At 41.0% G+C, this 105,376-nt stretch overlaps 1 protein-coding gene and 2 long non-coding RNA genes across 3 annotated transcripts; 2 read left to right on the top strand and 1 right to left on the bottom strand.

The window, feature by feature from the left end:
- Positions 1-5,235: 5,235 nt before the first annotated feature.
- Positions 5,236-79,887, bottom strand: fntb (farnesyltransferase, CAAX box, subunit beta). Its single transcript, XM_067991323.1, has 12 exons — positions 79,702-79,887; positions 59,872-59,936; positions 45,459-45,531; positions 37,882-37,973; positions 33,303-33,449; positions 28,523-28,606; positions 23,604-23,690; positions 22,319-22,448; positions 13,619-13,751; positions 10,753-10,864; positions 7,731-7,845; positions 5,236-6,776 (listed from the first exon to the last, which is right to left on the bottom strand). The coding sequence occupies exons 1-12, from the start codon at positions 79,798-79,800 to the stop codon at positions 6,678-6,680; spliced, it is 1,236 nt and encodes a 411-aa protein (XP_067847424.1). The 5' UTR covers positions 79,801-79,887; the 3' UTR covers positions 5,236-6,677.
- LOC137326338 (uncharacterized) lies at positions 79,653-81,910 on the top strand. The gene is made up of 2 exons (XR_010964172.1): positions 79,653-80,122; positions 80,732-81,910. It is a non-coding gene; the product is annotated as an uncharacterized lncRNA (long non-coding RNA).
- Positions 81,911-102,455: 20,545 nt separating this feature from the next.
- Positions 102,456-104,814, top strand: LOC137326111 (uncharacterized). Its single transcript, XR_010964107.1, has 2 exons — positions 102,456-102,566; positions 104,611-104,814. It is a non-coding gene; the product is annotated as an uncharacterized lncRNA (long non-coding RNA).
- The last annotated feature ends 562 nt before the right edge of the window (positions 104,815-105,376 follow it).

The following is a 105,376-nucleotide window of genomic DNA, read 5'->3' as shown; positions in this document are numbered from 1 at the left end:
ATACACAGCTGCAAAGGTGAATGACTGCAAATGTTGAAAAAAAAATCCTAGCTTTAAGCTCATTAAGTACACTTCAGTTTTATCCTTTTTCATCACATTCCCACCATCTTTCAGCTTCAACAACAGAACAATTTGGGCTGTATTCTGCTCTTCAGTCACAATGATTGCTAATTCACACCAGCAGAAAAGAAATATGCTTAAGGCTCCCTGTTGAGATGTTGTCTGCTGAATTCAAATCTCTAATGCCTTTTTGCATGGAGAGTGGAAGTTGGCAATTATATTCAACACTGCATAAAGGTACAGTATAGAAAGATCCACTGTGCTTTGTCATAAGAGTGGTAAGGCAGGGATTTGCATCTTTAATTCTGCACCCTGTGAGCTTCTATTTTTAGCTATTCTGTGAAGGGGTAGTGCCCAACAGAAGTCAAATGTTTGCCCATGGGGAATTGAAAGTAAAAAAGTGGATTAAGATCAAGCCACCTTATTGAGGCAGTATAGAAGGACCTGTTGTGTCAGTCTTGTCTCAGTGGTAGCACTTTTGTTTCTGTCACAAGGTTGTAGGTTCAAGTCACACTCCAGAGACTTGAGGACATAATCCAGGTTGACACTCCACTGCAGTACTGAGGGAATGCTGCACTGTCAGAGGTGCCATCTTTTGGATGAGACGTTAAACAGAAGTCTGTCCTCTCAGGTGGACGTAAAAGATCCCATGGCACTATGCAAAGAAAAGCAGGGGAATTCTCTTGGCCAATATTTATCCCTCAACCAACATTGCTGAAACAAATTATCTGGTCATTGTCTCATTGCTGTTTGTGGGACCTTGCTGTGCACAAATTGGCTGTTGCATTTCCTTACATTTTAAAGTGTAGTCACTGTTGTAAGTACTTCAATGGTTGTAAAGAGGTTTGGGATGCTCGGAGGATGTGAAAAGCACTTTAAAATGCCAAGTCCTTTCTTTTCCTTTAATCCATACAAATTATGCTATACCTGACCTAGGGGTGCTTAATGCTGAAACTAGGTATCAAAAATAGAAACTGTTTTGTTTGCCAGCATCCTTCACCAAGAACAAAAATTTAAAAAACAATGTAATAATGTTTAATTACATGAAAACACTGGACACCATGGATGGAAAATAGTGTCTGATTTGTTCCAACTGGGTTTTTTTCAGATCTCTTAACGACAATGACAGCACGTCTGCTCAAGTCGAAACATAGAACTCTACTGCACAGGAGGCCATTCAGGCCATCGTGTCTTTGCCATCTCTTTACTGGAGCATTCCAAAACTAATTCCACTGTGCTGCTGTCTCCCCAGTCAATTTTCCCTGAAAAGATGCATTGGTCTCTGTCTCAACCACTCTCTGTGGCAAAGCACTGCATGCTACAACAACCCTCTGTGTAAAGTTTTTTTAAATCATTTTTAAAAACTTCCAATTAAATCTGTTCTTAGCCTTCTCTGCTCCAGTGGAAATAGTCCCATTCCTCATAACTATGGTTTCCTATCCCTGGCATCACCCTGGTGCATTAATGCTGTTTGCTCTTAATGTCTTAATGGGGGCATCCAAAACTGCACACAGTACTATTAATTATGACCAAAGCAATGTTTTGTATTAATTCATCATTACTCGTTTACTCTTGTACTTTTTTGTGCCTGTTTACAAAACCCAAAATTCTGTTGGCCTATTTTACAATTCAAGATACAAATGAAACCAAATATTCAAGTAAAACATATTAGGCCAAAAAAAGTCAGTAATTGGCAAAATATCATCCAATTCCCAACTCAGTTATACTGTATCTTTAATATTGGATTTTTTAACCTGTGCTGGTGAGCTATCTACTCCAATCCTTTCTTTGCTTTTTCCCCCATCCTTTTACATTCTTCCTTTTTAAACACTCTCATAGTTCCATTTGAAATGAGGTTATCATCTCTGCCTTAATAGCCACTTATGGTAAAGCATTTTTATATGATGATAATTTTTGAATGGAAACATTTCTTCTAATTCCCCCATCACTCTTCTAGTGATGTTGATGCCTCCAATTCACCAACCAGTGGAAACAAACCTCCTCTACTTACCCTCAAGTCCTGCGTCAAGTACAGGCTCTAAAGTAAACGCCAGGGCAGAAGATGCTGAGGATGCAACTAATGATGCACATGGACTCCTGTACTTTATCCTGCTTTGATTATATTTAAAATAGAGAGTAAATAACTGGAACCTCAGCATTGTTAGTATTAAGTTTGCATAAAGGCTTGTTAAGGTGATTAGCCTCACTTTGTTCACTATTTTGCTGGAAGATTAAAAAAAATGGATCTGTATTTCTGCTTATATTCAATTTTAAAAACAATACATGGAAGAATTTTGTCTTGTTTATTGAACAAAATAACATCTCAAGATAATGAGTTTCACTTTTCTTTAGTAATTCACATTAATAATTCTGGCAATAACAATTTAATAAGCTCATTACGACCAATTCAAACTGCTGTATTTTTGTTGGAAAAGATTGGAAAGTCCTGAGCAGGTGTGATTTTAGAAAAAGAGCATCTGCCCATCGCTGGTGGCATGGTTGGTAAAGTCAGTGTTTTATTGAGCCATACAGACTAGGAAGGTCCCAGGTTCGATTCCCAGCTTGGGCAGAATTACCCGATCTTATCTAGGGGAGAGTGCAGAGCAGAAGACGGTGTAGTGTGCTTCGTCAAAGGGGTCCTGGGCGAGGGAAGAGAAAAATTCTTACTCTTGATCCCCATCCAGTGGCTGTTGCTATAAATTGTATGTGTGTGCATCAATAAGAGTAGGACTGGGCACGACTTTGATGCCTAACCTGAAACAAAAAGAATGCCTTCCTGTCTCATTCACAAAACACAGTGACTTGGGTGAAGTACCAGGTGTGCCTGTGGAACCATACTCATCATAAGTCAACACTTCAGGATAGGGAGGAAATTGGAAGGGGAATAAAATACACTTAAACATAGCCTAAAACCTACACCAGGTGAGGACAAGGTGTGAAAAGTTAGAATCATAGATGCACAGTAGCAGGACATTCAGCCCATCGTGCCTATGCCGGCTGTTTGGAAGAGCTATCCAATTGGTCCCACACCCCTGCTCTTTCCCCATATAGCCCCCTGCACATTTTTCCCCTTCAAGTATTTGCTCAATTATCTTTTGAAAGTTGCAAATGAATTTGCTTTTTTCCCCCCTCGGGTCACCTCTGGTTCTTTTGCCAATTATCGTAAATCTGTGCCCTCTGGTTACCAACCCTTCTGCCACTGGAAACAGTTTCTCCTTATTTACTCTATCAAAACCCTTCATGATTTTGAACACCTCTATCAAACCTCCCCATAACCTTCTCTGTGCCAAGGAGAACAACCCCAGCTTCTCCAGTCTCTCCACATAACTGAAGTCCCTCATTCCTGGTCCCATTCTTGTAAATCTTTTCTGCATCCTCTCTAAGGCCTTGACACTCTTCCTAAACTGTGGAGCCTAGAATTAGACACAATACTCCAGCTGAGGCCTAACCAGTGTTTTATAAAGGTTCAGCATAACTTCCTTGCTTTTGTACTCTATGCCTCTACTTGTAAGCCAAGGACTCCATATGCTTTTTTAAACAGCCTTCTCAGCTTGTCCTGCCACCTTCAAAGATTTGTGTACCTGCACTCCCAGGTCTCTCTGTTCCTGCCCCCCTTTAAAAAATGTACCATTTAGCGTACATTGCCTCTCCTCATTCTTCCTGCCAAAATGTATCACTTCACTTTTTTCTGCTTTAAATTACATATGCCGTGTGTCTGCCCATTTCACCAGTCTGACTATGTCCTCCTGAAGTCTGTTACGATCATCCACATTGTTTACTACATTTCTGAGTTTCGAGTCATCTGCAAACTTTGAAATTATACCCTAGTCCAGGTCATTAATATACATCAAAAAGAGCAGTGGTGGTAATGCCGACCCCTGGGGAATGCCATTGTATGCCTCCATCCACTCTGAAAAACAACCAACCATTCACCACTACTCTGCTTTCTGTCCCTTAGCCAATTTTGTATCCACATTGCCAATGAGCTTCAATTTTGCTAACAAGTCTATTATGTGGTATTTTATCAAACACCTTTTGAAAGTCCATTTACATATCAACCACACTATCCTCATCAACCTTCTCCATTACTTCATCAAAGAACTCAATCAAGTTAGTCAAACATGATTTGCTTTTAACAAATCTGTGCTGGCTTTCTTTTAATAAGCCATACTTTTCCGAGTGCCAATTAATTTTGTCCCAGATTATTGTCTCAAAAAGCTTCCCCACCACTGACATTAAACTGACTGGCCTGTAGTCACCAGGTTTATCTCTCTCCTCTTTTTTGAACAGTGATGTAACATTTGCAATCCTCCAGTCCACCGGCACAACTCCCAAATCTAGTGAGGATTGGAAGATTGTGGCCCGAGCCTTTGCAATTTCCACCCTTACTTCCCTCAGCAACCAAGGATGCATCCCATCTGGACCGAGTGACTTTTCTACTTTGAGTACTGCCAATCTTTTAAGTACGTTCTCTTCATCTATTTTTATCCGATACAATATCTCTACTGCCTCCTCCTTTGCTATGACATTGGCAGCATCCTCTTCTTTAGTGAAGACAGATGCAAAGTATTCATTTAGTACCTCAGCCATGCCCTTGACAAGAAGATTTCCTTTTTGGTCCTCAATCAGCCCACCCTTCCTCTGACTACCCTTTTACCCAGTTGTATATTGAAATAAAATGTACACACTGCATTAATTACCTCAGGATTCCACGACATTGCGTAGCACAGATGTTGCTGTTGTGCTAATGTAGTGATTCTCCAATTGCAGTTGAAGTTATTTTAACAAAGTTGGTTCAACCTCTCTGATTCAGACATCAAGACATAAACCTTTTGTAAATTATACAAGTTTAGAATTTCAAAACAAAGGTAACATTTTATTTTATTTTTAAACAGCCAAAATGGGTATAAAAGTTGCACGTTGTGATCGAAGACGCAAGTTTACAAGATGGGTTTGGATGAAGAAGGCCAAGGCCACAATTTGCAATACTCCAGTCCTCTGGCACCATTCCCATATCTAGTGAGGATGGAAGATTGTGGCCAGAGCCTTTGCAATGTGGAGGATAGTAACAGACAAATGCATATTTTAAATAAATCCATTTGTAACTTCACTTGCCATGTTTCAACAGTCTAATTTCTGACCACTTAAAAAAAAAACACACATGGACTACATTAATGATTGTTTACAACCTGCAGGAAGTTTAATTTCAATGGCAAGCAAACCAAACATGGCATTGCATTTCTCATCATTTTCAGACAGACTTCAGAGAGCATTTACTCATTTTTAAAAACAATTAACATTACGGGGAAGAAATAATCATTATGGCCATAGCCAGATATGAACTTCAATATTTATAACTGCAATCAAACTGCTGGAAACAAATTATCTGAAGATGTTTTAAAAGAGGAAATGTTTCAGTGCAGCAGTTCGTACACCTATCTGTAGTGGGAGTGGTAGGATCCCAATCACAGACACAATGCAGTGAGGAGGCACCAAGTGAAGGTCAGGCACTTATCTGCTAACGTGACTTCACAACCAATCTGTTGTGAAGAGAGGGTATTTTATTCACATCAATACAAATACTGCCAACTATAATTAGAAAAACAATCCTCACAATGCAAGATCTTCTCATAGCACAACAGAGCATGCTACATTCATACAGAAATAATTCCAGTCATGACCTGGCCATAATTGGAATGGTTTGTATACCCCACTGACTAAGTAGTATCTATGTCACTCAAGTTCCAGTAAACACAGCTGCTTTGAAACTTGGACCATCGATTGCAATTCTCAGAAACGTTTGGGACTTGTATGTTTTTTTCAATTTTTTGTGTGAAGAGTGGTATGAACAGTGCCAGATGATGTGAACAAGCACTCGGCAAGGCTACAGCTCGTCTCTGGACCACAAATGGTCTTGCATGCCTTTGTTATTAAATCAGTGCAGGGGGCCACTCCAACAGCATGAAATATAAAGGCAAAGTGTAAAGAACCAGTTATTAGTTTACTTTGCCTTCTCCTGACATGATTTTCACATATGATAAGGTCCTACAACTAATTATTTTCTCAATTAAACCCATCTTAACATTATGATGCTGTATTTCGCAAAACATACAACACACTGCTCGACATAACTCCAGTACATTCTACAATTTGCTAGTTATTCAGTATGCAACACCACCCTTTTCTTTCGAAAAAGAAAGCGCAAAGAACTGTTCTGAAACAGTGCAAATTAATCCAGACAAAATGGAAAGCTTGAAAAGATTATTTTTATTGCAACCGTAATAAATTACTTCTGAAGCCAGTAAAAAGCACAGTGCTTATTTGCACCAATCCTGTTCACTTTTCTAAGAAATTCAGTAATGAAACTGAGAACACTTGCAGATACCAGTCTCTGTTTCTGCAGCATTCAGGGGCAAGTTGCTGAACGTAGACTGGACTAGTCAGCCACACTATATGAAGTTCCAACGGCTTTTTTTTTTTGCATGAAACAAATAACTTCATATTAATACCTGCTCCATGTTGAACCATTTTACTTTGCAAACCACAATTCTTTGCACTGAGGTTACACAATTAGTACTTGGAAATCTAGTTATTTTGAATGCATAATTAATTTAATTTCAATTTTTCTTCATCTGTGGAACTGGCAGCTTGAGGAAGTGCATTACAGCTTGTGCTACTTTTTCAGGACCAATGTTGTATATAGGATGGGTTGGTTCCTGTTGAAAAAAAAATATTTTACAATATATATTCCCTCATCTATTCCATGCATGTATAAATAAAACTGCAACAGAGACTTGATCCAAAATGTCTTTGAGCCATCTGTAACCAAAGATGAATTATCTATCTTTTATCCTGCTAACACTGGGAAGTTGCTAACAAGAATAGCGAAGTACATGGGGAAAAAATCTTTATGGTCAAATTGATTGCCTGGATAGCCTGTAAGATTTACACTTACAGGACTTTCAAAATTTTATTCTGAGTGAGATATATTAGTGTCTACATAGAGGGGGACTAATCATTATTTGCAAAATGTAATTTTAGCAATATTGCAAAGCTGGTGATGGCAACTGCAAATCATATGGGTCCCATGAGAGCATCTACAAAGCAAATAAGTGGCTATTAATCAAGAACTTTGAACATGGCTATGTGCAGTCAGAACCTGGGATCTATAGCCAAGATTATTAAAAAGATGTGGAGGAGGAAAAAAAATCTCAGCTGAACTATGAGAGTTATTGCTTTAAATGTATTAAGCATGGGGGATTACAGTGGAGGAATTCCTGAGACTTCTACTGCCACTTTGCTTGGCTGTGTAACAATTGTTCAAAATCTTACACAAAATATTTCCTGTAAACGAGTGTTAGTGTCCATCTCAGATACACAACTGTATTGGATGGCTAAAAGACACAAACTACCCAAAGCAATTTTGGAAGTTACAGTATGTGGTTAGGCTTTGACAAATGCAACTCAATAATCTTTATTCAAAGCAAAACTGTTAAATACTTCTGCATCACAAAGATTACATTGAAAACTACACATGGGGAAAAAAAGATTTGAGCTTGATTCTTCACTGTAACTTTCCAATAAAATTTATTGCGTATTTCATGACCTTTCTTTCAGGGAGGCCTTATTTACTTGTCTCCCATTTCTTCTATGCACCAAACATTGCTTACCAGCCGGTTGGTTACATCACCCACAATAACTTCATGCAGAAGTTCTCCACCACCGAAGTGCTGTGCCACTGAAAGTCCACTTAGACAATAGCAGGTATGGTAAAAATCCCTTGATCTGAGGGGAAAAATATTTGACAAGGTTCAATAAAAGAACACACAAGTACAAAATAAGATCATTTGGTTCATAAAAGCCAGTACGTCCAATGGACCACATTCAATTTCTGTAGTCATGGAGTCTCTTTTAGTCGGATCTCTTGAGGTTAAATATAAGAAAACTCATTATGTCAATGAGTTTGGTTTTATTATTGCAGCAAACTGCCAGACTACATAAGACAGTGATCAATGCCAAGGTTTTCAGGTTGTACTGTTCTTTACTATCTGAAGCTAACAAATTATAGCACTGGTTTTCTTTACTTCAGTCACTGCAGGTTTCTGCAGTATTATTCTAAACTGCAGTTATCCTCCGTTTTTGCAATTTTCCACTGAAATTAAATACTTAAGGCACCTTACATATCTTGGAAACTAACAAAACCTGCAATCACCTCGAGATGGTGAGCCTGACCAGCATCCAAGGAAGTGTGTTTATGTTTAAGGGTCGATCTAATTAATTAGCACAGATATTCAAACATTGGCAACAAAAGGCAGAAGGGCTTGATGAAACAGAACATAATTAGCCACAATTTCAGAATTAATGCTGAGATGCACCTAAAAGTTTAGGGGGCCATTTTAATACAGGACACAACATTCTGTGTGATGAATCACCGCACATCATTCTTGGCTGGCAGTGAACCAAGACAGCCAGATCTTGTATGGTATTGATAAAACGGGAGAAAATAGACATGAAAGTAAACTAGCAAGAAATATAAAAATGGATTCTAAGAGCTTCTACAAGTATGTAAAAAGGAAGAGAGTATCAAAAGTAAACATTGGTCCTTTAGAGGCTGAGACAGGAGACATTATAATGGGGAAAATCAGGAAATGGCAGAGACGTTAAATAAATATTTTGTATCTGTCCTCACAGTAGAAGACACAAAAAGCATACCAGAAATAGTGGGGAACCAAGGGGCTAATGAGAGTGAGGAATTTAAAGTACTTGACAAATTAATGGGACTAAAAGCCAATAAATCCCCTGGGCCTGATGGCCCACATCCGAGGGTTCTGAAAGAGGTGGCTGCAGAGATAGTGGAGGCATTGGTTTTGATCTTCCAAAATTCCCTCGATTCTGGAATGGTCCCAGCGGATTGGAAAGTAGCAAATGTGACCCCGCTATTCAAGAAGGGAGGGAGAGAGAAAAGAGGGAATTACAGGCCGGTTGGCCTAATATCAGTCGTCGGGAAATTGCTGGAATCCATTATTAAGGAAGTGGTAACAGGGCCTTTATAACAACATAATATGATTAGGCAGAGTCAACATGGTTTTATGAAAGGGAAATTGTGTTTGACAAATTTATTAGAGTTTTTTGAGGATGTAACTAGCAGGATAGATAAAGGGGAACATTTGGATTTTCAAAAAGGCATTCGATAAGGTGCCACTTAAAAGGTTGTTACGCAAGATAAGGGCTCATGGGGCTGGGGATAACATATTAGCATGGATAGAGGATTGGTTAACGGACAGAAAACAGAGCGGAGGGATAAATGGGTCATTTTCAGGTTGGCAGGCTGTAACTAGTGGGGTACCGCTATGTTCTGTGCTTGGGCCTCAGCTATTTACAATCTATATTAATCACTTGGATGAAGGGACCGAGTGTAATGTATCCAAGTTTGCCAACGATACAAAGCTAGGTGGGAAAGTAAGCTGTGAGGATGACACAAAGAGTCTGCAAAGGGATATAGACAGGTTAAGTGAGTGGGCAAGAAGGTGGCATATGGAGTATAATGTGGGGAAATATGAGGTTATTCACTTTGGTAGGAAGAGTAGAAAAACAGAATATTTTTTAAATAGTAAGAAACTATTAAATGTTGGTGTTCAGAGGGATTTGGGTGTCCTGATACAAGAAACACAAAAAGTTAGCATGTAAGTGCAGCAAGCAATTAGGAAAGCAAATGGCATGTTGGCCTTTATTGCAAGGGGGTTGGAGTACAAGAGTAAGGAAGTCAATAGTACAATTGTACAGGGCTTTTGTGAGACCTCACCTGGAGTACTGTGTATAGTTTTGGTCTCCTTATCTAAGGAAAGATATACTTGCCTTAGAGGTGGTGCAACGAAGGTTCACTAGATTAATTTCTGGGATGAAAGGGTTGTCCTATGAGGAGAGGTTGATTAAAATGGGCCTATACCCTCTGGAATTTAGAAGAATGAGAGGTGATCTCATTGAAACATATAAGATTATGAGAGGGCTTGACAGGGCAGATGCTGAGAGGTTGTTTCCCTTGGCTGAAGAGTCTAGAACTAGAGGGCATAGTCGCAGGATAAGGGATTGGCCATTTAAGACTGAGATGAGGAGAAATTTCTTCACTCAGAGGGTTGTGAATCTTTGGAATTCTCTACCCCAGGGGGCTGTGGATGCTGAGTTGTTGAATATATTCAAGGCTGAGATAGATAGATTTTTGGACTCTGGGGGAATGAAGGGATTATGGGGATCGGGCAGGAAAGTGGAGTTGAGGTTGAAGATCAGCCATAATCTGATTGAGCCTGCTCCGCCATTCAACGGGCCATATGGCCTACTCCTGCTCCTATCTCTTATATTCTTATGGTAATTTTTGTTTACACTTCAGTAATACAATATTTCACAAAATCTTAAACAGGTCTCCTCTTCCACCAATTTCTCACCCACCCTTTTAGATCTCCTATGCTACAGTTCATTCCACAATCAAGTTGTCGAGTAGCCACTTTGCATGCATGCATCGACCAGTGCCACTCATTAAGGGTGCATCACAATTCCACTCAGTCAGGAACCTGGAAGGACAAACCTCAGCCCTACCCAAATCAAGGGACAATGTGCTGTGCCATCAGAATGACATTTTTCCCCAACCCCAAAATATTTTATTAATTTTAAGTAGCACTATATGAAATAACCACTTACTTGCCAGGTTTGTCCAGCAGTCCTCCAGTGGAATTCTGGCAGCAGAGTAGGATGTACTCTTGAAGTGCTTTTTGATGGAACATCCAGTGCGTCATACTGAGAGAATTTTTCCCTAAAAAAGCATTACAGCAGAATAAAATTAGCACACAAAGCTGGAGCACAAATCTATCTGGAGCAAGACAAAAGGAATTTGATAGCCTATTGAAATAATAAAGAAGCAAGTTCCGAGTTTGAGAAGAACCAAAATGTTTTGGAATGAATAAACATACTTGTGTCCACTGAAGTCACTGCTTTAACATCTGCTTGAATTACAAGGAATGTGTAGCTCAGTAACTTAAGAGTCCTTCTGAAATCTAGGCTTGAATCGAGTCCAGAGTAATGGGGTGAAATGCTACTTCCTCTAAAGGATGTAAACTCTCACTGAACTGAGTATGTCAGCTTTGGCTCAATTACTTATGGGAATGAGTGCGAGAATTTGGAATGGAAACATCACATTGGTATAATGGGGGAATCTTCAGACGTTATAGTTCATGCAGGACATTTAGATATCATTAATATGCCTATTGAGCATGAATTACATGCTCATTTTGGGTGATTTAAGTGAAGGGGAGGGTGGGGAGGGAAAGAGGTGGAAGACGAGAAGAAAGCTGCCTTGCGCAGCACTAATACCCATCACTGTGAGGAACACAAATCCTACAGCCCTCACCAAAAGACAAAACAACAAAATTACTGGAGACAGAAATAAATTCAACACATTCAAAAAAAATATGCAGAGTTGATGCCAACATAACTCAGTTGCTGAAATTAGTTACAGTGCTGCTAATAATGCCCCCCCCCCCATCTTCACTCCCTTATGTCCGAGGGGCGCATTCTTGAGCATACCTGGCGCACAACTGGTTTAGCCAACCACCAGATCTGGCTGGACCACATCAAGTGGTAAATGGGGCCTTACTCTCCTCTTCCAAAACCACCCATTACTCTAGTGCTATTCTGAAAAGCAAAGGTAACCCCGGTTTCTTTACTCCACTACCAAATGACTCCTCAAACCCTTCTCCTCTGCCCTTGTGGACTGCTTTGTCACTAAGAGTGAAATCATCCATTCAGCTGCCTCTTCTGCATCCCCCCCCCACCTCCTTTTGCACCAAGACAAACCTCCCCCCAGTTTCCTGCCCTAGCCCTAATCCTGCATCTCTGGTTTCTCTTCCATCTGCTCTCATGTCACCTCTGAGCTCATCTCATCGACGAGACCAGCCCCCTGGTCCCCATCCTTCCAAAGTTGTTGAACATTTTGTGGCCTCCCATCTTTCTCGCAAATCCATCTTTGAATCTCTCCAATCAGGTTTCCACCCCACCACAGCAGATAAACGGCCATAACCAAAGTCACAAATGACATCCTTTGTAACTGCTGAGCATTTTCCCTCCTCGTCCTTCTCGACCTTTCTGCAGTGTTTAACAAAGTTGAACACAACATTCTCTTCCGAGGGCACTCTTCCTTTTTCCGGATTAGTGGGACTACCCTCGCCTGGTTCTATTCTCACCTATCAAATTGTAGCCAGAGCATCTCCAGCAATGGCTTCTCTTCCTGCGCCTGCACCATTACCTCCAAAGTCCACCAGGGATCTATCCTTACCCCCTCCATTTCCTCATCTACATGCTGCCCTTTGGCAACATAATCCGCAGACATGGGGTCAGTTTCCACATGTTTGTTGACAGCACCCAGCTCTAGCTGTCTACCACCTCTCAACTCCTCCACTACCTTTGTATTGTCAGACTGCTTGTCCAATAACCTGTCATGGATGAGCAGTAATTTCGTCCAGCTGAATGTTGGTAATACCAAAGCCATAGTCCTTGGCCCCACCACAAGTTGTGTACCCTTGCCACTGATTCCATCTACCTCCCCAACCTGTATGCAACCCCAAATTTAAAATTCTTATCCTCCTGTTTTAATTCCATAATGGCCTTACACCTCCCAAAGCCCAACAATTCCCTCCCCCCCAACTCTTCATTCACCTGACTCAGGCCTCTTGTAAGAACATAAGAAATAAGAGCAGGAGTCGGCCGTACAGCCCCTCAAGCCTGCTCCACCATTCAATAAGATCATGGCTGATCTTCTACCTCAACTCCACTTTTCAGCCCTATCCCCAGTGTGCATCACCCTCTCCCATTGCCCAATCATTGGTGCTTTTCAACTGCCTAAGCCCCTGCCCCTGGAATTCTCCCCCTAAACCCCTCCATCTCCCTCTCTTCCTTTAAGGCCCACCTCTTTGGCCAAGCTTTTGGTTACCCCATCACATATCTTTTTCTTTGGCTCGCCATTCATTTTTTCCTTACGCTTCTGTGAAGTGCTTTGGAATTTTTTTTATATTAAAAATACTACATAAATGCAAGATTTGTTGTTGTTTCACTTACAATGTCTTGGGAGTTAATTAAATTACTGGTCAATTTAAAAACATCTCTTGACAGATGTATTCAATTCACAACTCAACTTCCAGCACGTATCTCACCTTGGATTTGACTCACTGGACAAAAGTAGCTGCTAAAACCTAAGTATTAATGTGGTAAAACAGCTGTTCTTCCAGATGGCGTATAGAGTGAACCACAGAACAGACCAGTTGGGCCAAATGGCCTGTTTCTGTGCTGTAAATTCATATAATACTACCAAAGTGTAAAAATGCAAAAGAAAAAATTTACAGCAAGCCTGCTCCATAATTTCAATAGGTAAAGACTAAATTCTCTTGACAAATATTTTTGAAAACTAACACTTGTCCATTGATCTATTTGTCCATTTGAGTATTAACTGCAGTATATGGAATTGTGCCATGATAATTAGCATTCGGCATCATTTACCGGATACTTTTACACTCACCATCTGCATATAGTGCACGGTGCAGGAGTGGTAGGAGTCCAGCTTGCCAGAATGAATAACAACCGTCCACCAACTTGTTGCACCGACCTTGAAATCCACCTTCAAACCGCATCTGCCGACTCGTCACCCAGCGCTGTGTAAAACAGAATGTCATTGTGTAGAATATCAAGGTAGCACTGTTCTCATCAAATCATCGTATTTTCCTTAAGTTTGCATTATTTTTAAACAGATCCCCATCATTTACCCAATACTGAGTTGTCAGTTCCATCCATTATCACCCAACGTAAACTTTTGTAGGCACATGTACACCTAAACTTCGGTCACAATGTCCTCAGCTCCCTATAAAAGGGCAAAGTAATCTTATATCACTAACATGCCAATGCTGCAAAAATAACCCATTTGTCTCAAAATTAGTTCATGCTCAATTTTGCTCATTATATTGAAGTGAAAACTCAGGACAATCTTACAACCTACCAGCCCTTTCCTTCCCTCTCAAAAAAATGAACACATTTTATTATTATGATGCAGTTATGCCTGGACATTATGTATCTCAACTTTGCTGGTTCGCAGGACAATTTACATTATCTTCAAAATCATTTTTTGGTTCTGTGTGATTCCCCTTTCTCATTTATTATCTCATCTGCAAATATCAGCATTCACATTGCATTTATAATCAACAACAACTTGCATTTATATAGCACCTTTAACGTAGTAAAACGTCCCAAGGGGCTTCACAGGAGCATGTTCAGACAAAAATTGGCACCGAGCCAAAGAAATGCCATTAGGACAGGTGACCAAAAGCTTGGTCAAAGAGGCAGGTTTTAACGAACGTCTTAAAGGAGGAGAGGGGTTTAGGGACAGAATTCCAGAGCTTAAAGCCTAGACAGCCGAAGGCATGGCCATAATCCTTTTCTGACCTGTTGCTAGAGCTGTTTATTTCACCTATCGCATTCCACAAAATAGAAACCATGACAGTTCCTCACTAACTTCACCTTCAATCTCAGATGGAGAAACACAACAACAGCAATGAGTATTATAAAAAAATTCACCTGGCAGCACAGTGCACATCTTATAAATGCCTTAGCTCCCTTCATGTTTCAAATTCACCTTGGGTCTAGCATGCTGTACTCTTCCTCCAATATCTAACTAGGCTGTTAAAAAGTGCCAGCCTGCTGTGACAGACCTGAGAATCTGTCTTCTTTCAGATCATAAGAATTTCTATAAATTATATTTATTTAATTTGTAATTTATGGCTTTCCAATATTTTAACTTTAAAAATGTCTTCTCTGACTTTCTGGGATGCTGTGTTTCTGTGTACGGGGGAAGGCGGGAAATATACCAAGTTGTCCAGTGTGCAAGTACACACTTCAAAGGTAGCATCTGACTCCGTTTGTGTGCATTATTTATAAGTGTTGAAACACAAAGTCCACCCAGAAAATAAAAATAATTAATCTTAATCATTAGGCTATTAATCATTAATGCTTCCATCTATGACCTTTGGCAATTGACTTGTAAGGGGATTGTGTGTGCAAGACTCTCGCAATATGGCTGTGACCTTAATCATCTGAGTTACCTGTTATCCAAAAGGCCACATGAAAACCTGGCTTCATTGGTCAGTCTTTCACGGCAAGAAATGTTTCACAGTGCGTTAAAGCTTTATTTAATTTTAAACGCTTTCTCTCTTTCTTTATTCGTACTAGGCTGGATCAAAGAGAGACAGTACTGGGAGTGGAGTCTTTGGTGCCCAGTTCCCTTCTTACTGTATCACTATAGATACAGTAAGAAGGGAACTTACTGTATCTATAGTAAGTTCCCTTCTTACTGTATCTATAGTGATATAGATATCACTATAGTTACAGAGGACTCTGGAGGTTGCTCTTCTCACATAAACGCATTTCATCAAGTCGCATGGTCCAAGTTGTGAAAAAGTGCTAAAGGGAATTGCTATTTGATTCTTGACTTTTACTTTGGAAGAGACACTGTGGTTAAGTCAATTACTGTAATCTAGTTAATTCTGCTGTTTCTTTAATCTTACTGCTGTTAACCTTAGTTCTTAATAAATTTGATTCTTCATTTTCAGTCCAAGTCTGCAGCCCAGGTGGTGCCACATACTTCCCCTGAATTGCAATCCATGTGGAGTCCCTAGCCTGCCAACACTGGACAGAATGCTGAGAATGCTAGATCTCATACCTGCAAGAGTCTTTGTAGCGGACACTAAGGAGATGATCATATCCCAAGCAAGAGCCAAGAGTGACGTATCTCCAGGGTCAGCATATCTCCCTCAAATCCACATGTCCCTGAACTCAAGAAATGGAATGTCTTTGACAGTGAAGAAGGAAAAATCCTGCATTTATGTAATGTCTTTTGTGTCCTCAGGATATCTAAACAACCAATGAATTACTTTTTAAATGCAGTCACTGTTGTTTTGTAGGCGAATGTGGCGACCAATCTATTTTGGTGCTATTGTTTGAGGAATTCATTTTTGGCCAAGGCACTTGAAGAATATCCTGGCCTTCTTTGAATACTGCCACGAGATCTTTTACATCCTCCTGAACAGGAAGACGGAACCACTTGCAACAATGTAGTACTCTCAGTCGTGTCAATCTAAATTATGTGCTCAAGGCCTGGAATGGGCTTTGAATCCACAACCACCTGAAATCAAGGCACAGGATCCTCTCAGTCAGAAGGGATAAAACAATGATGTAGCTAGGCACAGGCATAGTAAGTAGAGAAAAGGCCTAATAATTATTAGTTAGCAAGGGAAGAAGGGGGCATCTCTCTCCTAACTTGACTCCCCAACGAACTCCACAAACCCAGGGTGAAGACCTTGCGCTCCACTAATTGTGTGACAGGTTCCTAGTAGACAGATTGCCCAGAGCAATTGGAAGGGAATGACGAGGTCCTTATGGATATTTGGTGACCTTTGTATCCCACAAAGAAGTAGTTCACTTTCTACTCAAACTTACCCAAGATGCACTGCAAGGTAGACTATTTATTTTTGCAGCAATCCCACTTAATATCAGTCACACATTGTGGGCATTAAGGCCAATAGACATCCCAGGTCATTCCTCAGTAATCCTCCAGCTCTCTCTAGGTAACTTCCCTTCCAGATTGCGGAGAATCAGGAGCTCCACACTATTGTGGGAGGCTGCCAGGGTGGCCTTTAAGGGATGCACATCACCTTCACCACTACCAAAGTGCAGAGGTTGCCAACCCACAGAAATCTGAAACAAAATATAAAAGATTCCCAATAAAGGAGGCACCGAACAGAGAGCACCAAAAGGGAAGCAGTTACTTTTCGTTTCCTTTCTAATCTTGTTATTCAAGATTATTTTGGCTCTCATCTCTTCGATCACTTGTGGATGAGTCCCAACTCCCCATACCTTTGACAGCGTCTATCCTTGCCTTGCCATCTAGTTAGGCTTTCAGTAATGTGCCTGGGAAACGAACAGCAAACTCTGTCTGGTAATTGCTTTTAGCTGCTGAATTTATTCTGTGCCTCTAAGATTTCACTCCAGTTTTCGAAACTGTTAGGGCATCACATCAGACCTAGTTTTAAGTTAAAAATATCAAGTGAATTTATTTTACAAAAGATGAATAAGCAAGTAAGTCAGTCATATCATACAGTTACATACTGATAGTAGTAGCGATCCACTAGACTTCCACCTAATTCCTCAAGTGGATAAAAAAAATCGTAACTATGAACTGAGCTAACTCTTTGGATATAACTTTGAAATGATAGTGTTTCTTTTCCTTGAATTTCTTCACTATGGCAGCCTTGTTAATCTAAACTATTCCTTAGAAATTCCAAATGATTTTTACCTCCTTCTCAGATTTATAAACTGGACCTATCCCTTCAATTTGGACAGAATCCATCTTTTATAATCCTAACTAAAGAGTAACCGGGACTTCCTGGATTTTGAATATCGCCACTCAAACTGAGAAAGGAACTGTCAATCTTATACAAATTGAACCAAATCACAAAATTGTTCAAGTTTGAATTATTCTTTTCTCCAGCCTCTATAAATTAACAAAACTTGCAACATTGCAAAATAAGCTTGGTTCAGGAATGTGAACTGCAGTTGGTTTTTAAGCTTCTAATGTACCACAACTGGAATTACACATGCAGTCACTAAATCAAAACAAGACAAATATCTAATTTTTGTCACAGGAACTAAACAGCTCATTATCAGTGTGGTCTGAACATTTTCTCCAGTTATACCAGAGCCAAATACTACCAACAAGTGACAAGCGGGGAAGCTCCTAACTTACACCCTGCAGTGACAATTGCAAAACACAACTGTTGGATTACTCAAGCAAATTCATCAAAACCTCATCTCCGACCCCACTGAGATCAACAGAGAATTTATAACCACTGCACCTCACTTTATACGTCCAAGTCCTAGTCCATGCAACAAAAAACGGCAGGACCGCCCCTCCACCCCCTCCAAAAAGTGCCCTAATCTCAGTGCAATGAGTAGTAACAATCTGGGAAGGTGCCAGGCCTGACAGCCACCTTGCAGAACTCACTTTTCTGTACTGAAGTTAATTTGCCAATTACATGCCCATTCTGCAAGTTTATTAACGTCTTCTTGCATTTTGACGCATTCTTCCTTTGTATGAACAACACTTCCCAATTTGGTATCGTCTGCAAATTTTGAAATTGTACTTCCGATTCCAGAGTCCAAATCGTTAATGTAAATTATGAACAGTGGTCCCAGCACCTATCTTGTGGAACACCACTTTCCACCTTTTGCCAGTCTGAGTAGCCACCCTTACTCTGTTTTCTGTTTTGTAACCTGCTTGCTATCCATTCTGCTACCTGTCCCCTGATTCCACATGCTCTGATTTTAGACAGGAGTCTACAATGCGGTCCCTTATCGAAGGCCTTTTGAAAATCCAAATATAATACATCTACTGCATTAGCCTTGTCTACTCTTTGTTACTTCTGCAAAAAATTCAGTAAGGTTGGTCAAGCATGATTTTTCCTTCTCAAATCCATGCTGGCTATTCTTTATAATAATTTTCATTTTCTAGATATTTTTCTATTACATCTTTGAGTAAAGATTCCATTATCTTTCTTACCACTGATGTTAAGTTAACTGTTCTATAAGTCCCTGGATTTGTTCCATGTAACATGGAGTTAAGATACAGATCAGACATGATCTAATTGAATTAAGCACTATTCATGAATTAACACCCATTTTCAATATTTTGGCTTCCTCAAGAGATTAAAAACAATTCTGAGGAAATATTACTACATTACAGCTGTTCATTTTTCAGGACTTCTCTGCATTATCTAAAGTGGCCACTAGAATACAGTGCCTCATTTGAACAACCAACATTTGGCTGTATTTGCAGTTTAACAGTATGATTTACAAAACTCTGTCCTTCTCAGGCTGGCGTTTGAATCCACCCTGCCAGCTGGGCTGAGAAACAATCACTCTGATGGATGCTCAAGAATCTAAAAGGCAAATTTCTGAAGACTCACTTCAATTAAATAGAATTATGGAGCAATTACAGCACAGAAATTACAACAAATTACATCTCACAGCTTTCCTCACTCGAAGTATAATCATTACATCTTTTAACCAAAATGTACCAACACACATTTATTGACATTGAATTCCATCTGCCACTTTTTTGCCCATTCCATCATCTTATTAATTGCACTTCCTTTAGTCCTCAGAATTATTTACTATGTATGATAGTAGGTACAGCACAGGAGGAAGCCATTCGGCCCATCGTGCCTGTGCCGGCTTTTTGAAAGAGCTATCTATTTAGTCCCATTCACCTGCTCTTTCCCCATTGCCCCCGGGGGTCGCTTAACAGTATGGTTTACAAAATTCTGTCCTTCAGACTGGTGTTTGAAACCACCCTGCCAGCTGGGCTGAGAAACAATCACTCCGATGTCGCCCATTTTAGTATCATATGCAAATTTGGACAACACTTCCTTTAGCCCGATATCCAAGTGATTCCTGCAATCCCAGTACAGAACACTATGGGGCACTGTGACCCAATTCCAATCACTTTGAGAATCCACCCTTAACTTCTACCCTGTTTCCATCTTTCTAACCAGCATTTTTAAAAAAAAAAATCAAATTTGCTTCTGTTTCCAGCCCCCATCCCAACCAATTCCATACTCCTCAACCTTCTCTAATAGTCTCCTGTGTGATACCTTGTCAAAGGCTTTCTGAAGGCCAAGTACACCACATCCACTGCATTTCCTCCACCCACCAAAGCTGACAACTCCTCAAACAGCTTTATCACATTTGTCAAGTTTCATCTTCCTTTATGAAACTGTTTTGCTGTTTCTAATTATTTTCTCTTCATTTAGATATTTAGCAATTTCATTTTAAACTGAAGATTCCAAAATTTCCCCCAATGTCAGTGTAATTACCCACGTTAGCTTGTCGCCCTTTTTGAAAATGGGTATTACATTCACCACTCTCCAATCCTTGCAGGAATCCAGATCCAAGAGTGGACAAGGATTCAGTGTGAAATTGTTCAGATTTGGAACGGTCTCAAGAAAATGTCATGAGGCAAATTGTGAAGATATGACTCGTGTTACAAGAGGGGTGACAAATCAGTTGACATTGAGATAGAAAATAGTTTTTGATCATTTTGTTTGGGAGGACTAGGTCAAATCACACTGATTTCAAGTGATAGTCACCATTTTCTAAGAAAGAAAAAAACCTCTGCTGCTGTTAAAAATAATCCCAGCTCCATTAGTTATAATAGGTTTGTAAACTTCTTCTGCAAGAAAATAAATGAGCTGCCATCATTTCAATTGGTTTGTCCTGGGCAATCATCCAAAATTCTTTATTACAGCCTTCATGAATGAGTTTAGACATCCCTATGAAAATATTAGAGAAGATTAATATTCAGTGACTGGAATAAAAATGTTACGACGGGTTATGACAAGCCACACTTAAACACTACAATTTTCATTGGGATGTATAAACTCTCTCAAAGGTTGTAGTTAAGAATTTTGAATTAAATGCAAGAACCCTTGTTCAAAATAGGGTGCAAGGATAAACCCAGCAACTATAGGCCAGTCAGTTTAACCTCAGTGGTGGGGAAACTTTTAGAAACAATAATCCAGGACAGAATTAACAGTCACTTGGATGAGTGTGGATTGATTAGGGAAAGCCAGCACGGATTTGTTAAAGGCAAATCGTGTTTAACTAATCGGAGAGAGTTTTTTGATGAGGTAACAGAGAGGGTAGATGAGGGCAGTGCAGTTGATGTGGTGTATATGGACTTTCAAAAGGCGTTTGATAAGTGTCACGTGGTAGGCTTATCATCAAGATTGCAGTCCATGGAATAAAGGGGGCAGTAGCAACATGGATACTGAATTGGTTAAGGGACAGGAAGCAGAGAGCAGTAGTGAACGGTTGTTTTTCGGACTGGAGGGAGGTGTACAGTAGTGTTCCCCAGGGGTCGGTGCTGGGACCACTGCTTTTCTCTCTATATATTAATAACTTGGACTTGGGAGTACAGGGCACAATTTCAAAATTTGCAAATGACACAAAACTTGGAAGTGTAGTGAACAGTGAGGAGGATAGTGATAGACTTCAAGAGGATATAGACAGGCTGATGGCACGGGCGGACACGTGGCAGATCAAATTTAACGCAGAAAAATGTGAAGTGATACATTTCGGTAGGAAGAACGAGGAGAGGCAATATAAACTAGAGGGCACAACTCTAAAAGGAGTAAGGCACAGAGAGATCTGGGGGTATATGTGCACAAATTGTTGAAGGTGGCAGGGCAGGTTGCGGAAGTGGTTTAAAAAAAACTATACGGGATCCTGGGCTTTATAAATAGAAGCATAGAGTACAAAAGTATGGAAGTCATGAACCACCTTTATGAAACACTGGTTCGACCACAATTGGAGTATTGTGTCCAGTTCTGCACATCGCACTTCAGGAAAGATGTGAAGCCTTAGAGAGGGTGCAGAAGAGATTTAGTAGAATGATTCCAGGGATGAGGGACTTTAGTTACATGGATAGACTGGAAAAGCTGGGGTTGTTCTCCTTGGAACAGAGACGGTTGCGAGGAGATTTGATAGAGGTATTCAAAATCATGATGGATCTAGACAGAGTAGATAGAGAGAAACTGTTCCCATTGGCGGAAGGGTCAAGGACCAGAGGGCATAGATTTAAGGTGATTGGCAAAAGAACCAAAGGTGAGTGGTTATGATCTGGAATGTACTGCCTGAGGGAGTGGTGGAGACAGATTCAATCATGGCCTTCAAAAGGGAACTGGATAAGTACTTGAAAGGAAAACATTTGCAGGGCCACGGGGAAAGGGCGGGGGAGTGGGATTAGCTGGATTGCTCTTGCATAGAGCTGGCGCGGACTCGATGAGCCAAATGGCCTCCTTCCGTGCTGTAACCTATGATTCTATGATTCAAGCGAAATCAAAAACCATCATTGGCGGTTCGAAGTATCACAAAGTTAGGTATTCTGGTCTGTCAGCATTGTTGACTAGACTGGTAGTTCAGTGCTCCAATTTGGTACAAACGTGATGGCAGTCTGGATATTCCATGATTGCTACCGGGGTAGTCACTTTGGTGCTTGCAGCTGGAAGCCATCATTTAATCCAATCTGCTCTCTCAGCAGAGGTTTCTAACTGGAGGCACATTATTATTTTATATAAAAAACTCAAGCCAAAGAAGTAGAGAAGGACTGACTTACTAACAAAGCTCTGAGGTCCAACATCCATTCCTTTTTAAGGATGACCATGACAGCCATACCACAGAAAGTGTAGCCTCCATGGGCTTCCATTCCAGGTACACCGCCAATCCCACCCTCCCAGTTCTGACACCTGCAAAGGAAACAAAGTTATCACCGTACAACAAAAGCAATTTAGCATTATCCCTATGTACTGCTTCTTTCTGCAGACATGCTAAGGGGGCTTTGGTTAACTGCAAAGCAATGCCCAATTTTCTGGTTTGACATATCCTATATATTTACCAGTGGCTTTTTCAGCCTTTTGCTTTGACATGAAATGATTAGTCTTAAGCACCTTCAAAAGAAAGGCAGCATTACCCTGTAAGTAATCAGTCCAAAATTATGGGCAAATTGCAAAAACACAGCCTCTCAAAAGGAGATAATTTCTTGAATATTTGTTCACTCTTAGTAACCAAATTTTTTTTTATAATGCAATAAGCTTAAATTTGTAATTATTTGATTTACATTTTACTTCATTTGTGCCTTATTTATCACACATTAACATGATTTCAAATTTATCACACATTAACATGCATGATTTCAAAGCCAGATCAAAAGATGCTTGTGCATTTCCTCAAGAATGAAGAAAACAACATCACAATAGTTGAGAAAGCTAACAGGAGGTAGTTGCCTCCCTTCTAACAGCATCTTCCATACTTCCTGTACACAGCAACTGTGGAAGCATCAGCTGAATAATTCTTGGATGCAGGAGGGGGCAGAGAGAATATACTCTCAAAAGGGCAACATGTACCTCTTTGCTGGGATCAACTACTATAGATGATACACAAACATTATTCAGTGAACACGAGCAGTGTTTTGGTTAAAGTGCAAGAGCATTTGATTAAATGAAATGACGACCCAAATTCCAAATCTCAGTCTCAACTGTGTTTAAGAAGTTTTGCATCTTTGCCAGGTTTTTTGGGAGAGGAATGAAAAAACAGTCCAAGGAAGGAGTATTTTCTTCACAACAGTTCAACTACTGCTCCTGGCAGGCTCACCTCATCATGGGATGCATTTCAATAGGACTACCCAACCCCCCAACCATGGACAACATGGAGGTATCTAATAAACAGTGCAACTGAGTAGAAGGTCTAAGCATATCTCAGCAGTTGGAATATGACCTTCCCACATCACTTGATTATTTAATACAAGCATGTAAGCAATACATTTTGAAAGCCAACACTGTTAACTCACAACTTTGAAAATAAATGAGTTGTCTATTGATTTTTCTCCTCTTAAATGTACTCACCTTATCACCCACTCAGGTGTCCCCTCAAACAGCGTAGGTGTGATGATGTTTGTTAAAGATGCAACAGATGCCGCACAGTAGGTACTCCTAGAAAATTGTAGAACAGTGATTTTGTTTCCTGCATCATTTAATCATCAATGTTCAAAATTGGTAGGCAACCTTTTGAAATAATGAATTTGTAATTTTTATTCTTCATATCACTGCCATCAATAAATTATTAAAGGAGTTTAATCCTTTGAACACTGAATTCCCCTTGCAAATAAGCAATGTCAGAAGCTGCAGTTTTAATCAGGCAACAGGAGAAAAACCATTAAAGCTAAGCATCCTGTGCATCATCACAATTTAATTTGTTTCCTTTGTATTGTCAGATTCTGTAGTCTGTGGACCTTGCACCCCAGACATGACTGGCAGCATTATTATAAATGAAAAGAGATCCCCTCTGAAAAAAAGTTAATTCTTTGGAACTTGGTGATGCAATTCCTATTTTGGATGAATTTTTGCATTCAAGATGTCAGTACTGGAGAATCTTCCATTTTTGTGCACTCAGCATCAGGTACTTCCAAGTCAAGTTGTTTTAAAATTCGTTCATAGGATGTGGGCGTCACTGGCAAGGCCAGCATTTATTGCCCATCCCTAATTGCCCTTGAGAAGGTGGTGGTGAGGCACCTTCTTGAACCGCTGCAGTCCGTGTGGTGAAGGTTCTTCCACAGTGCTGTTAGGAAGGGAGTTCCAGGATTTTGACCCAGCGACAACGAAGAAACGGCGATATATTTCCAAGTTGGGATGGTGTGTGACTTGGAGGGGAACGTGCAGGTGATGGTGTTCCCATGTGCCTGCTGCCCTTGTCCTTGTCCTTGTCCTTCCAGGTGGTAGAGGTCGTGGGTTTGGGAGTTGCTGCAGTGCATCCTGTGGATGGTGCACACTGCATCCACAGTGCGCCGGTGTGAAGGGAGTCAATGTTTAGGGTGGTGGATGGGGTGCCAATCAAGTGGGCTGCTTTGTCCTGGATGGTGTTGAGCTTCTTGAGTGTTGTTGGAGCTGCACTCATCCAGGCAAGTGGAGAGTATTCCATCACACTCCTGGCTTGTGCCTTGTAGATGGTGGAAAGGCTTTGGGGAGTCTGGAGGTGACTCACTCGCCACAGAATACCCAGCCTCTAACCTGCTCTTGTAGCCACAGTATTTATACGGCTGGTCCAGTTAAGTTTCTGGTCAATGGTGACCCCCAGGATGTTGATGGTGGGGGATTCGGCGATGGTAATGCCGTTGAATGTCAAGGGGAGGTGGTTAGACTCTCTCTCTTGTTGGAGATGGTCATTGCCTGGCACTTGTCTGGCACAAATGTTACTTGCCAATTATCGGCCCAAGCCTGGATGTTGTCCAGGTCTTGCTGCATGCAGGCACGGACTGCTTCATTATCTGAGGGGTTGTGAATGGGACTGAACACTGTGCAATCATCAGCAAACATCCCCATTTCTGACCTTATGATGGAGGGAAGGTCATTGATGAAGCAGCTGAAGATGGTTGGGCCTAGGGCACTGCCCGAAGGAACTACTGCAGCAATGTCCTGGGGCTGAGATGATTGGCCTCCAACACTTTGAGTGATAAGCAGAGTAAAACTCCCGCTACCTTGTCCCAATAGTGTACCTTAACTCCAAACTCCAAGAACGTTACGCACAATTGCACAATGTCAAAAGTTACCACTTCTAATTTAACACCTGTCCTCAGTGCCTCTCAGAAAAATTGCAAAGATAAGCAGTTTTGTGCTGAGAACTGACTGCTTAATTCAGGTTAAGACTAGACAAACTCATTCTACATAAGCCCCATACAACACAGTATAATTCTCCCTCCAACTCTGGCCCTTGAAGTGAAAGGATGGCATGCTAACCATTGCCCTTTGCAGCCTCCTTGTGAAATAACTTATTGGACTCTGCATGGTCCATCACTTTTGATTTCAAATTTTATCCACTTTTTCTTTGAAACATACTTTTTTAAAAAATCAATTTTTCTAGAAAGGAAATACTAGTTTTCAAATATTGTTTGTCCCCACAATTATGGTAGAATAAGTGGACATTCCAAAGATAAAAATGCTTTGCAGTAGCAGAATGGTCTTCAAGATGTGGCGTGATATAAGAAAACTGCATTGAGAAACAAATCAGAATTCTGTCTTGTTTAGTGTCACATGAATCTTAATTCTTCTTTAAGGTTTGTGAAAATACCATTTTAAATTGATCACTGCAGACTTGGTTGGAAAAGAATCCATGTTCACAGATCTGGCTAGAGTTTACAAGCAGTTTCAGGTATCAATGCGGCATCAAAGGCCTTTGAAATTGATCTGAGTCAGGATGTTGCCATTGTTTTGGAATCCGTTGAAAGATAGAGGTAATTGCCAAGCAACCAGGTGCTATATTTCAGTCAGCCAGATGTCATTTTATCTTTTGATTGTTCATTGACAGCTCCACGCTCAGGTAGAGGGATATATTCTGCAAACTTTAGCCAGTTCAGCAGTTCTTGTTCTATCAATGTGAAAACAGGTGAAAGTTCTGAGGTGGACTCAACCTCAGACAAGTTTTGCATCATGGACACTGGTTCCAGGTTCAGTGTTATTTAGAATTAGTGAGGCATTGTGACTTTTATTATTTTGTGAATCATGGAATAGGAAGCAAGGTGTCATTTTGACACTGTTGAATGTTTAATTTTAATAAAGCCGTTTCGTAGATCATTAGCCAATGCCACATGGCCCGACAGCTTGTGCCATTTCCAATGAACAAATTACAATGGGTATTATGTTTGACCCTGCTGAAGCAACATTACCAGATATTGTGCATTTAAGGTTCCACTTGAGTTCATAGGGAACACCAGCCCAATTATGGGAGTGGTCCTTTACACCGAGCAGGAGATATATCTGGCACAGCCTGAAAATCCTAACAACCCGCAAGTGGTTTGTGGCTTTTTTTCCTCGCTTCATTATTCAAAATAAAAACACTGAACAAGACAGCAAGACAGCCTGCTGCCCCAACAAATCAGATTCACATCTCCAAGATGCTTTCAGCGGAAAGGACTTATAAAAACTGGAAAGTCTCTCTTCCAAAAATTAAACGTTCAAGCAAATGCACATTTTTCTATGAATTATGAATGAAAGTTATCTACTGGAAACAAAAGATTGCTCTAAATTGGACTGATTTAGTGCACTGATAATCCAATAGATTCAAAGACACGGAGATGCAGATTCATATCCATGACTCTCCAGGATTGTGATTTTCGACTGTTTTCATGAAGAGGTGAAAAGTCGAAGCCTGGAGATGTTTCATGAATGGAGGAAGGGTCGAAGAAGGAAAAAAAAAATGATTCTCTATCGCAACTGGGGACAAACAAGGTCAGATTTACTCAGGTGTTCTTCCCTCAAGAACATTCAGATCATCAGCAAAGGCTCCATCTAATGGGCTGAGTGATTACATTCATTGAGATCGTGACTGTACAGAACACATAGGGCATGAATTTAGCTGAGAGCCGGAAACACAGCCGGTCTTTAGATATTCGCATGGGAAGCCAAATGAGTGTGTTGCAATCTGCAATCGCAACTCAATTGATGTTCAGTATTGTGCTTCCGGAGTTCCCACGTGCCAGGCGGCCCGATTGACAGGCTAGCTGCCCGTTGGGAAGGAAAGGAGCCGCGAATCGAAGAGGGGGAGATCGATTATGGGTCCTGGAAGAAATTGGAGGGGTGGGGAGAGGTAGACAACATTGGGTGGGCCTTGGGTAAGATTGGGGGTCCAGAATCGGGGTGGGGGGGGGGGTCATGTCGCACCAGGTGAGCTTGTTGGGCCTGGATGAAGCACTGCTGCTCCTCCTTGCTCACGAGCAGCGTAATAAAGACACTCACCTCATGGATCTGGCCCTTCCCACCTAATTTCACCTGATGTGAATCGGAAGCGATGGGAAACCCAAATAGGTAAGGTTAAATTTGTTTTACTTTTGTAATACAGAAAAAATTAAGTACCTCAACTATCACAATGAGGTACATTGCCCCTTTAAGTATTGGCCCGCTGGCTTTCTGGGAGTCTGTTGCGCATCCAAACAAGCCTGGGTCAAACCCAGAAGTGGGTGCGTTAGACGGGATGTGGTCCCGCTCCAAAAATCCACTATTTTTGCTGCCCACCCAGCTGGTCTTGGGGGTTAAAATTAATCCCACAATTGCTGCATTTATCAACTGAAAAATCCATGAAGTTCAGATCGATACATTTGCTGCATGGGGAAAACTGTCTACTATGAAATTCAGAATGCACGGGCCCTGTTTAAATGATTCTCCTTCAATAAAACACATAGGCTTTGTAATATAAGCCAAACAAGACTGAAGCGGATATTTAATACCCCAAGGTTGCATCAGATTCAACAAGTCTTTTGCTGAAACATAACAATCAAAATGGAAGACTGTGTACACTGAGGTAGATGGCATGTCAGGTTTTCCACTCATGGTATATTTAAAACATGGGATCCCCAAAGTGTTTGTTAAAACAACCATGGCAGTTTTCCTTCACCGGGCAGCAAGTTGTTCTTTTAAGATAAGACAGCTGTTACTTCCCTGAATTCCCCGATTTGTCTATATTTTCACTGAAGTGATGCATTGGAAAGAAACAGAACGGAAGAGAGTCTTACGTGATCCATGAAAGAATTACCCAAACATTTAAAAAAAAACAAATTCAGAATTAGATTATCCTCAAAAATTGAGACAAAGGAACAAATATCATACATATCGTTTTGCCCATTTTACTTAAAATTATAAATATACTATTTCACAGTGAATGTATCAGGCCCAGTTTGAAAGCCCATCATCAGGCCAAATTAGTTTAAGCAATTTTTAAACACATTTCTCAGTGCTTACTGCCTTCCAATAAGGAACCAATCATATTCAAAACTCACCTGACATCAACTTCTCCACCCACATGCATAGTAAAGGAACCATTCGGCTGTTTCACTGAGTATAGAAATTCTAACAGCTTTTCCCTATAACAAGAATAAAGAAACAGCACTCAGACCTGGTTCAGCCTACATTAAATCTATCTTATTTTGAATTTAAGTTATCCATTGGTTCAGGTGGTCAGGCAACATGTTAAGATTTTTGGTCACGATCATTTGAAGTGATATTGTCCTTATTCGGAAAGCGAGTTGCAATGATTAAAGCAAGAACCATATCAAAATCTCGCTGCAAATAGTCCAGGCTCAATCACATACAGATTGTTGTACGGCTTAGGTTGTTGGGGCCTAGCGTTTGAATTCAGCTACAGGTGGTAATTGGAGGCGATAGCACCCGAATTTTAACATTTTAAAAAAACCATGGGATGGATTCATCTCTCTTACGAAGGATGGTGAATTGGAAATCAATGTGTGCAGGATTTGGTGGCACTAGGATATTTAAGTAATAAAACAGCAGGTTGAGAAATAAGATACTGCAATCAGAAAGCTTTGACCCTTGATACATCCCAGTCCCTTCAATACCACACACCAAATGTGTAAGTAGGGAACATGTTCACAAGCCTCTTCCATTATCCCTCTCTAACCATTTATAGGAGTTGTTTGAAAGCGAACTGGACAGATCTAGTTATGGGGGGGTAAAAAGAGATGGCGGGAGGGAGGGTAGGTAAAAGAGAGAGTTACAGGGGTAAGTGAGGGAGGAGAGCTGGTGAATCACTTCCTACACAGAACAAAGGTCAGGAACTCAACACAAACTTCCATCCCATCTATCCATGGCATACAATAACTCACTAAGTTTGACAGAACCTCATTTGTTAGTCATGATCATGTGGAAAGAGGCAGCGGTGGAAACGTTCATCATTCAAACTACAAATGATAACATATAATAGATGTCACATGGACATTAAGCATGCAGAATGCAAACAAAAAGGGTGAAGCATAAACTCCACATAGCCGTGTCAGCATCATACAAAGCTCAGTAACCTTTATCAGTTCAGCTCATCTGCCTTAATCATCTAAGTTTTCATTGCAGTATTTCTTCACGAGCTTTCTGCTTAGATTTTTTGCTTTCTTAAAAAACTTGACCAACAATTGGAATTATTTTCGATGAAAAAAATACATAATTGTGTCCAATATAGGTTCAATACATCACTTTACATCAATTGAAAGCATTATGTAGCACAAATATATGGTTTTATTTCAAACCAAATTAGGCATTTATGCTGAATTATTTCAGAAAACTGTCATTCCATTTCACATTCTCTAGAGGGAAGTACCTATTCAGCTCCTGCAGTGGGTGCAGATTCACTGCAAACATTCAATAGGGAGCTGGATGGGTTCCTGTAAGAGGCCAATATTGCTGCATACAAAAAGGTAGGTGGGATGTTGGGTATTGCACTGCGTGGTCATTGTTAACTTCTGGAATTTGTTTTTGATTGCCTTTGGGGGTCGGAGAGGAATTTCCTATGATTTTTTTCCCTTCTGAATTGCCCTGGGTTTTTGGTTCTCACTGGTGCATGGGGAGCACTGGGGGTCATGTTGCCTTTTTGCAACATGTTTGAACGGGGCAAACTCAATAGACCAGCTGGTCTTTTTCTGTCTGTGAGCGCTAAGTAACCTCAAGGACCGGTCTAACATGTCCAAGAACTGTACATTTAATTCCACTCTGAGACAAAGCTAGGAGTCCTGCCACAGGTTGGAGTGAATCAATACTTGTGCCTCAATAAAAAAAAAATTTTGCAACTGGAGATTGGCCAGGCCTACGTAATTATATTGTACAGAATTGCCTGCTTCAACATTTTTTCTATATATAAAACTGCTTTTCCTTCATTTCTCTTTCTTGTGTTCCCTTTGAGCTCAAACCGTCAGATGTATTTAGGCACCAATTGTAATAAAGATCCATGCTCGGTAGTTTGGAGGAAAGAACGAGCTGCCTTATGGCCTTGCAGCTTCATTCAGTGCCATCAAAGGCTTCTCATCAACCATTTTTAATACAAAAGAACTTTTAGTGACAAAAATACCAAATAAAAAATGAACATATGAAAAAAAATTCTTTTGATTTTTCTGTGTGCATTTGAAACAAAAAGTGATATCAATTTGCTTTTTCACATGAGCGTTTTAAATTTGACTGTTTACCTACAAAACCTGTTTTCATGGACAATCAAGTGGAATCTCTAAATACTAACAAAGCACATCCACTGATACGGATGTACATCATTTTTCATTTTGAGGATACATTTGAACTTCTTGTTTTGTTACCAGGGATTTTTTTTTCATTGGATAGGATTATTTACAATTCACAAAGTTAAACAACAGGCACACTGTTCCATCAGGCTCTGCTATACATTAGTCATATCAGTAGGATAATAAATCAGGATCATTGTCAGCTTTTTCAAATGAGATTCTAGTACTCTGCAGCTGACTGAAAAATAATTTTTCTAGTCCACTTAATCAATTATAGTATTGGCCTCAAAGTCTGGTATGTATTTTCTACAGCTGATGGCAAGTTTTAATTTTGTCCAACAGCAACAATTTTAGAAATAAGAAGTGGTATCTAACTAATGGCAGCTATAAACCATTTTACTGTAAGGAAGTCGTGCCAAAAATGGAGTTTTTGTTTCCATGGTTTACTTCTTTCCCTCTTTTAATAGTTATTAGTTTAAAATGGGTTCCTTTCATAAAATACCATCCTCATAATAGAAGCTGTGCATTCGTTCAAATTAATATATATGACTCAATTTGAGTGACAAAATTCTGAAATAGCAATTTGCATTTATTTAGCGCCTTTGATGTTAAGATACTTCCAAAGGCACTTCACAAATAGAAGCAGTTGATGAGCCAGGAAGGGACAGATTGGGAGAAGTGACCGAAAGGAGCGTCTTAAAAAGGAGAGGGGTGGAGAGATTTTGGGAGGGAATTCCAGAGCCTAATGCCTGTCTGAAGGCACAGCCACAAATGGTGGGGCGAAGGGAGTGGGGGATGCACAGAGACTAGAGTTGGAGAAACAGAGCTCTCAAAGTGTTACAAGACTGGAGGAGTTTACAAAGAAAGGAAAGGCCATGAAGGGATTTGAACATGAGGATGAGGTTTTATAGATGAGTATGATGATTTTCAATTTTCAATTGAACGCATTACGATTGAGGAGCTAGTGTATTATATGCATATTAACACAAGTGTCCTTGTTATGCTGATATTTTAATTGCAAAGTTGGTAGCTTTGATGGCTCACCACAAAACTTTTACTACTTGCATTGGTAGCAGTCTTTTAAATCTGGCAGTTAGCGTGTCACTTTGTTTGACTGGTTTTCAGTAAGTATATTTGCCGTACAAATCTTATCAGGACTGTCTGCTGAGAATCAACAAAGGAACACAGATTTTAAATTAATGAGGGACCTTAGACATGTACGTTGCAGAGCGTCCCATTTTTAGTTATTTCAGTTCGGTTCTCATCAAGCCATAGCAATAAGGGTGGAATGAATGACTCCATGAATAGCCAGCCTTACAAAAAGGCTTTGTGTCACAGGCATTAGTCCAAGGTACAAGTCTAACAGTTCAGGCAATGACTAGAATTAAGAAATAACTTTATTGCTTTTAAGTTGAAGTGAAGTTTCTGCAATCTAGTGAAATCTGATGTGTTTTCCCTGGTTTCTGCTAATTTTATTCATAAACCTGATTTCTGGTTTGCAGCCTGGGATATACGGTTTGTCAGAATGTTAGTTGCACATTAGTTGGGCAGACTTGGAGAGAGCGTTGATTAGCAGTATAATGGGGCTTATTGTTCATCCTATATTAATAATAATATTAATTAGTGCATAGGGAACAAAGAATTACTTATGGGAGTAATATTTTGTTCCTGACCTGAGAAGCAGCTCCAGAATGCCCGAATCCCAATGACCAGTTTGAAAGGAAATCAAATCTAAATATCATCAGCATATATCGTTCCACTAAAGTCTAAGTATCACAGTCAGTAGTCTAACAATAGCCGTTTTTAGCAATACAAGAGTTATAGTTCCTGTAGCCGCACACAGGATAAGCTGTTGCAGAATAAGTGGACTCTGACTACGTTAGAAGTTAAGTAATGTAGCCTGGAATTTAAAAATTGCAGTGCTGCATAACCATTGCAGAGAAGTTTTACCTTGAAAGATAGAAAGAGACCAAGTACTTTGAAGTACAATTTGTCCTCCCCGTACAAAAAAAAAACTCTGGGAAAAACATATTGAATGGGTTCTCCTGAAGGAGACCAAAATTCTCCAATTTATCTCATGCAGAAGTAACTACATGAAAACATATTATGCCAATGATTCGGCCAACGAGTTCATTTCCAGCCTGCTGCCATAGATCAACATCTTTCCCACTCCTGGCTGCTGATCCAGCCACTTAAGTCCTAGCTGGTGTCAAACTTGGGACTGAATGTTGGGGCTACCATCCAAGATTGGGAAAAATGCAGATTTCTGTTTAGGGTTATGGCAGCCAGTCAGTCGGAGAGTGAATATGTCATCCGAGTATGTTTTTCAGATGGGGCGCATGTGGCTGGTCTCCACAAAGCTGTCTTTATACTAGTTAAATTGAAGAATGCTTATATTTTGGACACAATTGCCTGCTGTCTCTTTATGCACAACCACACATTCAAAGCTTTTTTTTATTGTTCGGAGCACCATAAAAATACAGACAGCGTTCAGAACTATGTTCCAGTTAGGACATTGTTCGTACTATCCTTTAATAATGCTCACCTGTTAATAACATTATATGCCTCTTCTGTGCCTATAATACAGAGCGCATTCACTGCAGCATATGTTGGAGCAAGATGTGGCTCCTGGCCTGGTCCACCACCAAATCCACCATTTGGACATTGACATCTTGTCAGGAATTGACAAATGCTATTTAGAAAGGAGGGAAAATGGAATTGTGAACTGATTGCCAATCAAAAAGTCAAGTCATTATCAAGTGTTTAATTTGCTGTAGAGTATATGATTTTCAACACTTCTATACAGAGCCCAGTGACTGATCAACAGGAACAACCATTTCAGTTAAGAGGAGATATAGATATATATGTCTTTTCGTTGGCTGCCCTCCACTCCCAACTGGGATCACCATGGCCTAGTGTTTTCTCCGTGGGTGCAGCACGGAAGTGAGACCCGAAAATGCGCTCAATGTCGCACCCATTTTGCCCAAGTATCCTCCCAATCTCTTTGGAATACACCTGAACTTAAAATGGGCGTAAAACAGTGGAAACAATCGGGGCCCAAGAAAAGCGTCGAAACCACACCATATATTTCTTAAGTACCAAAATTTAAGTTTCAAATCATCTTACTGTAGAATATTCAGGCTTTATAAGAAGTTCATACATTTTAATGCTTTTTGTTTAAATGAGTCTCTATGCAGATAAAGGTGAAACATGTCAGTTCTGGGGAATCTGACATTTTACCATCAGCATCAACACGGACTACTTTCAGAGGCAGCAGCTGCAAATTAGGGTCCCCCACTCTGTACCAACATACTGTAATTCCAGCCTCAGAAGTCTTCTACTGCATCAAAATAATTTTTTCTGTTGCTCACATCAGCAACAAACAGCCCATCTGAAGGAGATTGCAAAATAAATAGTGTGGGATTACTTGTTGTGGACTTGGTGTCCATCAGAAACTGGACACATTGGCACAGCTCTTTCATTTTGGACTCTTGCCAAGAGAAGAGAATTCCATCCAATTAGTCCTTGTTAATTCAGGTACCAGAGGTGAAACAGACTGTGTGCAGACCCACTGCACCCAGTCTCTCAGATGCATTAAGTTGTAAAAGCTGTAAGACATACTCAAAACTAATAATCAGTATCACTACAATCCCCTGGGATGCATGCAGCAAGACTTTGTGGCAGATTTGATCTCTTTACATTATGGGGAAAAAACCCCCAAAAAATGAAAAAAAAGCTCAGCAGTATTTCAGAGCTCTCTTGTTGAAATCTTCTATTGCCTTAATCAATAAATTTGGTTAAAATGGTCCAAATAATTGGTGAAAATGAGCACTGCATATTTGGTTACAATCAGAACAACATGGATGCTCTTACAGTGGTTTAAGTCTGAACCTTGAAAGCTCACCCAAAACATCCATAAATAAGAGTGTACAGGTTTGTCATCACTTCTTTCAATATATACACTTGTAATTCTGTCTTATTGCTTTACATGCAGTTTTGTGAGCGCCAAATTGCAGGTGATAAATACACTTAGAAGGCTGTTGGGTTTGCAGGATTCTGTGTGGAAGAAAACCACCCATAAGCCTACCACTTGCAACAGCTTCTACTGGGACAAAATTAATAGTCACTTGGACGTGTGGATTAATAAAGGAAAGCCAGTACGGATGTGTGAAAGGCAAATCATGTTTAACTAACTTGATTGAGTTTTTTGATGAGCTAACAGAGAGGGTTGATGAGGGCAATGCAGATGATGTGTATATGGACTTTCAAAAGGTGTGTTATGAAGTGCCACATAATAGGCTTGTCAGCAATATTGAAGCCCATGGAATAAAAGGGGCAGTAGCAGCATGGATACAAAATTGGCTAAGTGACAGGAAACAGAGAGTAGCGGTGAAACAGTTGTTTCCCTGTGGTGTTCCCCTGGGGTCGGTACTCGGACCATTGTTTTTTTTGATATATATTAATGATTTGGACTTGGGTGTACAGGGCACAATTTTAAAATTTGTAGATGGCACAAAACTTGGACATGTAGTAAATAGTGAGGAGGATACTAATAGACTTCAAGAGGACATCGACAGGCTGGTGGAATGGGCGGACACATGGCAGATGAAATTTAACGCAGAGAAGTGCGAAGTGATACATTTTGGCAGGAAGAATGAGGAAAGGCAATATAAACTAAATGGTACAATTTTAAAGGGGGTGCAGGAACAGAGAGACCCGGGGGTAAAATAATTTTTCCTCATGTCACCATTGAATCTTTGAAGGTGACAGGACAGGTTGAGAAAGCAGGTAAAAAGGCATATGGGATCCCGGGCTTTATAAATAGAGGCACAGAGTACAAAAGCAAGGAAGTTGTGTTGAACAGTTATAAAACACTGGTTCGGCCACAACTGGAGTAGTGTGTCCAATTCTGGGCATCGCACTTTAGGAAGGATGGGAAGGCCTCTTAGAGAGGGTGCAGAAAAGATTTACTAGAATGGTTCCAAGGATGAGGGACTTCAGTTACATGGATAGACTGGAGAAACTGAGCAGAGAAGGTTAAGAGGAGATTTGATAGAAGTGTTCAAAATCATGAAGGGTTCAGATAGAGTAAATAAAGAGAAACTGTTCCCATTGGCGGAAGGGTCGAGAACCAGAAGACACAGATTTAAGATGATTGGCAAAAGAGCGAAAGGTGACATGAGGAAAAACTTTTTAACGCAGCGAGTAGTTATGATCTGGAATGCGCTGCCTGAAAAGGGTGATGGAAGCAGATTCAATCGTGGCTTTCAAAAAGGAATTGGATAAATATTTGAAGGGAAAAAATCTGCATGGCTAAGGGGGAAAGAGCGGGGGAATGGGACGAACTGGATTGTTTTTATGAAGAGCCGGCACGGGCTCGATGGGCCGAATAGCCTCCTTCTGTGGTGTAACCATTCCATGATTCTATTCTACAGTACATGCAAGTGAAATGACCGCATGAAATGCAGTCAGGTCAATTTGCATCCACAGAGGTGGTATCGAATTACCACTTTGTGTAACAATTTGTAGTTTCTCCACATGAAAGCTAAGTCTATATTACATGAACCAAATCCATTTTTTAAGGTTAAAAGTTACTTGAACCACAAATTATAAATTGCAGATTTTGTCAACTGGTAAACATGGAACAATTCTTAAGGTGCCAAGCAATTTAGACCATAAAGTGCAATATTTCCCCCATAATTTGAAGGAATCCTTTTTTAAGTAAAGTGAGATTTCTGCTTGAGTAGGGGCCAAGAGAAAAGCAAGATCCTTCATAAAGATCATTTATTAAGCATAGAGACTGGAGATAGGAGTACAATTGTCTTGGCATTAACAAACTACAGATTACGTGATAATATGTTTGAATGGAAAACACAAGTAGCACAAGACAAAGTTCCAGAAGTAAATAAAAGCTCCAGCTTTCATAAATGAATATTGGAAAGCAGTAAGCTCAATGCTGGGAAGCCAAAATGTGTCAGGAAAATACCTCCAAGAACTAAGTCAGGTCCTACATCAGCATTACAAAACTCCAAACAAGGCAGAAAATGTTCACCAAGGCTGGATGGATATCTAGTCAACCCAACAATTATTTGGGAGGCCAGTCCATAGTCATTTCAAAGCATCAGTGCAAATTATTCCCTCATTACATGGCAGAGAGGAATGGGATCAACCAAAGTCAATGATCAGTGAAGCCTTTCTTATCTGCTTTGGTCTTTAGGCATCTCAAGTCAAACAACACAACTTGATAACAGACACCTATAGCCAAGAATTCCTAGAAATAAGAAGTAGAATGAGTGTTGGCTGGGACAGGACTATCAGCCAAAGCAATGTCAGCTGTGGTAGAGATAACCTATGTATTATTGTCCAAAAAACAGGCATTGAGACACACTTCTGAGCACCATTAATCTCAGACCACCAGCAGTCTCTGAAGATTGTCCTATGTGCTGCATGATGTTCAAGCATGAAGCCATGAGTTAGGAGCTTGCAAGAAACTTTTGAGCTTAAGTTGAGCTAGGTGCCTCTATTCTGGGCATGTGATACAATATGAATTCAATCAAACATTACTTCAGCCCCAAGACATACTAGAATGTTGTATTCATCTGCTGGGCAAATCCTCATTTAATCAAGAGTTCTTCAGCTTTTTTTTGGCATTGTGCCAGTTGCAGAAGCTAACTTCTGGTAAGTAGAAACTATGAATCAAGCAAAGCCACTACAATTCTTATATCCTTTTGTCTAGCTGTGTTCATTCTGCTTTGCTTTTTAAACAGTGAATGCCTGGATGAATTAACAGTTAATGCTTCAGGTTTCATGGACTCTCTTAAAATGTTAATTTAGCTCTCTAACACTGTCAGCCTCACTAACTTCCTCAAGTTCATACCCCCCAATATCAGCACCTATTGCGTGAATTAAAACTAAGATTTCATGGTTCTGTTATCCTTTGCTACGATGTAGAAGGGACGTGGATTGGAAAATTCAGCTTAAGAAAATTATTTAAAAGTTTCAGTACAAACAATGTTCATGCAAACTACAAATATAAAACTTAAAATATTACATAAAACCAAATTTTCTACAAGGGAATTTCAGTAACAAAAATCTTAAATTTTGGAAGTCTAGCATATACTCACTTGGATGCCGTACACTCATCCGGTGGCTCACCCAGAAGCTCCAAGCTGTGCAAGATCCAGTAACAGAGCCAGGGCCGGCTGGCATCCAAACACTGAATCAAAATCAGAAGCACATTATTTATAACCAGACAGTAACAAAAGAAACTCAGCTGAAAAAAAAGGTAGAAATGCCTAATATATACATTGATTATGGAACAGATAGAAACATTATTGCACTTTGATCTTAGCTGTTATGCCACATTTGATTAAATACAATAGAATCATAGAATCATAGAAGTTACAACATGGAAACAGGCCCTTCGGCCCAACATGTCCATGTCGCCCAGTTTATACCACTAAGCTAGTCCCAATTGCCTGCACTTGGCCCAATGTTATTTACTCAGAAAACATGTTCATTTAGAATACTGAAAGCTAAAGAAGTCCTCAGACATCAACATACTAACTTTAGATTGAGAAACAAATACTCTTTCCCAAATCACTATAGAAACAAAACACTTGTTGCTAGTTTTATACTGGGGCTGGGTATGTTATTTAATATGACATTTTGGGGTATTTCAGATTAGTATGATATTAAACAGTTTATTGTGAATTCCCTCTGCTCCAGTCTACATATCCTCTATCACAGCACTCACAGCTGACTTTCCCCAGAGTAAAACCTTCCATCTGCCTCATCCCCCCTCTCCCGACAAACATCCCCACCTACTTTGCTTGCCACGCATTCATTTCTCTCTGATTATCCCATGCCCAACATGTTACCTGCCACGGCTCTGGTCTTTAAGGCTCATCTCATATTGATATCCCCTCTTCCCTACCTTCTCTCTGACTTATCCTCACTCAACCGCACTCTATCATCTCTCCCAGCCATACTCATGACCACCCTTTTAACCACATCACGCAAGGCCTCAGCACCTCAAAAGGTCTAAATTACTGACAAAGCCATCTCTGACTACTTCATTTCCCTCACTAATCACATCTCCCTGCGCAACAACCTCACTCTCTACTTTTAGAAAAGTACTACCAACTCAACCTCAAAACCACCTCCCTACTCTGGCTCCCAATTGCCATCTCGGCCAACTTGCTCAACAGCTTCCTTGCTTTCACTTTTAACAGCCTCAATTTAAAATGAGAAATAAGCAAGAGTTTCGTGGTTTATTAACTTTAGAAGAAGACTAAAACGCAAGCAAATTACTTTAAAAAGATTCAAGGAAACAAAAAAAGGGAGAATTTCGATTCATACAAAAAGGCATTGGAGAACAGCTAAAGAAACCACTAGATAAAATGAGCAATATAGAGTCAAATCACAAAAGCACAGCGATAGGCACCCAAAAAAGCTTTGAATTATATTAATAGATGGAAGGTCAAACAACAGGTGGGCCCATAAAAGGATAAATTGGGTAAAACTATTACAGATGATTATGACATATATATTGAATGGATTCTTCAAATCAGGTTTCAAAAAGGGGGACTAAGTGAATTTCCAGTTGTCATAGGATTAAGCAAATCATAACACAAAAAAATGAGCAAAGAATGCATTGTACCGAAAATGAAAGGATAAAATATCCACAAGCTTCTTCGGCCAGATTGGATACATTTTAAAAATCCTCAAGGAATTAAAGAAAAAAATAAGCACCGCTTCGGTTGACACTTTTCAAAGCTCCATGAATATTGGCGTAGTACCTCTGGACTGGACGATTGCAGTATCGTTCCAAAGCATAAACCTAGCATTACCAGGCTGGTTAGCCTAACTCTACAGCTGGAAAAACCACTCAGCATCATTGTACAGGACGATATAAATGAACATCTAAAGAGCACGGGTATCAGAGAGGTCATCTTAGTTTTAGCGATCACTCATGCTGTACAAACCTCCTGGAATTCTTTGGAGGTAGTTAGCTAGTGGATGAGTGTAATCCATCAGATGTAATTTATTTTGACTTTCAAAAACTGTTCAACAAAATTCTTCATGTTGGGAAGGTTAAGATTTATAGAACAGATGACAATTATCCAGATTAATTGAGAATTGAATTCTCAAGAAGGCAGAGAGTAATGGAAAAATGGAAAATGTTCTTCTTGGAAAAGTAACTACTGGTGATCCACAGGGATCTGTTCTGGGACCTCTGCTATTTGCAATTCTCGTAAATGATATTCAATAAAGTGTTTGCAGTGGTATTGAATTTGCTGATGACATGAAGCTATGCAGGCATATAATGAGTAGAAAGGAAATAGATTATCTTCAGATACACTGGGACCAATTACACACATAGGTTGAGATATGACTGGTGAATTTTAATATGGAAAAGTGTAGGGTAAATCTATCTCTGAACAATTAACAAAAGGGTCCCATTTTGTGAAAAAAATAAACATTCCACATACTTCAGTACTTTGTGCAAACCTATCAATGCGTTTGAATTTGGTAGCCCACCCTTGAAGCTGTAAAGTAAGCTCGCCTTCCATTCAACCTCTTTGCTTTCCTTCCACTGGCAGAGGTTGAAACGGAAGCAGATATGCAAGTGATCATAATGATACCCCAACAGCATCTTATCAATGCAAGACAGTTATCAACAAAGCAAATCACGGCGTGTGAGGCAGCTTGACAGTATTGAATTTCAAGCCAGAAACATTTATATTGGCATTGCAGAGTTCAATAGTGAGATCAGTTCTCGAACATGGCATGCAGTTTTTGTCTCAGTCTCAAAAAGGACTTGGATGTAATTGGAAAGGTTCAGATAAGAATGATTCCAGACCATAAGGAATTATGTTATAAAGAAAGGCTCAAGCAACTAAACTTATGTTTGCTAGAGAAACAAAGCCTGAGGAAAGACATAACACATACCTTGTAAAATAAGCTACAGATAACGTGTAAGCAAGCAAACTATTTAACTTGGTCAGTGAGGATGGGATCAGAGGATACAAATACAAATTCTTAAGCCTACAGTAAGATTCTATAGATTAGAAAAAAAAAATCCCATCATAGGATAGTAGACATGAGACTTCTCCCAGAGAAAGTCGTTGATTCGGGGGTCAATTGAAACTTTTAACAGACAGCTCAATCAATATCTGTTGAGGATTGAGGGCTGGAGAGATATTAATAGTATGTAATGTTTTTTTCAGGAGAAATAGGGGCAGGATCGTTGTGTTCTTTAAAGAAGGGGATCAACAGGTGCTGACAGCGATGTAGGGAGGGCTGGGAGGTCCATGATGGAACAATCAAACAGGGACTCTGCACAAAGTAGGCATAATGGACTGAATGGCCTTTTTTCAGCCTGGACTTAATGTTTGTCACTGATCTATCTTACTGGATCGCTCCCCATCTCAAAAACATCCTTAAAGCCCATCTCCTCAACCATGGCTCAGACACCTCTCAACTCCTGCTCAATATCTGTTCTCATTCGCCTCCCACACCGCCAGTGAAGTACATTGGTACGGTAAAGCACTACACAACCACAAGTTGTTGCTACTAAAGTGTTTGTTTACCTACATGTATAAGTTGTTGAAGTTTAAGTACGTTGAGATGTTTGGGCCGATAATTTTCACCATCAGCTGTAGTAAAATTGAACTGCCAAACTGGTACAAATCTCCTTTTATAGAACACATTTTGACGGCATGTGAAAATGTGCTTTAGGTCTCTGCTTTTTTAAAAAAAAAAAGTTTTCTTTTTTGGCCATTTCAGATGCTGTCACGTCATTCCACTCCACATCCTCACTAAATAGCAACAATTATTTAAAATTGGAAAATGTAATAATTCCTGTTACTTGTATAGATCAATACATGGTAGGAGTGGTATTTTGTGAATTAAGAAAGCTTACATTGTGGCCAACATAACTCAATCTTGCCTGCAGCTCTTGGAGTCCTACAGTCAGTGGATTAATTTTCCTGAGCCATCAGCTCCTATTGTTGGCTATCCTTAATTATGTGTGTATTTTTTTTTAAAAGGTGATGAACCCTTAATGATGCACGTATTTGTATGAATGATGTCACACACCTCTGTTGAGGACTTCATGTACAGCCCTAGATTACCATTAGCACATGTTGGCCCAAACAGACAGGTTGCAAAAAGCAGTGTTTTCTCTTTATCCCTCACAACCACTTGCATACCTAAGCCTGGTCTTGCTCCTCTTTGCTGACCTTGTGAGGCCTCTATTCTGATCACTAGTCTAATATTGTCTTTCAGGCACCTTCATGTTGTAACTCTTTTTCAAAGAAATGTCCTGTTGAAAAAGATAAATATTTTTTCAACAAAAAAAATGAGCAGGACAAACAAAAAAAAGCCATCTTTTTCGAAGTAAGTGCCCAGTTTACTTGGGATTCTGTGCCCCAAAACAATTTATTTCCTCTTTACAAAAATCCAAATTCAACAGCTAACACTTATCTGCATCCAAACCCACTGCTAGAGATAGCACCCAAGTTCAGAACAATCAACTGTCTCAGACTCTAGGATAGTCTAGTGCCTCGACCCTTGAACCAGCTGGACAACAAATCATCAAGTGCCTTTGTGCCAAGAGTAACAAAAGAGCTGCCGGGGAATTAACAACACGCAGGGTAACTGAGTGGCCTCATCTGATGAGGACAAAGTGATGCTTTGTCTTGAGTGGGAATTAAGAAGTAGCAAGTCACCATTGCTCACCTCCAACCACCCACAGAATTGTACAGGCAGAGACTGGAAAGGTAGGTCACCAGACCAGGTTATCATTGAGAAAAAGAAAAAAAAAGTTCAGTTGCTGTGGGATAACAATTTTCCACGGCCAATATTTTTAGAAGACAATTTTTACTGCAAAGTGAACTGGAATGTGCTAATCGTGACTGTGTTGGACTCCAGTCATGCAATCAGACCTACTTGTGAAATACATCAAATTGCTGGCCATCTCGTACACTCCACTGCATTCTTAACAATTGTGTTACTCCTTGGCTGACTGGTAGAGGTGCTTGATTGAAGTATATCCACATTTCTACTCTTTGTGGTGTTGAGTTTGTCTAATTCCTGAACCAGATTGGTATCATATCTACTACATGTAGCATTCTGACACTTGAAACTAATCAGATGCAGAAACCACACATCAACTGCCCTCACAGACTGATCAAAGCACAACCACCAATCAAGGGATTAACTCAAAATATAAAATAAAACAGAATATATTTAATGATTGCTTCCAACATGGCAACTGACGAAGGTCCAACCCATCTTGAAGTTTTTCCACTTCAATAAACTGAAGACCAGAAAACTATTAAACTCCAGAAGGAAATGTGTCCAGGTGGGAGTAGTAGCAGGAAGATAATGGAGTGTTGGTACCATAACACACAGCTTGAGCATTTCTCCTCCAGTTTGTTATCAGCGATGGAAATGAGTTTATTGTAATCACTCCCATTGTTACTTTGTATAGGAAATTAAGTTTGACAAGCTATGCTGCTGTCTGTTGAACTGCAAAGGTGCTTGTATGAAGACACTGTGGAAAATAGTCCCTCTGCACCACATTTGCAGGGTACTTTTGTTTTAAAAAAACCTCTGTTTACATTTGGTACAAACTTTAAGAAAGTTTGAATTATTTCATAAAATTAAGCTTTTTATGTTTTTTGTCCTTGCTAAAGTTACATGGGTGCCTTTTGTCCTCTAATACCATATCCCAGTGGCCATTAATCATTTGTGAACCTGCCCAGTAAGTGTCAGCAGGCAAATGACCATAGTGGGGGGACTCATAGCTAAGCCCCAACTTCTCCTCACCAGACATCCACACCTGCACACCTTCAGCAGTGGTTACTGGATAGTAATGAGGAGCCAGAATCTCTGCTGATTGTCCCCTCCCTAACCCAGAGTTAGAGGTCAACTGTAGCATGCCCAGTGATGAGATCTGCAAACCTAACATGGACCAAGGAGCAAACTGGTGACAAAACCTGGGACCGTCCTAATCTTCAAGAGCACAGCTGTTCAACGGAGAACCTTTCAGCCATTGTGGAAGCTTAAATTAAGCTTTAAATAGGACAACAATCTCCGAAGGATTAAATGCATTTAATCTGCAGCGGATCACTGGGACACTAGTTTATAACATGCCATTAATTCCTTTTTGTTAGATATAATGATGATGGAGGGGCGAACAAGCCACAGCTGGACTTAGTGTATTTAAATTGTAATTGTGATTACCAATTGCTTAATTGTTTTTTTGCAATTTTAACTTGAGCCTTCACTTCTCCCTCACAATCTAGCAGGGGCAGAGCACCTTACATCCCCCTCAGAAAAACACACACAAATAACTGAAGCTTCTGTTTAACACCTCCAAACAAAGCATATATTGTATTAAATAACCCGGCCTATGATTGTTTGATAAAATTGATCAATATCTACATCCAGCAGAAGCACAAAAGTCGCATTCAATAAAACAATGTTCTACGTCAATTCAAAATAACATCCACAAGATGGGCATCTTACAAAATGGGAACGGTACTCTGGAAGCGGTCTCACAGTCTTCACTCAAAAAATATTCCAGGAAAAAGCAGATTTTACTATTAAATTTTAGGGTAAAAAATGCACTCAGATACACGGATGATAAAATAAAACCTTGCTTCACAAGAAACTGTAAAGCAGGAAACTTTTTTTGTTTCACTTGCACTTCTTGGTTGCACATATACTGTACTTCACACTAGAGAGGGAACCCATCATATGAAGTTAATTCACATACTGTCTTTGCAGCTATAACATTTAAAATCGAAGAATCACAGGAAGGATGGGGTTTTAACTTCACATGGTTATATAATTCACCAAGTCCACTACATTTGGTATTCACCCATCAGCCACAGTGAGATTATGGCTACAATTCTCCACTACTCAAACCATAAATGTCCATGATCCTGTTCACATCAGTCTCTGTGTTCCTGAATTAGTTTCTCTGTTCTTGAATAGGGAGCAGGCCTTTGGCATTCCTGCCTCTAAGTCAGAAGGTGCAGGCTCCAGACAGGCCCAGCAAGTAGAGGCCGGAGCTGTGTCTCCAAGTTCTGGGTTGATATGCAGCGGGATACTCGCATCCAGTGGGTGTGGGTGCGGGTGGCCCCCCCTCTGCCATCGTATGGATTGTAGCAGCCCATAAAACCCACCCGCCGAAAAAGGATGAACCACCCTATCGGCTGTTATAAAGATGGTTAAATTCATGGAATGAGTGTACACATCGTGGCCTGTCAAACGGTTCATAAGCCCGAGGATCCTTTCACAACTTCACACTCTTCTCCAAGGGAAGAGCGTGAAGATACAAAAATAGCTGTCCTTGAATGGGATCTGTGCACAACACTTTAGTTTTTGTGTGACATATATGTTCATCTTTGAATTTGATTCTGATTCTAATCAGAACTTAAGGTCTTCTCAATACATTTGACACCCCAAAGTTAACCGTAAAATAACTATAATCCTTCAAATTTGGGCTATCCAAAAACCCCTAAGCTGAACTCAAAGTGAACTTGAAGAAGATCAGTGTGCCCATAAAGCAATGCATTTTTGTAAGACGTCAACAGCTAAGCTCCAAGCTTCACATTGAACCTACATATTAAAAGTTCAAGGAACATGATCCTTCCCCATTCGCCTCCCTTTCCTGAAGTCTTACCGAATACGACTCTGAGAGGTGCTTCAGACCTTTCTTCAAGTACTGGAAATGTTTCTCCCTTTGAAGGACAGGCCTGGAAAACAGCACACACGATTGAATCAACCAATGCAGATATCAAGGCAACACTAAACCACTACCTGCTGCTGTTTAATTAATATGTTTGTTAATGTATTAGGGCTGTTACTCAACATTTGGGGGTTTATGGAAAGGAAATCACAGGCTGGGCAGTGCACAATTTTGCAATACCAAGCCACAACATGAGCGGGCGCATTGGAATTTTTACCCTTCAGTCGTGCAAATCATGAATATCGTGCATTCTTGATTCCACACGTCGACACTGAGCCCTAACACACTGCATTAGATTGTGGCACAAATGTGAGTTTGTGTCCTCCATATGTTGCAGATCTAATATGATCTTCACACAACTCACTCGATAAAAGTATGAGGGCTTGTCATAAAATTCTTAAAAACTGGAAACTTAAGATTTCCACCATAGATATAGAAACCCAAATTTGGAAATTTTCAATAAATGAGCACAGTTTTTAAGGAAACCGAAACCCAGAAACAGAATTCACTTGACAGCCATGAGTGAGGATGTCATTAACTCATACAGAACAGATTATATATGTTACTATTCCCAAGGCCATCTCAGTTTATTGCACTAGTTTCAAGGAACTGAAAGTTTAATAGGATTTGAAGAGGTCATCACCTGTATTTAATCAGGGAAGATGAGCTTGTGTTGTGGCTGCTGAACTGTCCAAGTAAAATATATTGCACTTAGTTCAGTTCATAATAAACGTCAGAGCAGAACCTCTGCTGACAGCATGTAACAATGTAGCACTGTTACATATGAACAGAATAAATGAACCCTGGCGAAGTATTATAAAATATATAATGGACAATGCATAGCATAGAGTGTGTTACAAATCACAAACCCATAAATGGGTTGAGTGGAAGTCACATCCTGTAAGAACAAAGCTCAAGCCATTTATCACCTGAATCAGATCTTGGAAAATTATACAACCGATGTTACAAAATGCACAAAGATCGAGTTTGTGGAAATGGGTTTTGTTCCACTTTCAACTTTTTGCCACAGTCACGGCAGATGGCAGGGTCCCAAAATCAAAACAAGCAACTTCCACAGATGGAGTACTGTATGCATAGCTGGGCACTGGATATCATGACCATGGAAAGCGTACTGCAAAGCATCACTAAAATGATACTAGGAATGAGAGGGTCCTCTTTATGAAGAAATGCTTGAAAAATTGGTATTTTTACATTGGATCTGAGAAAGTTAATGAAGTTCTAACAGAGGTTTTCAGGATTATCAATAGTTTTGAGAGGGTGAATAGTGATAGGCTCGTACTACTGGAGGAAAGCAAAAAAGAAAATCTCTGTGGGAGTATCGCCACAGTCTGCTCAGAGCAGCTGCTTTGAGTGGCATTGGCACTGGCCTGAGAATAGGCTACCTGCCCTTTCAACTAGGGCTGGTGCAATGCTCAGAGACAAAGAAAGATGAGAGTTAAGATTTTTCTCAAAACAGTTTCACTCTCAACTAAAGAAACACAATATGTTGCATGTTGCTAGTCATTTCCTGTAGCAGGACTGTGCCAATGGTACACATGAGCACATAACATGCATATAGATTATTCTAATAGCTGTTTGCCCAAGAAATCAGGAAACTAGAAATTTAAATCCATAGGGCAAGTTATTAAAATATTCAGTTGTTTGAGGCTCTCACTCCCCATTATGTTCAACTTTAACACCCACTTACAGGATTTGTTTGCTGGGGGACCAGTAAGTGCTCAAGCCGTTAGAGCAGAGACCCATTGTTCTGCACTCTGTCATCTAATGTTATTTACAAGTGCGTTAACATTCAAACATTTAGTGCATTAGATGACTGGGGGAAGAGGCTCAAAAATTTTATTTACATAAGTCTTTGTTGAAGTATCACTTCAATATAACAATTTATTATACAATTTTCAAATTCTACCCTCACATTAAAACAAAATAAATTACAAACACTCCACAGATACAGACCATTTACGCAGAGTAGTTCAGGTTCAACCCCCTTGTATGGGATTTACTCTGAAGTGAGATGCACTGCACATTTAGGAAAAGAAAGCTCAGCCTTCATGAGGATGCTAAAATCCTTCAGCAGTTTACCAGGAGGTGGTTTGCTTCTAATGTTCATTCCCTCCTGCTGATGGTGCTAATTTTGTACGGCACGGTAAAAGTTAATGGGCACTTTTAAAGGCTGTAAATGTTCAAATCAGATCAGAAAGCCAAACCCTACCACAGAATGTAAAATTATCACTTTGTTAACATTAAATTTGTTCCTGCCCTGATTTTCTCCACTCTTTTCTTTAGGTGGTGATTCATGGCATGACATAGTTCCACAGGCAATGGCAATATTTCATCAAAGTATTTCCTTCAAGTGAGCCCAAGCACTGAGTTTTGGCTGGATATTCCACATTGGGAGTGGGAGCGGGGGGCAGCAAAGCACAATTCTGTCTTCGTCTGAAGTCCACTCTCTAGCAAGGGTTACTAACATTGATCAAAAGCAACAACCCTGGTGGATTGTTTTTCCTTCCCTAGCCCATGGACAGTGAGGCCAATTGCTGTGTCACAGCAGTACCTTGAGATTTATCCATGATGTGGAGATGCCGGTGATGGACTGGGGTAGACAAATGTAAGGAATCTTACAACACCAGGTTATAGTCCAACAGTTTTATTTGAAAATCACAAGCTTTCGGAGCTTACCTTCTTCGTCAGGTGAGTGACTCACTCACCTGACGAAGAAGGTAAGCTCCGAAAGCTTGTGATTTTCAAATAAAACTGTTGGACTATAACCTGGTGTTGTAAGATTCCTTACATTTGAGATTTATCACCACAGCACACATCAGGAATTGAACCAAGGGACCTTCCAAGTCTTTTGTGGTGCAGTACAATATTACTTGGTGGTATCCCCACAGTTGCTTAAAATTTGAAACCATTTTAAATTGAATCTCAAACATTTCTTTCTCTGCTTGTGATCAGCAATTGCTAAGAGAATTAGTTCTGTAATTAAAACAAAGTTAAAAATTTAGATAAACGCAAAAGACAATGGGGGCAAAAATTAAACACACGAACGTGCCTCTCAGGAACTCAAACATACCAAACATATTGCCACCCCCAGTTCATTGCATGAGTCACAGTGGCCTGTGACGTAAATATCCAGTATCCAGTTAATGTCACTTATGGTTTCATCCGCAGCAATTCTGCAGCTTTAATGGAAACTGAAAGGTCAGAAGCATCAGATTTCTGATCAGTGACAGCCTCCTCTTTTTAATAGCTTTGTTTCTACTGAGGGACAACATAGGTAAATGAAACATCAGTGGCATACTGATGGCAGAGCAGAATCAACCCAAGTATCTCCTGGTGGATTTATTGTAATTTCTTTACAACCTAGAGTCTAGCGTACTTTCTATTTGATTCACGTAGTGCAGGGCTAAAAATACAACATTTCTGAGAGAACATGCTGAACAATCTTGTCAGATGAAATTGACAATAACAAGAAATTCAAAATGGTTCTGAAACCTGACAAGATCCAGACTTCTCAAATTGAAATATTTAAGCCTTTGAACGAAGATCAGAAAGCATTTAATCTTGTGGTTTTTCACATCTTTATTTTTTTTCTTTTCTTTAAATTTTCTCCTCTCTCTTCTTCGAATAACATTGACTCCTTACTAGTGTCCAGTTCCACAGGCACCAGTCACTCTTTTGTAATACCTTTCTCAAGTGGCCATCATTCAAGTGTTAGCTTTGACAATGAATGACGGTAGATGAATAAACCGCAAGGGGCATTACAGCCCAGCTTGATCTAGTCTTCACCTGAACTCCATACACATACAATTTTTAAAAGGCACTGCTGGATAGCAATCAAGCAGGATCAGCTTTCCCTTCCCTAACCTTAGGCCTTTGAAGCCAATTGTAATGCCCCTACTGCTAGCTGACTAGCCGACACTGGGAAACTTAACTTGACTTAGCAGAGTCTGGGAAATCGAACCTCAGACATTATTGGTCTCAAGTGAATAAACTCACCGAATCATTATTGACAGAAATATAAAGCTGTGCTTTGTGCCAGGTGAAATCATAGCCCCCTATATGTTGCCAACTATTACATCAACATTAGCCTAAAAACGTAAAAATTACAGTTCAATCCTTCCTTAAAGGAAAGCCTCGATACAGTCATTTTACTAAACATGGGAGCGATCGGTGGCAAAATTAATAAAAATATTTATCATAAAAAGCTAATAAGATTGCTTTATCAAAAGAAATAGAACTTCAGATGGCAATAAGGAAACAGAAAGCTTTGCAGCAATTCCAGGATCATCTAAAAACCAAGCTGATAATTCTAAAAGAGCAAAAACACAGCTGTAAACTGAGGGGTGAAACAGACATGACGAGAACAATAAGTAAGTACGCTGCCTCTTTGCCTCCATCTGTAGAGAAACTTTATGAACCAACTCTGTCACAGCCACATTTCTCAGTGGCATGCCACATAGAAGCAACAGGAACTGTGTTTCCTCCAAACCAGCAGATGCTCTCCACCAGCTCAACTGCAGCATGATATAGGATTTGAAGGTCACCACACCAGGACTAACGCCTGCGTTCACATTGTGGATAGTTATAGCATTTGCTTGGCGTGAGTTGATATTGTCCTGACACTGCAACAACGTTAAAGGTGCGATACCAAACAAAACAGCACTGCAAGATTAACTCCACAAGACTAAGTTACAGGCAGCAACCAATTCCAAATTACATTACATAGAATGTACAGCACAGAAACAGGCCATTTGGTCCAACAGGTCCATGCCGGTCCACACGAGCCTCCTCCCTCCCGACTTCATCTAACCCGATCAGCATATCCTTCTATTCCTTTCTCCCTCGTGTTTATTTAGCTTCCCCTTAAATGCATCTATGCCAGTCGTCTCAATTACTCCTTGTGGTAGCGAGTTCCACATTCTAACCACTCTCTGGGTAAAGAAGTTTCTCCTGAATTCTCTGGCTACACCTTAAAATGTATTTCTATATTTTTCCACTAGCTGCCTTATATTGTGCCTTTCACTTTGTGTGGCACATTTTCATGAAGCAATGAGTTTGCAAATTCTTTGCAGTAATTTTTGTATGAATTTTGTCCTCCAAGTCAGTAATGTTAGTGCTGGGTAACACTTTCCATTTTGGGCATTCAATCTCAACATAAAGAACCCCCGTATAAGAATGAAAGAACCTAGTCCACCCCAACAACAAAAGAGCATCCCCTACAGCACCAACACAACTATTTTCCATTTCCAACACCAGCCATCCTTCAGCCTGAGTGGTAGTAAAGCTGGATTGTACCCACCAAAAGAGTGACCCTTACAGCCAGCAAACAGAGGAGACTTTCATCCTATCAGTCTGGACTGCATTTGAACCCAAGTCCCTGAGTTTAAAGGCCAGTATCGAACTTACACCACCAACCAATTTCTCCTTATTGTGATTGTCAGAATAGATTTGATGAATTGACATGACAGCAGAGGAGCACTTCAAGTACAACTTAGAATAATAAGAATTCAGAATAATAAATTAACTCACTTAAGTAACAGACCAAAAAAGACTGCCATAAAGACTCGCCTGCTAACAGTGAGATATGCAAGTGAAGATGAGAACACAGTTGAAATACTATATAATCACTTCCAGGAAGAAAGAATACTCTAGAGATACTCTAAAGAGGTGATAATGCATTAATTTACTGCACACTTAATATGCTCATAGGTTCTGCAATTACAGTAAAACAAATTGGAAGATTTGAATTTAAATGCATAAATTTCTGTGATTTATATAACACACTGGGTGTTTTGGTACCCGATGTACCTAATTTCTTGCATAGTTTTCATGGAGTATAGCAAACATGATTGATCCCCTCCAAGTGCTGGGTGGGGGAAAAGAAAAAAAGCTCACCAAAAACCATCCTCTCATTCCAACAGTTTGATGCAATGTGCAGTATTATTTCTGTGTGTAGAGGAATCATATGAAACACATGCTCTAAACAAGCTGGTTGTGCCTATTTTGGAGAACCTACTGGTATTTACAAGCTTTATGTAATGTTCAGTTATAGGCAAGCTGCTAGAAGGGATCATTTAACATACTGTGCATGATCACCTGGACAAAGAAGGGGTTATTGGAGACTCTCAACATGGGTTCTGGAAAAGAAGATCAAGTCTCACCAAACTAGCTGAATTATTTGTTTTATTGAGAAGGTTACTAGGTTGGATAATGGAGCTAGCTCGGTCGACAGAGTTAGTATACTTGGATTTTCAAAAAACTTTTGACAAGGTGCCACACACTTGGCTAATTTATAGGATGGAGTCCAATGGAAGGCAGATCCTGGGTTGATAAGAAATTGGTTGTGTTCTCATAGGCAGAGGGTTGTTAGGCAATGGTAGTGGTTCTGCATGGAGACTGTTTACTAGTGGAGTCCCACAGGGGTCAGTGTTAGGATTGTTGCTCTTTGTTATCTATACTGACGATCTGGATGAAGGTGTTGGGGCAACTGCCAGCAAGTTTGTTGATGATACAAATAGATTTGTGCTGGTGTAGGGATTGAGGCTATGACCATCTGAATCAGAGGCGAGATTTCTAGCAACGAGCCAAGGCTTGCAACTAACGTAAATTTAATCCTCACAAATGCAAATACTGCATATTAGATGAATGATATGTAGTGAAGGATTTATTGCTATCAGAGGGAGACTTTGAAAGGGACTGAGCGTGACAATAGACTTGTCACTTTCAATGTCAATGTAGAGAAATAACTAAAAAATGAAAATGGAATAATGGGATAAATAGCCACAACAGTGGAGCTTAAGTCTACAAAGATTTTGTTGAGGCTTTAGAATGCATTGGTCAGACCACAATTGGAGTAGCATATGCAATTCTGAGCACCACACTTCAAAAAAGGGACATACATGCATTGGGGACAGAGCAGAGAACAGCAAATAGGATAAACCTAAATATAAATGGCATTAACTATTGAGGAAATATCAGAGAAGCTTAAGTTCTACTATTAGTAGAGCTAACTAAGGAGGGGGGGGGGGGGGGGGGAACTTCACACAAAGTGAACCCAGAAGGTTAGTAAGATCAGGAGGACCGGAGGACCCGAGGACCTAATCTCTGAAAAAATGCATTTACTCAAAGGGCACTAAACATTTGGAATAGATAACCAGATAAGGTAGTGGAAACAGGGCTATGAGGGAAGGTACGAAATGTAGTTGGATGCTGGGCTGGCCAAGTTGACATTTTAGAGGAATGAGCACAATGGGTCAAATAGCCATTTTACATGCTCCTTTTTTCTTATAATATCCTGTTTGTCATATGTGGACAGGTTGAATGGTTAAAATAGTTGCAAGTCCTCAAAAGGTAGAATTTTATTACAGCCGAGGATTTTTAGTTCACAAACACAAAAGGCAGTTGGCAACTTAGTGAAGGATTTATGGCTGGACAATTGCAGTATCTGCACATTATCTGGACTCATAAGGAGATATTTACTACAAGGCCCTTTTGACACCAGCAACTAGCAAGAGCTTCCATTTTATAATCAACACAATCTTTAAAAGTAGCCATTTCAGGCACAGGAAGCTCAAACTGATTCATCGGATACTGAAAAATATTCATAATTCCTTTCCTTTAATATCTAATGCAACATGTAGCAACAAGTCAGCCGCCCACTGTTTTTGTACCTTCTCAGTTCAATCCTGCAAGTCACATAGATTTTAAATAGAATCATAGAAATTTACAGCACAGGAGGCCATTCAGCCCATCTGGTCTGTGCTGGCCAAAAAAGGCCCATCCAGCTTAATTCCACTTTCCAGCTCTTGGTCCGTAGCCTTGTAGATTACTGTACTTCAAGTGCACGTCCAAGCACCTTTTAAACGCATTAAGGTTTTCTGCCTCTACCACCCTTCCAGGCAGTGAGTTCCAGACCCCCACCACCCTCTGGGTGAAAAGATTTTTCCTCAACTCCCCTCTAATCCTTTTACCAATTATTTTAAATCTATTTCCCCTGGTTATTGACCCCTCTGCTAAAGGAAATAGGTCCTTCCTATCCACTTTATCTAGGCCCCTTATAATTTTATACACCTTAGTTAAATCTTCCCTCAGTCTCTTCTGTTCCAAAGAAAACAACCCCAGCCGATCCAATCTTTCCTCATAGCTAAAATTCTCCAGTCCTGGCAACATCCTCGTAAATCTCCTCTCTAGTGCAAACACATATTTCCTGTAATGTGGCGACCAGAACTATATGCTGTACTCAAACTTGGCCTAACTAGTGTTTTATACAGTTCTAGCTTAACATAAGAAATAGGAGCAGGAGAAGGCCATCCGGCCCCTCGAGCCTGCTCCGCCATTCAACAAGATCATGGCTGATCTTCTACCTCAACGTCATTTTCCTACACTATCCCCATATCCCTTGATGCCTTCAATATCTAGAAATCTATGCATCTCTGTTTTGAATGTACTCAATGACTCAGCCCTCTGGGATAGAGAATTCTGAAGATTCACCACTCTCTAAAGAAATTTCTCCTCATCTCAGTCCTATAGGGCCTAACCCTTATTCTGAGACCGTGACTCCTGGTTCTAGACTCTCCAGCCAGGGGAAACATCCTCCCTGCATCCACCCTGTAAGAATTTTGTATGTTTCAATGAGATCATCTCCCATTCTTCTAAACTCTACAGAATACAGGCCTAGTCTACTCAATCTCTCCCCATAAGACAATCCGCCATCCCAGGAATCAGTCTGGTGAACCTTTGTCGCACTCCCTCTATGGTACGTATATCCTTTCTTAGGTAAGGAGACCAAAATTGCACACAATACTCCAGGTGCGGTCTCACCAAGGCCCTTTTTAATTGCAGTAAGACATCTTTACTCCTGTACTCAAATCCTCTTGAAATAAAGGCCAACATATCATTTGCCTTCTTAATTGCTTGCTGCACCTGCATGTCAGCTTTTAGTGACTCATGTACATGGACACCCAAGTCCCTTTGAACATCAACATTTCCCAATCTATCACCATTTAAAAAATACTCTGCATTTCTGTTTTTCCTACCAAAGTGGATAACTTCACATTTTTCCACATTACATTCCATCTGCCATGTTCTTGCCCACTCACTCAGCCTGTCTATATCCACTTGAATCCTCTTTGCATCCTCCTCACAACTCACATTCCCACCTAGTTTTGTGTCATCAGCAAAGTTGGGAATATTACATTTGGTCCCCTCATCCAAATCATTGATATAGATTGTGAATAGCTGGGGCCCAAGAACCGATCCCTGGGGTACCCCACTAGTCACAGTCTGCCAACCTGAAAAAGACCTGTTTATTCCTACTCTGTTTTCTGCCTGTTAACCAATTCTCAATCCATGCCAGTATATTACCCCCAATTACATGTGCTCTAACTTTGTTCACCAATCTCCTGTGTGGGACCTTATCGAAAGCCTTCTGAAAATCCAAATACACCACATTCAATGGCTCCCCCATATCTATTCTACTAGTTACATCCTCAAAGAACTCCAATAGGTTTGTCAAACATGATTTCCCTTTCATAAATCCATGTTGACTCTGCCAAATCCTATTATTATTTTCTAAGTGTCCTGTTATCACATCCTTTGTAATAGATTCTAGCATTTTCTCTCCTACTGATATCAGGCTAACAGGTCTGTAGTTCCCTGTTTTCTCTCTCCCTTCTTTCTTAAATAGTGGGGGTACATTTGCTACCCTCCAATCTGTAGGAACCGTTCCAGAATCGATAGAATTTTGGAAGATGACAACCAATGTAACCACTATCTCTATAGCCACCTCTTTCAAAACCCTGGGATGTAGATCATCAGGTCCTCGGGACTTATCGACTTTCAGTCCCATTAATTTCTCTAGTACTTTTTTTTTACTAATACTAATTTCTTTCAGTTCCTCATTCTCGCCAGACCCTTGGTTCTCTAGTATTTCTGGGAGTTTTTTTTAAAAATTCGTTCATGGGACGTGGGCGGCGCTGGCGAGGCCAGCATTTATTGCCCATCCCTAATTGCCCTTGAGAAGGTGGTGGTGAGCCACCTTCTTGAACCGCTGTAGTCGGTGTGGTGAAGGTTCTCCCACAGTGCTGTTAGGAAGGGAGTTCCAGGATTTTGACCCAGCGACGATGAAGGAACAGCCATATATTTTCAAGTTGGGATGGTGTGTGACTTGGAGGGGAACATGCAGGCGGTGTTGTTCCCAAGTGCCTGCTGCTCTTGTCCTTCTAGGTGGTAGAGGTCGCGGGTTTGGGAGGTGCTGTCGAAGAAGCCTTGGCAAGTTGCTGCAGTGCATCCTGTGGATGGTACACACTGCAGCCACAGTGCGCCGGTGGTGAAGGGAGTGAATGTTTAGGGAGTGAATGTTTAGGGTGGTGAATGGGGTGCCAATCGAGCGGGCTGCTTTGTCCTAGATGGTGTCGCGCTTCTCGAGTGTTGTTGGAGCTGCACTCATCCAGGCAAGTGGAGAGTATTCCATCACACTCCGAACTTGTGCCTTGTAGATGGTGGAAAGGCTTTGGAGAGTCAGGAGGTGAGTCACTCGCCACAGAATACCCAGCCTCTGACCTGCTCTTGTAGCCACAGTATTTATATGGCTGGTCCAGTTAAGTTTCTGGTCAATGGTGACCCCCAGGATGTTGATGGTGGGGGATTCGGCGATGGTAATGCCATTGAATCTCAAGGGAGGTGGTCAGACACTCTCTTGTTGGCACTCGTCTGGCGCGAATGTTACTTTTCACTTATCAGCCCAAGCCTGGATATTATCCAGGTCTTGCTGCACGCGGGCACGGACTGCTTCATTATCTGAGGGGTTGCGAATGGAACTGAACACTGTGCAATTATCAGCGAACATCCCCATTTCTGACCTTATGATGGAGGGAAGGTCATTGATGAAGCAGCTGAAGATGGTTGGGCCGAGGACACTGCCCTGAGGAACTCCTGCAGCAATGTCCCGGGCCTGAGATAAATGGCCTCCAACAACCACTACCATCTTCCTTTGTGCAAGGTATGACTCCAGCCACTGGAGAGTTTGCCCCCCGATTCCCATTGACTTCAATTTTACTCGGGCTCCTTGATGCCACACTCGGTCAAATGCTGCCTTGATGTCAAGGGCAGTCACTCTCACCTCACCTCTGGAATTCAACGACACCTTCCATTACTTTGCTGATGATTGAGAGTAGACTGATGGGGCGGTAATCAGCCGGATTGGATTTGTCCTGCTTTTTGTGGACAGGACATACCTGGGCAATTTTCCACATTGTCGGGTAGATGCCAGTATTGTAGCTGTACTGGAACAGCTTGGCTAGAGGCGCAGCTAGTTCTGGAGCACAAGTCTTCAGCACTACAGCCAGGATGTTGTCGGGGCCCATAGCCTTTGCTGTATCCAATGCACTCAGGTTTTTTGTGTCTTCTTCAATGAAGACAAACAAAAAGTATTTGTTTAATTTCTCTGCTATTTCCTTATTCCCCATTATAAATTCTCCCGTCTCTGTCTGTAAGGGACCCACATTTGCCTTTGCCAGCCTTTTCCTTTTTACATACCTGTAGAAGATTTTGCAGTCCGTTTTTGTTTCTTGCAAGTTTACTCTCATATTCTATTCTTTATCAATTTCTTGGTCCTCCTTTGCTGAATTCTAAAATGCTCCCAATCCTCAGGCTCACTGCTTTTTCTGGCAACTTTATATGCCTCTTCCTTTGATTTAATACTATCTTTAATTTCTCTTATTAACCATGATTGGACCAGTTTTACTGTTGGGCTTTTGTGCCTGAAAAGGAATATGTATTTGTTGCAAATTATGTATTAATTCTTTAAATGCTAGACATTGCCTGTCTACCATCATATCTTTTAATGTAGTTCCCCAATCAACCACAGCCAATTTGCACCTCATACCTTTGTAGTTTCCTTTGTTTAGATTTAAGACCCTAGTTTCGGATTGAACTGCATCACTTTCAAACTTAATGAAGAATTCTATCATATGCCCTTATATAAAGGAAGGTATCCCCCGTATGCCTTCTCAACCACCTTATCTACCGTTATTGCTACCTTCAGGGATCTGTGGACATGTACATGCGCTCCAAGATCCCATTGTTCCTCTACACCTCTCAGTATTCTCGCATTTATTGTGTATTTCCCTTGCCCTTGTTTGCCTTCCCCAAATGATCACCTCACATGTCTCCGGATTGAATTCCATTTGCCACTTTTCTGCCCACCTGACCAGCCCATTGATATCTTCCTGCAGTCTACAGCTTTCCTCCTAACTATCAACCACATGGCCAATTTTTGTATCATCTGCAAACTTCATCATCATGCTCCCTACATTTAAGTCTAAATCATTAATATATACCACAAAAAGCAAGGGACCTAGTACTGAGACCTAAGGAACCCCACTGGAAACAGCCTTCCAGACATAAAAACACCAGTCGACCATTACCCTTTGCTTCCTGTCACTGAACCAATTTTGGATCCAACTTGCCACTTTCCCTTGGATCCCATAGGCTTTTACATTTCTGACCAGTCTGCCATGTGGGACCTTGTCAAAAGCCTTGCTAAAATCCATGCAGACCACATCAAATGCACTATCCTCATCGACCCTCTTTGTTACCTCCTCAAAAAATTCAATCAAGTTAGTCAGTCAATGAATCACTTAGTGCGGTATTCAAGCATACAGAGCAAGAGCGTCCCACATTTGGTCTTGGTCTATGGTGTGTTGTGTTAGCTTATCTCAAAGTAACACCAGCAGAGCAACAATTGACTTCAGCGGCCCTAGACTTCGGGGCGAGGGAGGGAGGTTCCTGCTCTCTGTCATTCTGCAGTAACCCCTGCTGGAAAGTGTGGATGTCGGAAGAGAACAGAATCTGCCTTCAGGAGAGGATGGGTTGAAAAGTCACTCTTTTCAATTTAGACAACTCAAAAGACATGCATGGTGTAGCTTACACATCAAATTTTACAGTTTTGTGACGATTAAACATTTTAGCACACAGATTTACCTTTTCTACAGTACCACGTATAGTCCAGATGGCACAATAACTCAAACATTCATTACATAAGCTTAGGCTGGAATGAGGTATTGTAGATGGCAACATGCTATTCAGCAGTGCTTGACAGTTTACCTCATGCAAACATGAAAACATTTCGTATTCTACACAAAACTGTCCCACATGGACAGATAGTTTTGCCAACTTGCAAAAAGCCAAGAGCAGCACGTGGCTTTGCTATTGTAAGGAAACAATCCATACAATAGTCTTTTCTTCATGGAAACACTCAATAAGCCTACGATGTGGCAATATAAAGCAACACGGGTCGTTTGGCTGCAGTTCTATGCATCTGCTACTTAGTGGAATCGTTCACTGTATCTAGTCAGTTAAGATTCTACATGCACCCAACTAAAACATATGTAGAGTTGTTCAAGACTACAAGATTGACCAAAACAAGAAAATACATTAACACTGCTCACAGATCAGGTGCACTATATGAACGTGGTGAGGTGCACCAACATGGATTAAGAACCACATAGTTATGAAAATAATCAATTGTGGGAGAATCCTTTCACAAAAATGAGAAACACTACATTAGTAGCTCGCTTAAACTAACAGTCAAATAGAGATAACTTGGCATCTGTCAAAATAGTCTCCAAGATCAATTTTCCGTATCTTACCCTCCAGTGATAAAGCTAAGCTATTTTTAAGCCGAGTTTAAAATTCAATGCTAGTCATACCCCTAGCAGATAGTCTTGACGCAGAGGTGGGCACAGGATATAACAGAAGTGCTCATTTGAATATTTCACGCCTTACATCACTCTTATCAGTGATTCCACAATCATCAAATTTGTTTTTCAAGACAAGTTTGATGGAACTTCTACCTCCAGCCCAAGGAGTAAACCAAGATAAAGCACAATGACCTTGAAATACAATTGGAGAAATGTTTGATGCAGTAGCATTGCTTATTTACATCACAGCAAAATAAAATCTGCACCCACGTTATGGAAGAATTTAGTCTGCATCAGAATTAACAACAGACAGTTTGACACAGCCACCACCCACAGCAAACTTAAGGCCAAATTTGTGATTTTCACAGTTATATAGTGTTGTGCTATTTAATCTAACTAATGTCAATTAAACTAGTCATTTCAAACTGCATCATCAGGTGACCAAAATATTTTATTTTTCAAGTGTTGCAAGCACAAATTTTATGCAAGGTTCTTTGAATGGTGTACTGATTAATTTATATAGGGTTAATTTTATTTCTACAGTTAACCCAATGCATATACACAGACTGCCTCGTGATTATACTGGACAATTACAGGGTTGATGTGGTTTTGATTCATGTACTTACTGCAGCATGCTCTGATCAATTCTGAAGGCATCATACGCCTCTTCCACATTCAGTTCTACTGTCTCCTGTTATATGAAAGCAGAAAAGAAAAAGTGAGTTATGAACATTCTAATCTGATTAAAACAATTGGATTTTAAGAAGTAAAATTGCAATTTTTAAAAAACTGAACATCAATGTTCCTCTACCTCACCACCTTTTTGGGACAACGGGACAAGAGAACCTTTGCTGAACACCACAGTTTATTCAGTAAATAATCTATACTACTGAATGTTTCTTCAATTCTACATAAAAGGTTAAGAATATATGGCATGCTTGCAAGCAAGAAATTGTTTTTCTCAAAGTGGCTGCTTCAAGCTTATTAAAGACAGTAATACTTACACAAATTACCCACAATTCGAGGTGATGTTTCGGAATAATTTCAGAACAGTGTTATTGTCCCAGAAAAGCTTTTGATAAAGATCAAAATCCTCCAAATAATAAACTACTTCATAAATCTCCAAAGGCTCAGGTATCAATCACAATCTTGGGTGCATCAGGACAGGCCACCATTGTTACAAGCACCATTGTGTAAAGAGGGGACAGCTCAAGGTAATTTTTCCAAAAGTAGCATTTTGCACAGACCAACATTTAGCAGCATTAGGCCATGGGCCCAATTTCACTCAGACGATTAGCAAGGAATCTCCACTGATGGGGAGCAAAACTACAAAAGTTTTAGGGAAATGCGATAAGCAAACTGAAACATTTTTTAAAAACCAAACAATATGGCACAATGCCCACGAATCAGATTTTATTTTTTTAAAAAGTGAACCTGTATATACTGGGCACACGCCAGAGATTAGAATGTGGGCAAGCAATCAGGCACACCATGTCTGACGGTACCATGCATTTTTCCAGGTACCAAGAGTGAAAGAAAACATGTTTTACTACGTCAAGAAATTTCAGTACATATTAACAAAAAGAACAACTTTGAATTTGTCAGCCTGCATTTCAGAAAAATTGAAGTCCAGTTGAATGCATCTCAAAAAAAAAATACACTTTACAACCTTCTGAATTCAACATTAATTTCAATAACTTCAGATGATAACCACTGCTCCCATTTTTTCGGACAGTAAGTGCTGGTAATGGTTCTGTTGTTGCCATTTACAGCTACTCTAGACCGATCTTTTGTTTCTTATCTTGTCCCACGACCACCCTCCTTGCCTTGCATCATCATCCCTTTTGTCATTTAATCACTCTTGCCCTCTACCTGATCACAGACCTGACTTCTTGTTCTTTCCTCCCCTCCCTCTTTTTCCCTGGCTCTGTACTTGCTTAAAAACTTTAACTCTAACATCTTCCAATTCTGACGAAAGGTCTTCAACCTGCAATGTTAACTCTGTTTCTTTCTCCACAGATGCTGCCTGACTTGCTGAGCTTTTCTAGCATTTTCTGTTTTTATTTCAAAAAATGCATCCTATTTTTAGCAGTATACATAAGATTTTTTTTTCTCGTTTTAATTTGTTCAGCAACAAAGCTCAAGTTTTATAGCAAGTTCAGCCTTGCATCTAAGCAGTTGTCCAAGGCATAGATTTTCCAAACTGGGATGCACAGGGGATCGAAGGAGGTTTGCAAGATCAGGAAAAAGTCACAATTCCTGTCCATTTTAGTTAAGCTACACTGCATTGTAGCAAAGGTTGCAGCTTTGCAATCCCCAAGACTAAGGCAAATGCAAAAGGTCTGCTCCATGCACCTCCAGTGTTTCAGCAGTAAGATCAACATTCACACAGACAGCTCGACATTCAGATGAAGCATTTCAATTTTGTACACTGGCTTTTAGGAGTCTTGTAGCCCTGATAACACAGAGTCACTGGAAAAACTGATGCTGTAATCTCAGTCACTTAGTCGTTTTAAGACCCAAAGGCAATATGTAGCAAGGCGAAGTGTCATCATCAGTAATGGTGGTGGGGCAGTGGCGGGTTGGGGAAGGGGGTCGGGGGGGGGGGGGGGGGGGGAAGGAAGAAACTTAGTGTCCATTTCACCTAATGTATTGTGCATAAGTTAATCTGTACTTGCACCAAGGACCATATAAAAGAGTTATTGTGGCTTCATTAAAATAAATCATGGGTGGATGGGTGGGCTCTGACCTCAACATATATCCATTCATGAATGTGTTAATGTGATTCTTAATATTCAATGTAAACTACTTCGTCAGATCTACAGCCTGTAAGATATCTGGTTATGTTCAATTTCAGTTATGTCATAAGTAAACTTCAATTTCAATCTTATTTTTAGTTCCTCCCATGCTTTTTCCTTGAAATTACCAAGCACCTAACAGTCAAAGTCCTCTCTCCTGTCTGGATAGTTTATATGCTCAAGTTTTTAAATCATGATTGATAGGGCATAAAATATTCAAATAAAAATGAACATTTATCCTGCACAAAAAAAAATTACAATACCATAAACCAATTATTCTCAAACAACGGAGTTGTTAGTTTTATGAATGTTAGCAATGAAAACATACCATTTAAGAATCCACGAAATAAACTGTAGACATCAAAATCTCATTAATAGACAGCATCAGGTCAGCAAGGTATGCACAGTATTGCATTCTGTCATAAGTTTTCCCTTGTGAAAATCACTGGTCTAAAGGACAGTCAAATATTCAAATAAAGAAGGTAAATGGACTAAACTTTGCGATATCTCAATGCAATAAATGATGTGAAAAATTGATCTTTTGTCACCAGCATATTTAGCGTATAATGCTCCATATTTACAAAGCATATTAAAGATCACCATTGGTGGGTGCAGAAGGCAAAGAGAGATCATTACTGATCTCGATGTTAACTTTTCTTCATTTCGTCTCCTTCAATTCTAAATTCACCTGTAAAATCCAGACAAGCTTGAATGGACTCTTGGGGGGTGATTTTAGGAGGTAACTGCGAGTGCGTTGGGCTCCGAAAATCGCGGAAATCCCGTTCGGGTCCAGAAGCCAGCTCCAACCCGCCGACTTCTGAGTTTCCGACTTCCAAGTTTCCCAGCGACCCACCTGTGTGCACGCAGGCGACCCGAAAACGTACAGTTAAAGAGCCAAATGTACCTCATTGAAGTACTTAAGGCACTTTACCTGTGTCACTTTACTTGTGACAGATGAAGTAATTAGAACGATTTTTAACTTACCTGCATGGCTTGCCCACCGCTTCTGATTCACGCCTGGTGAAATCAGGCGTGAAGGGCCGGATCAGGGAAAAAGAAATGAAATAAATTAAATTAAAAAAACCACAGACCTAAGTGAAAACACAAAATGAACCTACCTTTGCACTCTGCTCCGATGTCCCCCTGATCTTCCCCTTTCCCAGTCCAGCACCGGATCTTCCCCTCTCTTCCCCCCCACCACCCCGATCTTCCATTCCAGCACCGGATGACGTCTTGCTCTCTCTCTTTGTCGCCTGCCCGCTCCCCCCACCCCCCGGTTGCAGCTCCTGATGGTCGCCAGCCTGTCAATTTCGAGAGCGAAACCCGAGGAGGACGTCAATCATCATCAATCAACATGCAGTTGCTTTGGAAACGGTAGGTTTTGTGCGGGTTTGCCACGCGCACCTTCACCGCCCGCCCCCACCAACCTGCCACCATTGCAACATCGAGCCCTTGGTTTCAGCATTCTCGACTAAAATGTTCTAATTACAGCACTTTATTTGTCAACAGCAATTATTACTGGTTTAATGACAGTCACACACGCACACATACCCGCTTCAGAGAAAGATCCTTTTCGCTTCCTCCTGTTATCTTTTACTGCTACTGCAAAATGTAATGTGCACTATACAAAACAGTGTGGCATAAATATCGTCACCAATGTGTGTGCGCACACTCGTGTCAAAGGCACAATAGAAACAAGGGATAAACCAATAAAGCAGTGCCTATTTCTTTATACTGATGAGTTGGCAAGCTGTTACAATTCAAGCTTCTTCCCAATATTTATCTGTGCTCACTGCAAAAGGCAACTTCTGCATGTAAGTCTATGAATTCAAAGCACTTCAGACAATAACTAGTTACTTATGTAGGAATTATGTAGTCTGACATTGTGGTTCTAATGCAGTCATATATATTTGTATAAAAATTACTGAGGGAGATAGTGAATGGGTGACCAACAGACAGAGGAAGAGTAGGAAGGCAGTGCAGGGGTCCCCTGCGGTCATCTCCCTCCAAAACAGGTATACCGTTTTGGATACTGTTGGGGGAGATGGCTCACCAGGGGAAGGTGACAGTGGCCAGGTGCATGGCACTGTGGCTGGCTCTGCTGCACAGGAGGGCAGGAAAAAGAGTGGCAGAGCTATAGTGATAGGGGACTCGATTGTAAGGGGAATAGACAGGCGTTTCTGCGGACGCAACCGAGACTCCAGGATGGTATGTTGCCTCCCTGGTGCAAGGGTCAGGGATGTCTCGGAGCGGCTGCAGGACATTCTGGAGGGGGAGGGTGAACAGCCAGTTGTCGTGGTGCATATAGGTACCAACGATATAGGTAAAAAACGGGATGAGGTCCTACAAGCTGAATTTAGGGAGTTAGGAGTTAAACTAAAAAGTAGGACCTCAAAGGTAGTAATCTCAGGATTGCTACCAGTGCCACGGGCTAGTCAGAGTAGGAATGACAGGATAGCCAGGATGAATACGTGGCTTGAGAGATGGTGCAAGAGGGAGGGATTCAAATTCCTGGGCCATTGGAACCGGTTCTGGGGGAGGTGGGACAAATTGGACGGTCTGCATCTGGGCAGGACTGGAACCAATGTCCTCGGGGGAGTGTTTGCTAGTCCTGTTGGGGAGGGTTTAAACTAATGTGGTAGGGGGATGGGAACCGATGCAGGAAGTCAGTGGGAAGTAAAGTGGTGACAGAAACAAAAGGCAGTAAGGGAGAGTGTACAAAACATGACCGGACAGATGGTCTGAGAAAGCAGGGCAAAGACCAAAGGAAGTCTAGATTAAACTGCATTTATTTCAATGCAAGAAGTCTGATGGGCAAGGCAAATGAACTCAGGGCATGGATGGGTACATGGGACTGGGATGTTATAGCTGTTACTGAAACATGGCTAAGGGAGGGGCAGGACTGGCAGCTCAATGTTCCAGGGTACAGATGCTATAGGAAAGATAGAGCAGGAGGTAAGAGAGGAGGGGGAGTTGCCTTCTTGATTAGGGAGAACATCACGGCAGTAGTGAGAGGGGATATATCCGAGGGTTCGCCCACTGAGTCTATAAGGGTAGGACTGAAAAATAAGAAGGGAGAGATCACTTTGATAGGATTGTACTACAGACCCCCAAATAGTCAACGGGAAATTGAGGAGCAAATATGTAAGGAGATTACAGACAGCTGCAAGAAAAATAGGGTGGTAATAGTAGGGGACTTTAACTTTCCCAACATTGACTGGGACAGCCATAGCATTAGGGGCTTGGATGGAGAGAAATTTGTTGAGTGTATTCAGGAGGAATTTCTCATTCAGTATGTGGATGGCCCGACGAGAGAGGGGGCAAAACTTGACCTCCTCTTGGGAAATAAGGAAGGGCAGGTGACAGAAGTGTTAGTGAGGGATCACTTTGGGACCAGTGATCATAATTCCATTAGTTTTAGGATAGCTATGGAGAATGATAGGTCTGGCCCAAAAGTTAAAATTCTAAATTGGGGAAAGGCCAATTTTGATGGTATTAGACAGGAACTTTCAGAAGTTGATTGGGAGAGTCTGTTGGCAGGCAAAGGGACGTCTGGTAAGTGGGAGGCTTTCAAAAGTGTGTTAACCAGGGTTCAGGGTAAGCACATTCCTTATAAAAAGTGAAGGGCAAGGCTGGTAGAAGTAGGGAACATTGGATGACTCGGGAGATTGAGGCCCTAGTCAAAAAGAAGGAGGCATATGACATGCAGAGGCAGCTGGGATCAAGTGGATCCCTTGAAGAGTATAGAGATTGCCGGAGCAGAGTTAAGAGAGAAATCAGGGAGGGCAAAAAGGGGATATGAGATTGCTTTGGCAGATAAGGCAAAGGAGAATCCAAAGAGCTTCTACAAATACGTAAAGGGCAAAAGAGTAACTAGGGAGAGAGTAGGGCCTCTTAAGGATCAACAAGGTCATCTATGTGCGGAACCACAAGAGATGGGTGAGATCCTAAATGAATATTTCACATCAGTATTTACGGTTGAGAAAGGCATGGATGTTAGGGAACTTGGGGAAATAAATAGTGATGTCTTGAGGAGAGTATATATTACAGAGAGGGAGATGCTGGAAGTCTTAACGCGCATCAAGGTAGATAAATCTCCGGGACCTGATGAAATGTATCCCAGGACGTTATGGGAGGTTAGGGAGGAAATTGCGGGTCCCCTAGCAGAGATATTTGAATCATCGACAGCTGCAGGTGAGGTGCCTGAAGATTGGAGGGTAGCAAATGTTGTGCCTTTGTTTAAGAAGGGCGGCAGGGAAAAGCCTGGGAACTACAGACTGGTGAGCCTGACATCTGTAGTGGGTAAGTTGTTAGAGGGTATTCTGAGAGACAGGATCTACAGGCATTTGGAGAGGCAGGGACTGATTAGGAACAGTCAGCATGGTTTTATGAGTGGAAAATCATGTCTCACGAATTTGATTGAGTTTTTTGAAGGGGTAACCAAGATGATAGATGAGGGCTGTGCAGTAGACGTGGTCTACATGGACTTTAGCAAAGCCTTTGACAAGGTACCGCATGGTAGGTTGATACATAAGGTTAAATCTCACAGGATCCAAGGTGAGGTAGCCAATTGGATACAAAATTGGATTGACGGCAGAAGACAGAGGGTGGTTGTCGAGGGTTGTTTTTCAAACTGGAGGCCTGTGACCAGCAGTGTGCCTCAGGGATCGGTGCTGGGTCCGCTGTTATTTGTTATTTATATTAATGATTTGGATGAGAATTTAGGAGGCATGGTTAGTAAGTTTGCAGATGACACCAAGATTGGTGGCATTGTGGACAGTGAAGAAGGTTATCTAGGATTGCAACGGGATCTTGATAAATTGGGCCAGTGGGCCGATGAATGGCAGATGGAGTTTAATTTAGATAAATGTGAGGTGATGCATTTTGGCAGATCGAATCGGGCCAGGACCTACTCCGTTAATGGTAGGGCGTTGGGGAGAGATATAGAACAAAGAGATCTAGGAGTACAGGTTCATAGCTCCTTGAAAGTGGAGTCACAGGTGGATAGGGTGGTGAAGAAGGCATTCGGCATGCTTGGTTTCATTGGTCAGAACATTGAATACAGGAGTTGGGATGTCTTGTTGAAGTTGTACAAGAGATTAGTAAGGCCACACTTGGAATACTGTGTACAGTTCTGGTCACCCTATTATCGAAAGGATATTATTAAACTAGAAAGAGTGCAGAAAAGATTTACTAGGATGCTACCGGGACTTGATGGTTTGACTTATAGGGAGAGGTTGGATAGACTGAGACTTTTTTCCCTGGAGAGTAGGAGGTTTAGGGGTGATCTTATAGAAGTCTATAAAATAATGAGGGGCACAGATAAAAAGGTAGATAGTCAAAATCTTTTCCCAAAGGTAGGGGAGTCTATAACGAGGGGGCATAGATTTAAGGTGAGAGGGGAGAGATACAAAAGGGTCCAGAGGGGCAATTTTTTCACTCAAAGGGTGGTGAGTGTCTGGAACGAGCTGCCAGAGGCAGTCGTGGAGGCGGGTACAATTTTGTCTTTTAAAAAGCATTTGGACAGTTACATGGGTAAGATGGGTATAGAGGGATATGGGCGAAGTGCAGGCAATTGGGACTAGCTTAGTGGTATAAACTGGGCGACATGGACATGTTGGGCCGAAGGGCCTGTTTCCATGTTGTAAACTTCTATGATTCTATGATTCTAACAATGAAACTTCCTAGGAGTTGAAACTTAATCTTCAGATGAAGTAGGGTGGGAGGAGGCTTGGGTGGAGCATAAACACCGGCATGGACCAGTTGGGCCAAATGGCTTGTTTTTGTGCTGTACATTCTATCTAATTCTACGTAAAATACATTGGATACCATGCCACAGGGTAATTAATGAAATCCCTTATCCATTGGGGTACACACTGAAATTAATATTCACTGCCCAGTTAACATCCAGATCTCACCAAACACCATGCAGCTCAGGCTAAAATATGTTAATCCAGTTTTGTTGTAAGCAGTATTAAACAGAAGGAAAAACAATACAGTCCTTTATTCTTACCAGTATTAAAAACAGTTTCCTGCGATCAACATAAGTATTTCAGAATCCACAAAGTTGATCTGCAGGATTCTTTAACTTAGGTTATACACCACATATGGGACTGTAGCATGGTGGCCAATATATTTCAAGTCCTGCCACCATTGAAGAGGAATCAGAGGTCAACAACTTGAACCAGAAAGGAGACTTCCATACAAAATCTGATTTCGACTTGGATCTCAAATAGCTTGTTTGTGTATTTTCTCCTTATGACTCAGAAATCAATTAATTTTTTTGACTGTACAGTTAGCAGGCCCACTCTAAGTTTGTCATTTTAAATTCGATGCGTCCAAACAAAGCTGCATGTTTCATTTTGCCTCCAGGCTTTCAAGCCAAGACACATGACAAACCAAACAGCCACAGCTCCTTTTTTAAACATTCCAGTGCCTACACCAAAATATAACCTCATTTTGCAGAAGGAAATGTAGAAATCCTTATCAAATTAAATTGGACAGAGCTCCATTCCATTACAAATATTACATAATATAGCAAGAAAGCCACTGCATGCAGCATAGGCAAGTCAGTAACATTTTGAACAAAAACTGTTTTTCAATTTTTAACCTGCACATATTAAGTAGTAATCTGCAGTTCCACCAGAAAGATGCTTCCACAGCACCAAAAACATTGAGAATCCTATCCCTTCAAGAATCCCCGATACCGGAAGCATGTGACCTTTCTTGACTGCTGATTCCCAGCCTTGTTTTGAAGCCAGTCCAGTTTATTTTCTCCAGGCAAGCAGGCAGAAGTAACTCTATTGCCTCCCACTTTTAAAGCACAATTTTTACTATATGTCATACTTCAAATTTGATTGTTTAATGTTGTTTATCTCTTCCATTTTCTCCCTTCGTGGTGTATGTTGGGCACTGGCAAGCTCGCCAGTAGCTCACACAAGTACTCATTCTTCACATGCACGTCTGGGTCATGGCTGCTTGGAGGCTACTTAACCCGCGGCAGGGAGAAGGGAAGTTGGTGGCACATCATAGCCGTGCCAGACGCAGTCTTTATCTTTGCACATCAATCCAAACACCAGCACCACCTTGGCTAAAATCAGCCCACTCAGTAATATTCCTGGACTGTATTGTTCAGCACCAAACTAGGCAGCAAACCTTGCTTACCTACCGAATTGCTCAGATTTTATTATTTCTTTTGGTTTTTGTCTCCCCAAAGAAGTCAATTTACTCAGGTTTCACACATCTTATATTTCATTCAGAAATGTGACCATCATTTCTGATGCCAATTTAGGATTTCTCCTCAAAATGGCATTTGTTCTAAAAAGTTAAACATATTTGGCTTTTACTCAGACTAAACATTATGATTTCAGAACTATGTATTTCTACCACTAATGCCACTTACACTAGAAGTCCAGTGGACTTCAACATACCCCAGTTTGCTTCTATGGCTGTTGATTGACAACAGTTTTCAAATTTATACCAAATGCATGTCGTTTTTGTCTGCAAAGAGAATGAATGAGGAAAATTTGCTTTTCGCAAGTAATCTACCGTTTCTTTGCCAATGCTATTTGTTATACCATTTTTTAAAATTACAATATTCAAATTGCTTAAATTGAGTAAATTAACTAACTATAAGCCTGTTGTCATGAAAAGGAAGGTCACATTTGAAAGCATGACAATATTTAGCAATCTACAGTTAATCTTCTCAAAAATAACCACATCAGTTCCATTGAATTTTTGTTAAGGCTATGTACATAACTGTCATTTCTTTATTGATGGTAGCCATGATGTGGAGATGCCGGTGATGGACTGGGGTTGACAATTGTAAACAATTTCACAACACCAAGTTATAGTCCAACAAATTTATTTTTAATTTCCACAAGCTTTTGGAGGCTTCCTCCTTCCTCAGGTGAATGGTGTGGAAATGAAAATTTTGAATCCTTCGCATTTTAAAATCACAGAACAATGCCTGGTGATTACTGCCCGTTGCCAAGGCAATCACAGTGAGCAGACAGAGAGGTGTCACCTGAAAGGCCACCGAATATACAAACCCCCAGAGAGAGAGAGAGAGAGAGAGAGAGAGAGAGAGAGAGAGAGAAAGAGAAGGAAGACAGTCAATGACCCGTTATATTAAAAACAGATAACATTTGTTCGCTGGTGGGGTTACGTGTAGTGTGACATGAACCCAAGATCCCGGTTGAGGCCGTCCTCATGGGTGCGGAACTTGGCTATCAATTTCTGCTCGACGATTTTGCGTTGTCGTGTGTCTGGAAGGCCGCCTTGGAGTATGCTTACCCGAAGGTCGGTCTGCACCAGTATCCCCCACGATGACGGCATCGCTGCGACAGCCTCAGTACTCAACACCAACAACAGCCAATCGCCAGACGCCATCCTACAACTCATCCGCTTCATCCTGGATCACAATGTCTTCACCTTCAATAACCAGTTCTTTACCCAAACACACGGAACAGCCATGGGGACCAAATTCGCACCCCAATACGCCAACATTTTCATGCACAAGTTCGAGCACGACTTCTTCACTGCACAGGACCTCCAACCAACACTATACACCAGATACATCGACGACATTTTCTTTCTATGGACCCACGGTGAGGAATCACTAAAGAGGCTACACGATAACATCAACAAGTTCCATCCCACCATCAAGCTCACCATGGACTACTCCTCAGAATCAGTTTCTTTCTTGGACACACGAATCTCCATCAAAGACGGGCACCTCAGCACCTCACTCTACCGCAAGCCCACGGACAACCTCACGATGCTCCACTTTTCCAGCTTCCACCCTAACCACGTCAAAGAGGCTATCCCCTATGGACAGGCCGTGCGAATACACAGGGTCTGCTCAGACGAGGAGGAACGCGATGGACACCTACAGACGCTGAAAGGCGCCCTAGTAAGAACGGGATATGATGCTCGACTCATCGATCGACAGTTCCGACGGGCCACAGCAAAAAATCGCGTAGACCTCCTCAGAAGACTAACACGGGACGCAACCAACAGAGTACCCTTCGTCGTCCAGTACTCCCCCGGAGCGGAGAAACTACGCCATGTTCTCCGCAGGCTTCAACATGTCATCAATGATGACGAAGACCTCGCTATGGCCATCCCCACACCTCCACTACTCGCCTTTAAACAACCACCCAACCTCAAACAAACCATCGTTCGCAGCAAATTACCCAGCTTTCAGGAGAACAGCGTCCACGACACCACACAACCCTGCCACAGTAACCTCTGCAAGACATGCCAGATCATCGACACAGATACCACCATCACACGAGAGGACACCACCCACCAGGTGCACGGTTCATACTCCTGTGACTCGGCCAACGTTGTCTACCTCATACGTTGCAGGAAAGGATGCCCCAGAGCATGGTACATTGGAGAGACCATGCAGACGCTGCGACAACGGATGAACGGACACCGCGCAACAATCGCCAAACAGGAGGGTTCTCTCCCTGTCGGGGAACACTTCAGCAGTCATGGACATTCAACCACCGACCTTCGGGTAAGCATGCTCCAAGGCGGCCTTCGAGACACACGACAACGCAAAATCGTCGAGCAGAAATTGATAGCCAAGTTCCGCACCCATGAAGACGGCCTCAACCGGGATCTTGGGTTCATGTCACACTACACGTAACCCCGCCAGCGAACAAATGTTATCTGTTTTTAATATAACGGGTCATTGACTGTCTTCCTTCTCTCTCTCTCTCTCTCTCTCTCTTTTTGGGGGGGGGTTTGTATATTCGGTGGCCTTTTAGGTGACACCTCTCTGTCTGCTCACTGTGATGGCCTTGGCAACGGGCAGTAATCACCAGGCATTGTTCTGTGATTTTCAAATGCGAAGGATTCGAAATTTTCATTTCCACACCATTCACCTGAGGAAGGAGGAAGCCTCCGAAAGCTTGTGGAATTTAAAATAAATTTGTTGGACTATAACTTGGTGTTGTGAAATTGTTTACAAATTTCTTTATTGCACATTACCATGATTCAGAGCATTCTATCAAGAAAAGTGTTATTGGAAGATAGGTGTCTCTCAAATTTGCATCCTCACAAATTTGGATTTGGATCTAAGTAATGAAAAAATTTGATAACATCTGCTGTGGTCTTAAAAAGCAATGCCAAGTTCATTAAAAATAAATGTATAAAAAGCTTGGATGAGCCTAATGAACTGTCAGTTTCTAATTAGGAAATAATGGAAGAAGAATTTCATTTGGTACGTGTCAACTTAATTCAAGATGCACATTACACACAACTCTGATCCATGACAGAATGCAACAAAATCAAGGTACTAATGATTGTTTTCCGTCAACTTCTTTTTGTCTTCAATTTTTAAAAAATGCATGTCTAAAACCTTAAGTCCTAGTTACAGGAGCATTACCACCACTGTTACAAGAATCTACAGCACAGAAACAGGCCATTCGGCACAAGTGGTCTGTGCCGGCATTTATGGTCCACACGAGCCTCCTCCCACCCCTCTTCACCTTACCCTGTCAATATAACCTTCTATTCCTTTCTCCCTCATGTGCTTATCCAGCTTCCCCTTAAATGCATCTATGCTATTCCCCTCAACTACTTTTTGTGATAATGAGTTCCACATTCTTACCACTCTTTGGGTAAAGAAGTTTCTCCTGAATTCACTGTTGGATTTATTGGTGACTACCTTACATTTATCATAGAATCATAGAAAGATTACAGCACGGAAGGAGGCCATTCAGCCCATCGAGTCCGCGCCAGCTCTATGCAATTTATGGCCCCTAATTGTTGTTTAAAAAGCTTTTCTCTTGTGTTGATAAGTGTGTGTTAAAAAAAAAGCAATCAGATAAATAGCATCATGATGCTTCCTCCCTCTTCAAGTAACTTTATTTTTTTTTAAAAACATACCGATCAATTACCATGAAATTCTTTGATATGGCTACAATATCCAGCACGAATGATAGGAAATTTACAATGAACGACAAGTATCAATTTCAGCTCTCAATTTCTCTGCAAACACAGGAGTACATTTTGTGGAAGTTAATTTTTGTTTCCACACTGCAATGGAGAAATTGATACAATCTCATCTATGGAGACAGGTGAGGAACAAGTATTTCCATCAGGATCAGGTACTATTCTGAAAGGCCACAATACACTTGTTAAAAAATGTGCAAAGCAGAATCTGTGCAGAGCAGAATTTTCACATGTGATCAATTATACTTTACGTTATTTCAATATTTGTCCAGACACAATGACATCAGGTTTTCAATATTTACATTTCACACTTTTTCACCTGAAATGTATCAAGTAGAGAATGCTCTCAGACATATTTTCCCATTTCCTGCAATATTATTCTGAGGAGTTAAATATTTCAACTCTTCAAGCAGTGACTTTTTATGCCTTTGTAACATATACACTTCTTCAAAATAATTACTTTAGGTAAACACCACGTTCTAAAAAAAATAAATGGCATTATTCTTGTTGGCACTCAAATACTTAACAGATCCTTTCATTCTCCTTATAACTTTTGAGAAGCAAACGCAAAAAAAAAAATTGGTGGACAACAAATCATGAGGTCTTTTCATACAATTCCCAAACATCTACTGTAAACCATTTTGTAACAAAATCATAATTTTATTTTTTAGGAACAAAAAAGAGGCATTACGAAAGGCAGTTTTTATTTGTGAGCTATTTTTCTACCCGCCCTTCTTTCCCTCTCTGGAAGGAATGAACCCAATGCTGGTTCTACAAGTACCGGGCCCCCATCAATACTTTGCTAAATTGGACATTCATCATGTGTGAGCCTTCATGTGCGTGGACACTAAATGTTTGTGTGCTATTCTAAAGCAGGGAGGGTATCACACCAAGCTTTATCCTCTTGTTATGTTGATATCCATATCGGGATACATCCAACAGAGGGCTGCTGGATCGTGAGGTACCCCGGCCAATTCTCATCTCCATCATCCATGGGAGCAAAGGCCAATTACTGCCATCCCAAATGAAATCAGCTGACTCAGCTCATACGTGGGATTACATCTGGAGTCTTCCTGGTCCCTTTGATGCAAGTGTTCATTTCCTTAACCAGCTATACACATTCTTTTTTGATAGATCAATACCATCTATGGTCTCGCCATATCCTTCAATTCCTTCTTGCCCCATAAAGAAATCCAATTGCCAAGAACACAGTTGTACTGTCTGTTTCAATGATCTTCCCTACACATTATTCCACAGGTTTTATTACCCTGCAGGTGAAAAAACTCTGCCCAACTTCATTTCTTACATTCAACTTGTGACCCCACTCTTTGAACGCACTGCCAGTGAATAAATTGCCTGGATCAACTTGGTTAACTTCCTACAAAATCTAATTAACTTTTGCAGTTATGGTCTTCAATGCTTTGTGATAAGTGATATTGTTTTAGATTTCATGATCCTCAGAACAAAAATCTCTTCAGATCTTCAGTGGAAAACATTGAGAGAGCATTCAACAATGTATAGAGCCTTTAGCATGGAAATATATCCCAAGGTACTTCACAGAGGCGTAATCAGACAAAAATTAACCAGCCAAGCCAGATTAGGAGGGGTGACCAAAATTTTGTCAATGAATTAGGTTTTAAAGAAGGCCTCAAAAGGAGAAAAGGTGGATAGGTGGAGGGGTTTCGGGAGGGAATTTCAAACCGTGGGGCCTAGATGGTTAAATGCACCACAACCAGTGGTAGGAAGAAGGGAAGACGAAGATACACAGCAGGCTAAAGTAACAGAGTTTGGGTGGAGGGCTGTAGGAAGTTAAAGAGATCGGGAGGGGTGAGGCCATGAGGCAATTTAAACACAATAAGAATTTTAAATTGGAGGTTTTGGGGGGTTGGGAGTCAATGTAGGTCAGTAAGGACATGGGTGATGGATGATCAGGACTTGGTGCAGGATAGGATATGGGCAGAATTTTGGATGAGCTGAAGTTTACAGAGGGTGGAGGATGGGAGGCCAGTGAGGAGAATATTGGAATAGTTGAGTCTGGAGGTGGCATAATCATGGATGAGGGTTTGGGTAGCAGATGGACAGAAATGGGGTTAAGGCTGGCAATGCTACAGGGGTGGAAGTAGGTGGTCGTTGTGATAAAGAGGATATGGGATCAGAAGCTCAGCTCGGGGTCGATTAAAATACCAAGGTTGCAAGTAGTCTGGTTCAGCCTGAGACAATGGCCAGATGGGAAGAAATTGTGGCTTATCCAAGACTGGATGTCAGACAGGTACTCTGATGGGGAGGTACAGCTGGTTGTCATCAGCATACATTTGGAAGCTGATCCATGTCATTGAATAATGTCGCTAAGGGGAAGCATGTCGATGAGGGAGAGGAAGGCACAAGGAAAGATGCTTGGGGGACTCCAGAGGAAATGGTGCAGGCACAGGAAGAGAAGACAAAGTGGAGATGCTCTGGCTATGATTGGATAGCTAAAAGTGGAACGAAGAGAGGGCAATCCCACTGACCTGGACAACAAAGGAGAGGCACTGGAGGAGGGGATTGTGTGGTTGACAGTGTCAAAGGCTATAGAGAGGTTGAAAAGGAAGAGGGAGAATAATGCATCCTGGTCACAAACACAGAGGATATCATTTCGGACTTTGATTAGAAGGCAGTTTCAGTGATATGGCAGGTGTGAAAACTTGATTGGAGAGATTCAAACATGGAGTGTGGATTTGGGAAGCAATAATGCATTGGAGGAAAGGGAGGTTGGAGACTGTTCTTTGCAAGGGCAGAGGAATCAAGGGTAGATTCTTTTTTTTTGGGGGGGGGGGGGGGGTGGGGTCATGACAGCTCTTTTGAAAGGGAGGGGACAGAACCTAACTAACTGTTTTTCTTGAAATGAAGTAAGTAGAAAAAGGAGCAATAACAAGCTGGAGTCCAAAATTCAACTGGAAGATGGTTGGAATGGGAAAATTCATGAATTTTTCAGGATTAACTATCATCTTATGAACTAGAATGCACTGCCTGAAAGGATGATGGAAGCAGATTCAATGATAACTTTCAAATGGATGAATATTTGAAGGGGAAAAATTTGCATGGCTATGGGGAAAGGGCAGGGGAATGGGACTGGGACTAATTGGATAGCTCTTTCAACGAGCCAGCATAGGCCAAACGTTCTGTTCTGCTGTTAATTATATTTGTTGGAAAGGATATTTTTATTTGCCTTTTATACATTAGCCTTCCTGAGAACCCGCTTGATGACTTGAACTACAATTATATGGAGGATGCACTTCAGGAATAAACCCTGTGGTACAACTCACATACTCTCACTGCACCCAAGTTATGTGCCACACTTTCCATGATCCTGATATGTTTTGTGTTAGTATATTCCAATTTTTATTAAAATGACTGTATTTTGGATATTTTTTTGAAGGAAGAACAGTTGGTACACATCACAGAAATTTTTATTTACAGGAGGGAGAAACTCAGTCAGTTCTGTAGGTCCTAATGCTCATACCAGGAAGAGCTTTAAAAGCTAAAGCTCAGTTTTCTTCTAGATTTGAGGGCATTGTCTCTCCCCCCGCTCCCCCCAACCCCGCCCGAAACAGAATACACCCAATGTGACCCAAAAGCTGGAACATGGAGTGACTAGGCACAGGTCCATGTCTGTGAAACCATATTCATGGAATTCCCAGTTCATCAGGTGGAAGGCTGGAGTACCATCATTTTACAATGCCAGCATCCCAAGTGCTCTTCTGTACTTCCTAACAGGCAGATAAACAGCAGTGTTGATGCCAACAAACCAGTCAAGTGCCCATCCTTTCGGCCAGAGATTGATTTGCACAAGATCAAAAAAATAGTACAAATTGGAAAAAGTAAAACCAGGTCAGGCCAAAAGAATAGAACTACTGCTGAGCACCCACTCTGGGTGAGCTGGCTGAGGTCAGAAATTCAACCTTGTGGGTAAAATTTAAGGATAGAATCGACAATCTGACACACCATCATCAAAGCTATAAAGTTTTACACAAAATAAAAAGAACATTTCAAAACTATACAAGGTGGAGCTTTGCAAGACCATGCTTGCAACATGGTGGGAAAAGATAACAATTTGCATTTATATAGCGCCTTTAACGTAGTAAAATATCCCAAGGTGCTTCACGGGAGCGATTATCAAACAAAATTTGACACTGAGCCACATAAAGAGATATTAGGACAGGGGCTTGGTCAAAGAGGTAGGTTTTAAGGAGTGTCTTAAAAGAGGAGAGAGGCAGAGAGGTTTAGGGAGGGAATTCCAGAGCTTAAGGCCTAGACAACTGAAGGCATGGCCACCAATGGTGGAGCGATGAAAATTGGGGATGCGCAAGAGGTCAGAATTGGAGGAACGCAGAGATCTCGGAGGGTTGTAGAGCTGGAGGAGGTTACAGAGATAGGGTGGGGCAAGGCCACGGAGGGCTTTGAAAACAAGGATGAGAACTTTAAAAATCAAGGCGTTGCCAGACCGGAAGCCAATGTAGGTCAGTTAGCACAGGGGTGATGGGTGAATGGGACTTGGTACGAGTCAGGATACAGACAGCAGAGTTTTGGATGAGCTCAAATTTACGGAGGGTGCAAGGTGGGAGGCAGGCCAGGACAGCATTGGAATGGTCGAGTCTAGAGGTAACAAAGGCATGGATGAGGATTTCAGCACCAGATGAGCTGTAGCAGGGGCAGAGACGGGTGATAAATTCCCATCAACAAAGATACAAGAACCAGGATTACGTGAAAGGTGCTATACAAGTGCAAGTTATCGTTGAAATTCACTTAAAAAACTTCAGTTGACATTTTAATTCAGAAAGAACTGCAACTGGAATAGAAGACAGCTCATTGGCAGGTCCAATTTTAGCTGTAGTACATTTACACAAACATTGTATTTACTTTTATCACTGCCGATTTAATGATGAGTTATTTAAACAATGATCAACTTTGAAATCGGTCCTGTGAAAATGATATTAAACCAATTACAGGGAACTATTCATCTTCTCAATATATTTTTAAAAGTATCTAAGAGTATTGTGAAATTACTGGGATTCTCATCTGGCCAGACTGTATAGTCAAACACGTTTGTGACACAAAAGCAATGAACTTTCCACCAGTTCAGACTCTCCAATGGCTAAGTTCACTATGTACTGCGATTCCAAACTTTACAGGCTGGGAAAATCTGCGTTTGATCCCTGCTCTGTGCCGAGTTAATTCTCAGTTGGCCAGCAGTATAACACAAGAATTTGCTTTGGTAACCCTGAGCTGGGCGGAAAAAATTGGCAGCATTCCCTGTCCTGATGGCTATCCAATGACCCAACTAAAAAGTACATGTGTGCGCAAAAGACAAGATTGAGCTTGGCTGCGATACTTCCTCCCCACAATTAAATAGTCTGCCAACATTCAATGTTTGGGTTGACGAATAAACAATGAACCAGTGTCATACCAGCAACCAAAAAGAAAACAGCCTAGCATGAGTTGCCATCTTCAGGAGTAAAAGAAAGGGCGGGTGGCGGGCAGAAGAGCAAAACTTAAGCACATTTCATTCATCTCTTCTACATTCCATTGAGTTGAGAGGGAGACCAAAACTATCCAAGTGTGGTAAGGGATGTTTGTTCAGCGTAAAGAGACCATCCTTTTAGTTTGCCACTATCCTTTTTTCTCCTCTCTAAATTCCATTTTCCCTCAATATTTTTTCACTTTTCCTCATTTATGGATAAGCTAAAACAACAAAAGATTATTTAGTTAGAAAAGACACATTCACAACTTCTGACAAACAGAAGTGCACACTTTAGAAACTCGTGACCCAAATTCTGAGATGCCAGAGATGTTCCAGTTAATATACAATTAAGTAATTCCATTAAATAGAAACACATTACATTTGGCGGTTGTCTAATAGTACTTTGATCAACAACCTGAACCCATAGTTTGGGGTGGATACATTTCTCAAATGCTGTCCTCACTACCCCTCTTCCACTCTCCATAAACTACAGTTAATCCAGAGCTCTGCAGCCAGAGTCCCTTCCTGTCCCATCTTATCTTCGCCAGCCACATATGCAGCCCACCCTTACTACTCACACTACTTCCTGCTCATCATCACTCCACCGTCTGGGGTCGTCCTTCAGTTACTAAGCCCCTGTTCTTCGGAACTGCCTTGCAAAACCCTTCCTCCCTCTCCCCTCCAAAGACCAAATCTCCAACTAAGCTTTCGGTTCCCCCTCCTCCTCGCTCCTGTTCAGCATTAAAGCGCTCCAACTTATTCTGTGATAGCTACTAACAAAAGCAAGTTGTAGTAACCAGACAAAAAGAGTTCATATCTCTAGTACTGAATTAAATTGATTTCAGCGGGGGGGGGAAAAATGTACAAAAGGGGAGGGGGAGGGGGGGGGAAATTGCAGAGAATTCACCAGGTCCAAATAAATATCAACAGCATTTCATCATCAAAAATACAATCCCATTCGGCTGTCTGTGCGCAAAGGGGCAAATTTAAACTGTTGCACTTGAGCAGGTTTATCGGGGGATCAGCCGGGGCTGGGAGCGGGTGACAGGAGGCTTCTGGGGGGGATTGTAGTCTCCGCTCCGCAATCAGACAGCAAGAATCGCCGGGAAAGAACTACAACTCCCGCAATCGGGCGCGGCGGCGGCGGGCGGCGGCGGCCCTCCCCCTCCCGCGGCCTAACCGCTCCTTCTCACCTGCTCCACTGAAGTTACCGTCACCACATCTTCGTCTTTAAATTTTTCTTTGAAGTGGTCCTTGTGGCAGCATCTCAACGGCTCGCTTCTCTCCGCCATGGTGACCGGAGCACGATACAGGAGATTATCTGTCGCCGGGCCAGAACCCCCCTCCTCTCCTCTCCTCCCCCCCCACCACCACCACCACCGCAGCTCAAGCTCGGCTCAACATCACTCCCAGTGACCGGCAACTGAACCTCGGGACGGACAAACCTTTCACGACTCGTACGCAAACGCGCTTGTGCGTCTCCTGTGGCTGGACGGTGACATTTCGCCTTCGGTCCTTCTTTTGACTGCTGTCAACGATTTCACAACACCAAGTTGCAGTCCAACAAATTTATTTTAAATCCCACAAGCTTTCGGAGGCTTCCTCCTTCCTCAGGTGAATGGTCTTCTTTTGACTGCTGTGTCCCTGCAGCCTGTGGGTGACCTGTTTCGTCTTTTGAGTGTGCAGTTGAGGACAGTCTTGCTGCTGATTAATGACTCAGAATGAGTTCTAAAATTGATATAGAATTTATTATATGGGATTTGAAAGTTAATTGCTTCTCCTCCTCCCCCCCCCCCCCCCCAGGATTATCTTCAGCATTTGGTTATATTCCTGTTTATCTAAGCCGTATTGTAAATGTGCCCTCATTCCCCATGAGGTTGCTGTTTTTAAATCAATCTTCTTCAGTCATACATCCCTCTCCTCTGATTCTGTTTCTTCCCCACTCCACTATCACAGGCTGATCACTGTGTCTCTTCTGAAATTCTTTCCTCAAACTTTATTTGCCTTCCTTTCTCTTTCCCTGCCTGCAAAAGACTCCAAACACCCATCTCGTCAACTATGCCTTCCTTGCTCCTCCCCTCAAATTTCTCTCTCTTGCTTCTGGGTATTCGCCTCTCCACCTTGTTAAACACACTGCATTTTTTTGTATGCAGAACGCACTACTTATGCAAGCTGTTGTTCCTGTTTTCCAACATATTTTTTTTTAATGTATTTTAATACTAGGCCTGCCCCCTTAACTTTTCGATGCCTGCGTCCTCCGCCTCATCTCCAGGACAGCTGCAGTGTTAACTAAATGAGAAAAAAAACTGCAAATGCTGGAAATCTGAAACAACAACAGAAAATGCTTGAAACACCCAGCATCTGCCAAATGCATCTTGTCACTGTTGCACACCCATCTGGGAAACAAGGTGAGGCTCCAGTTGGGCAGCAACACAATGCAGCCAAATCATATTTTTAACTTCGATTTGTTTAATCACAATGTTTACGCTGAAGGGTTCTCAAAATTCCCACATTTTTCATATCATCAACGAGGATATGACCTTTTAGACTTTTATGGCAGAGGACCCAACTGCTGGGTTAAAAATGGATCCCTGCAGACATGCCTGGGCTTGTTGGGACAGTGTGGATTGTTCCTGAAAACCAGACAATGAGAGTAGCCCTTTAAAACAATCAACCCAGAGAAAGACTTCAGCTTACACGAAACTAAAGCCCATCAAAACCTTGCATAAATCAATCAATGCAATTATGCAAACCCATCAAAACAATGGCTTTCAGTTCAAGCCTAGTTATGGGGACAGGAAACCAACAATCACCGGAAGAAGCCCACCATAATCAGACAAAGAACTAACCTTGTTTTGGGAATCAGATAAGAAATTTGAAAAACAGTATAACTGGGGACCAGTTACAAAGCAAAGGAATTGGTTTTTGGAGCAGGTTCTAAGCAGTTCAGTTTCAAACAGCAGTTTTGAAGCAGCAACAAGGCAACCGCAGCCCTACACGAAGATCGTCCACCCACAACTGCGCCTTACCGTACCAACAGACTCTATCCAACTGAAGAACCTTCGCAGATTCCACAGACCAGGACCACGTGGGGACGGCAGGGCCCAGAGGACACAAAGAGCGTACCCCAAAACTGCAACCGGCTTACCTGGCTGGATTTCGAACTGTCAAGGAACCCTGGTTTGGTGAGCATGATTCCTGACCTCTCCTAGTTCAATTTAGTTAGGTTTTGGGGGTGGGACAAGGGTAAGGGGATTAGTAGGGTGATTTTCCCTCGTTATGCCGTGTGTTCCCCATTCTTAACTCAGTGTACTTTGTTGGTCTGCATAATCTCAGTGTTATCCTAATGTTATAAGTTCATTTGTGACTTCAATAAACCCAGTTTCTTTTCTTGTACCAAAACCAGTTGTCTGCTGCATTTTTTGTCACAACCCCCAAATAAGTCCAAGGTCTAGAACCCAGGGAGTGGGAGCGATTCGGACCGCTCAGTAGTCAGAGGTGAAGCTGACACACACCACCACCCCCTACAACGCTGCTGGGCAGATTCATCAACAAGAAGGGATTTTTTTAAGAAAACAGCTTGGTTCCTCACTTGCATTTTGGCCCCTGTTACAGTTCTGCCCCCCCCCCCCTCCAAATGCTATTCATTGCACTTAATCTTCATTAAGGTAAAATGAAACTAAAAAGGTGAAAACGTTTGAGAAAAAAACTTTGCGTATGTAAACGTGTGTGTAATTAAAAAGCTCTATTCTGCTATCATGAGCAGAGGAAATTCCATGAATATTTCTATTGGTCTCAGTGCACCATGCACTGCCTGCAGGCAGAAGAGGAGATAATCAACCTGTTTCCAAGTCTGTGGCCAATGATGGTATGAAATCACCTGCTGGAAAGTGGACAAGAGCAGTCTGGAGTAATGCTACCTTTCCACAGCAAAAAAAAACTTGCCCTCTGGCTGACACTTGTCCTAGGCAGCGCAGCTGAGATCAGGAACGCACCATGTGAGAGAACATATACAGTGTTAAGGCATTTGCACCACTGTAGTGCAGCAGACGACAACCTTGCAAGGTGCATTTCTGTTTTTCCCACATTCAATAAGAGAACGTAGAGTATCATTTATGTACAATATGATTTAACTTACACGATATAGCTAATAGCAGTTTATTTGAGTCTGAAACTCTGCTGTGAAAAAAAATGATGGAAGTTTAATTTTGCTAAATCTGTATGAAGGCAGTTCTGTCCAGATCTCAAAAATGACTGCTTGTTATCAAGATCTTTTATAATTGCCACCAAGAAATTTATTCTAATGTCCTAGAACCTCTAAAATACGTTGAGCAAATGAACTTTATTAAGACCTTCACTATTCGTAGGCAGTTTATCAGCTCAGTCCAAGAACCTCTGTTCAAATTTTTGTCTTGGATGTCACTTGAACTCAAGTGGGGTTAAGGTAGCCTTTTCTAAATAAACCAATAAGGAGACATGGGGTTGCCTCAGTGTCATCAAACAAAAACAAAACAAAAGTGCCCCCTTTTTAGAGGGGCACAACTAATAAAGAGCCAATCCATAAAAAACAAAGGAAACTTATAAAATTAAATAATATTATCGATGTCCACTAAGCACCAGCCCCTGCGGTGCCCACTGTTCACGGAAGGCTTCAAGCGTACCGGTGAACTCCACATGCTCCTTCTCCAGGGCCACCCAGGTGCAGACAAGACCGCGGAAGAGATGCCAAGGGTTACGGTGGCTTTCAGCATGGTTCCCAGATGCACTGCCTTTTCGTGGCAGAGAAATTCACCTGGAACAGGTGGGAGGGAAAGGAAATCAGCCCCACCTCCTGGTGGCTGATTGTGGAACAGCAGTGAGAGCAGGCCATTTCCCCTACTCTCAACCTCAAACATGAAAGACCAAAAGTGGTATAACGAAATAACAATTCAGAGAATCTAAATGGGATTTTAAAAAATCTCGAAAGTAAAATATATGTACTGTATTAAACGGGAGGTAGGTTTGTATTAGTGATATAGAGGAGCGCATAATGCAACAGACTATTTTAACTGTTTATATTATGAAGTATTTGTTTGACAGATTTTATTTGGGTTTTTTTCTGTGCCGTTCAGTCATCTTAGTAGTTTGGTGTTATTATGGTATGGAAATGCTACCAAAGCTCTCAAAGGGCTGGGAAAATACAATGAAATTAAACAGTTGTTTTTAAATATATACTGCAGAGACTTAGAACCACCTTTTAAAAAATGTTATGAGTTTTATTTTCACCAATTTCTTTTATTAGTTTCTAAAATAGAGGCATCAACTGAAAATTGCTGTGCATGGGGATAGAAAGCAGTAAAGAGATGATGCTGCAATACCCTCACGATTAGGATTGTCTGTCACTTCCAAAGTAACCCCATCTGATAGTTTCATTGCTACACTGACAGTTTTCCTGATCCTTACTGGATATAATATACTAATATAATCCTATGAAAGCACTTATTTTCATTCCTCTCTGTTGGTCTCCATTCAAGACATATAAGTGAGAGGGCAGCTAGGTGCCCTGCTCAAAAGCCTCTAAAGATGCTATTCTTTTAATTCCTCTTTCAAATTTTTATCTTCCCTTGAATGCCAGTGAGGAGTCAAGGCGTTTACTGGCATACAGTTCCACTAGTATTGGGCCAATGGGCCAAGAGAGCCTGAACTGCAGTTTCCTGCTCTCTGCTGTACCACAACCAATCACTAGGAGATAGGACCGATCCTGCTGACATTTGCTCTCTCTCCCTACCCACTCCAGATGAAATAGTGTGCTACCATGAAGTTCTGCCTCTATTCACCCAAGTGATGATTATTTATACGCAAGCCTAAACAGTGTCAGCAGGCTAAGTGACTGGAAGGGACGGGCATTACAACCAAGCCTGAAACTGTTCTCACCCGACGTCCACACACATGCACTTCCAGCTGCAGTCATTCAACAGTGATCAGGGTGAGCATAATGGTCAATTTTCCACTTCCCCAATTCGGAGATGCTGAAGCCAATTATCGCCACTGTCCCAGCTAAGATCAGCTAAATGACCACACACCATGGATCGAACATTTTTGCAGTATTACCCTGGGCCTGTGGAGCTCTCTCAGCTGAGTAAAAGGTTACAGGTTCAAACATTTCATCCCAAACATTTTTTCTAAATTTACAACATTTCCAACAGTCTTGGCAGTGACACACTGTTGCTCACCAACTGCTGAATAAATTCCTTTTTATACTCTCCCGTAAATTATGCCACAGTGCTAATCTCCAGTGATGGCTTCACAAAAACTTCTCACAATCTTTACGCAGTGCCAGTTCAGCAACTTGGAACTGTAACTTGCCCATATAGTTTAATGAGATTACAGCAACATAGAAAGAAAGAACTTGTATTTATATAGCGCCTTTTGTGACCTCAGGACATCCCAAAGCGCTTTACAGCTAATGCAGTACCATTGAAGTGCAGTCACTGATATAATGTAGGGAAACGCGGCAGACGATTTGCTTACAGCAAGGTCCTACAAATAGCAATAAGATAATTACCTGAAATTCTATTTTGGTTGAGGGATAAATATTGGCCAGGACTTCAGGGAGAATTCCTCTGCTCTTCTTCAAATAGTGCCATGGAATCTTTTACGTCCATCTGAGAGGGCACGCTGGGCCTTGGTTTAAGGTCTCATCTGAAAGACAGCACCTCCGACACTGCAGCACTCCCTCAGTACTGCACTGGTATCACTGGTAGGAATTTAAGGACGTAACTTAATCTCAGGATGTCCAGAAACTACAAGCTTTACTTTTGTGGTTTGTGACTTAATTTGAACTCAACAATTAAGTTTCAATCTTGTTATTATCTCTTAGCCTTCTCTGATGGTGCGTAGCCTATGAAGTGCAGCCAATGGAGGGAGACTGTAACTTGCCTATATAGTTGCCTATATATAATCTGGAGTCAGCTGAACTCTTGTAAGCATGTTATTATTTTCTGAATAAAAAATAGTGCACAACTGGGGTCTAAAGTCAGCTGCAGTTGTGTCACAAACTTCCAGGAGGGGGCACTTGAATCAGCACAAATCATTGTGGTCAAGCTCACTATGAATATATTAACAGCATTTTTTTACACTGTCTACCATATATAAGTGCAATAAAAAATAAACTGGAGACATTTTTTTTCCTGTAATATGTTTATTTTCTCCTCATATTTTCCCTCTTAATCTGCAAATACACAGTGGAGATGCTCCCAGCTCTCTCTAATGCTGCTTTTCAACCATCTGCAATGAAATGCATGAGAGCTTTTGTAGTTGACTCCCCAAGAATTTCATCTCCTTCCCCATGGGTTATCAGTTGGCCACCCCTTGTTGCAGCTGAGAGTGGAAACTTACCATGTTAGGAATGCACCGATTTACCAAGTATTGCTTCTTAGGAGTGTGATTCATATGTTTTGGTCAAGAAGGACAGCCTATTTTAAAATATATCACTCTTACAAAAATGATTATAGTTCATCATATATAAACAGGTTTGTAAGCTGCATCACTTCTACTGATCATAAATGATCTAGCGAGGTCAGGATTGGATTTGGCTGGAAGTTCCACCATTGATTAGGCTGCCACATTCACTCATGAAAAATGGTTACTCAGGCAAGATATTGTTACCATGACTGATATCAGTGGAACTGTATCCCGACATGAATCAGCACCTTGAAAAGAGAAGAGAATTCAAAGAAGAAAACTGGGGAAAAAATAAAATTGGTTCTAATAGTGACACTTTCTATATACCAAAATAAAACTATACGAATATATTTTTCATTCATCCACATGTACTTTCCTTGTCTAATCACATGCACTTTCCTTGTAAAGTTACAAATTCATTCATTAGTAAAGTTTCACACTTTATTAATCTTTGACTGGCATTGATCATGATTAATTAATAAGGGCTAAAGATGCTAATTAACATGATCATGAAAACTCAAGCAGGCAGCTGTGAATTAACTCCCGCATTGGTAAATTCTTCATAGACTATGTCAGAGGAAGAAAGAACTTGCATTTATATAGCACCTTAGGATGTTCCAAAGTACTTCACAGTCAGTTAATTGCTTTTGAAGTGTAGGCGCTGTTGTTACATAGGCAAACACAGCAGCCAGTTTACACACAGCAAGTTCCCACAAACAACAAATGAGATAAGTGATCAGATAATTTGTTTTTGGTGATGGTGGTGGTTGAAGAACTCCCCTGCTCGTCTTCAAATAGTGTCATGGGTTGCATCCACCTGAACAGACAGAAAAGGCCTCAGTTTAACATCTTAACAACAACTTGCATTTATATAGCACCACTAATGTAGTGAAACGTCCCAAGGCGCTTCACAGGAGCGGAATCAGATCAAACAAAAATGTTTTCATCCAGAACTAGACTTTTAAAAAATATTGTGGGTAAGGAAACCTTGAAACATTTTTATATTTGGCAATTCTTTAGGTCAGATCATGAATTTTGTTTACAATTTTGTTGTCAACAGAAGGGAGCTGGTCTTAGCATTGTAAATGTGGGAAGCAATTGCACTAACGCCACTGTTGCAAAAATATACCATTTACACTAAATTTTGTTTAACTTGTATAGCCTTAGTACTAGAAACAGCATACATGGGGCTAATTGTGGTTTTCTGAGAGCTAGGTCCTGCATTGCACAGAAAATGCACACTATGTTTTGGCAGTCAGAGATAAATTCATTTGCATTGGAGTGGTGGTCCCTGAAACAAAGGTGGTCTTCACAAGTGTGAATTGATAATGCTGAGTACAAGGGAAGGTTCAAGGTGTCAATTGGATTGCCATTGCTTTCAATAGCAAACATCTTCTGCCATTGTTAAAGATTGACTACGTTCAATATTGATAAATGGCTGTTTAATCTAATATAATTATGAGAGAATCTGTTGCTTACCGCTATTGTTCAGGATAACTGCAGGGTTAGTCCCATGCCAACTGGACATAGGTCAAAGGTTAGGCTCCAGCCTGGGGTCATAACCTAGATTGATAGCTCTTTCTGTGACCTTTGAGAAGAGGACAGAGAAATTGATTGGCTGGAGACCTCTTTGAATGGTGGCTTGGGATCAAAGTTCTCATATTAGAGAATTGAGCCAGTTTTAGTCAGCAGCCAATGTCTGAACTTTATAGCCAATAGCTGCAAGGCTGTGTGTTTTAAATGTTCCAAAGCCAGCCTGCAGGTTACCTGAACAAGATTTCAAACAGTCACCTGTTCTACAAGGCATGAAGTGAGTCTATATTTAAAGTCTATGTTTAAAGTGAAAACAACATTTATTATTTTTATTTGTAGACAGTATTTGTAGAGTATAGATTTATGGACAAATGTATATTTGATGGTGTTATACGGTTTATTGCTCATTCACCTGCCTTATTTGTAATTAAAACAAGATTTGCTAAGAGTGTATATTCAGTCAATCTTTCAAATAGAGGAGAATCAGGTGACAGCACATAATACATTCCAGCAGCTGGTCTCCAGAAGGCCAGAAAATTGGCTTTACGTGATGTGCACATTTACTGGACTTTTTCATTACTTTTGTTCAAGGGCCATAATTGCAAGTAGTGTTTTGCTCAGCGCTGTTTTTAGGGATGTTCCTGAGAATGCAGCAATGCTGCATGCAGGGTGATAAGACATGGGTCTGCCTCTCTTCTACCCCTGCTGGTGAGGGTTAAAGGGTGATACTGGCCCAATAGAATGTTATAATATTGTGACTTCCTACCTAATTATTGCTGTATGTTCCTCTCCCATTTCTTTTGCACAGTAGCTGAGTTAGGTCGATGAAGAATACATACTGATTTGTTAGGGTTCACGTTATCAACCCTTTGCTGCAAACTTAAACTCCCTATGTGCAATGCTACAGGAAAGCAATGAGTAATCTATTAAAAGTCTTGCATATGGCATATGCTTCCTGTCCACATTAACCTTACTCACATGTTACGATTTTTGAGTCACACTTTTATTGTCAATATTTATAATGGGGAAAACCCTATGTCAACATATCAACATTTTCTAATGGGAAAATTCTATGTTAACATTTTGTGTCACACTTTGTTGCTGAACCATTTGAATCAGTCAAAATGGTTGTTAGAGAAAAGAAATCAGCCACCATTTTTTCTCAGTAATTGAAATTCTAATGCCCAAAATAAACTTTTCAAGGAAGTCAGAAATTACATATTTCACATTAACATTTTGTGCCTTTCAATGCCTTCCTTAGAATATTTACTTCAAAGCCCAAAAAGAGATGAAGAGAATTTCCAATCACATTTGTGCATTCAGAATGTCCCAGACTCACGTTGTGTATTGTGAACATATGCAATGTTCAGAATTTTCTAGTGTACACCAGCATGAATTGATGTACAAGGTGTATCCCATATCATGTGAAGATCTATGAGTTGCTTTGCTTTTTCCAAAAGACCAGAGATTGAATTCTCAAAGCTTTATTTCAAGGAAGTCTCACATTTAAAATATTAACAACTACTCCTTCTCTATTACGAACTGCTCACACAGAGACAACAACAAGCAGCACCTATGGTTTTTTTGTTGACATTATTTATTGAAAATGTATTTCTCTTTCTCCTTGGAAAGGCTGAAAAGGATCTCATCTTGTTTTTCAAAGTGGCTTAAACCCAGTAGGAAGATGAATCAGCTTCCTCATGATTGGCTGTTGGCCATGTCAGTCATGGCAAGCTGTTTCCCTCTTTATTTTGTTGAAAATTTAGTTAAAAAATCTTTCTCCTCTGGCCCAGTTTTTGGGGCTTTTTAATGTAAAAACTTGGAAACTGCATAAACAATGAACTCTTGAGTGGGTTACGAGGTAATTTTTGTTTGTTTATGGAAACTAAATATTTGTTAAAAACTGGAAGTTGGCAAATTCACTTGTAACACTCTAGGGGGAATAGCTTTGACTTTGTGCAATAGTGTAAGATGGGTATCGGGAATCGGCAGCCCATTTTAAATCTCTCCCGAGTTCCATTTCCATTGAAGCCCAGAATGTTAAGATGAGGCCCGAGGCCTAATTTCAGGCTGACCACAGGCCTCTCAGTTCGGGCACATGCTGCTTGTTGGGCCCAGACTAATTTCTACCCCTGTAAGTCAAAACATCATAAGATATTAATGGCTCTAATAGATTTCTGAAGCATGCTGAAAAGAAAACCATCCACTTAGCTTTAACAATTTAAGTATTGGACTCTTCTAGTAGGGATTTAGGTTAGATTCACTGCCTGAATAAATTTGAATTTAGCTGCTTACAATGAGGTGGTATGGAACAATTTTCAGCCAGGCCAACTGATGCAGCACCTTGCAGTTTTTTCAAGTACTAGAATGCAGTCTCCTGGTTATCGATTTGATATATTGTCAGTGTCAATCCATGGCCTAGGCCTATTCCAGTCCCTCCCCTCACTGAAAAGACAGTGAGCTGATGTAAACGCAGCAAAAAATAAAATGGGAAAGAAATGCTTAAAAACCGCACAAAATAAGGCCGCAGCACAAATTTAATTATTGTGTTTGTACTGTGTGTGTAAACTAGAGGGACAAAATTCTGGTTTGGTCCACTTGGCTAAGATAGACTGTGAGAGAGTTCGTCAGAGACTAATGACTGTCCAACAGTGCCCTGGCATGGGTTCCTTTGGCGCAAAGTAACACTTAAAATTAATTGAATGAGCAAGTAAATATAAATTGTAAACCTATCAAATGTTTTCATGTATGTGAAATGAGTTGCTGGTGAAATCTAGTTCATCGCACAAGACTACCTTTAGTTTGGCCCTTAAATGCAAGTCTCTTCAGAGAGGCTGCAAGATAGCTGGGTGTGGAATATGAAAATTTGTCATATTGGTGCAGTAGGTGTGCTCTTCTGAGATTTGAATTGTGATGCACTGTTGGGGCAGAGTTTATAAAGCTTTATCTGCATTTAATTGTGCTTTACTAGACTTGAGAGTGCTTTGGATATCAACTGTGGAAAGTGCACATCCCCAGCATCCCTCATGCAAAATTAACCCAAAAAAGCATGGGGGGAGAATTGACCATAGGTATAGCATCAGAAACCACTTGAAACCTTTGCCAGTCCAGAAATACACCGGACTGGAGATCTGAATGGACTGTAGAAGCTCCAGGATTCTTGAAACACTTGACCATAGGATTTTAACGAACAAAGAACCACTGCACTACGTGGCTGGGATTTTAAGTTTAGTTTTGAAACCACATGGTTCCTTATTCATAATGTGGTAGATGTGTTCAGAATGAAGGTATTTTTGCACAGAGCTAAGTGCGATTACTCCTCTGCTGAATACCGTGAGTCATACTTTGTGTGTTCGTGCACAACATAAAAAAGAGAGCTCAGGAAATTAAAAATTAGGAGTCTGAGTGATGCTTCATACTGTGTGGGTGGCTGGCCGTTTTGTTGCAATTCATGCAAAGATTTCGTAATGTGTATTTTGAAGTGCCTAGCTTGTTCATTAAATTGCTTGTATTGCTCAGCCTGTCTGTGACAATATTCAGGTGCAGTATTAAAAAGATTTAGATGAGCACACCAGAGCAAAAAATAACTCTACAATTACATATTAAACCACTGGTTCTGTTAGAAAGCATTCGGAATGGATAACAAGCTGACTCGACCTGGAGCTGTGAACGTACCAAGCTGTTTGGAGCCCTTTCCTTGGAGCCAACAAAATGTACACCAAGTAGGAAAGAATAGGCCACATTTTAACAACAATTTCATTTTAAAGCCCACAATGACCCAAGCCTGATAGGCCCCTTCCTATTTAGGTGGAACTTTGATGTGCCTCTGATGTAGCTACATCCCCCAATGCACGTTGTTTGCACAACCATATTAACAACTGCAACATGTATGTACCATTTGTCAAAACTGTACATGTATATGTCTATGTATCCTTATTTCTGAATGAAATAACAAAGTGTGTGGTACATATTCCATCTAAGGCTCACTTTTGTCGCAATACCCCTGCTACAAGTATAAGTAACATTCAAAGTAGCTTCTGACTTTTTTCTTGTTATGTGAGATATGTTGATAGTGCGTACTTTAATGTAAGAAACAACATAATTCACCCATAAAAAGTGATTCCACAATCCCGTGCTCCCAGTTAGAAGCTGCGCTTGCAGGGAGAACAGATTGGAGATAGGTCTATGAATATGACTACATTGAATGCTACTTATATTTGCAGAAGGTCTGTGATAATGTGGTGCCGATTCACCGACTTGTGCTCCCTCCGAATATGGCTTCCACTGGGATTGTGGAATCATCCCTTTAATTACTACATTATAGTAATAATGATTCCAAATAAAGTTTTAAAAACTCAGCCACATAGAATGGCCTAAGGTGTCACAAGTTGGTTTCCCGATGTGCAGCATCATGGAATGGTAATTCTGTCCCCATAATTTTCCACATATTGAGGCTCCCATTGAAACCACAGGGAGATACATAGAGCAGAGGGCAGATGCTCTCCCATAGGTGGAATTTTAAAAATTATTATTAATTCTTGGGATGTGGGCTTCACTGGCAAGGCCGGCATTTATTGCCCATCTCCAGTGGTGGTGACGGTGGGCCTACTTTCTCGAACCACAAGCAGTTTGATATAACTGAATGGCTTGCTGGGCCAATTCAGAGGCCAGTTAAGAGTCAACCACGTTGTTGTGGGACTGGATTCACAAATAGGCCAGACCGAGTAAGGACAACAGGTTTCCTTCCCTAAAGGACAAAGGAATAGAAAACTAGGCAGTGAGTTAACATGAGTGCCTGCTTCGGATTAACACTGACAGAGGCTTACAGCTTGAGCTCACTGCATGTGACTGAAGAGCGAGGTCACAGAACTACAGTTACAAGCAAAAGTGGATTCCTTAATTTTGAAGGAAAATGTGTCCAGTTTGGACAGAGAATAGCAATGAGTAAGGTTGACATGCTAATGGGATGGAGTTCCCTTGTTTCTTGTCCAGTCTCAAAATAGACACGTCAATGTCCAGAATATAGAATGGTGATTTGCAATGGTGCTATTCATCTGATGTAATGAGGTGATTAGCATTAGGGATACATTTAGATTGTATTTCTTTACAATTTAGCAAACTTCTTTTCAAATTCATTTCTGTACTTTGTACATTTTTGCTTTCCTGTGTGTACAAAAATATGATTATGGACTCATAGGAAAGATAAAGGAAAATCAGCATAATGCACAGAAAATGAAAGATGACCTCAAAAAGCAGAGGATTTCACAAAAATGTGTGTATTGGTGGAGTTCCCAGAAGACATTGAGGAGTTCATACCTATGCTTTTTTGTCAGAATTTATTTTTTAATATAAAAATCTTAAGGACATCAAACTGCCAGGCTCCCAAGACACTTAAGAACAACTTCTTGCATGCATTCCTCAAAGGAAATTTACTTGTGTCAGTGGTAAGAAGAAAGGATGAACTTCGATAGGGATCAACTGAGCTTTGGACCTGGCTCAATGTTCATCTAAATAAAAGTTGATAATATTCCTCTCACCCAGCAAGATTCACAGGTGAATATAATAATCAGACAATTTACTGGAATGTCTCCTCCCAACATTTTTATTTTCAGGTATTGTGAGCTGATGTAGACTATCAACCAAATTCCATAAGAAAGCACACTATAGTGAAATGTTCAGGAGAGGAAAAAAAGCTCTTTGCTTTCCCTTATACTGAGTCATGGAATCATAGAATGGTAACAGCACAGAAGGAGGCTATTTGGCCCACTGAGCCCGTGCCGGCTCTTTAGAGCAATCCAGTTAGTCCCATTCCCCTGCTCGATCCCCATAGCCCTGCAAATTTTTTCCCTTCAAGTATTTATCCACTTCCTTTCTGGAAACAACGATTCAATCTGCTTCCACCACCCTTTCAGGCAGTGCATTCCAGATTATAACTATTCCCTCCATAAAAAAGTTTTTCCTCATGTCACCTTTGGTGCCAGTCACCTTAAATCTGTGTCGTCTGGTTCTTGACCCTTCTGCTAATGGGAACAGTTTCTCTTTACGTATTTTACCTAAACCCTTCATGATTTTGAACACCTAACAAATCTCCTCTCAACCTTCTCTGCTCTAAGGGGAACAACCCCAGTCTATCCAGGTAACTGAAGTCCCTCATCACTGGAACCATTCTAGTCAATCTTTTTTGCACCCTTTCTAAGGCCCTCACATCCTTCCTAAAGTGCGGTGCCCAGAATTGGACACAATACTCAAGTTGTGGCTGAACCAGTGTTGTATAAAGGTTCAACATAACTTACTTTGCTTGAGTTAATTTGTTTGAGTCAGATTGTTCAATGGATTCACAGCTAGCGACAAAACTTAACAGTCTTCCCATCATTCACAGAACTGATATGTTAATTTTCTGTCAAATTAACATTTATTTCAAAGCCAGATGACTTGCTCATCTATTCACCTGAATGCAAATTAGAATGTTAATCCTACAGGACCATATATTCTGGATGTCTGTCCGAAAAAAAAAAATCCAAGAACGTGTTTCATTAAATTAACTAATACACTCTCTGAGGGAAAAATGTAAAATAAATACATTTGCGCAGATTTAACTTTTCAGAAAAATGAAGTAAAAGAACAAACATCTTAACACTCTTCTGTGACAGTGGTCTGATGCTGACTGGTTTGAGGGCAAACATGAGTAAAACAGAGCTCCAGCTTATAGACAGTTTCCTAAAGTTTATGTTTTTCGACATGCAGAAAGTTCCATTGTTTTGTCGTGAAAAACAATTAGATTATCACCGGACAGTAGGAAGCCTGAATTATCTGCTTCTGCTGGAATTTCACACTTCAGTCACTGAGATGAAAAGAGAACATTTCACTGTAGCTCCTCCAGGCCATTTTATTTGTGCTTTTTTATTTATTTTATTGATGCAATTATAGTGCAATGGGCAACGGCAAATTTTCAATCTTTAGACAGCTAAAACAATACTTTTTCCTAGACTTGAGGGTAATACATGGATATTCCAACGTGTTGTGATGTAGTTGGGAAGGTCCATTATTCTCCACATAGTGAGTTCCAAATCTTGGCCAGGGGGCCTGGGGAGATGTACAGCGGATGTGATATGTTATCTCACTGTGAGCAAGGGAGGGTGAATCAGAAGGTTGGTCACCCAGGAATCTCTTGCTTTCCTCCCAAGGCAGGCTCAAAAGCAACATCAGCATAATCCCAGAATCTCATTGCTTCGTTGCCCTCTCAGCTGGGAATGGAGCATATTGCAGGAGGACTTAAGAGTCAAAAAATAAAATGAAAACCAGGGGAAAATAGGAATCAAAATACATTTGAAAAAGATTCTGCATGAATCAGATTCTACTTTTAAAATAATCAGTGAAAGATAATTTAATAACAGTGCCAAAAGTTGTTTGTAAATAACTAAGCAGTGAATATTTTGTTACATTTTAATGACACATCATTGTATGGTGACGGAAAACTGCCTGTAATGACAACTACAGCACTAATCTGTAACAGCTAAACACCTAGCTCATGAATCCATTTATAAAGCTCCGAATGCAGCTTTCAAGAGTTAGAGAACTCAGCCAGTAAAAACAAAAATAATCCTCAGGAAACTAATTAGCAACATTAATGAATATAGCAGATGCTAATTAAACTATTGTATTTTGTGAGAATTCCCCATCCACTACCACTGATGCACACAGCTCTTCTCAGTTTGGATTTTGTCCATATTACATTATCCCTGTGTGTCACTGACCTTGTGTGCAGTTTTCAAATGCTTGTGTTTTCTATTGTGTAATGTCTAAAATTTGGTTTCCTGTAAGCTACTTCTAGAACATTACAAGGTAGGAACAGAGATATTCTCAACATTAAGCTTTTTTCATGGTAACCATTGCTCGGAGATGGATGTTGAGAAGAGCAGGACTTCTGACCTCAGATTTTCTTTCCCTCCCTGTATGGAAGTGTCTGCCTTCCATTTTGTGTTATTTCCTGCTGACCTGGGCAAGACTGGAAAGTCTCATAAAAAGAATCATCCCACATGCAGACAGAGGTTAAGTCCTTTATGGTTTAAGGTATTAGTATTCACTGGTCTGCAAAGTGTATTCCACTGGCAAATCGAGGTGCATGATGGAAAATGGACTCAATTTCATTAAATGGGTAAGAATGGGTCAGTATAGCAGGAGTTGTATTACCGTCAGCTACAGGTTAAGTGTATTTGGCTATTTGTTTACTTTTCAATGCTGAAGGGATTCGCAAAATTTCACATGTTCCCCCCACCCCGAAGATTTATTGGAGTTATTAAAGAAACCCTGGTGTGACTGTTTTAAAAAATCCAAGGTCTCTCAAAATGGCTGCAGTCAGACACATGGCCGAGGACCGGAAGATTTGAAATTGCATTCTCAACAACTTGGCAGGTTTTCGTGTCTAGACAGGTTTCTTTAAACAATGCAGCTGCATTCTAGCCCTGAGGCAAGCTATCAACATGGCCGGCCAACACATCAAAATTCGAGCAGGAAGTGATCGCAGGACAAAAGGTGAACCATCAAGGCACATTCGGAACAATGGTAAAGCAGTTAGCATACAGATCGATACAGGAAACGGCCATAATGTAAATGGGCCAGAGATGGGGTCCTTTGTCTTACGTTTCGTGCTTAAATCAAACAATGAAGCAAGCTGATAAGGTATGAAAAAAACCTGTTACCAAGAGGGTATAACTGAAGCTGCCCAGTATATTTCTAGTAGTAGCTGCTCTCTTCGCCTCTTGGCCCTATCCTGTCTGTCTGCTAGCAACTAAGAAGGAAGCCATCCAGTAAACCTCGCAACCACATGTCGACGGCAGCAGCAGGCACAGGGGCCAGGCCTTTTCATCTGTTTTCACCGGTGAGCATTAATTTTCTGGCCGCCACAAGACAACCTAGCATAAGTGTAAGGTTGGGGGTTAAGGGATATTGCTAAACTTGTGATTTTAGAATTTTCCCTCGATGTGTCCGTTTCTTTCAACCCGATAAGTGTAAGACTGTATTACATCCATAGCGATTTCTTTATCTTCTGTATTATACTGTTTACCTTGTAGTTTTAGTTTTCTTATTAATAAACATTGGTTTTCCTTGTACCAATCCACTGGTCTGTTTGTCTGTCTTTGTTACCACTCGATAAGTCCTCAGCTCAGAATCAGGAAGGGGTAAGCGATTCGCAACCGCACTGCGGGCAGGGCAGCTCAGGAAAAACATAACTGGCTGACCTATTATAAGCCCGAGAAACAGTAAAAAAAGAAACCCCTTACAATGCAAATGAAATTTCAACTGAAATACCTATATTTTTTTCTTAATCTCCTCAGGTTTTTCATTTATTTTTAATTGTTTGATTTTTTAAAAATTCTTTTTGGAAAATGTCAACATTTCAAGCTGTTTTAAGCACAGTATTCCTGAAGGTCTAATTCTGCCTGAAAATCAATGGTACAGTGCCCTCCCTCCCTTTCATACTGCTTTGTTGTTGGATTCACCCATAAAGCAGGGTAGCAAGGAGAATTCACTGCCATCAAATTGGTCTAAACAATAATATTTGACACAGTCAGAAAATGTGCATTTGATGATTCTTAAAGCAGCATGGATCAAAATACATTTTTATTCACTCTTTGAAGTGAATAAATACATATATTTCGTAAAGTTATTGTACATTTTTGACACATGGCATAGTCAAGAGAATGCATTGGCACATCTATATAAGAACATAAGAAATAGGAGCAGGATTAGACCATACGGCCCCTTGAGCCTGCTCCGCCATTCAATCAGATCATGGCTGACCTTCAAACTCAGCTCCACTTTCCTTCCTGATCCCCATATCCCTTGATTCCCCTAGAGTCCAGAAATGTACTTATTTCAGCCTTGAATATACTCAACTACTCAGCATCCACAGCCCTCTGCGGTAGAGAAATCCAAAGATTCACTTCCCTCTAAGTGAAGAAATTCTTTCTCATCTCAGTCTTAAATGTCCGACTCCTCGTCCTGAGACTATGCCTTCTAGTTCTAGACTCTCCAGCCTGGGGAAACAATCTCTCAGCCTCTACCCTGTCAAGCCCCCTCAGAATCTTATATGTTTCAATGAGATCACCTCTCATTCTTCTAAACTCCAGAGAGTATAGGCCCATTCTGCTCAACCTCTCCTCATAGGACAACCCCCTTATCCCAGGAATTAATCTAGTGAACTTTCATTGCCCCACCTCTAAGGCAAGTATATCCTTCCTTAGATAAGGAGATCAAACCTACACGCAGTACTCCAGGTGAGGTCTAGTATTACACCATAGTTTGTGGGGTCAGGATAATTGATATGTCCCTGGGCCAGAATGATATCAAAGACGCTGCCTACCTGCAGGATTGGTCACTGCCGCTTTGTGGGGTGCTGTGGAGGATTTGTTAGTTTGTGGTCCTGTTCTGAGTTTGGAAGGTGGACGAGGTATGTTTCGTGGGTGTCAGAGTCATGTGTGCTGCTGGAAATAGACTCTAGCCTACCTGGTACCTCTCAGACTCCAGGCAGAGTCCATACATTACCTGCTCGGATTAGCATATGTCCCACAGATTTTTTACACATGTTTGTTGCGGGAAGGATTGTGCTTCGTCACTGTGGGGGGACGACGGGGGGGGTGGGTACATCTTTCATCTAGGGGTAACAGTTATTTTAGCCTACATGTTACAGTTAGGATCCTCTGTCTTGTAAGTGGATCCAGCAAGCATGGATCTGGGTCTGCTGATATTGGGAGACCCATCATGTTCTCCACTGATTCCTGGATGGCTTCCCAGAATGGAAAGAAAGAACTTGCATTTATATAGCACCTTTCACAACCTCAGGTCATCCCAAAGCACTTTACAGCAATGAAGTACTTTTGAAGTGTAGTCACTGTTGTAATGTCACAAACACATTTGCACACAGCAAAGTCCCACAAACAGCAATGAGATAAATGACCTGATAATTTGTTTCTCCTGATGTTGGTTGAGGGATAAATATCGGCCAGAATAAGTGAATGCTGAAATACAACCAGAATGTCTGTAATAATGTGCCCTTCTGGTCACACTCCCTCCAGCACTTATCCCCAGAGAGGAGGTGAAGCAACTGTAGGAACTGTATGCTTGATGTATTATTCCTTGCACATTCTGCTGCAGGTGGAAGCTGAGTGCATCTGCTTCCTCTCTCCATTCTTTCTCTGTTATCTGGAACCTAAATCCCATTAACAGATCATTTTTAAGCTTTCTCTGTCAAATATAGCAACATTTAGCTATAAACCCAACTCCGTCTACCCCAGCAATGTGCCTTACCTCCAACCTCAGAAAAGTATTGATTGCTACACAAGCGTGAATTTCCATTTCCCACACCAGCCAACTTGTCGCCTCGAAGTGAGATTGCCAAATTAGGTCAATTTTGTGCTTTGAGTCCATGCCCGAGAGGGACGGGATTGAAATTTCCCAGGCATTGTGGCCTAGAAATCAGATCACACTGCACTACAGGCGTAAAACTGGCGCCTAAGGGTCCAATATGGTGGGCGGGGTGCGTGCATTCATCTCTGCGCTGGCAGAGCAATGCCATGCACGCTGCGGTCAGTTTCTTCAGACACTTAGCAGTCAAACTAGCGGTCCTCAAGCGGGAGGATGCCACCTGATAGGTACATTTTAACTTTTTTACTTATCTTATTGTGGAGCCAGGAGGAGCAGGAGTGCCTTCCCCCCCCTCACCCCGACCTGCCAACCCCCTCCCGCATTCACCCGAGGCCCTTGGCCAGCATCCGAGCTGACCGAATTCACTCCCCCTCTGCGACTGGTGAGCTGCCTTTGGGTTAAGACTGATGCCCGCAGCTCACCGGTAATAAATTACCATGGTCCTGCCGCCAACCTCACCAGGACCACGGCCCAATTCGGGTGCAATCCAATTTCTAGGTCATTGTTACAATCCATACAATTTTCATCAAAATTACATTTTTCATCATGCTGGGCTGAATTCAAGCACAGACCACAGAAATGTAATAAAATGAATGAAAGGTGAAATTTGCCATGGCCTCTCCTTTCATTACTAAGGTAGGGACAAATACATTGGAGCTATGAGAGGGCAGATAGTTGACTGCGGCTGTTGGGAGAAATGCTGATTCAGGCACAGAACTGGAGTGTACCAGACAAAGAGAGAAATAGTACGGGTGAATTGGAAAACATTCCCCAGAGTGGCTTGAAATGCTTGCTAGCATATTTTTATCACAGAAGTACATGCCAAACTGCTTAGGATTCTACCACCCTCACAGTACTGATTTGAAACTGTTGGTTTATTTTACTGCTGTGCTTTTAAATTTTCTTTTGATGAATTTTGTATTTATCAAGTTGAGGTGTATTGCTGCCAAGAAGACAAGTTTACCACTCTTTCAAGTTTACCACTCTTTGCAGTAAGATTTAATGCGAAGCACTCCTGTGTCAAATAGTCCATGTCAGGGGAAGGTTTAAAGCACTCTTTGATCTACCTCAGCAATGTATCTTCAGCTTAACCTCAAACAAGCACCCGAGTTCCATTTCCCCCCGCAATTTACTCATATCTCATCTTAACGTGAAACAGGCAATTTAGTGCCAATTATAGAGACTTTTGTAAAGTTGACACCCACCCACTATGAACTATGCTGAAATTACAAAAAATCTGATTTCCTGTTTAACTTCCACAGCGGGTAGAACGAGACTTTAATCCCATCAGTGTGGGCTGGACTTATACCCACATCCCAAAGATGAAAGGACAGCATACAAATGTACCCATTCTCCACAGTATTTATTATATCGAGTGCAAGTGATCTGTTGTTGCGCAGATCCCTGAGAGACTGATACTATCAGTTCCTCCAGAACTTTATATACTTGAGCAGCATTTCACACTGCACATGGTACATGTGAAAATTTGCAGAATTTGTCGCAAATCCTATGCTCTAGAAAGATTCCATAAAATGCCTCACAGTTACAATTCACTGTGAAAATGTTACTATACACTTGTTATTAATTGTACAATTTTAGCAATTATTATTTAAGACCTCAGCATTATTGATGAAAAGTGAATGGCATTTCTTGGTAAGGTATCAAGAATAACCCCATTACTTTGATTATTTCACCCTTGCTGAAGAAACATTTGTTATATATAATGAGAGAGGTACGATATGTGAGCTCTCGCCTTTTGAGAACTCCATACCCTCTTTAAGGAGTTGTCTAATACGTCAGAATGACCAAGGCAAGGTGGTATAGCTTTAAGAAATCGTTGACCTTAATTACCTAATCAGAAATCACTCCCAGCCTGTAAGGATAAAAGGCAGGGAAATAGCTCAGTTAGAGAGGGGAGTTTGGTGATGAAGGAACTGAGAGTGAGTATGCTGGAAAATAATCCCTGGTACTGTTTTGTTCATTGCTGCACTCAAAGACAACTGCTGTGGGTGAATAAACCTGGCTTGTTTTAATGATTTAAGCTCTGGTCTGCATGTCCAATTGACCATTGGGTCCTGGGCTTGTTTCAACTTGTTACAATAAATAAAGTATTACATTGAATCATTTAGCAGGCTTTGTTTAAGTTTGCAAGTTAGAAAACACTCAGCCAGCCTGTTGCAATTCTCTTCCATTTCTAATTGAAAATAACTAACTAACCAACCTGTCACCCTTTTCAATAATTGGAAATTTTACAGGTGGTCAGGAATGTGTGAGGAGAGTTCCATTCATGTGATTGAGTACAGCTGGCTGGAACTCTGCTATCTCCCATTCTAGTATTGCAAATGGGCAGTGTTACATACTATTAATAAAAATTCATCTGTTGCTGCTCCCCCAATAGATACAGCCTTGTTGGAACTAATCCATACAGATCAGGAAGATCTCTGGTTTGTGTTGATTTCTCTGAGCTCAGCTGGGGTGACATTAGGGGTGCGACCATTGTCCTCAGTGCCTCAGGACTAGGGAGGGGAAAACCTAACTGGAGCTCCCACTGCAGTCAGTGAAAAGTGCAAATGTGTGAACATCGGGTGAGGACAAGGTGGGGCTCACCTTTGAAAATCTCCACATTTGAATAGCCTGTAAGCGTTCACTGTCTGGGCTCACACATAAAGAATGGCCCCTTGGGTAAGGTTGTAAAGAGTAGTTAATACCCACAGAATTGTACCCTTGGATGATTCAACTCCTGGAGGAGAGAAGAGGAGGTGGGAATGTACCCATCACTGCACCACTTGGTTAGATACAGCTGGGGCATTATATTCTTCGCAGTCCAACTTCACCACGTCCCTCAGATTATAGTCCTCACAGTGGCAACTTTGACAACACTCAACTCTCTTTGGATTTTAAGTTATTTTGACACAACTTATTTAAATAAGGAGACCCTGGAAATATTCACAAAAAAATTGGTTTTAATTCTTTCCTGTATCTACACTGTAGCACTTATCTAAGCTGCCAGGATTTTGTTTGATTATCTTCTCCTGTGCTTTTTCTGCTCCATTCAATGGCTGCTTCCTGAAGATAATCTCAGACTGAACTCAGCCATTCGGCACTATTTTGATCTGAAATTCATATGGTCTGATGATCATATACCCAGTAAACATCCTCTGAATGTTATGTATGTATGCAAGTGTAATTCTCCTTCCATGCTACGAAAACACGGTAAAATTTTAATAATTTGTTGAAAGTTATACCATTGCCACATCACTGGTCTTTTCACTCAGCTCCTAGCCTATTAAAGTGTAAAGTGAGGTTTTCTTGCATTCAATCAACCCATTTAAATTCTGCCTTAAAAATGAAACCAGTTAATTTAATCAGATATCATTCATTCATTTATTTCCTCCCCGTCTCTCGAAAGTGCTGACTGATGTTAAATATCTCGATCAAGTGACAATTCTTCACGTGAGTCCAGAGAGGGTTGTCTGACTGTTTGACTTTGGAAGTCATCATCGTCCTCATCTGATGTTCACACATGCTCATTTTCCAACAGGAATCACTGGACAGTGAATGGAAATAGTGGCTGATTTTTCCCTCCCCTAGTCCAGAGATGCTGAGGCAAATTGTAGCACTGCCTTCCCCCTCCTCTTGCCCTGACTGGGATCTTCAGGTGAGTAGTCCAAGAACACATGAGCAAGGGAAATTAAAGAAAATACATTTAATAAATGAATCTGACCCTGAACAGAAAGAATTGAAGGCTGCTGCAATGCTATCCAAATATCAGCCAGTATTAGGCTTTCACTATCAGTTGCCTTATTAAGGAGAGAGGGACGAGAAAGGAGAAACAAGAGAAAGGAGAAACAATTAAGAAGGTTTCATTCCACAATTCCTGGCCAAATATGGCCTTTAATCAATGCACAGGTAAACAATTATTACCAAGGATAGTCCAGGCAAAAAAGTTATCATTGTCACGTGGTTCAAGAATTGAAGATTTGAAAGTCCCAGGTGGTCTATTTTAAACACATTGGGGGGCCAGGCAGGGCGGGGGGCGGGGGGCGGCGGGGGGGGGGGGGTAAATTCTTAAAAATGTGAAACCCGACTCCAACCCATTGCGAACGCACCTACTTCCAGTTTAACTGGGGCAGGTTGGGGTGTGGATGACTAACCCACTCTCGAGAGGCGGATTAGAAATTTAAATACATTACTAAGGCTGCATGCCTCAGATTTAGCAGCTATTTAGATTTAATGGCTGCGGGCTGGATTTCCCAGGGCTTGGGAAACCCAACAGCTAAAGGGAGGCAACAACTGCTGGATCCAGCAGGTAAGTGCTTTTCCAGTATTCTTGTTGGCCAGGAGAAGCAGGAGAACTTCCCCCCAGCCACCCAAGCAAACTTTCTGACGCAATTGGCCTCCCTCCTCGTGATTCGCCACCCTCCCCCTGCGATCTCCTGGCCAATGCCCCCCCCCCCCCCCCAATCCCCGGCGATCCGATACTGACCCGCGCTCATCCCCCCGCGATCTCCCCCCGCCCCCCCCCCCCAAACCGCGATCTCTCAACTCTCCTCCCCCGCAAACTCTCCATCCCTCCCTCTCTCCCTCCTCTCCGGTCCGGTCCCCGGCTCTAGTCTTCTACCCACAGGCCTTCCAGTCCGCCAGCCAGCCAGCCTCACCATCTGGCTGGCTGCCGAGCAGGAAATGGAGGAAAAATATTCAAATGAGACCCTGCTGTTAAATTCGGCAGGACCTCTGCGTTCCCCGCATTTCCTGGTTTCCCGGCCGTGAAAAGCCACTCCCACTTCCTCCCCTCCAGGGCCATTAATTAGCTGTATCACACAGTGTGAGTGCAACCTCATTGTTGGGGCACTGTAGAAAGAACTTGCCATCCTTTATAGCCCCTCTGGGTCAGACTGCCAAGTTCGTGCCATATTGTATGCAGTTTTGTGCAGTTAACTCATGCCCGATGGGGCTGATGCTGTCCAAATCAGTTTGAGACCCTTAAAGAACTGACTTTCATTCTTCTTAACAGGCCCCTATGGTTGATAATTAAATAATTTAGTATATCATCCAGTTGACATGAAGCCTTCCTTTAATACTCCAGACCATATAGCTTAACTAATCACATACTGTACTGTGAATAACCAATTTATACCTTTAAATTAGCATTATCAACACAATGATTATCTAAATCGAAATTTATTATGCATAACCAAATGGTTGCTTTGGTCACTTAAGATATTATTTAAGTTAAGTACTCATTCCATGTTTATTGTCAACAAAATTAATATTACAAAAGCCAGGCATTATTATAATAGTAATAGCATTAATTTTCTTTTAGAAAATAGTGTTATTTCAACTGAAAGTTGTAACTTCACAAACATTTTGCACCACTGGCTCTTACTACTGTTGTTCCTGCTTCTTGCTGAGCTGCATGTGACAATTTTAAAACCATCAGAAAATTTCATAAAACCATAATATCTTACTGAATGGCTTGTTTATTGTGCTTTTTGTCATTTAAAATGAAACTGATGATAAAGGAAATGAAAATTTCTGCCATTTATCTGCAATTTTTCCCCAAAGATTGAAAACCACTTCATAGCGTCAGTAATAAAAGTTGAAACATGTGTAATAACTGTTAATAAAAACAGTAAGATGGAGTCTTTTTTCCTGCAATAACTGTTTCTTTGTTTTAATTGGCTTCTTTCTGTCCTTCTCAGCCAGGTACAATTTTCCATTGCAGGCAACCTGCCTCCAGGTCTTTGCCTACATCATTCTTCAATTGGATACAAAAGTACGTGAGTGACTTGAATCACCTTCCATTTTCCTCTGTAAGGAAGCACCCCCTGCCTGTTTAGCACCTCACTGACACAATCTAGCTGAGGTTGGAAAATCACTGTAATAAATTGGATACGAGAGCCTGATCTTTAGTTGCTTCCAAGCCTTTATTCACAGAGATCCACACCCTAGATAAGCTTTCATATAAATGGATACAAGAGAGTCTCCAATTGATACTCACCACATGAATACAATTAACACTAATTGATAGAAATCATATGGATACAATTAATCTGTCTCTTTAAATAAAAAAAATTAAACTTTATGCATACAATACAAACAAAAATTTCAAAAATCAAAAACTTCCATACTCTGTACAAGTTATACTATTCAAAGCATTACATTGTGAGACGACCCTTCTCTCGGACCCCGAATAATTTCTTTGTATATGTACCTCTTTTAGTAAAACAATCTGACAGTTGATGGCTTGAATCCACCCATTTAATTTGAGAGATTTCCTTTCTCTCCAGCATTTGATTCAAGCCAGCAAGGTCAATTGTAATCTTTTATCACTCACATTTTTCATAGAGTGTACAGTATCCCAAAATGAACGATTGTCTACATAACATTCAATGGGTATACTATCTTCAGTACTCTCATTGTACAGGATGTCACTCAAAATATTTGCCAAATAGAATTCCATATCCG

This window comes from Heptranchias perlo, chromosome 10, assembly GCF_035084215.1.
Source record: "Heptranchias perlo isolate sHepPer1 chromosome 10, sHepPer1.hap1, whole genome shotgun sequence".
Classification (NCBI taxonomy): Eukaryota; Metazoa; Chordata; class Chondrichthyes; order Hexanchiformes; family Hexanchidae; genus Heptranchias; species Heptranchias perlo.
Note: the sequence above shows the minus strand (reverse complement) of the source record. Positions and strands in the feature narration are given on the sequence as shown.

Bases quoted from the DNA above. Each gene is read 5' to 3' on its own strand.
- fntb (XM_067991323.1), bottom strand. From the start codon at position 79,800: ATGGCGGAGAGAAGCGAGCCGTTGAGATGCTGCCACAAGGACCACTTC. The intron at 59,937-79,701 runs GTGAGAAGGAGC...TTCATATAACAG, and splicing joins CGGTAACTTCAGTGGAGCAG to GAGACAGTAGAACTGAATGT. The intron at 33,450-37,881 runs GTGAGTATATGC...CTTTCTAAATAG, and splicing joins GATGAGTGTACGGCATCCAA to CATTTGTCAATTCCTGACAA.